Source organism: Struthio camelus, chromosome 5 (genome assembly GCF_040807025.1).
Source record: "Struthio camelus isolate bStrCam1 chromosome 5, bStrCam1.hap1, whole genome shotgun sequence".
NCBI lineage: Eukaryota > Metazoa > Chordata > Aves > Struthioniformes > Struthionidae > Struthio > Struthio camelus.
Genome location: NC_090946.1, coordinates 21,835,122 through 21,961,802, shown reverse-complemented (window position 1 = coordinate 21,961,802; position 126,681 = coordinate 21,835,122). Strand labels below are relative to the sequence as shown.

Here is a 126,681-nt window from a genome sequence, read left to right as displayed (position 1 = left end):
TGTAGTTCATGAGATGTCAGAGCTCTTCTGTCCCTAAGCTCTATGGTTATATGTGTGCTTTATCATGGTCAGCTGTGTAGCAGTTTGGGTCTCTCCTTCCCCTCCCAGAGTAACCAAATCTAGTTGTGTTGTGGGTATCCTGTGTACTGCTTCCCATATGCTTCACTTGCTAAAATAAATGACATGAGCAAGTCAATACCCTGTGTTCTAAAGGCAGATTTTTGCATTGAGATCACAAAGAGAAAATTGTAAATGTTGAAGGATGTCCTGAAGGCTCAAAAAACCAGAAGGTGAATGAAGGACTCAAACTCCGTGTAAAGGTGAATGACATCTTGTCCTCAGAGCCTCTCTTGAGATTTTTTTCTTTTCTTTTTTTCTCACTCTCTATTTGCAGTTGGCAATGTTGCACTTCTCATGCTAACTTAAGACCTGCAAAGTAATGATCCTGCCTGTAATTCTCAATGTGATCTATTTGAACTGAGATAGATTTTTATCGGCCGCTCTCTGTTTTTTTAGTTTCCAAGGTATAGCTGTGTAGGGTCAGGCTAAGATGAGAAAGCTTTCTTTGATACCTGGAACAGAAAAGAAGCGGCACAGACTTTGTTTGCAGTAGTTTGTACGTATATAATGGGTATTGTCAAAGATAAACACAGAAGTGTTTAAAATGGGGCCTGTTGCCTGCAGAAAATAGATATAAAATGGGAAGAAATATACATTAAAAATAAAATTCTGTATGAATGAAATTGGATTTGTGCTTCCAACTGTACTTGATAGTGTAAAGCTTAAACTTCACTCAGCAGTGCTTTCAGTTTGATCTGTAAGAGCAGTTGCCATGAGTGAATGCTTCAGGCAGCCCTTGTTCCCATCTCTGCCTCTCTTAGTTTTAATTTTGCATTCCAGGGGTAACGACACATACATCTGTGTATATGGGCTCATATTAATACAATGCATTGTTTGAAGGGCGCTCAATTATTTCTTGTTTCTGGTTTTATTGCTTCCTAGATTTGTGACACTCAGCTTAATTCGGTGTTGGCTTTTACTGTTGTAACTAATTAATGCCTGTATAAACCTGGTATAAAGCAAAATGAGCATGAGGCTCCTGAAACCTCAGACGGTTAGTGTGAAAAATTTCTGATGGACCATATGTGTTGCTGAAGGACAGAGCGTATGTATTTACTTTCTGACCTATCACATAAATGCTATCAAAATTTTCTTCTTAATTTGATTTGTAGCAGTCCATTAATTGTTATTCTGTGTACCAGGAGGATAATAACTAATGATTCTCAGGTTTCAAGAATTGTAAAATAAGGACAGGCACTATTTGATGGAACAGAGACTGTGCTTGATTATGGCGGAGGAACTGTTCTTATTAATCAAATGATATCTAGTCTAAAATGCCTTTTAGCTCATGACTTGTTATTCTCAGGTTTACCATACTACTTACAGATAATGTGCTGTTCTAATTCTGATGTTTGTTAATAATCAAAGGCTAAATACATGGTTGTCCCTCTTTCAGGAGGAGGGAGGAGTGATGCTCTTGATTGACCTTACTTTAAGATAGTCTTTTTAGTGTTGAAATTACAATGTTATGTGTTAGAAATCACATGTCAAAAGGCTAATCAATGAACTTTTGCTTTAAGCCTTTGCGAGGGTGGATATGCTAGCAGCGAGTAAGTTCAAAAATGTGAATTTCATTGTGAGAGTTTCAGAACTTAATTGTTCAGGACTTCATTTTTTGATGGAGAACTTCCTTAGGGCCACCAGTAACAGGAGTAAATGAGTTGGACCTATTTCACGTTGAAGAATATGTGCTGTAGCTGTGATGCTTTAGCACATGGATGCATTTCTAATAGAATTCTGACTGCTAAAATCCTCCTAATTTCTGGTTAGTTAAATATGAGTTAAACTGTTGAATTGTGGGGAAATAATTTAAATCGGGAGGTTTATCAAGGTGCAGTCTGTTATCCTGGCAGAAATAACATCTTTTCCAGGATGCTAAAAGCAATGTGGCACTTCAGAAGCTGCTATTCAGGGCTAAAACAGACTTAAGCAAAAAGAGGTTCCCAGCAGGGGCTTTCTGTAATGTAGGAGGAATCTAGTGTTGTGGAACCAGCAGTTCGATGGCTCTCAGCTACTCTGATGTGCTGATGAGGCATTGCACAGGCTTCACAGGTGAACCTGTGTGCTACTGTGCCTAGTGTAAATTAGGATGAGAACCCTCCTTCTTTAACTTATGGACAGGCTAGTATGTCAGAATTTCAAGCTGCTTTTAGTTCTCTATATCAGCTGCCAACATCAGGTCCTAATATTTGTATATGAGGAAGTTACCTTTTTTTGGTCTGTGTCACACGCTCGACCCCTCCCTCCCCCCATGGTGGTCATGTCCTCTGCTGACATCACTGTTTCTGTGAGCAGTGTTTACAGGCTGCTTCAGGTGTGCTGTTTTCTTTTCTTGTTGTGTAGTAGTTTTCTCTGAAATAAGCTTTTGGTTGACTGTCTTCAACTGAAATGCAGTTTGCAATCTGCTTATCTACATCTATCTAGTAAACATGAGGAAATAACATCTCAGAATCTAATTCAGTGTTGACATGACAGAGGATAGTGAAGGTCAGAAGGAGAGACTCTTGCCTTGACTGCATCTATTTCTACTTGCACACAGCATTACCTACCAAAAGAATTAAGCTCATTGTTAAGTCATTATTTTTGCTTGTGATGCAAGTCCATGTGCAGACATTTGTGTAAAATCCTGTTTAAGGTATTAAAAAAATGACTTTTCTAAAGTCCAATAATGTAGATTCTATTATTTCAGCACAAAAGTGTCACTCTGGCTTGTACCAAAATGAACAATATTGCAAATTACAAGCAGCGTTACCGTTCTTGTGCAAAATTGCCTGGAATAGCATCTGGGAGCAGCTGTGGGTCTGAACTAGTGACCACTGAAGCCAGTGGAAAGAACATAATTAACCTCAACTGCACAACTTTGCTAATATATTTAATACATGTCTGAATATGTGTATAAAAATACATTTTGATGAAATTTTATACAAATGAATTCGGAGGGGCATCTTTCAAATGGCCTTTGGGAGAAAGGCCTCTGACTTCAGGCACTGTTTAAGATCTGTAATTCTACTTGCTGTAATGCTATCTGTGCCAATTGTAAGGAAGCAGCTAGTAGGAAGCGTTAAGAGACATGGATGTGCGTGTTTACACTTTGTGTTTCATTGGGCAAGTGTGCTGATGTGCATGCCACCTGCTTTAGTTGCATATAACTATTGTGAAAGCTATTGAATTTCTCAGTGTCTGCTTTGGAGGCTCAGATAACAGTGACAGCAGAGAGTGCACCCAGTGCCCTATATGTGTTTCAGTCCTTCAAGGAAAAAAGCTTTGGAGAGTTTTTATAACGGGTTGCTAGCACATGTTTCTGCTTGTAACAGTGGGTCTGTACCCTTCTGTGCATGTTGTCCTGCATTTAGTAGATTAAAGAAGCCTTTTACACCGAGTAGTTAACATAAAAGACAAAACAGTTGATACTCTGAAGGTTTCTTGCTCTGACTTGAGATGATGCTTAGGGGCCATTGGCATGGGCAGCTATAGTATGAGGTGTTATTTTGAGTGCTGACTAGAGCTCAACACTGTATTGTGGCTTTTGACAAAAAGCAGCAACAACTAAACAGAGGGATTCCATCAGTCCTGTAATGATCTTTACTAGGAAATACAATCTGGGTGTCTTGGCCTCCTCCAGAAAGGAGAATGAGAGCACCTGAAACTGAACAACATCTCACACTGTGCACCATGAATACCCAGCACCATGGAGAAACCATTCTAAGCAGGATCAGAAGACCAGGACATGAGGTGCTGGACAGATAAGTGTTGTGCTGTCAGTCACTGGGGCTTGAATGAACCATGTAGTCATGGGTTTAGGCAGGCTGTAGTGTGAGGTACTGTGCTGTCCTGGAGGTACAGTCAGTCTTCTGGCAGATTGCCATATGTTTGGGGAGAGCACATCTGCTATAGAGGAGAGCATTTCCTCGCTTGGTCAGCGTTAACATGGGCTTACAGATTTGAGCTATTACCCAATCGTAGTCTTGAGGCAGACTGTTTGGTAAAGTATTAGTGAGGTATTTTGTTATTGTTCCTGGAGCGTAAGTGACCTCTAAGTAGGAGCTGATCATGTTTTTAGAGGCTTTTAGCCATAATATAACTGTGTATTTTGTGGGAGGAGAGCATATAAAAAGCTGTATTTTTTGTCAGATTTCTAATTTATAGAGAACAATGACATGCAGTAATCTAATTTATGTCTGTGTACATTATATCACTGATGACAACTAATGGAGTACATCAGATGCTCCGATTTGTGTGTGTAGAGATTTTAGTGGGCTGAGCTAATGGCAAAGCAGCTTTAGCTTGCCAGAGGGGAAGTGGTTGATTTTGTGTTGGAAGCTTAGAAAGGCAAATCCTGTGCTTGATGCTGAACAGAAGGCGCTGGCTAGCGTTCGTGATGTCTGTACTTCTACAGACTGTTGGAAGAATGTTTTCTCAGTTCTTTACATGATAGGATTTAGGAGATGAAATTTGATCTTGGAGATTTTATGCAGATGTGTCCATCTTTGATTAAGGATCTCATTCCCACCAGAAGATAGTGATAATGGGCTAGTTCCAGTAAATCTGATTATATAGTTGCTTGTACCTGGTAATCTTAAATTTATTTGACAAAGTCAAAAAAAATCTGCTAGTAAAAAGAAGAAAGCTGTTTTTTTTTTTTTCCTCATTATTAGTGCTATCTGTGCAGTACATGTTAAATGCTAAAGCAGACAAACCAACAACAACAAAACAGAAAAGCCCAGTCAGCCTTTTTTTTCAAATCAGGGTGTCTTGGGTGCTGAAGGATACATGCTCCTATTCTCCTATTTGGACATACAAGCTAATCAGGCACAGTCTGTTAAATGCCAGACACCATTACAATCTTTTTTTAAAATCAGAGTTCAGCATTTTTTTAAATTCAGATTCTTCTACTATTCTCAGTGTATGCTTTCATCAGGTAAGTTCATTATTTCCAGGAAAATTCGGGGGAGGGAGGAACCGTTATCCAAGCAATTTGGTGCTAGTAGTGGACAGAGCACGTGAATGCCTTACTTTGATTGCAATACTTTTATGTATTCAGGACAACGTTTGTGGGTTCTGCTGTACAGATCTTGGCCAAAAAGAAACCCAAGGAAGCGCATTAGCAATGAGATCAGTTTGCTAGGAAAGATGCTGAGGGCCACTCTTAGTGTCAATTAAGAACAATTTGGACAGGCAAATTTCTTAAATGCTGCCTGACTCAGCTTGCAGAATGTAGCCGATAACCAAATAGCAGAATTTCACAAGTGGTTACATCAAAAACATTCTCCCTCAGTTGGTGACACAGATCACTTTCATTTCTTGTGTGAAGTATTTTCTCCAAGACTGAAATCCATTGATCCCAAGATTTTCTCCACATTTAAGAAAGTATCATTTCCCTACTGTTCCTATCTCTTCCTCCTGCAAATTAATCCATCTCCTCCTTGTTCTTGAGATGTGGATCATTCTCCTCCTTCAAATATCTCACGTTAGTTCTTCTCCTAGCTACATGGGGGGCTGGGAATGCTTTCACCTTTGTGGTAAAATAAATCCTCTTTCTGGCTTCTGTTGAGAACATGCATTGATTTGCAGTGGGTAATGCCCTAATGTAAGGATGAGGCCAATTAACAGAGGAGGGAGGGAGATGGTACCTTTTTTTCCTTTTCTTTTTCTTTTTTTTTTTCTTTAAACTAAAATGGGGAGACTACCTTTATTTGTCCTCATCCCCTGCCTTGTCCTAGCACAATGGTGAGTGTTTGGATGCTTCTGTTGGCCACTAGGTATAGGGAAAAAACACAGAGAAAAAGATGTATGTAGAGTTTCAAACTGATAGAAAAATGGAAAGGTTTAATACAGAAGGATCCAATACTTCAGTAACTTGGACATCAAGGGCCTTTCTCTAAATGTAGTTCTGTATGATCCTAAAATCATATGAACATACACTTGCTTTCTGTCTTGCAATCAGTCTTTCTGTCAATAACCTGAAGAATTAATGTCTTACTAAACCTATTTTCTCTGGAGTGCAAGTTACTGCAAAATGATTTAGAAATGAGGCTAAATAACAACCCTATATTAACCCTGTAATACTTTCAACAGAGCTCTATGACCTGTGCAGCGATCCTGGAATTTCAGGAATCTGAAAATCCTATGTTGCTTATGCCATGAAATGTACTTACTGGCCCTGATGCTCTGCTAGAGGTTTGTGGTGGCCTGCGGTAAAAGAAGTCCTTTCAATCACTTTTAATGAGTTAGCCCTGCAGGTTAATGGGAGAACGTCATGCCACCCTGGACTGAGGAGTCCTGAGTTTCCCTAATTTTTCTAAATAACTGTTTCTCTCTAGATTCCAGCCTATGGAGAAGCGCACATAAGGAACAGGATAAATATGGCTTTTAAGGGCGAGGACTACTTAGATTCCCTTCCGTTACCTGTTCAGCGGTAAGTGATACGCTCTCTCACACAGACTCCCTTAAAGATCCAAAGGTGATTAAAAACTCATTTTAAACTCAGTTTTAAATAATATCTGTACAAAATGTTGAGAATGAATGCAGAAGTCCAGGATGCATTTGTCAAGGCACTTCCAAGTTTTTATACCTACAGTCTCGTAAGTCATGACAGTGAATATGCAACCACCATTTTAAATAGATGAACATGTTTGTAGTAGAGATGTGACTGTATTTACTGGATCAGTCATTCATCATGATGAAAAGCACTGGAACTCCCAACACTGCATGAAGACTTAAGAAAACTGTAAATATAAATTTCTTTAACCTAGTTGACTTTTTCCAGGTGTAGCTGTGGTAATGGTATGGAGGTTATAGCATGATCTCTCCACTCCTTGATGATGGAGAGCATAATAATTAATAGATTTTTAGAATCTGGCTGCTCCTTGGTATCTAGAGTGTTATCTGTAGTATATGTTCACCTCTAACATAATGTAGGTTCCATGAAAAGAGACAAATGAGTACAATTAGCTTCCACATTCTTGTTGAACTAGAGTCTTGATATGCGGCGTGATTCTTTACAGGAATGAAATCAGAAACAAAAGGGATTTCAACTTCATTAAACATCATTCTCCTACTCTTTTTTTCTTCAGGCCAGATTGTGAGTCTTTACTGTAATAACACCCTCCTGATATGCAAAAAATGTGAGGCTTTTCTTCAGCAGGAATTTGGTATTTTCTGTACCTTCCCTGTCTGAACCTTCAAGTAGGTATTTTGATAATGACATCAAGCTTGTAGTCACAATAAGACTGTTATGTATATTGTCTTCTGGAAAAAATATTACATAAGGCCTTTGGCAACTGATACTGTTCTTTGGATTCTAGCCAAAAAATTGCCTTAGTAGTCAGTGACTGCCAGAAGCCCTGGATAGCCACGCAGGGAGTGGAGTGGTGGTGTGTCCTGTCTCACTTAATAGTTCACTTTCTTTCCATGGGCTGGAGAACGGGTGTCACTTTAATTCACACTGAAACTCAGTGTCTCAACACACACAGCCGTGGAATACCTCCTCAGACGTACACAGCAGTGAAGACAGACTAATGACTTTGCTGTAGAAGTGCTCAGGCTAACCCAAAGATCAGACAAATTGTCAGAAACCCAGGTTAATTGCTCAGTCAAAGCTAATGGCTTCCAGCAGCTGAGTTTTGGATCAAAAGTCAAAGAACTTACCAAAGCCAACTGCTGTGCCAAGAACTCAGGTGGCAGAAAGGTCAATGCAGTCTGTTGCTGTAGTAGAAAGCTGGTTGCAGACAGCAGTGTTAACTGCCTAAGGCAGTAGGTTCTGTAGGTGGCAAGGGCTGTTCCAGTTTGATGACAGCGAGTTTTGGTTGCAAATGCATAAACTAGAGTATTAGCTGTAGACTCCATATGCTGATAACAGAAAATATGGATTACAAGTAATGCATGTGACACTCAAAGGTACAGTAACACAGAACTGAAAAGCAACTGAAGTTGCAGGCTAGGGATTTCTGAAAAAGAAAACTACCTGAAGGTCAATTCTACTCTGTTCTACGATGGCATCTGAACAAAACCATACATAGCCTTGCATCAACTCCACACTACATTGCATCTTATTACAGGAAATGATCTAGAGGAGTCCTGTATAGCAAGTGCTATGTTCTAGCAAACTGCTTGGCCCAGCAGGGCAACTCTATGTAGTGCCATTAGTCCCACTAAAGTCAACAGTTATCTTGACTGTATAAGGAATTTGGAAGTGGGGCCTTAAGCTGAGCCCCTGTGCTGGCTGAATTGTTGTTTACATTGTTTTCTCCCTCTCTTTGATTTTGTGGGAAATCACAGCTTGTATAGGAATAGTCCCTAGAGTGTTGAATCACTCTGCTAGTGGTTTTCAAACATGCTGTCAGACCTACCTTCTCTAACTGACATCTGGACTGTTACAGATGCGGTATGTAAATATATAAAATATCCTGAGGAAAAACAAAACTATTGTTACAGAAACTTCATTTTCCGTTTCACTGAGTGAGGAACTTGCAAACAGTGATCATTGTATCTCTTAGGAGAAAAATCATTTGGAAATTGATTTAAATTCTCTCTTTTAAAGGATTCAGTTAGTCTCCAAAAGCTGTCAGTAGTCCTACGTAAAGCACTTTGTGACCATTTTAAAAAAAAAAAAAATCCATTTCAAGCATATGTTGCCCTCAGTCATGGCCAGTTCACTATAGCATATTAAGTGGGTATATATTCCTTAGAGATGCATACAGATCCATTCTGTAGTACAGTTATTTTAGTATGACTTTTGAAAAATACTGTGACCTTTTCCTCCGTTTTATTGGAATTATTTTTTTCCACGTTTCTAGTGGGCTTTCCAGATGGGAAAGCCAATGTAGAAGTTTTCTTTCTCTTCTATCTTTCCTTTACCTCCTGCATAACAAAAACTATCAGCCTTTTTTGTTTGCTTTAATTTAAAGCTTATGATGTAGCCAGATTTTCATGGTAAAGTTTGTTGCATTTCCCATCTTGGATGATAATGCTCCTGATTTTAAGTTTAGTTTGAATCAGAAGTCATTCAGCTAAACAAAGCGGAGTAGTCCATAACAAAAAGAGCAAAATAGAACACTAGTTTTGTTTCTCAGATTAAACAGTCAGCTTACAGTTGAAATTGTGACAAATACAATATGATACACATATATTTTAAAATAAGCAGTAAAGGGAAAATCTTTTATGGAAATTAAGTATAAAAATTCCTGTTGTTGAAAGGTGTTGATGTTTATACTGTATTTCTTGGAGGCACTCTTGAAAATGAAAGAGTAAGGGGCAGAGAGAGTTTATCTTCCTGATCTTCAGAAATACAATGCTACAGAACTGCTTAATACACAATTTGAACATCCTTATAGTTTTAAGAATTATAAAGGTGAAAATGGAGCTTATAACTTCAACTCACGTACAAAAAAGGCCAATGTTTATTATTTAAAGATTTTTTTTTCTTTTGTTGAAGGTCAAGACTTTGAGTACCTGGAAGATAAAAACCATTAGATATCTGTTTTTCTTTGTCTGTCTTGGTGTTAATACTATTATTATGTTGTTTGCTAGTGGAAGTTTCCGTAGAATCTCAAAACACCAAATCACCAGCATCAGCATCATCAATGGGCATAGGTGAACATTTTTATCACTATATTTCAGATGAAGAAGGTGAGGCAGAGAAAGTAGACAGGCCTTTCAAATCTGAATACTTGCAGCTAAGTCCTTTGACTGTAACATTTTGCCTCTGAAAGTAAATTTCCTTGATTTGATCCCCAAAGTTGGAAAAGTTTGCCATAAATGACTTTTGTGGCAGAGCCAAAAATAGAATCCAGGTTTCCTGTCTCCTAATTCTGTGTCTTAAGCAAAAGACTTTCCTTCCTCCTTTTGTTACTTTCTTCCTTTTTTTGTTAAAGATCTGAGCCCTATGAAATAACAATATGGATGAGGTCACTGTATGCGTATTTACAGCCTTGCACTGCTCTTTAAAATGTACCATGCATCAGCAAGTGTTCTAATAATTTCTCTGAAGGAGTTGCTTAGATGTCCTGTTATATAAATTAAGAACTGCATGCCCTCTTTTATTAAGAAAATCAGTGTTAGGGCGGCTATCAGCTCTTAGAGAAATGTGGATTTCTTGCAGTATTCCTTTTGGCTTATTTGTCTAATATTTGTATATTTGTCTTGATCTTTTATTTCTTGCTGTGTTATTTTGTATTTCTGTATAGGAGGTGACCGTTGCCGGAGCTCTGTTCACTGCACGGTGACTAAACTCTATGTATGTAAATGTCCATATATTTCTGGTGAAAGAAACTGTACTAGCTGTAGTGACTAAATCTGATCTGCAGGCAATATAGGATGTGATTGGAAATCACTGAAGAAAGGAGGTTCATAAAAGGACTTGAGAACAAATTCTGTTATAGGGATAAATTTGCAATGGAAACGACCACATTTAATAAAGGAAAGTTTACCTTTTAAGTCAAGGCAAGTTGTAATCACCTTATCCTAAACTCATGTTTGCTGGAAAAAAATGGAGTAGTTAAAAACGAAAAACAAACAAAACTGACATATCTGGCATATATGTCAGTGTGGGCTTGTGTCATGCACAAAAATCTGTGTTCAAGTTGAGATTTGAAACGTTATTCCCAGTTAATAGCTTGTACTGAGGAGTATGCTCATCTGAAGTGCAGCAAGAGAGGCAGAACTTTAGAAGGGGTTTGCAAGAGAGGCCCCCACACAGGCAAGATGGGAGCTTAGCAAGAGACCTGCCGCAAGGCCCACTACCGTGGTAGCCCCTGAATTAACACCAGCTTAAGCTGAAGAGAGCTGAAGTGGACATGACACCAAATTTGATGGTATAAAAAATTTCAGGTCAAATTTGGCTTGGTTGTAAGAAAATTGTGTTGGTTCCATGTTTCCTGACCTTGTGTTCAAACTGATGAAAGTGATATCTGGAAATTGAGGGACTGGGGACAATTGTGGGGAGGAGTGAGGACCTGTAATGGAAGAAGAAGAGACTTTGTTTAGGTGCAGAAATCCAAATGCAACGCTGAAGGATTTAACAGAATCTCCAGGGAGAGAGAACCCAAACCTTTATTTTCTCAGTACATAATATGGGCTGGAATACCATCTCACTGCAGATTGCAGGGAAGTCTGGGTGAATCATCTGAAGTAACTTGCAGATTTTCAGTACAAAAAGTAAACACTTCTAACATTCTTTCCAAAGCTCTAGGACTAGTGCTTGCTGTCCATGAAGTGCTGGACATTGTGTTGTGTCTTTCACAGCTCTGTTAAATCCTTTATTACTTGTCCACTGGAGAAAGAAGTAATGGTTAAAATGATGCTAAGACTTCCTTGAAACTGTAAGGAAAAATAATGGTGTATGTTTGGGGTGAATTGATTCATTGACAGAAAATGTTTGTCAGAGGTTGGAAGTTACTTAAAATAGAAGCAAGAAAAAATTGGAATTTTTATGCTGGGGAAACTGCAACAATTCTGCCTTGTTTTTCTCCCAAATTAGGATGAAAAATATGCAGACTTTTATGAAACATACAGACATGAGACAACAAATACAGAAATTTATAATGGAAACTTTTAGGTTTTTTTTAATGGAAACCACATTTCTCATCCCCCCCCCAAAAAAAAACCACTTAGGACAAAATATTCTTGGCGATGAGCAGTATAAGAATCTTTGTAAAGTAGGATGGATTTGACCTCTTCAGGGACTGAATTATTTGAAGGACTATGTACATTAAATTTTACTTCTAGAAGTTCATGTGGCCTCTGTACAGCTAAGAGGAGATTTTTTTGATGTTGCTGAGTTTGAGGTACAAGACACATGATGAGTCTTTCAACAATGTGTGTTTAATGTTGCTTCACACGTCCCGTTAGCACGTAGATCCACTCTTTTCCTGACAGTCCTGGTTATATCTATTGGGCTTCTGTCACTAAACTTTACAAATATTATGTGATTTAGTCCTTGGAGTCGCAGGCAGGGAAGTGTTATTACATAGTCATAAAAATTGAATCTTGCCCAAAATTTAACAAATATTTTCCTTTCTATTCAGCAAGCCAATGTTCTCCTATTCTATAGGTGATGGAGTTCTTTAGTTTTTGGTGCTCATCTGTTCATCTGGCTTAAAGTTAAGTAAGTTCAGGTTTGGAATTAATTTTGGGCAGCAGGTTCTTTTGGTCATGTCATAGTTCACTGAACTCTTTCCTGTTTGCTTATCTACCTACTTTCTTAGAAATGAATACCTGGAATGAATGATTCCTAGGGACATGACTTCTGTGAATTCACCTGAGTAAAAGATACTCACTTTTATCTCATTCTGGTCTATTCTTTCTCTATTTTTTCCTTCCTCAGTTCTTGTTAGCAGTTTTAAACCCCACCTCCTACTTACTCCATATCTGAATGGCTTTTGCATTCTGTTATTTGTGACTGTCCTAACAACATTTACCTCACCTTCCCAATTTTTTATAGCACCTTCACTCTCAAAGACTCAGCAATCCATTTACAAGAATGCACAGTTTTAAGACTGTGCTCAAGTTTATAGTTAATCATAAAACCATATTTAAATGCAAATGCTTCAACTGTTTCCCCTAATCAGGGGTTGTATATATCCTTACGCTTAGACATTTTTTGTAAGAGAGGAATTCTTTCTGTTTCATGGTTTCCTGTAGTGTCTGCTGCTAATCATAAAGGGCTTGTTCTATATTTCTGGCTTTTTCCACTCATGTCTGAAGACTGAACTTCCTCTCTGAGAAGTGGTACTCCCTACCTAAGTGGAAAACATTTGTGTTTTTTATTTGTAATTTACAGGCCACTTACTGTGCATAGGTCTTGTCCAATAATTTACATTCTGGGTTCCCTATACTCAGTTTTATTTGGATAATATCAGGAACTTGTATCTCATGGTTCTCTAAAGCGTTTAGCTAAAGACTGTAAGAAACTCTACAGAATAAATGCACATTATCTATAATAAGAGAGCTGAGAGTTGAAGGTGTTTATAGCACAAAGTTCATTGTGTTTACATGGCTCTATTTGTTACTGTATAATTTTTTTAAAAACCATTCAGGAGTAAAATGCTTGCTAGGGAATTGAAAAAGTTCTTGAAACTTGTTTGCAATAAGCTCTAGGAAAAGTGTACTACAGGAGAAAGGAGGGTGCTAAGCCAGTAGTACAACACAGTTATCTTCTGGTGACAAGGAATAAACTCAGTTATTGCAAGGTTCAAGGCGCTAATGGTACCTCATTGAATGACCTGCTCTTTTCCTTTCTCTCAGCTACCTATAGCAATTCAGCAAAGAATTGTATAGCTTTAGAAAGGGAGCTTAACTTATGAAGAATATATTTCTGATTTTAGTGACTTATATTCCACCTGCAACAAAACTGAAAGCCAGGTTGTTTGTGGAGATTTTGATGGTGGTAGTTGAAACAGATGTATTTATCCATATGCTCCTTCTAAGAGGCATTTTGCGGTGTTGCTAGTTGACTGGATCCAAAGGATAATATTAGGGAAGTGGTGACCGTATTGATTCGCCATCGTTTTGGTGGCGTTTGTGAGGAATATGAACTTCTTTTTTCTTTGAATACCTGGGTAAAATATCTGCTTGTTCCTATATTCAGAATGTTGAAGTGTAGGTCAGCAGTTTAGCCCACAGGCAGTAAAAATAACTGCATTTTGCTTGTACTCTGTGTATTTTGGGGGATGTATAAGCCTGCCAGAATGCAAGACTTTCCCAACTTTTTCATTCTGATAGTTTTTATCACTGTACCTTTATATTCAGTTGTTTAACATGCCATAGAAACATATTCTGTTACTTCCCAGAACTATGATGTAAATATTCTATTTTGAAATGTAGAAGTCACAAAAGGACTTTGGCTTTTAACCTGAAGGAAGTTAGAATTTGTCCATTGTAGTAGTTTTGTGAAGTTATGATGGCTTACTTTCAGTTCATCAATTTGCATTTTTAAATAATCTCTTCAGCTTGCCTCATTTGACCTTCATTCATTAGTGTTTGTATTTCATATTTGTGGCTTGCTGTTAGTTGGACAACTTTTTTTTTTTAATGGTCAAGCACCATGTTCATCCTAGATGACAGCTAAGAATTCACCCTGAAATCCTCTCATCAGGAAAGCAGCATGTTCCATAGTCTGTGACACACAAACACTATGTTGTGATCAAGATGGTGCTGGTAGAGCCTGTATCATTTAAGAAGTTTGGCTAAACATTTTCAGAACGCATATTTTGAAACGTAGAAATCTGCAAGAAAAGCCTTTTTTTCCTCTCCTTTTGTATCCTAAGGAATAAGTATCTTTGCTAGTATTGGGTGATTTTTATTGTGATATCAAAGTAGGAATCCACCTTTGTGAACTCTCTGACGGGCTCTTGTACCTTTATGTTATGGCTTTGATTCAGTAGTTTGTTTTCAGCTCTACAAATTTTTCTCTGGTACAAGCAAGACTTTTTGAAATAATTCATATTTCGCTTGTGGTTGATTATGTTTACTTGCATTCCAGGTTTCATCACACCTTTTTCTTGGTGGCATATTTCAGAGATGATGGTGATCAGGTGTTTAGATATTCTACTGCTTATTTTGTATGTCTCTGTCTTCAGAAGATAGTCTTGTCAGTTATTTCTGTTCTTTAGGGTTGTATCTTGCATGTGGGACTTTTCTGTGTTATAACATGGAAGCATGCTCAGAAGTTTGGGGTACATTTAGCTGTACCATGAGAAATTCACGGAATTTTTAATCTTAAGTAGTTGCATTTATATTGTCATTTTAATCCTTTAATTCAACACTTGATTTCAGCATTTTCTGCCTATTGTTGCATAGTTTTACATAATATTGTAGCATTAGACTTCCCTTTTAGTTTTTAGGTGGTGGTCCTGTGGTGTTCTCCTCCCTGCCACAGCAAAAAAGAAAAAAACAAGATCTGAAGATGTTTAGTTTTGGTACCTTTATAAGCAAAGTATGTGGACATCTTGCTTATTTACCATGAAGGTTTAGGGAAAACCTCCCCACTAAATACCAAGAAGTTAAATAACTCTGATTCAGCGGGTATTATGCCATGAGTCTGTGGTGTGCAATCCCTAATAACGTTTCAGCCACAAACAGTTAGTAAGAGCCACATTCTTGTCTTTCTGTATTGTCTATTTGAACTTCCTGGTATTACAGAATACTAAGCCTGAACTGCAAGCATGCTGCTTCTGAACCTGTTGTACTAGATATGGAGGATGGATATTGAGAAGAAACCTCTCCCAGCAATTGCATGGCTAAAAAGGATGGCAGATTAAGAAACATTAGAACGTGACAGAATCAACTTGTTATGATAACTTGATGTCTCTTGTGACACACAAGAGAATGAAGAGTCCAGCTGTTGCGCTTAAGAGCGGAGGAACCCAAAGAGCTGTGTCCCACAGAACACAAGCCTGTGGCTTGCAATCCTGTCTCGTGTGGTCCCTGAACAATGCTGTGTACTTGGCAGTGATGCTGTACTTGACGATTGAGGCTGCTGTCAAACAGTTTCCTAAATATAGGAAGCAGTGAGCTAGATGTGGTAAAGCCAGTGTTTGCAGATCACTATGAAACTAAGTGCGAGCTCGTACCTGTCCTGCTCCACAAGAGCATAGGAATGCCTAGGACTCTGCTTGTGAACCACACCAAGAGCTTTTCTGCTGCGCTGGCCGCAGTTTTTGGCATGCATCTTAGAACTTTATTTCAAACCTATTAGAGTCAGAAAACTTGGTCGTACACAGAAGAGTTTAAGGAGCCTTCAAGGAGGCAGAGTTAAACTTAACATCAGCTGTAAACAATCTAGCCAACAAGGGAAACAGTACCTGCAGTGTGTACTCTTAGATTTCATTCCTTTCCAGGTCTTTGTAAACTTCAAAGACGCAGCCTTTAAGTAATTTGCTGTTTTCGCATTTACTATAGGGGGCTAACGGTCATCTACCTTGCAGAAATATTGTGAAGTCTTGACTTCCTATGCAATTTTATGGATATTAAGCAATCTGAATGTAGTATTCTGCTGGCAAGAAGCTTACATGCAAACAAAGATCCATACTTTGTCTCTCATTTTAGCAGCTAAGCCATGTTATTTTTGTTATCATGTATGTAATATAAATGGAACTATTCTTGCGAGCCCTGGAAGACTACTAAGGATGAAATCCTGGCTATTGACTTCAATATATTCAAGATACTTTTCCTTGGAAAAAAGGCAAGCTTTGTCAAAATGTTCCAGGGCCATTCACACTCATTGAGCTAACCAGACAGGAGGAACAGAACTGAAGAAGGACCAAATAGTCCTCCTTAAAGGAATATACCTCCTGACCAGACACCAAAACAGAGATGATACTAATGAAGGGATCCTCAAGACAGCCAATTCACTTAACTCTCTACAGTCTTAACATGAGGAAAAAATGATGTTACTGTCTGTCTCCAGGTGGGCAATATGGTTTGGAGAAGTTTCAATTTTGAATTGAGCATTATCCATCATTCCTTCTGATTCTACCCTAATTATACTACTGATTAATCTTTTTGGCCTTACGCAAGACACTTAACCTTCCTGTTGTGTCTGTCTTTTCCTCCACCTCAGATTCGGAGATACTATGGAAGCCCATATTAACTTATCTCCACAAGTTGCCATTTTAATAATGTTTTTATAGCAGTGAGTGTATTATGACCTCATATGCCTTATGTCTGACATCAGGCATGTAGTATCCTATTGCATTGTTACAGATTGATAATGTTGATTGCTACCTAACAGCTGCTTTCTGTAAATGTGAAAAGTGTTCACAAGAACTGACTTGCTCCTTTCACGCACCGTATTTTTACCCATTGTTTTTACAATGCTGTTGCCTAGTGAGCTAGTTCACTGAACTTTTTTCCAACACTGGCTGTAACAGAGGATGATGAATTCACCTGTACCTTGTCATTTCTAAGGTGTTTTTCACCCAGTCTGATTTTTAAAAATAACTCTCTTCCCTTAAGGATATTTTAATGATCCTACTATGACTTGTCATACTTATCTTCGCAGGTATTTGTTAGAAATACTTGTACCATATTGTGTTAGATACAATATTTGTCACTTCAGTTCGCATTTCCTGGGAATGTCTTCCTTACTTAATTGCCTGGTCTCTATTAATTTGGTTCATTGCTGCCTAGGGATGGTGGGAGGATCTTGTAATCAGTTGTTCACTAACCTGTAATGAGCAAATTTAAGAAAGCTGGCAGAACAATGATACAGCCTTGTAAATGGGTTTTTTGCTTTTTTTCTCTTTTTGACAAATAGTATAGCAATCTTAAGAAATATGCTGGTCTGACCCCATTTCTTGTCTCATTAAATTTACTAGTGTCTGTTAATGGTTGGATTTCTGAGCTCATATTAACCCTGAGGGATTTGGAGTGATGGAGAAAAATGCATGCAGGAGTTTAATATTAAGCTGAAATGTAGCTGTTAGCAGTGACACTTGATTTTATTTGTTCCTTGTGGTATTTTGGATACAATGTGATTGTTATGTATGTTTTGTATGTGTATTCTGTGCAAGGCAATCAACCTAAAAGATTACAGGTGATCTGTGGTGTTTTTCTGTTTTTTGTTTGTTTGTTTTAGAAAATCTTATACTGTTGGAAGTGTGGACTTTTCTTCAGCTACTTCATTACTTCATTTGTTTCTCTCCTGTGGACAGTTGCAATGGAAATACAGAAAATGTGTACACTAAGAACTTAATAGTCTGCACAATTAAAGTTGATGAGTTGATTGAAGTTTGTTTTTTGTGTGGTGGTTTTTTTTTTTTTTTTTTTTTTTCCTTCCCCATTAGCTTAAATGGGAGCAGGACCAAGCTCAAATGGAGACCAGACAGATAGGAACAACCAGGGGAAAGCTGAGAAAATGTAAAGGGAAAATCAGGAAGACTAGGAAAAAGTAGCGAAGTAGATCAGGGTTATTCAGTGGATGGCAAGATCGTTGAAAGCCTTTTGGGAAGTGCAGGATAGCAAATGTATCTTCTTTTGTGCCGCACACATAATATAAATGTTTGATTTTTGGCATCTGTATACCTACTTTGCATTTTGAAATTAATTATATAGATTTAATTTGAAACACATGATGCAAGTAGTAAGTTACTTTGTTGCAACACTGATGAAGACTTAGTTTTGATATTCACTTCCTATGTAAGAAAGACCAACTCATTTGGTTTATGTGTAGTTTAAAATAGATGAAATGAAAGGAAAAGGATTTAGCATGATTATGAACAGTTGTTCATTTCTAACTAGTCAGGAAACAAACATTCACAGTGTGATATTCCATCAAGTTTTTGTTCTGTTTTTAATAGTCTGCTGAGTTTAGACCACAAAGTGTACTGTGGCTGGGAGAACTGAAGGTAACTTTTAACCGTATCTGTTCCCTCCTAACATTCAAGCCTCCCAGGGGAGTCTCTACACTGGCAATGAATGGAGTGGTCCCTTTCCTTAGAGTGCTACCAGCTTATCGCTAGCTGTTCTCATCGCAACCGATTTTTTACCTCTTTTGTCCTTGCAACATAGCTGAAAAGGTCTGGAAAAGCAGACAGGATGTTATCCTTTTTATGGCATTTTTTAGTCATGTGAATATCATTGGAATTAGATTTGTGTCATCTTCGTTGACGGGGGGGAAAAAGATTTTTTTGTGAAGAGGAGGATCATTATTCATGCAGTACAGAATGCCTGGGTTTAGTAAGTCACCTTTGATATCGGAGATTTGAATAAATCGTAGTATGAAGGAATAATTCAGATCATTATTTAGATTATAATTCAGTCTGATCTCCTGCTTGCAGTAGGCTATCTCTTTCTATCTCTTTTTATATTCACACCTTTCCTATATTTATAGGATGTTTTTCCTAACTTTGGTCAATCTTGATTTTGACATATGTTAGCCAATTCTCCTCTGGGTTAAATGTGGAAAGAAAAAGCAAAGCACAGAAAAATTAAATAGCTGATTTTATTGCTTCCTGATTCCAGTAATGATATCTATTCACATATTGGTTTTTCTGATTTGTAAGACTTCCAAAGTAGGGGAGCCATATTTCTCTGCAGGCTGGCTGATGCAGCAGGCGTGAATTCTGGCCCAGTGGCTTCAGTGAGAGATGCAAAGAATAGAGATTTTTCCTAACAGTGTTTTGTGCTAGTGATGGAAAATGAAACTTTTTTCCTGTATCTTATGATTAAAAAAAAAAAAAAACACTTGCAAAACCAATTCACCTAAATCCAATAATTAAGGCTAAAATTTTCAGTTAACTGTAAAATCTGACATGCCAACCTGCCTTCAAGGTTTAAATGATGAGACCTTGGAAGTGGGTTAGTGAATATAAAAAGTATTTAAGTCAGAGTCAGAAGTCGTTTATTCCCAATCTTGAGAATATTATTGAAGCCCTCAGATTTGCAGATTTCAAGTAAGAATACTTAACTTCTGTTGTTTAACATTTTTCTATGTCCAGTGCCCCCAGTGGGAGGTCAGAAAGGAGAAATGCAGCAGATCAATATGCCTTAGTAAATCCTGTTTTAACATTCTTTTGACAGAAACTTCTCTTAATAATGGTTGAGGCACAAAGGTGCTTTCCCCTCTCCTCCCCCCCACCACCCTCCCAAATCAGACAAACTGTCCTTACATTTGTCAGGAGTGCCAGTGGCACAGTCCTGATGTGGAGGTGTACTGGCTGTGCTTATCCTATGAGAGTGAATCAGGAAATGATGAGAACCAGCACACTCTTGCTTTTGCTGTGCAGAGAGTCTAACCCTATATTGCTCTTGGCTAAAGTACCAGAAACAATCTGGAAAGAAATGCACGTGCTGCTGCCAAGCAAATAAGAGATTTGGTCCCCAACCGTTTTGTTCTGCTCCAAAGGGCTGGAATCACATTGAATGTTCTCCATGATTCAATTGGCAGGTAAGAGGTTGACCTCAATTTTGAAAAAGTAGCTTTTTCTTGGTCTTATGCTGTCAGATATGAAGACAGAGTCCGACCAAGTGAACTGCTACACAGCTGCACTACCATAAAAGAGGGGGTGAGGAAGATTGGTATTTGTGTATTGTGTGCGTTGGATGCAGCACTGCTTTACTATGCTTCAGGTTACTGCAAATACAAGTCCCTCAGCACGTGCTCAGTCTGAGTATTTTTGAGTATCTGAATTGACATCTGGATGTCAATTTACATACCTCTCCTATTGATCCCGCAACCCAAAAATTTGAATTTGAACTCTCAAATGATTGCTGAGACATGAGAGACAGGGATGTAATGGGCCTCATTTGTGATTTGCTCCAGCTTCCTGGTTTGGGTGGCAATCGGTCACCATCCCCCACTCAGCAGTGTTTGCACAGAGGGCCTTTGAGCCAGCAGGACACTAGCCTTGTAAGACTATAAATACAGTGCAGTGTCTCGGAATGGATGTGCCGTAAGGCTGCAAGTGGGGGAAGTTTGCAGGCACGCAGGACCACCATTATGTATGCTGCAAGGACTATGGTAATAGAAGCACAAGCTAAAGCAGACTTGCCGTTGCTTTGTCTGCCGTAGGGTCAGACTTGCACTGCATTTTCATCCACTCTTAGCCTTTGCCGGTGCCAGATAGGATGAATCAGGGTCCATGTCCTCATGGGTGAGAAATGGGAGTCATAAAGCTTTATTACTGTCTTTATAATGGTAGACAAGAGTTTAAGCCATTTCTCCTATTATCTTTGTGAACTTTGTAGCATCTACAAGTGATACCGCTCCCTGCTTACAAATGAAATTTGAGTGTGTGTGTGAGAGAGAGAGAGAAATAGGGAAGGTCTTTGGACAGTTCTGACATTCTTTTCAATTAAATAAAATTTAAGAGAGCATTTTGTTCTCTAGTTTTTAATTTGACACGATGTAGGGATATATAAGATATACGTTTGTTGCAGATTCCGTTTATAGTACTGTAGCACAGGAAACTTGTTCAGTCTATTCTTCCAGCAAATCTGTGCAGGAGTTTGTTTCCACAACAACCTCCTAACCTTCATATGCAGGAAATAAAAGGGCTCCATATTGTCCAGAAACTTAATTGCCTCTCTCTGCGTCTCTTCTGCTTTTAGCTTTTGTAGGTTTCTTCAGTATAGTCTTAAAGAGAATGAATTGCTCGAGATTATAATTTCTTTTATGTATAACTATCTCTTTGGCTGTCCCCCAGTTTCTCAAAGAATGTTTTTGCCTCACTGCTTTTTCTGCTTTGTACACCTGATGCTTTTGCACTGACACCTGAACTGAGAATTTTCTCAGAATTGCTTATAAAGACGAGCTACACAGTAAAACCAAAACTATGGGGGACAGTTATCCCCTCATTTATACTGGCTTTGTGTGTATTTGGTGTCATGAAAGAACTTTTTTTCCCCTCCTACTCAGCATTTCAGCTGGACCCATCTCAATGTGTGTTTGTAAATGAATGCATGTCTGTGTTGTGGTAAAAGTATGCTTGCACGGAGGTCTGTAAAAACAGCTGGAGCCACCCTTTACGTTTTTCATATGCTTCTCGATTGATTACCTGTTTCAAATTCTCAGGAAGTGTCTTTGGCAAAAAATGAACAGCTAGATATTAAATAAATCACGAAAGATTAAACTGCTAAGCTGAATCATACGTAGGATTTCATAAACATAATGCAGAAATCATGTGTTTTCTACAGATACATCAAGTTTATCTTTATTTGAACCTATATATAGCCTCCAGTCATACTTGTGCTGGAGTGCAGGAGCACTCAGATTAGGTCCTTGAGTCGTCTATAACCAGGAGAGGTGAGATAGTTATGTTTTATATCTCAAAGAGCTTTAACAGTGAAAACAGCCCATTATCGTCAGAGATCTGTATATATCCCTGCAGCCTGTTAGAACAAGTTTCCCTACTTCAAGCAGATAAATGTGGTACAGATTAGCTAATTAACTATGGGTACATCAGAGAAGATATGTTAGGATTGTGGGCATTCTTTTATGTCAGAAATAGTCTAACTTCTTGCTAATAGGCAGCAAAGTACTGCTGATATTCACCATAACACTGCTGTCCAAATTCTTGCTTTTTCTGGCTATCTGTGAAGCAGTGGTACCCAGACTGCAGTCAACATTAGGCATCTGTGCAAGGGGTAGGCAGGTGGTACACTGAGTCACATACTGGTGAAGAGGCTGGGAAAGAGTATGCTGGCTGATAATAGTGTGACCCAGAGACTATTTAGCATGGCTTAGAGAATTCCTCTGGGAACCTCTGTTCGTCAGTGTTCTCAAGAAATACGGTGGTAGAACATTTGAACGAGTCTTCTATACAGGAGTAAGCCAATTATTTCACAACAGCTGAGCAAGAAATTTGAACAAATATTTATCCTTAGAACTGTGAATAGAAGGAAAGGAAGTGACAAAGGATTGTGAGTGTTTATCAAATCTCTGGATTTATTTTTCTTAAACTTGAAGTTATGCGGTAAGTTAACAGGACTCCTGAGTGCAGTTGGCTGAGAAGTGATTCTCCTGTTTGGAAAATACTTGAGATTTGAAGTGTATTTCTGTTCTACTTCCACATAAAGTTAATGCTTTTTTTGTTTTTCCACTTAAATATTTGAAAAAGGAGAGGAAGCGCTTCCTCTCTTCTGGAGAGTTAGTATTTCCTACAAATATGCATCGAAGCAGGGCCTTGAAGTTCGAGGTAAATGCCCAGGTATCTTTTTGGGTCAATAACTATATATCCACGGATAGGCAAGCCAGCTGCAGTAGAATTTATTGCATGAGACTGATGTTAGAATAGCAAATATCTAGCAGGTGAAACATGGAGTTAAAATGTGTGGAACAAAGAATCAACTTCATGGTCTGAATCAGGAGGTATTTGGCCTGGTAACCCACAGGTGATGTACTAATTGATGGATTTTTTGACTTAATGCAGATTGTATATGTGTATGCGACCACAAGTTAAGTGTAGTACACAAAACCTGGTCTGACAAAAGGAAACCCCAACAACAGCAGAAACAAAAACTCAAAAGATTCCTAGCCACCGCTAGGTCTGATGTGTTAAACAACATTTTGATAGTTGATCTGTAGCTTCATGGATCTAGCGGTTGCCTTTTTTTTTTTTTTTTTTTTTTAAATGAACTGTCATGACATTTTACCTAAAAACTGTGCGTGTTTTTACAAGTGAAAGCATACAATACAGACAAAAGAAAAATAACGTAATTGGTGTGTGCCATATTTCTAAACTTCATGTATAGCATGCCATGCCATGTCATAGTTTCACTCATGATATCACCAGCTGTCTTTCCAAGCAGCTTTAAATACAGGAAAGACTTGTTCCAGCTAGGTTATGCTTGATGGAAAATCCAAGCACATATTTAATGGATGAGCAGTGGAGTGAGATAAAGGTGATATTCCCTGAATGTATGAAAAGGATGCTTTTTCCTTCCCCCTTCTTAGTAGGACCGATGACACTCCTATCAGTATTGCCCTCCAAAGCTTCACGCTATCATGTTTCATCTGAGTAGAGCAGTCTGAAGTGTCTCAAGACTTCAGAATTTTTGAGTTCGGGTCAGATGTCTGAAGAGCTGGGGTGATGGGAGATGCGAGAGAAAGCAAAGACAGACTCCCGCTACTTCTGTCAATATGTGTCTGGCAAAATACAGACAGAAGATATTTAATGTTGTTTTCACTGATTGGCAGCACATGACTGACTTATTGACTACTTCTCTATAGAGAATCTAGTGCAATTCAAAAGTGTGAAGCCATGGTGAGCTATTACTATTGTTTTTCTTGCTGCTTCTATCACACTGTTGTTTCTAATTGCTCTTTTGTGACCAGCCTTACAAAGGTTCATTGATGTTTCTGTCCTGTTGCGCATAGTGGTGGTGAGAAGCGGCATAGCAAGGGTCTTTTTTTAATGCCTGGTTTATCAGCGCTAGAGAACAGAGGAACTGAAAGTGATACCAGTGGCTTTGGAAGAATACATCTTCTCAAATGATGGACTAATTTCTGGAATATTTCCAAGAGAAATGTGGTATTCTTCGTGCAATGTGGATTGCGTAACTAGTTCTTGTCTCCTGATTTCAGTAGAAAGGTTTAGTTGCTTTGCTTTTTAGGAATAATCTTTCTTTATAGCCCAGTCTAATGATGAATTCAGTTAAATGAAACTTTTGGGGGGAAGGAGGTGTTTGAAAGATTAAAAAATCCATCTCCCTTCAAAGTTAGAGATGGGCCCAAAATGTACAATTTTGATCCTATTTCGAATGGTCTCAAATTCAGGATTTGGATTTGGGAGCATTGTTTGAGTCATTCCAGAAATAGGTGTCAGGATGAAAGCTGGAATCTGAGTTGCTCCGCCTTTGGCTTGCAGTCGGTGATGTGCAGAGTTAACTTTGAGATGCCAGCCTGATTTTGTATGAGTGGCAGTTATAGATAAACATATCGTACTTGAGAACTGGTGGACTTTTTTGAGAAACCATTGAGGAAATACTGTGAGGAAAAGTTTATGAAGTGATGAAAATCATTTAATAAACGATTAGTTTATTCATGTACTCAGGAAGACAGTGGAAGGTAGGTAATTGCACAGAAAATTGGGTCTACTTGTATTTACTTCTCTACAAAGCGAAGTCATTTTATTTTCTGGTTATATGGTGGCAGCATCAAAGGACTATTGGTCAGGCACTTCACAAATATGTAGTGAGATTTCTCCTTCTTCTGAAGACTTTACTGTAATAATGAGGAGAGACTGACAAAGGGGAAGTGAAAGGGAGTATCCAATTAATAAGCCATTTATTTTCTTGTGCATCAGACGTGTATTTCACATTCGTGAAGAAGTTCTGTTATTGCTTTCATAGTAGTTTAAATGAAATAAATTTCTTTAGTTGAAACTGGTGAATAGAACAGACTTAATATTATGGAACATTTCCTTGCTTTCAGTTCTGATACTTTTTCACATCTAATTTGCTTGCTCCCCTATGAGGTATCATAAAGCATTATAGTATGACAAAAACCTAGTTCCACTTATCCTTTAATTGTTTTTTAATGCAAAATACTGTACTCACATAAAATACCCATTTATTTGTATTTGTTGCCAAAGGCTAATTCTTTGAACCTGGGATATGTTATTGCGAAACAATGGTGTTCACTACTTTTTTTTTTTTTTTTTTTTTTTTTTTGCTCCTGTTAGCTATTTTCCAGATTCTTTCATGGCCAATAAAAGTTTATTATTACTGAATAAATAATTAAGAAAGGATAATTGACTTATTTTTGTGCAATAATACCAGAATGATTTTTTTTCTGGAAAACATGATTGTTCTGTTTTTAATGCACTGCAGATTGTGGAGCCTGCAAACCCTTATGAATCATAGATAACTCATTTGTGCCAGAAATTCACTGACCCAAACCCTGCTCTCTCTAAATGAAGAGGAATAAATAGATATGCTGTTTCATCCTACTCGCTAAGGGGAGAAGGGGGGGAAGAGATCTTTTTTCTGTCTTCTCTTCTTGTCATCATTTGTAGCATTCTCTGACTCCTCATAAAAGCCAACTTGCTGTCCTCTGTGGTACATAATGCTTTTCACCTACTCCCTTCTGAAGATGGAGATTGACACCTGTGCTGTGGTGCTCTTGTCAGCAAGATTTGCTCTCTCCTTCCTTCTCTTCTGTATCTGAGATTACCAGAGCTGCTGTGAACAGCAGTAAGGTGAAAAGTTTTCACTAATGATTTATATCCAAGGAATGAGCAATTGGTGGGACTCCTAATCTGTTCATCCTTACTTTTGCCAGGAAACCAGACTGTTTCCTCACCTCAGTGGTTTCTTGTTCAGCATTTTGAAGAACCCCCCTGCACTCTTGCCTTTTTCACGTCTTAGATTCTAATTGCTTTGGATTTTATATTTTAATGAGACTGTTCTGGCTCAGGCATTCTTCATATTTCAACTGTTGTCCCATGTTCAATAGCCACTTTCTGGTAGTACAAATAACTGCTCATTTCCTCTCTCCTATTGCTGTTTAGCTTCAAATGTTTATTGTTTAACGTTTAATGTTTATCGACACTATCTGAATTCAATAACCATACAGCTTAAAAGAGAAGAAGATAAGAAATACTTGCTTTATGTAATCAGTGAGGGATTGATACTAAACAGCATAGAAGTAGTGCCCCAACTGAAGAAAGACTTAATTTTCAGTAAAGTCAGGAACATTAACCATCTAGTCTTGACTCAGTGTCAGATACATGGAAGCAGAAATACATGTATCTGAGGAGGAAGCCACACACGAAGAGCTCAATCCACTAAAGGCAGGACAGCGACTCTTCTCGGGTGTGGAAACTTGATAACAAAATTTTGTAGTGACTCCAAGCAGAGATAGCAAAGCCTAACGCTTACATGTAGGGAGAGTGGAATAAGAGCTAACTGGAAATAAAAAGGAAGAGGGAAATTCAAGGAAGAAATTCGAAGAGAGAATAGCTAAAGATTTGGAAATAAATTGTAAATGGGAGGCCAACACTTGAACTTGTCAAAGATAGATTGTACCAAACTAACCTGTTACCATTCTCTGATAGTGTAACTTTGTATTTCCTATTTTCCCCTTTAGTGAAGGAAATTTAGTGGAGATGATACACGTGGTGATCATTAGTAAAGACGGAGGAAATAATAACTGTTAGGTAAAGGGTAAAATGGGAAAGGGAGATGGCAAGGCTTATTTTTGAAAGGAGCGGTTTAGAAGTGGACTTCAAATATCAGTCTAGAGGCTTATCTTGTTTTAAATGTTTCATTTTATGACTGACACGGTTTGCTGTAGCTTGAATTTTGAAGCACTGCTAACACGTAAGACTAGCCTATCGTCTCAAAAAAGTAAGATGTTCTTGAAGCCAAGAATAATAGAAAAAGAACGATTAGTAGATGATTAGTAGAAATCTCCAAGTTTTGTGGTAAGGGGCTGAGAACAAGAAAGTCTGCAACAATTTGGAACTCATTGGATGGAGGAGGAAAAAAATGGAAGACCTATTTATACTAGTTGACAATGACATGACTGTTAAACTTCATTTACCAATAAGATGTGGTGATGAAGGCAGCTGAATTGATCCTTGACCATGTGAAGTGTGATATTTGGGGTGGAGATCGGGAGGTCCTGCTAACACTGTTAAGATACTGTGAGTTTTCATTTGGTATTAAACACGATATCAAGACTTCCAGTAAAGAAAAATTTTTTCCAATAGCTATAGGTAAAGCCTACTAGGCTGTCCTGGGGAAAGAGAGACATTTTCTCATAAGAAGAGACTAAAGGATTTTGCTTAAGTCTCACAAAACAGAAGCTGAGAGGATGTGTTTGCTTTCTAGAAATACATTGGAAGATAAATTCATCTTTTGAAAGAAAGACAAAAACAAATGGAAATGAATTCCCTATTAAGAAATTTGGATCAGAAATAAGAAATTCCCAACCATCAGAACAGTGAGATTCTAGAATAGCCGCTTAATAGCACACTTTTCAGCCGGCAATAAATTATTTTTAGAGTTGATTTTAAACCATTTATGAAAGAACTTTCTGATGTGATTGCTTCTGCTGTCAGAAGAGTGGATTTAGTGACCTAGGCTTCCATTTTGTCCTCTGTTCCTACAGAAGTGTATAAGCATGTGCCTAAAATATGGGATTTCTTTGATAAGAAACTATTTTCCTCTTCTAATGAGAATGCTTAAATAAGCTATTTTTACCAACCCAATCCAACATTTGTGACACTTTTTGTTGCTAGCTCTAATCTTTTTAACTTGCCTTTTGAAGGGTTAGTGTTCTAATGTGACTTTTAAAAAAGCCAAAACAAGGCTATCCTCTCTTGACTCATTTTTTTTTATTAGACAGCTCTAGTAAGAGCGGCTGTGCAACAGATGTGAATGAAACTCCCCACACTTCTGCAGTCTCCCAGGTGATACTGATCTCATAACTCCCTGTGAAATGGTTGTTGCTTCCCTCGTTAAGTAATACAGGCTTTACTTAATCAGTAGGGTTAGGACCTTACATGAGTAAATAGTAAAAGGTGAAAAGTTAATGGTGCTGCTCATAATGCATGTCGTAACTCCTCTGAGAAAGGCACAGAGGGCTGTACTGTTTGTTATTAAACTACAAATTAAGGCCGATTTTTAAAAAAGGGGAAAAAAAGAAACAACAAAATTGTTCAGTGAGACACAGGGCCACAGGCACTATTTTCATGGACCCTCGTGTTTGTCTCCAAACTGCTACTTGCTTGTGATTATGTGTAAGCATTCCTATGGTCTATGGCCCCAAATTATTTCCAGTGTTTCTCTCTCTCTCTCTCTCTCTGAATTCTGTTTCTCCCTCTCCGCTAGGTGCGTACAAGGATTTATCTCTTAAAGCACGTTGTTCTTATAGAAGTATGAGGAATGTTGTCCTCTGCAATTACAAGTGTAGCCTGAGCATCCGGTAGCGGTGAACTGGGATGGACTCTTTGGTTAATATCCTGAGCACGTTCTCTTCTGCTGATAGTCTTGTTGATGTTTCTCTCCTGTCACACAGTTTAGGACCCCTCCCCCCCCCCAGCTATTTACAGGAGTGAGAACTCTGTGCATATATAGACAGTAAGCAGCAATTTAAATGTATACGGACAACAACATCCTTTCAAGATCATCAACATTCTTCAGTTACCAAGTCCACCTCAAAGTCCTGAAAGAAGCTGCAGAAATACTGAGTAGAGCTGCCTTGTGACATTCCCTCAGGCTATGCACTTCTGCTTACGTTGGGCTAAGTACAGTCCAAAGTCATGAATTTTGTCTTTGTCTACAAAGCTAAGATGCTTCTGCTCTCAGATCTATCTAATATTTCAGGAAAACTGTAGCTCTGGGTTTCGTATTTTGGCAAGACCCAGACCGTCACTTGCAAAGTGAACAGGAGTGGGAGGATCTTGCCACTTGAGCACCGCTTTTATTTGCGCAGTGGAGAATAGGTTCTTACTTAAGGACCTAACCTCAGGGGGAAAGGCTACATCGTGCATTAAAGAGCAATCTACCAGAGGAGTGAAGGGAATCTGCTTTCTCAGTGTAGAACAAATGATTAAGCAGCAGCATTTTGAACGGAGGAACTAATATCCTTCACAAATCTCAGTCAGTAGGTATTTTTATACTATGCATTAACCCTTCACACTGACATTCCCTAAATACCATCAGCAATGAACAGGACCTAAACTTACCCAACTGTGAATTTGTTGGATGATCTTATCCTAATTTTTTTTATGCAGCGCACATAACTGCCATATGGTTTGGCAGTATTTAGCTACCTGAGAAATCTTAGCCCACAGAACATCAGGCGAATACGACTAATATGTGTATTACTGCTGAAATGAACGTGCAGAGCAAAGCAGAGTTGAGATGATGTTCCCAGTGTGGTGTTGTAAATGGGTTCACTTATCCTTGACCTTCAGTGATTAAGACATACTCTATCACAAATAAGAATAAACAAGGCCAATGTTTGAAAAAGTGCTCCATCATGGAGTTCCCTATGCGGGTCACTTTCTTAGAGGCAAGGCACTCACCCTAATGGGTATAACTTGAGAGACTAAAAAATTTGGTGCACACTGGTAGAATCTGGTAAGTTCACAGTCTCACCAGTGGTCAAACGCAAATAAAAAATACAAGTGTGTCTTCAGTAAGCCACAGCCTCAGTAACTCGTACTAACGCATTTGGGTGATGGGATCTAGGAGCAATGGATCTATATTGGCAGTCCCCCACCTCCACTTCTGCATGAATGGATTCTCAGGCAGCAGGGCCAGTGGCAGAGCATTTTTTTCCCATCTATGTTGTTATCTGTCATCAGAATTGTAGAGTGGCTAAAATTACCCAGTTGTAAGTCTAGTGTCTTCCTCAAGTCAGGTCAAACGTGTGACCTGAGTCTGTTAACAGTTCACTAAATCTGAATATGCCAGTATGACAGAGTTCACTAAACTCATTTCTTCTGGAAATTTTAGCCAGTTTACTAGTTTATAATGGTCAGATATCACAAATGCAATATTAATCATTGCAAATATAAATTAATAGTGTTATGCAAATTATATTCAACAGATGTATCTCTTTAGCTGGTTGTCACTTTGACAGTATTAGCATACTGATTGCTCAGCTTTGCCTGCAAGCAGGCCTAGTAGTAGCCTTATGCTGTCATAACTTGCTGGTAGCAGGGCATATTTAGAATCTTTCCTCTAGTCTGTTGGGAGATAATATCCTTTTTTATTGCTGTCTGTCTTTCTGTGAACTCGGTGGCTTCTGCTCTAGTCTAGACCACTACTGTTTTAGCAATTTAATGCACAAGTAAAAATCCACAAAAAGAAGCTGAACTAGTCTTCTTGCTTTCTGACTATACCATCAATTGACAGAGGTTGAAAGGATCTGGTCCTACTTAATTTTTCTCAAATGGGTAGAGTTTAATATATGATAAAGTTTAACCTAAATTTTACGTAACTTAATCAGCAAGCTGAATTGGTCTGTGATTTTATATCATGCCTCCCTTATGTTCTCTACCGTGCCAGTAATTCTGAGATGCTGTAATGCTTCCAGACGTTTTTAGAGGGACAACTTACAGTGAGGATTTCTCAGAAAAACATAAAGATCTGAGAAGGACATTGGTGCAGCACTTAACACTGAATGATTTATGTGGCCTTTTGGATAGGTGTGATGAAGCTGTAGTAGATTTACATACCATACTGTATATATTAAAAGTGTTTATAGTGTTTTTACTTTCCTTACAGACATTTATTTTCTATCTGTGAATGCAAAGGATTTCACAGAATGCAGGAGCCTGACCGCAGATGTTAAGTACTAAGTTTGACAGGTTGATCTCCCTGCAGAAGTTGGATGGATGCCTAACAGGGCACATGCATACAAGCTGTCATTTTAACGTGTTTTGTCTGCAGTAGCACAGACTCTGAGGATGCTGGTGGTTTGAATAATTCCATTGTTCCAGAATGCAGTTGCCAAACTGAATTTGGGGCCAGTGAAGTCCCAGTGAATAGCAAGGGGGCTATCTCTGGTTTCAGGGCAGGTGAAGAGAGCATTGTAGGTACCAGTCTTGAGAAAGATAACAACGTTGGGGTGTTCTCAAGAAACTCGCAAAACAGTTAATTTATGACCACTATTACATTAAATTTGCCTTTTACCTGTCACTTTTAAGTAATTGGTTTTGCTACCGGTGTTTATGCTGCTCTGTGGCATTCTGCTTCCTGAACTAGACGTAATACCTTTATTACTTCTGCTGCATTTCTTTGTGGTCTAAGCTGACTCCCAAACTGAACATAAATGGTGAAGGGTGTAAGATACCATTGTTGGCTATCAGAGTCCCATCTTCCAGAATACGCTTCGTCAAAATACTTGGCTGACTACAGTGCACCAATATCTTTCATTAAATGTTGTTGTTCTGAGAAACTTTCAATGGCTTTAGCCTGTGTAATCTTTTATAGGCTTCATTCAGGGAAATTGGTTGACTAAGGAGTGAGTAATCATTTAGCAAATTAAAATACCTTTTTAAATTGTCTTATAACTTCTCTGACAACTATGAGCTACCTTGTTTTTGTTGTTGTTGGTATGATTTATTTAAACCTTTAGCAAATGCTAAACTTGTCTTTTGTCCTAGTGAAGTTGGGTTGCTGATCTTTTATTGAAAAAGAAGGAAATCAAATCAAGGGGAAGAAAGACTACTGTGCCAATCATATGTCTGATTTTTCTGCTTGCCATGTCAATTGCAAACAACAAATATTCGTTGACCTCTTTCTTGCTTTGTGAGTAACCTGCAAAGCAATTATGTTCACTTAAAAATCAGGGACCTGATTCTCAGCTACCCTAGTGCTATTCTGTACCTCTCTAGCTATGTAAAATTTTGCTCAAATCAGTGCAAATACAGTATCATGCATCTGCAAGGCTCTTTCATGCCGTTAATATTGCATAAAGCAACTTTAGGATAAATAAGAGCCCTTCCTAAGGTTCTCCGCTAAATCCTTCCACTGAGAATTGAATTCTGCTGTCCATTTTATTGATGTAGAAACTGATCCTGGGTATATTGGGAGCCTATGAATAATTTTGAACAGATGAATTAGGAAAAAGAAATTGTAGGTGATTTATGTATAAAGAAGGGGCTAAATCCATTCAAGAAGTTGTTTGTTGCCAATTAATTACCTACTGCTGATTAGAATAATAAATTTCAACGCAGTTGTAAGACCTGACATTGACTTTCACTCTAGGCTTATCTGGAAGTTGTACTAAATGTTATCATTATGACTAGTTATAAATCTGTCATAATGGGTGAAAATGGATAAAAAGACTAAGCAGCCTTGAAAACATAATTCTACTGAGCAGAAGTCTTTACACTTTATAAATATAATGGCCACTGGAATTATTCACACGGATTGATCAGTTCAGACTTCCACACAGTGTTATAAAACATGAAATTTTTGCACTTAGTGAAATCCAGTGTCAAAAAGGAGACATAACTCTCTTTCATTGTTAACATTTGCAATTAAAAAAAATTGTATGAGCTGCCAGTTAAATTGAAGTAGAGAGCTCCAAGCTGCGTAAGTTTTGAAAAATGTTCTAGTGATCATTATTTATTCACTTTTGCATGCGTATAGCACCAACATGAGATAGGCAGGATTGACATCTAGAGGATTACTTGGTCCTAAAGCTTCAAGCTGAAAAGCTTAAAGTTTCAATAGTTAACAAAATACATATTAAATGGAAGAAGATAGCAAGGAAAAAAGAAAAGCTTTTAACAGAGCTATGAATATAATATGTCTCTAGAAAGGTGAAATTGGATTTTTTTTTTTTTTTAAATGAGTCTTTCTCCAGGGTGAAATTTGCCTGCAATGTGTCATATACTGCAGAAATGTCTGTCATATACTTCTAACATGCTGTTGGTCTCAGCCAGCGACGTCAAATGATTTTGTCAATTTAGAAAAGACTCCTGTTTTTTGGCAGGCAAGCTACAATTCAGAGTATTCAAATTACTAGTTACTCAAGTTCAGTAGAATGCTCTTGAAAAGTTCATTGAATATTTTACAACCTCAATTAAAATAGAATGACTTTGAAGAAATGTCGGAGACTTTCTTTTGAATTTTTATTTTGCACTGAATTATTTTTACTGCAATTTTTACATTAAATGCTGCTTTTATAGTATAAAGTCTAGATCAATTGCTTTTTTGTCAATATGCCATGAAATACTAAATTCAGGAATTGTAACTGATGAGGAATTATTATGTATATACATAAGGATCTTGGCCGGTTACCCAGCTACTGTTACTCCATTAAACAGAACTAAGCCAAATCACACCAATAAGGTCCTCTATGCTAGTGTCAGTGTTACTCAATGTATTTGTTATCTTCCTGGAAAATAGTTGCAATAGGATAACAACACGCTTGTAGCTGATGCAAAATTATTCAGAATAATTCAAAATAAAATGACCACAAGAAGTCACTGAAGTGTCTCACAATACTGAATCTCTGAAAGATAAAATACTGAGTGAAACTGAATATCAGTGAACATAAAGTAGTGCATGTGAGGAGGGGATGGGAGCTGAAGAATAGAATCTCCTTTATCATACATCTAGAATGATGGACTCTGAATGATATATTATCACTCATAATGTATTATTTGACATCTGGAAAACAAGTAAGTAAAAGAGAAGTGTAGTTTGGGGAGTTCTCTGAAAATAGGAACAGTACTGAAGACATAATGTAAGTGTATAAATCCATAATGTGCCTGAATCTTGGATATTGTGTACTGTTCTTGCCATTTCATCTTAGAAGGATATAGGAAAACTAGAAAAGGTAAAAAGAACGGCACAGGTATGATCGGAGGTGTGAAATCACTTCTGCATGAGGATAGAGTTTCTCTAACTTGGAAATGAGATAACTGAGAGACTATGATAGAGCAAAAAAACCAATGAATTACACAAAAAGGGTGAATGTGTAACTGTCATTTCAGTATGTCTTAGCATGCAAGAACTGAAGAGCCCCTGTTAATATGTCCAAGCAGCAAGTTTAAAACAAGCAAAAGAACACTTTTTCATACAAAACATAATCAAACAATGTGGAACAATGCCACTAGATGTTTTTAAAGGCCAAAGGCATAACTGAGTTCAAAAAGGGATTAATGGCTACTTTTGTTCCATGAATTGTATAAACATCCTGCGCAGACACAACTTCTGGCTTAGGAAGTCCCTAAAGCACTAATTGCCAGAAGATAGGAAGGAGGGGTTGCTCAGCTCTTGCCGTGTCTCTTATAATCTTCCCTTATGCATCTGCTAATGGCCATGTTGGGAGCAGGATAATGGGCTAGACAGATCTTTGGTCTGACCCATTATGGCTGTTTTTATTTTATATCTGTAGTATTTTTTTCAGTAATGGGAGGTAAGATGGAAATTTTCAGCTTGTTTTCTGGGTTCAGTAAATGCTGTCTGGAATATGATTTTAAAAGCTAATTATGAATGCTCACATTTTTTACTTTGCTTATTTTAATATATAAAAAATTAATCTGCAGATTCATCTGCTGAATGTTCAGGAAGATTTTCTCTTTGAGTATAGAGAGATGTGGTTGAAAGAGAATCATTTATGTATTTCACTTGTCTAATTATGATTCTTTTCTTTCTTTTTTCCCCCAAAAAGAACAATATCACAGAAATACTGACGTAGCGAACAGGGAAAGTTTTCTGCGATTCTTTTGTCTGAAAGAGGGAGAATGATGTTATTTCTGCCACTGTTGTGAGTTACTGATGCAGAGTTTCGCATAACAGAACATTCCAAATTCAATATTTGGAATTTTGGCAATGACTTTATGGGGAACAGAGGCTAACAAGGAGAATTTCTTTAAAAGCTGTACCTCTTTTTTGTACAACTTCCTCGTCCTTTTTTCTCATCAGAGAGAAAACTGGCTTTTTTTGATTGAAGGCAACATGAGTAATTCTTTGTTTTATCTGAATAACCTTTGGTTCTAGGTTTTTCTATGTGACTGTATAATGTAGGAGTTTATTTGTACCTACTAAATAGTGATTTAATCAGTTATCATAGGGCACTTTAGAAATGAAAGATACATTATTCTATGTCAAATGAGTTTATCCTGTACAGCATGCAAACTGTGCATGTCATTATAAATCATGGTCTCAGACTTCTAAAGTTGTTATTTTTGTCTATTAGGAAACCTTGCTTCAGATCCAAAAAAGTAATAAGGACACTACACATAGCAAAAAGAAAGAGAGCCACAATCGATCATGAAATACAATTACACAGTATTCAAAGTTGAGTGGAATAAAGACCTTAGATAGCAGTAGCCTGTAAAGTTTAAAATTAAAAGTAGCTTCATCCGATGTGGTGAAAAGGGGGATTGAATCAATGAAAATGATCTCTTATATCTTATTCACTACTGGCTTATATTAAATGATTTCTGAGGTGAACATCCTCTTTGTATGTATATAATAAATTTTGGTCATCTATGCAATGTTACTTCAGCACTCTTGGAGAGGATTTCTTGAATTCAGCTGGTGCTCAGTGTATAAGTGGAAACACAGGAATTAACAAGGCCTTCTGCCCAGTCATCTTTAGCTTGGCTAATGTAATTGCAGAGTCTGTACTTACAATAAGGCTTTATATAACAGCACAGAGCGTTATTATTGTGGTGCTGAATGAATAAATCAGTATCTGCATTAAAAGAATGGGGGATATAATGCAAACTTTCTTTCTGGTATAGCATCTTGAAAAACTGAATACAAACTACTGCACCACGTAGCCAGAAGGTACATAGTAATCAATTACACTGTCAGACTGGCTAAATGATACTGATGGAAGTTAGAATAAAGTCATAACTAAGTCCAGCTGCCTTTACTTTCACTGAATTTCTTCTTTACCTTCCATCTTCATTTCTTTTGACTCCTTTAGTACTAATCCATCTTTTGCTAGAGAAAGGGATACTAAAAATTTGAGGGATTTCATATTGAGAAGACTCACTAAAATATTAAGGGCTAAATCTTCAGCTGATGAAGATTGACAGAATATTTCTTACATTTGTTGCAGCTGAGTGATCTGAAATTCCTACTAAGTGCTCTTGAAGGTTTGTTGTGTGGGTGAACTTTACGTCAGTTAGTTATACTTGTTATAAATTCTGTGGAAACTGTTTTAGACATGCAAATCAAGAATAGCTGCAATACATAATTGGCAGTGATAGGTTAAATGCTACCTGAAAACTGTATCCTTTAAAATGTGTCAGACTGGACACTGAAGGAGCATGCCACGGAGACTTACCAGTGACCCTTCAAACTCTTGGCCTCTTGCTTTGCCTTTTTTAGCAGTGAGTGAGCTTGTGTTGAGAGGGCTATGATGGGGCTGTTGGGGCGGGGGGGCAGGTGTTGGAGAAATCTTTTTCTCCATTACAAGATCAAAAATTTCTTTGTGGGCTTGGGTTATGCCATGTAGTTATGCCATGTAATGACTCAGTAATCCTAATTTCAGCAGCTAAGAACTAAGAATTAAGAATTTTTAAAACTTTTGGAGAAAGATAAGGAAAATCGAAACAATTTGAAAATAAATTAAGAAGGACTTTCTTCTTAATAGTAATTCTTGTGTCTTTTTCCTTTAGCTGTTTATAACTGTCTCTGAAATTTATTTTAAAGATCATAATAACTAGTCTCTTGTGAGGGTTGGGGAGGGGGAAATGGTAGCTGAAGTAATCTGGACCTGTGGTAAATGTGGACTTTTTTTAAAAAGTCTCATGATTTCTGGAGACAGACAGTGTCTGTTTGGCTCTGGGTTTGAAAGCAAGGGTCAGATGAGACCCCTTGGCAGAGCTGATACTCTTTCCTTGAGGAGCTGGGGAGCCTACAAAGGGAAACAGAGTTCCAGTCTTAGGTGTGGGAGGTGAAAGTCAAAACATGAAGCTGGGAGCCTGCAGCTTTGTGCAAGAGGGGCTGAGAGCCTGCAGGAGGCAGTGCTTGGTCAGACAGGCTTCAGAGAGAGGGAACAAACTTCTGCGAATCAAAGGGGCCATTGTTGCTGCCACTGAGGAAGTCCCTGAGTTAAGTGAGGCAAAAGCAGAAGCCAGAGCCTGCCTGCAGAGACCAAGAGGGTAAAGGAGGAGTGCTGTTCTGCAACTTCTGCTCTGTCTGACCTTTAGTCAGATAAAATGGATAGCACTAGTTCTGTCTAACAAAGCCGGGCTCTGTAGGTGGCGTGTTACGAGGGCGAGGAATAAGAGGTTTTTTGGTCAGATCTGGGCAGCTCGCTGTAAGTAGAAATTCCAGGTAACTCTAGCTTGAGCCTCTGGGGAACTCAGGATCCCTCAAAAAGACGAGCTCAGAACAGTCCAGAGAGGATGACAGCTGCTGTCTTGGGTGCCACGTTTATTAGCTGTGTCACTGCTGGAGGGTGTAAGGGTGCAGAATGGAGGCTTATTACGTGCCAACCTTCTGTCGGGGTGTACTGAATGAGGAATTTCTTTCAGCCTGGCCAGTTTGCAGGGCCTTTGTAGTAGCACAAAAAATGCACTTTGCAAACTGGATGTCAAAAGGTAACAAACTTTGTCAGGAAGAGAACCCAGCTGAGGTTATGGGGTTATGATATGGCAGAAACTGATGTTGCTGACAGTATCATTAGCTGCCATGGATTGGCTGTGTCGATGTGGGTGTAAGGGCTTTGAGAAGCGTTACAAGGTAAAACTTTTTTTTGTTCAGTGACTAATGGGCAAAGAGTGCCTAGGAAAAGCTGACACTACAGTCCCACAAACAACAAGCAAACACTCCTTCACTGTCATATCAAACACTAAATTTACAGGGAACTTCCGGGGCCTGTTCCTCCAGAACCTTTGTCTAAACTGTTCCGGTTTACTTAGCTCTAGTCCCTACTAATTTTACACAAACAGTTTTCTAGCAGGCTATGTGGTGTAAAGGTGCTCAGAATAATAAAACCCATCTTTGGAATAGGAAACATGGTGCTGCATTACTACAGGTAAGTTATTTGCTCAATCAGTTGCCACCTAGTAGGTGGATGTAGCTGACATATTGTATTTCTGATGGCTAGTCTAAATTACCTAAGATTGTTTTGCGTCGCCTTACTCTTCCTTCTCTTTTTCTGTCTTCTAGCATGCACTTAATTCAAGTGGACTCTGTTCAGCGATGGATGGAAGATCTGAAGTTGATGACGGATTGCGAAAGTATGTGTATTCTCCAGTCCAAACCAATCAGCATTGAGAAGGATGAACAGAATGAACTTATCCTTTCCTCACAACATAGTACATGTGATAACTTGCAATTGCTATTAAAAAGAGCTTGGATCATAAGCACAGAATTGACCAGGATCGCTCAAAAACTGGAGAAGAATAGATGGCAGAGAGTCCACAGCATGACAGTACGAGTCAACTGCCATGTACGTTCAATGATAAATGAATACAATATGTTCACCAGGAATTCTTCAGAAGAAATGCAACAGGTAGGGGTGCCTTACCCGATGACTTCTTTGCTGTGTTTAATTTTTTTATTGTAATAATTGCTTTTTATTTTAAGCAATTTGTAAAAAAAACAAACAAACAAGCAAACAAAAACTTGCATGCCATTACTGGTGCTTAGTTAACACTTTCTAGTCCCTTTTTAGCTGTTGAAATATTCCTGTCTTAGTTTGGGTTCTTTTTTAATCATATAGTTCTGAATGTTGACAGTGGTGACAAATTATGTTGAAAAAAGTTTAGTTTTTGAGGCCCGCTGGACTGAAGTAATTAGGCCTCCCCATCTGTGAGTTCTCTTAACAAATTAAGATGTGGGAAATGCCACTTTTGTTAACTTTAGTTTTATTTCTACTTACTTTGCTTAGAAAAGAAAGTGGGAAAAGGGTATTCATAAAATATTAGGTTTTTGGAGGATTTTTATCTAGTTACTATAAACAACCATTATTTCTAAGAGCAATCAGGTATATGGTATATTGCTTTAAAGCCTCTTTTTCTCTTTCTCTCTCTGCAGTTTCAAAACCTTCTAATAGACAAATGTTCAGAATTTACAGCATTCACAGAAAGGTAATTTAAATTTTCTGGCTGGAATACTCATTTTACTGTTTTATTATGTTGCAGAATTTCTAATGAGAAGTACAAATCCACTAACACTCTCAAATGTTTGAACTGGACCCCTGCCGCTCTGAAAGGCTTTCTAAATGTTAGCCCCCTGTGGGTGAAGTGAGTTGCTTTTATCTAAACTACATGCTAATTAAAGATGGGGTTCTGTTGTTGCACAAAGAGTCTGGCATAGATACAAAACTGTGTGCAAGTGGATTTTTCAGGGCTTTTGGACATGAAGGGAGAAAGTATGGCCCTAATATTATTGGCGACAAAACTCCCATTGAGTTCTGCAGAGACAAGATTTCAGCCTCTGTGTGAAAACTTCTACTATGAACTTGGGTTGTTACATGCTTCTGCATGTACATATCCATTTTATGAGTAAATCAAACATGAATGAATGCATATTCCTTTAAATTGTGGTTGTAGGTTTACTCAGCTCCATGTGCTCTAGAATGCTGTCTATATAGATAGAGACCAGAAAAAGAAGAATTTCCTTTACAGTTCTTCTGTTAGTCAGGGGAAAACATCATAAGTTATTCTCCAGCTTGATTCAATCAACAGTCTTTTTCTGTTTGCTTTAAACACTGTGCAAGTCATTCTACTCCAGAGATCATGGGGAAAAAGACACCAGCTAATTATTAGGAAAGAACGTTTCTTGAGCAGTGCTATTTTTTCCCAAACCCACAGAATTTAGAAATTTGTATATGCTGCTGTGGGACATATTGACTTTAATGAGAGCTGTGATGTTGTAGCGTCTGCCCCAGATCATCCCTTGCCCTCCTCGGGTACTTGACAAAAAGATGATACAGGTAGTGGGTGAGAGACAGGTACACTGGAAAAAGGGAACTACTTTGTCGATGGAGACCCGATGCTAAACCAAACTAGGCATGTCTTCCATTATGGCAGCTTGCACTGGTGGAATATGTTTTGATAATTCAAATGAATGCATTTCTGAGAGGAAGTATTTGTTACTTCATTTGAATTATGTAGCATTTTCCATCTTTATCTTGCATGTTCAATTGTAGCCAAGTATCACTGGTTACAGAATAATTATACTAACTCTGCAAAGCTGCTCTGTATGATCTTTTTGCGTAGAAGGCCAAATTTTACTTTTGGGTACTGTATAAGTTTGAAACAACTTTACTGATCTGCGCACACACTCATTTTAGGCCCTTATCCTGCTGTCATTAAAATATGGCAAAGCAAATAAAGTAATGAAGATTATTGACACTGTTTCTTTGGTCTTGAAAAATAGAAGGATATACACAGCTGCAGTTGAAATGCAGGTACCCCAGACTTATGCTTATGTAACTATAAGCATAAGTCACAAATAGAAGAGTTACACTAGTATAAATGCTGAGCATCTGCAGCAAAACCCAGCCTGCAGTCTGTGAAGTAAACTGTTATCCTGAGATCATTATTAATGTCCACTGTTACCATGTGCTATTATACTTCCTGTGTGTAGATAATGCTTTGATAAAATCAGCTGTGATATTAATGACACAAAAGCAATGTACTCATGTGAACAATTGAATCCCCATTATATCCCTGTTATTAACATACTGGTGCAACATCAATAGCTCACTTGTGACAACCAACTTGATTGCCTATTGCATCTTTTTTTCCTTCATCTTTTATCCCTTTCTTTTTCTTTCCAGGTGCATACAAACTGAGGATGAACAGATACTGAAATCCATGAAATCCTGTATTAAAGAAACACTCACTACTGTTGCTCAGTATTTTGGCCAGTTGATAGAGCTAGTTTTAACACATGAGGCACAGGTCAGTTTTAAAAAAAAAAAAAAACAAAACAAAACAAAAAGACCCCAGTCTTTAAGTATGTAATCCTGAAGGAGAATATCTATTTATGAAGGACTATAATTGCAGCTCTCAATTTTGAACAAACCTATGAGCAGTGATCCAGACACTCTGCACAGAGATGTAGGTGTTTGTTTTCTGAGACAACGCAGTCTCAAATTCTCCAATAACTTTATTTTTGATCATGGCTTCGCTGTTATTCCATATGCATTAATCTAGTTTATCTAGAACACAAACTTCCTTCATTTTTAAGACTCATTGGCCCGATTCCATTATTCCCAAGAAAATGTTGTTGCAGCTCACGGTGTTAATCACTTTTTCTGTTAGGCCTCTTTCACTGCACAGAAGCTAATCTCTGGACAGCGTCTTATTAACAAGACCTCTGGACCCATTTACTCTCACCTTAACATAGATAATGTCTTTCTTTAGAAACCTTGATAAAAGTCCTTCCTGCTTCTCAATGATTCTCATTAAAAACTAAACCTTTTATAGCATGTATGTAAAACATGTATATTATTACAGTGCACTTATTTTTTAACCAGTGCATATCATAGATGCTAAGAAGTAGTGATAAAATATAACTTTATGTGCAAGCTATACATGACTGACAGCATTCATTTTGCCTCAGAAGAGAAGATAACCCCTTACATGGCAGAGAAAAAGAGCAAATAACCCCATAACCAACCAAGAGTGTGAGAATTTAGGAGAGCAAAGTCCTTCATATACATATACACTTTCACAATTAATGTTGCATCGTTAAAGACATGATATGTTATTTTCAGTGGTAATTAAACATAGATAAATACACTGAGTAGTTAGATCAAGACTACAAATGTATTAATTTGACCATTAGAGCATCCTTGAGATAATAACAACTTGTAAGTCTAACCAATCTATTTTGACTTAAACTGATTTCTTTCTTGACATCTCATTATTAATCCCTTTTCACCTGCTCATCTTCCTCAAAAAAAACCCCAAAATAAATGTAGTTATGCTCAGTTTGTTTGTGCATGTTTCAGAACTGATGTTAAGCTGAAATTTTATGCTGTACCTACAAGAAAAAAAAGAAAATGAAGGGCTAAGTGAAGAAGAAATTTACTAGTTTGTAAAAGAAAATTACTGCATGATATTGCTTAAATTCTAAGGTACCTTGGTGCTTTAAGATAGCAAAACCCATAGTTTTGAGAGGTTACTGGTAGGAAGTGAGAATCCCCAAAATATGTTCTCAGAGTTACAGTCAAACTGACAAGCTTCTTGCTAATGCACTTTGGTTAGGATTTTTGAGAACTACGTGAAATGCCACGTATGATCCGAAGTGTGTAAATAATCGCACATCGCTAAAGGGTTCTAAATGGCAGATTCAGTGATTAAGTTGTGATTGTTTTGATGCCTGGTCTTTTTAACCTGAAGAGTAATAGTTCTTCGTAGTTAATAGTTCTGTCTTGGACACTTTGACAGTTCATGACATGTATTAAATCCTACTCTCTTTTAAGTAAGCAGAATTAATTACTTTGCACTGCACTGTGTACATTTGTGTGGCTGAAGACTTAGAGGAGAAATCATTAATATAAACAGTTTTAGAAGCAGTTTTCTGAGCCTTTCAGTCAGGTTGTGTGCTGACTTCTGCCATACAACCATGCTGTCTGTGAGTAGTCTGCTAGTCTGGAGCAGACTATGTGTTTGTTAGAGGCCAGGACTCGCAGCTTAAATTGTTTACACAAGAGTTTCTTTTCCAATTAGTGTATCAGGATTTTATTCAGGATAGAATTAATTTCAAAATATAAACCAAGAAGTTATGCCTTTTTCAAAACATTTTTCTAAGGAGAAATGCTAAGAGTGGGAGAAGGGAGAACGCAGCCTTTTAAAGGGAAGATAACTGAATCTTATACCAATAACAGTGTAAAGTGCCTTTCTTACAAAGTTGTACTGAAAATGGAAATGTTTACCTTCTTCCTGCTGTGGAATATAATTGGTTTTGCCTATAATGATTATATGCACTAGCAGAGAGAGTAAAATTCAGTAAACTTCATATTCTTCTAACAGCTCTGTTAATCTGTACAGCTGCAATGGCACACATGCAGAAGCTATTTAAAACTATTTAGAAAGATAAAAGTATTTAATCTAGTTCATATATCGAAGAATTAAGCTATATTTTTCTAAGAGAATTGCCTGTATTGGTTAATGAAATCTTCTGTGTAGACTGAGAATAGTGATGATCCAGAGCCTTAGAAAATAGTGTTAGGTTATAGCAATAGCAAGTTGGAAATTCTATGTCATCCTGTGAATACAGCCTTTGCACTAAAAATTTCTGAAAATTTTAGTTTAATTCTAGGCCAAAACAAATAATAATTTACTAAAGAATTGCAGGGCTCTTTATGAATACTTTCAAACTCGTGCCTGTTTTTTCACTCCAGTCGTGTTTATTTTAAAGATCACTATCTATTCTTGGTTACATTATTCACATATAAGTAAATGTGGTAAAGTGTTATCAGAGCCAGACTCTTGCCCATATCGCCTTTTTTTCCCTTTTCTTTCTCTGGGTGAGAAGTACATGATGTTGATTTAATGGACTAGATTTTCCACTCCAGCTCAACTTTAAATACAACACAGTAATATTTTTCACTGGAAATAACTGTTGTTTATTATGTCACACAGAACCTGCTGAGACAAATAGAATTGTCAGACAGTATGTACATCACAGAGTCGGCTATTGGTAGTTTGTTCAGCCTTACCCAGGAAGGTGCTCATCTTTGCCGCATCATAGCTAAGGTAAGGGTGTGTATTGGTTAATTCAAAGTAAAACTAGTGATATTAGTGAATTATTTATTTTAGTTAGCACAGTAGTGTTTGTTAGCTTTTAAGTGTACACTACGAGATGAAATCCTGTATTTCAGGAGATAGATAATCTAGGTCAAAGAAAAACAGTTTACTTTGAGACGCTATTCTTCTTTTGTGGTTTTAAAAATAAATTGAGCATGCAACAGTGAGGAGATAGACAGCAGACAATAGGGGCTCCTTTCAGTTAATAATTCTTCCTGATGTAGATATTTCATAGAATAATTCAAATTTGAAGGGACCTCAGGAGTCATCTAGTCCAATAGCCTCATCCTAATGGTCAATTCTGCCCCCCGCCCCCCAATCATCCAGTTATAACCTCTCTTGTTTCAATTGGTGTCTATCTGTTTTTTCTTGTCCTTGTGCAGGGTGTTGCTATAAAGGACCTGGCTCTGTCTTATTACTAACTTCCTCTTAGGCGTTGGAAGACTGTTACTTTATTTTCCCCACCTCTGCCCCACCCTCTGTTCCCCAAAATTTCTGCTTACTGGAGATTAATTGCTTCATCTTGCACTTATACAACGCAGATGGCATCATTTATTCAGTCACCAAAACATAAGCAAAATGTGAAGAACCTCTGAATAGGTTCAGCTGGCCATCTTAATATTGATAATTCAATATGTTGTAGATAAGAGATTTAGACTAAAGTTGCACGGGCAAGCAGAGGAACCGGAAGCTTTTGAGTCCTTGTGATTTATAGCTGTCTTAAGTCTTTCAAACGTGATCAGTTGCTAAGCTTAAAATCGAGTCTCATTCTAGATTAAGATTTTCAGATGTCAGTTTGTGAAGTCTGCTGACGTTTACAGCACGTTCCTCCCAAAGTGAATTTAATCTGTTGAATCTAAACTTATAAACCTCCATGTTGGGGGAACGCATGTTGAACTGGAAAAGTAACGATCCAGGAGGAGTAACTTCTTAGTGGCCTTATGCTTTATAACACAAAAATTCTTTCTATTAATGTCTCAATAATAGACTTAATATCTCTTAATAGACTGTTGTTTTGGACGTATCCAAGACAGGTAGGTATTGGTGGTGAAGAAGAGAGATGAGGCAAAAGATTTGGCTGCAAATCCTTGGCTTGCAGTTCAGCTCTGAGTTTAGCCCTAAAAAATATCACTAGTAAAGGGTGACTGTCTTTGGCAGTCTTTTGCTGTTTCTGTCCAAAGACTCTTTAGCAAGAATTATGGGAATAAGTGTAAACTGACCATCTTTGTTAGGTTTCTTCTAGGTCAAATTGGTTCAGAATGCTGAGATAACATTTTAGTCTGAATAATATTTTGAACTTTTGAGGCGTATCAATAATAAGTATCTGAGTATTTTGTTGCTGCTCTCACCAGAGGAGCTAAGTAATTATGGTTTTGTTATGAAGTAAAACACATTCTAGACTGCTGGGCAGACCCCAAATCCAACAGATTTATCCAAGGGCTATCTATTTTATGACGTTACGCTATAATGGAGAGATGACAGCTTGGAAGAAGCAACAGCACAGTGACTTTCATACTCTCATAAAATAAAAACTTCAGCTACTTTTTACAGTATGTTTGCAGCTTGACAATACCATCTGCATCTCTTTTTCTGATAAGTTTCAAAAATGCACAGTGCTGCTTTATGACATATTGAGTGGATTTCTGGAATGTTGTGAATTTCCTTCATTGTTTTTCCTACCATTTTCCACTGAGAAGGGCAATAGACAGATAAATTAGTTTAATCTATCACTCATTTTAGGAGGTTTTCGGAAATATTTCCTGCCAATGAAAAAGAGACTTCAGGGCTTTTAACTTTAACATTGAAGATGTATTGAAATTATGCTCTTTAGGACACTAAGCCTGTGAAGAACATCAAGAGAAATCATTATTTAATGATCATAGCAGAAAAGGAATCAACTCACTGTTAATTCTGTTGAGAGAGCATTTAAAATGGAGATTAAAATAGTGGCAAGGATGGATTAAGAAGCATTTTTAAAAGAATTTGTGGTTAACTGGTTAGCAGTTCAGACACCAGAATTTGACTGATTTCAATATATAACTCAAAAAGTCACTCAGACTTTAATACTGAAAGCAGTTAAAAGAATTTGTTAAGGATGAACCTGAAAATATAGCGTGTGTGTTCATGATGTACCCTGGGTGTAACTTAACTGACATTAGTTCCCTGTATTTATGTTTTCAAGACCAGTATGTGGTCTGAATGATCTGGCAAATGACGAACAGGTTGTCTGGGGCGTGATCCGAAATCCATTGGTATAAGAAAGATGATTTCTGGCTCAGTGGGTGTTAATAGTTTGAACAGTTGAACAGTGTTTCCATCTCTTATTCATTCCCTCTCCATTCATTCCGTCCCTACTGCAGTTTTGCACTCTGTAGAGTATATTAATACTGTTATGGGGTTAGGGTCCTTAAAATACTCAATTTCATTGCTAATGAGCCAGGTTCATAACATAAACAGAACAAATCAAGTAGTACATTTCATGCTACATAGCAACATCTCTATCTAAAAGTGCCATGATAGTGTTCAGAAATCAGCCAAGTAGTATCTATGTGGAACCTAATTGAGGGCAGAAATACTTGTTTCACCGAAAATGGAACAAAAACATTTTCGTGAAGGCGGAGACATTAAAATCACAGAATCAAAACCTACAACAAGCTCTGAAAGCTGCGCTACAGAAGCAGCTGAGGATTTCCTTAGCACCCAGTCTCCACCTATCTGCAGAATAGTTCTGAATAAGTGCAGCCAGATAATTGGCATTTTGCATCCACCATTGGTGAAACTGTCTTATGTGCTGGGCAGAAATTAGGCCTTGTGTACATTCATTCAAAAATGCAGTGAATAGCCTTCACTTTTATCATGGCTTTAGTACTCCCAGTTTATCAGTTATTAATACTCTTATTGGAGTTATATGAATGACAGATGAACATTCACTTGGAAAGAAACACTATAACAATTTTAAGACCCAAGTTAAACAAAAAATAAAAATCCAGCTTTCTGAAAGGGTGGGCAATCCAGTTTCCTGAAAGGGTGTAGGAATTGAGTGCACAGTGTTTTCACAAATACTTGTATGAATTGGTTGACTGAGAGGAGATGGAGAGAGATGAACTTTCCATCATTTGATTTTGGCATTTTTACAGTGTGCCAGGGTGCAGAGATGTTTTCACAGGAATGCCCTTCTAGGCTTTCAGGCTGACACTGAAATAGAGTTTAATGAGATCCAGTATGCATCTCCACAGTGGTCACTGGCAGACCTTACTGCTTGCAAAACTTCAGGAAACAGCTACAGTGTCTCCTGGAACTTGAAAGTCTGCTTATCTGCAGAGGCAGGTATGTCGTATGTAAGAGAACCAGCTGTCTTGCTTTATCTGGACTAAAAGGTAAAAATGGTTTCACAATACACTACCCTAACCTCTACGTAAAAAGGAAATGGAAAGTTTATTATCACAGTCATCTTATTAGACTGGGGGGAAAAAAAACCCCAAACCTCAAATCTTCAATTTAAATAAAGCTCAGGAGTTCTGCAGGAAACCCCAGAAGCATGATAGGTTCCAACAGGCTTCCAGACACTGCTTAGAATACAGTTTTCTTTGTGCCACCTGAGGTATTACCACTTCCTTCAGCACTATTGCTGTTGTTTTAGTGTCTTTCCTGATAGTACTTCCTAAGTACGAACCACTTCAAGTAGGGAGAAACTTTACCGTCAGCCATACATACAGGCAATGAGTACACAGAGGAACAGCAACACATCTTAAGCTGTGTATATGGAGGATTTAGGTATTATTAAAGATGTCATTTTAGAGATACTTTGCAACCATCACTTTCCTTTTACAGGAATTGTCAGAATAAACAAAATGTAAGAAAAAGAGGTGTGAACTAGGCTTTGGAGTTTATAAGGGCAAATAAGGGAGTCATGTGCTGACCCTCATGCTTCCATAAAACACAGACAAATAGCTACTGTATTTGCAACCTCAGGTGAATAGCAGACCCACGTTCTTTCAAAGAAACAACTTTTTCTGATAATAAAAATTCCTCCAAAACCATCTCTTGCCCTCACCCCATTAGCATAATGATGATGTCCCTATTCATTGTGATCCTAACCTTGTGTCAGCTGAAGCAAAGCTCTTACTGATTGCAGGAGGTCAGGATCAGTCCAGAGGTGAAGAGGGGTATCATCACGGTATAGGTTACCTCTGACAGAGTGTGTTCTCATTCACTGAGTAGCTGATGCTAATGGAGAGTGTAAACGAATTGCTCTGCCGAGACCAGTGATACTGGCAACCCCTTCAGAGTTTGAACTGTTGAGGATACTTGGATCCTGAACAAGTGAAAATGGTATGGCATTATGTGAGGTCAAGGATAGGATAATCTCATCCCCAGTGTATATAGAAAGAAGAAAACTTCATTTCTGAAGCTTCTGCTTGTGGAGCGAGGCTCCAATCCTGAGCCTTGCTCAAAGGTGAGGTTAAGTAGCACCATCTAATCATTTTATTTCTGGTCTGTATTTAGATGGATGTTTGCACCCTAGAAAGTACTGCTGTGTTCCTATGGCCGTGAATGAGATCGACTCAAAAATGTGTAGTGGGTCCTGGCAATAGCTTGAGAGGTTTAATTTTTTCTAAATTGATATTTGAGCTCCACTCAGTGGTATTATCCAAAAACAATGTTAAAATGTTGAGTATTAAGGAAATGCAGAACTAACAAATGGAGGAAAATTGGTCTTGTGCTTTTTATCACTGAGAGAGTTCCACAAATAGTTTAATTTACATGAATCTTTTAAGTTAATTTATTGCTAATACGACATCGATGTGTCACAGGATGTGCTAAATGGTTTCCAAGTGAGGAAATGAGTCCCCTTGCACAAAGAACCCTAAGTGGCGTTCGGTTGCCAAGTTATGGTGGTGTTTCTGTTTCTGTCACCTGACTTCTGTGTCTGTTTCCTCTGTGCACTGAAGTGCTTTTGTCCTGACTCACCATCATCCTTCACCTTCTGTATTGCCTCTGTTATTGCATCAGTGAGCAGTGTGGCAAAAGAATTGTAACAGATCAGAATTTTGAATTCAATTACTTGAGTAGTTACTTATGGCAATGAAAAAGTGCAAGGTGATAAAAATTTGGAACTGGGTGTGCTTACTAAGCGGGTGAGAATGGATTCAGTTATTGCACCTCCCATAGTTGCTGAAATTTTCTTGAGAGTGCGCTTGTTATTGCTGGTAAAAACTAGCCAGAGAAGTGGGATTGTTTGTTTACAGTGACAGGAAAACTAAACAAATGTGTCATTCAGACTTGAAGCCTTACTCTCCTTAAGAATGTGGGATCTTGTGGAACTCTCTTCTATTTTTTTCTTCCTGTCTCAAACTATAAATAGCACACATGTTCAAAACCTCGGACATGCAAAGCAGGAACCTTGATAATATAAGGCTGGCTGGAAGTGGTTTCTTGCGTTACATTTTGATAAGGGTTTCTGCCTACTTCCCCTTACAAAAATTTAAAAGGGCTTTGAACTGCTAAACCCCTTGCTGAAAAATTGTCTCTCATTTCATTCCATCTGGAGGCACCCTTCAACTCACTAGAAACCATTTTGAGCTGAGCAGTGAAAATTAAAATGTAGATGTTTGTTGTTTTAGCATGTAACTTCATAATCTGTTGTTGCTGTTGTATGTTGCTTCATAATGTTGCTGACTCACCCTGGCAGCCAGCTAGTTGTTCTCACTGGCTGTCAAAACTATAAAGACTAAGATTTCTAACACAAATGAGTAGTAGCATGGACAAGGTAAAGAATGAGGAAGGGAGAAATCCTAAAAGAAATCCTTAAACTCTATGCTAAGGAAGAAACCAATATTGTGCTGTGAGTTTTGGACCATAGTATGTAGCGCTCATCTGCAAGCAACTACGCTGGTGGCAGCAGGGTGGAATCTCCACCAGTTTAGGTCTTTTAAAAGCAAAAAGAGAAAATGAGGAAAGCAAGAGATGGGTGGAGCGTTCATTCCAACAGCCAGAGAAAAGTGCAGAAAGTTTTACTCCAGTTTCTACCTGCAGATCAGTTTCCCATGTTTGGAACCAACTGTTGATAAAGTTCAGCTCTGTCATATTTTATGACGTATACTTAACAAGCGCCAAAGAGCATGACTGATTTGCTGTGCCATTATCTGGGTTTTCATCCACTGCAGAGATATATTCAGAAAAGTCTCTTCTATTACATTATATCTATTGGATTTTGGTCCTGGGATCTTTCATGTTAAACCCTGTAAATCATAGCCTTGATTGTTAAAGCTCTACCTTCATGTTCATAAGGAGACCTCAAGCCCCAGAAGTTATGAACTCAGTGAGTGGAACACTTGTGGAAAATTGGCATTACTTGAAGTAGATTGGTTCTAAATTGATTCAGCTTTGTGATAAGTCAGAATAATCAACGAAAGTCAATTCCAGAGTAAAAAGAAATGTTGGCAGATAGAGCAATACCGAAAAAAGGTCTTTGATATAAAGAAATCCATTTAACTGATGATCAATTAGAGTGTAATACTAACTGTACTGGACTAGGTGCTGTAATAATAACATCCTAAAAATCAAGAGAGGCAAAAATGAAGATTGCTGAAGCAGATATGCTGTACCTTCTCATCCCATCTTTCTTTGGAGGAGCTGAGCCTTAATGCTTGACAGTTTGAGTCCCATATGAATGTGTAGCAGATCACTTGCTCTAAGAAAAGCTTCAGTACCTCTTGTCCTTAACTTCTTTGTACCTCAACTGCCTTTCTAGTAAATATTTGCTATGAAAACGTCTTCCGATACCTTTTGGGCTAGTTAGAAATATTCTCCTCCATCATGAGGAGAGGCTTGAAGAGAATTTGCTGCATGTTGCTGAGTCAATTGAGGTTGAATCTACAAAATATTGCTCCTTGGAGCTGGGTGCTTTTCCTCTTTACTTCCTCACCTCGCTGTGTTCAGTGGGCCTTTTTATGCTGGTGACCTGCTTCACACGCTTCTTGTGATAATCTCTTGGGCAATTTTGTTATCTGTTGTTAATACTTCAGAACAGCATCTTGGGGGTGCCCCTAGGAAATTGAATTCATATTAACCCAATAAAAGAAAGAAGTAAGGCATCAAGCAGTAAAGCAAGTTCTCATCTCTTCTGAATGCGGAAAGTATGGGATTCCCCTCCTGGATGCAGCTTGAATTACAGCAAGCGCGGTCCTTTGTGTGTTATTTTGGCATTTCCAGTTTTGGACTAAAAGTCTACAAGGGATAAACAAAGGCATGCTTAGATGTATCAGGAGCTTTTGGAAAGGTGTTCTCTAAATTAATCTGCAAAGCAAATATCGTTATGTTTCTTTGTCTGAACGGTACTGTTCACCCATTTAATCAGCTTTTTATCCCTGTGAGATGGAATAGTTCTGTCATCACTGGTAAAGGCACAGGGGACAAATTTTGGAAAAGGTGAGTAGGTTCTGGGGAATACTGAAATCCCAGTAAAGCTCAGGGCAACTGAGTGCTTTTGATATGCTAGAAAATCAGGCTCAGTATTTGTTGCATATCCCATATTTCACTACAGCTCTTTAGATTCATTACTTGTGATCCACCTTTTACAGCTTGGTAATGGCACACAGGGCACAAAAAAAACCAGTTTGGATCTCCTCCTGAAAAATGCGGTGCTAAATCACTCCCTGTCCCTCAGAGGCAAAAGCAGGGCATCTATTTGTCATACAGAAAGCTTGCAGGAAATGTACCGGCATTGCTTGAGATTTAGTAGTGTTGTCCATAAGCTTGTACTTATTATGATCAAAGTAGAGAATCAGATCATCTCTGATTCTGCTAAATTATGAGGACTTTCAAAATGAGAATAAAAAAAAAAACAAAAGCAATTATATTAAGTTTGGGAGCAACTCTGTACTATACTAGCAAATTCTGTATTTTCCGTAGATAATTTAATTACTAATTGAGTGAAATATTAATATCCTTTTGTGGACTAAAACCATGACTGAAACATTTTTCTGTTACTGTACTACCTTAATTTATTTTAAAGGCTCAGACATGTCTTGCGGCAGTAGGCTATATATGGCAGTACTAGATACAAAATAATCTTGCACTTTGTACAATTCCAGAACCACATTTTACTCTTAGATGTAAACCTACTGTTTCCACGAACCTCATAGAAACTACACATACGTATATGTTAAGACATAATATATGAAATTTATATCTTGAAAATATTGAGGTGTTTTTGTCCAATTCTGATCTTTTTTAAAGAATATCTTTTCTTAAATTGGTATCTATTTTTGCTAAACCTACACTGAAGAGATAACTTTGCTTGCTGTATTATATTTCAGTAGGACTGATACAAAAATGTAAAAGGATTCTGAATATGAGTAAAGTGTGAATCACATTCACTATTGAGCTAAAGGTTTTCAAATAACACAAACAGTTGAGGAGAAGAAAATGATTTCTGTGAATCTGAAAAATATTTTTGTATATAGGCCACTTAAGCAGGCTTAAGAAGATTTAAGGAAATGTATTACTCTCGGTTATCTCTTGGTCCATGGTTCCTATTATTTTCAATTCACTGCTGTAATCTGAATATTTTAATCTAAGCTCTTTCATCTATAATTAATATTTAAAATACTTCCCTCTTAGTATGTGTCTGCTCTTATATAATATAAGGCATCTGTATTCTTCCTGGTGCCATAACATTTTGAAATGTAAGACATTTCAATAAGAATCATGAAGTGCATATATTGTTTGTATTTATTTGTATCTTTCCATTTATTTCCATTTATTCTATGTAAAGTTTGCTAGCGCTTTATATGTTTACAAACTATTTTGGAAATGATTAAGGCTAGTTATTGTGGGGATGTGTGTGTACTCAAATCTTTATGTCATTAATTGGCACATCTATAGAAAAATGTGTAGCAACACAAATTCCATGTGCTAGAGGATGAAGATGCTATGGATTGTATCTGTGTAGAATTAGACACCTAGTTCTACATTATTTTCTGTTGCTCTTCAACCATATGACCGTCTCTTTCATATTTTAGCATGAAGCAAACACCATATGGAGCTCAGAAATATAGAGAAATAGGAAATATTTACTGGCAGAAATCTCTTTTTGGCTGATAAGTTATGGTTGAACTATCAATTAAATGTCACTCCAACTGCAGCCCATTGATAATTCTTTGTAATTTTCACATGAATGTAAAGTTTAATTTAAATTGTGCTTGCAAATGGTGAAAGTCAATAGCTTAAGCGCACCTCCCACTGAGGCTATTTTACTTTTTCATCACCTAGTGCATAAGCATTAATCAACGTGTGAGCTTAACATTTCTTCGTTGGTATTGTGATGATAGCTAATTGGGATAAATTACTAAGGGAGTGCTCCTTCTCCTCCCGCCCTAAAATCCAAATCAAGTACAGAGGAAACACTTAGTGCTGCTTTCTTGATTTTGCTTTTCCCCTGCAGGAAGGAGGTGTAGTTGCTCTCTTTAAGATCTGCCGCCAGGATTGTTTCAGGTGCCTTTATCCCCAGACGCTGAGAACATTGGCATCCATTTGCTGTGTAGAGGAAGGGATGCACCAGCTGGAGAAGGTAGGCGCTTCAGTGTTCTATACTGACTGCATCATAAAACAGAGGATTCCTGTCTTTAATCTTTTCTAGAATTTCCTAACTTGTTGACGTTTGATACAATGCTCCATGCTATGCTTTTCATGCTGAACAGATCTTCAGTCTTCACAGGATTAGTTCCAGCAATAACATTATCCTGTTCAGTTGTTTCCTTTTAAAAAAAAAAAAAAAAAAAAAAAAGCCCTGTAAATGAGGATAATTTTCGTAAAGCGGGTAAATATGTTAGTGGCTACGTCAAGAAGCGGGTGAAATAATTTCTGAACTCTTTAAAGTCTCTATTTAGAAACTCCAGTATTTCAAATATCCAAACCCCTTAAAACACAGAAAGCTTTATACATGTTTAGATCCTTTTCCTAACGCTCAAACGGGTTACTGAAGTAACCTGTGGGAGTTGTAATTGCACAAGAAGAACTGGAACAGGTACAGTAGCTAACCAATAGCAAAATGCATCTGCTAATCAGTAACAAGTCTCATGAAAGCCAATTTTAACTAGGATGAATAACATCAAAACATTATCCCAATAAAATTGTATCAACTGTCTAGGCTTTATTCGTCTCTCACTCTCGCTATATACTGCTGTGTTTTTGGAAAATGAACACTTTTCCTGGTCACTAAATCATGATCTCATCCTTTGAATTTCATAAAACAGTCATCTTTCACAGCTGAATAATGGCCTCTTCAAGTTAATGATAAATGATTTCACTGCCACTTTACATTGACGTACCTTGTAATTTACTGCCCAGAATTCAAGCAAACCGTGACAGAACATCTGCAGCAAAAAGCAAGTCTCTGAGCTTACAGTAAATGAAGACGACTTAAATTTTTTTTGACATAATGCTAGTTCAGACTGACACCAGAATCGGTCTAAAAGGATCTTTCATTATGTCCATAATAATAGTGGAATTAATAGTGTTAGAGATGGAAAAGATTGATTAAACTCACCTGGTCCAATTCCTGGCAGTGTCAACATACACTTAGGATGGCCTATATCAAAGCTGATGAAACAGTAGTCCTAGAAAAAGCAGTAACTGTCAAGCTCACGTGTCTCTAATCTGCTTTTAATGTTGGTCACAAGTAAAGTTGCTCGGGGTAAGTTTTTGTCAAAATCAGGGTTGGAGTAGGTTTTAAAGGCTGTTTAGCTGAAATCATTACTATTGCATTCAGTAGTTTATTTTTACCTGGACCTTCAAATCTTAAATCCATATCTTGGCAAAAAGTACTACTAGTTAATCCTGTTCACCTGGCTGAACAGGCAAAGATTTATAGGAGTGTTTGGATATCACTTAGGCAAATACTTTGCCTAAAGTAGTGTTGTGGAGGATCCATATGTTATGTGGTTCCATTACGTTGTGGGTTTTCTTTTTTTTTTTCTTTTTTTTTGAAGGGGGTAGGGAGAGAGAGGAAGGAATATTTCATACATCAAAAGGAGCAAAGAAATTTTCCCTTCAAGGAGGTTAATGTTCTTCCATGTACTAGCAGAGGCTGAACAATACAGGCCATTAAAATGCTGTGTCTTCCAGTAAATATCTTTCAGCCAGGTTTGCCAGGCTATATAGCTGAGGGAAGGAGGTTAGTTTAGTGAAAGCGATACTTGCTATGACTTGCATCTGGAGCTGTTATTGGGGGATAGTAAACAAGAAAGTTTTGCTACCCTTCACGCCCTCTTCCCACCTTGTCTTGTACACCTATTAGAAGCAAAGATGTTTTATGACCCTAGGGAATCAGTGGAAAGTGCATCAGATCAGATGACTAGGATTTTGATCTGGACACCACGTCACTTTTTGATACTATCTTCTTTAAATAAGTCTTTTTTTTTTTTTAATTTGAACTACTTTTGGAAAGAACAGAAAAGAGGGTTAACAATATTAGCATTCCTGTTATTGCAGAAATTATCATAGGACTTCTTGTCTGGCAGAAAGGGCTGCTTCTGTTGTCCAATTAAATACCTGGGTAGTGGTGAAGCATTTAATTTGCTGTAATGTGAATATCATTATGCCACCTAGTGCATTAAAACAACAGTGCAACTCGTACTGTGTTTTTAGTATGGTATTTTTACCTCATGCAACTAGATGAAGTTTGGGCCCCAAACAATTCAGAACAGGTAATTCAAGATAAAAAAAAGCTCCTCTGTATTTTAGTTAGATTTTGCAGTCATTAAAGTGTATAAAAGACCACTTAAAAGAGAACAACAAGAGATGTGATTTCTAATGGAACATTTGTTTGGGAGGTGAGCTAAAAGAGGGTGGTATACTTTCTGCAATATAATTGCAGTTTTTAATTGCTGAAGATGTTAGGAATTTTGTTTATTTATCCAATCCTCTACAGTCTTGGAAGTTCAGTGGTAAATCAAGAGCATGTGTTGATGTAGATGGTTATATATAGAGCAAGCAAGCGAGTCAGTAGGATGTCCACAGGAGGCAATGCAAGCAGAGAGCAGTCTAACATTTTTCTTGAATTTTAAGACACCTGAATGTTAGGCTTTCTTCATAATGAGTGAAAATTTAATGTGAATGGCGCTGTACTGGCTTTAAACCGTTTGTCTTGACAAAGTTTTTGGATTGTAATGTGGAAATACTCTCCTGGTTTCTGTGAAGACAGTAGCAACTGAGCTCTCATTTGTAAAATGTAGAAAATCTCTTATTTTAAGGAGAAATATTTTCCTCAATTTTTTAAAAAGAATAATTCCTGTTCTTTCCTGTCTTGTGCTTTCCAGCACACTTGAAAAAGCTCTCTTCCGTGAGCCTTTATTATTTTTTCATCATCTTTATAATAAAAATGTAGTTATTACAATGACTAGTTTCTATTCTTTTAGGTGAATCTAGTTGTCTATGTTTACAATATATGCAAAATGAGTTGGTTAAAATGCCATTTTGGAATAGTTATTACTTTACTTGCTGGTATTTTAATGACTTTTGAAAAAAGTACTGTTGCCTCATTGTGTGTGGAACTACATAGCTCCAGGAACTTAACGTGAACCAATTAGTCAGGCTTCTAATGTACAAAGATAGTGAAGAAGTTGTCCTCAATTTGTGACTGAGGACTGTGTGTGAACGAATGCTGTTCTACGTAACCTGTGCTCCAGAAGTGGTAATCGATGCTTTGAGATGTTCAGGACGCTTTAACTTCATAATCCACATCCACACCAACAGGCCAGGGGCTTTAGATCCTTCTTGTGTCTCAGCTGTCTGAGCAGTCCCATTTCAGAGTGGAGTGGTGAGATTCTAGAAAAGCAAACAGAATTTTCCTCCTGTGCGCTATTCCAGTAGCTGCCTGTTTCCTACAGGTAAGCGAGAGCTATGTTGTCCATGTCTTGGGCCCCTTTGTGTGCTCACACAAAGTTTCTGGGAGAAAGCTAACAGGAACAGAAAGGATGGTTATTCTTGCTCTCAGCATTCTGGACTTTAAGCAAAGAAATAATAAAGTAAATCCCTAAAAAGAGAAGAACTAAAAGGAGTCTGAGGGAGGAGAGCCTGAGTAGAAACTGAAGAACGGTACATAAAACAGTAGTATACCTGGAGATCTGTTTGTGTATCCAACCTCTGGGATTTCTGTGTCTCTGGGATGTTTAGAACAGAAATACAGTGATGTAGTGGGAGATTAGTTCTCAACGCAGACATGTGATGAGGGTGGCAGAGGGAAGAATATCTGAACCGTTCTCAGTGTGCTTTGAAAATTCAAGTCAATTTACTTAAAGGGTTTCTGTTTAGGAAAGATTATCGAAGGCAAAGAGTTGGGCTGGATTAACATGTGCATGTCATGAAACTTAAGGCAAAAAATGTTATAATCTTTGTCTGAAAATGTACATCCTCAAGTTTACCTTGGGAAAACCTGTACTTAAAATACCGTGTTCATCATGAAGACACATAGAATCTAAATAGATGTTGTCTTCAGCGTGCAGCAGCCCTCCTGGTAAAAGGCTTTGCCTTTGAATGCACTCGTACAGCTCGGCACAGTTGAACAGTCTGTTCACTTCCAAAGATGGCGTTAGGTCCTTGTTTTGCAGAAGTCTCTGCACAGTCTTCTCTACATATGCTGATGTGCAGCCTTGTTAAAATCTGAGGTCTATGGCATTTTCTCTGTTTCAGATCTCTCCATACAATGCTAGTTGTCCATCAGTGCCAGAAGGCATGGCTTTCCAATTTTCATGCTATGCTAGAACTCACACTTGTGTGGTTTTTTTTTTTTTTTACTGAGGCAAAATTCCTGCTGCAATAAAAGAACTGCAGAGTTAGTTCAGAAACAAGTAACAAACAGATAGTGCAATGTTGCAGTTTTTATCTGTGTATCATGTAAAACATTATTACATTAAAAAATGCAACTCACCTGGGACCTAGAATTGAGACTCAGCTGCCACAAAAATAAAATGGTTTACACAGATATTCATTCAAGGAGCTGCTTAAATATTAACACTGGGCAGTGCATATTTACTTACTATACTTAAAATAGTCCAGAAAGCCAGACACCTGGAATTAACTCATTAAGAGAGTTATTCCCAGGAGAGACTGGTGACAACATTTGTTACTTCAATATGAACTTTTTTTCAAAAATGGCACAGCTTTTATTACTGTGCTTTAAGCGAAATTGCCTAGATATGCATGGTAAATTGCTTTTAATCCTTCATTTAAAGCACATTATATTAAATGACTTAAGTCCAGAAAACGAATCTGAGGATGGAGAAAGCAAGTGTGGACTGCACGATTTTTGTGTTTGGGAAACTGCAAAAATTTCACAAAGACTTCTAAAACATCAGTGACCTAAAATCTGTTGATCTTTGTGAACCCAATCTGATTTTTAAACACAACCATGATTTTATGCACAGTAATAATTTCTGCGTGATTGGTATGCAGCCTGTCAAGCACAGATGAGATAAAAGAGGTTTTTGCGGTAACCTCTTTTTATTGAGAGTTAAGAAAGATATTTTTTACAGAACCTGAAATTACAATTTTTTCATAGCTTTTGGGTGAATGTGAGCTGATATATTGAGTTTGAAACGAGGTAACGCTCTGGTTTTGAATGAGGTTAACAACTGAAATCAAAAGTGCAGGGTAGTTAGAGCTGACTGAAGCAATGTTTTGCGTGAATTCTTGGCTTTTAAAACCACTGCGTTTCCTGTAGCTGTAGGCTGAGATAGAAGTGAAAATCATAGAGAGAGCTTTGGTTTTGAGGACTTGGATGACCAGGTATGAGGGTAAAATCACCAATTTTTAAAATTTAAACACAAAAGTTAGCTAGTGGCGCACTTATTGTTGCTTTTGGGGGATTTTGTTGTTGTAGCATGTGAATGTGCCATAATCTTGAATATATTTGTTCTCACAGTACCTAATATGGTATGCAAATAATCTCACACCATGTAAGAGACCAGCTTTGCCTGATCTGTATGAACTTTGTAACTGTATTTGTATTTCCATATTCCAAATGTAAGATATCAGGAGAATTCCTATTTTAGAAATAGTCTCTTAGAAGAGGTGAATGAGATTTTCCCAGTGATTAGAAAGGACAAGCTCTTACGTGACTAGATTTTTGAAGTGTGTCTGCAGGTTGTTTGCTCTTTCAAGAAGAGTGGAATGGTGCGCAGCCTCCTCAGAAGCAGTGAAATAGTGATTTTTATCATGGCAAGTAGTGGCTTCCTACTGGACTTCCAGCCATGAGAAAATCTCAGACAGTTCAGAGGTTTGCCTCAGCCTGTTAGCCTAGCTCTCTCTTAAGCTCTTAAGAAAAGAGCTTTGTGTTAAAATTTCTTTTTCTGGTTAGCGTATGAAAAATTCTTGTGGCCTGTTTCAGCATTTTTGCCCCTGGTTTGTTTCAGAACAAGGAATTAGGCATAGCTAAAAGATAATAAAAATTACATAGATATTTCTTTTACTCTAAAATGAGTTGAATTCAAGAGCTTAGAAGTTTAAGATTTTTAAGAAAAATATTTTAAAGAAAATTTTAGGGCTTTAAAATTTGTTCATAGAAATATATATGTTCACAGAAATTCTCTCATTTTAAGTTATCCTGTCTCCTGAGTGAAACAGGGCAAGGAAAGGGCTGTGGATTAGCAGAAAAATAAAAGAACCTCAGAAATCATTTCATGGAAATAAGTTGCTGGGGTCACTTCTCATGTCTGTTTCCCACAAAAAGGTGGTATAATCCTTTCCCAGTTTTGCATGGCTCATATTGACAAATATGTTCTCAATACTGTTTTGTGAAGGGAGTATCACTCTTATTTATTTCGGAATGTAGTGCTTGTTTACAGGAAAAACGTGTGAAACTTCATGGATGGGAATAAACTTTACACTTTCTTTGTGTGCCCTTAAAAACACAGGACACTGCCTTGTCTACTAAGGGCATGTGAGGTGATCTAGGTGGAAAAGAGCTCAAGCCATGAGTTCTTTCTAAAACCGTTTTGCTCAAAAGTCACCTCTTCTGGTTTGTATAATGCCCTTTTCTGCATCCAGCGACGTTGCTTTGGCTCCCCTTCCTTAGGGGAAACAGTGCTTGTGAAGTTACAAACAATGAGAAATGGGTAAAGAGACTTCTGTTCTTCTGAATCTTGAGACGGGCAACTTTCAATGCCCAGCTCTGAGCATAGTGACACTTTGTACCATTGACATCCAGAGGTGGGAACTATGTATCGTAGTTGTCAGTGAGTAATTGTGTAGATCACAGGAGGAGAAGGAAGAGTTACGCTGAGACAAGAAAAATGGCTAACAGTAAGAAGTAGCACGGGCAAATCTATTTCAGTAGCTGAGTTTGTGGCACAATTAGATAATGTAAAGTTCTAGGCTTGCAGCTCTTTAATTTACTGGACACTTCTTCTCAGTAAGGCTGTTTAATTAATTAGCAGTGAAAAATGTGCTGGGTTTGGCAAACTACATTTCTGTCAAAGCCCCCACAAGATTCATTAAATCGTATCTGAGATTGCAGGAACTGCCCTTCCTCAGCTGCTGGTTTCATATATATTAGGTGGTGTTTCCAGTTTTACCTCCTGATTACACAGCTACATGTACACAATTGGTAAATGCAGCTCCTTTCAGCATGATCCCAGGCAAGTATAGCAAGACTTTGTAGGTAGCCACAGAGTCTGACCATTCCTGATGAACCCCGAGGGAAATCTTCAGACACTATAGGCCGCAGTTCTAGGGCAAAGCACTTTGGAAGTCATGGAAGGAACATGATTCTGAATACCGAAAGCCAGTGTGAAAACATGATGTTTAAAAACTGGGCAGCTAATTTTGCAGTATCATTTGGTCTGTTCAAAACCTACTGCCAGTCATAAGGCAGATTAAAATTAGTTTCCTTTATGCTAGTATCCGTTTTATCATGCAAAGAGGGAAACAAAGATTTTCTGACAGTCTTATTCAAGAGACGTGGAATCAAATAAAGACATGTTAGTGCAGGATTATGAGGCATTGCCAGATCTCTGTAGGAAAAACTATACACAAAATGCTGTGACTGAGGTCACTGCCATTATTCCAATTCTGTTAAAATGACTAATTAAATTCTAGTGGTTGTGTTGTTGTAGCCCTGATGGTCTAAGGAGATATCAGTTGCTCTAATAAAAGATATTACCTCTCCCTACAAACTTTGCTTCACTTTAATCACATTACAGATTTTAGAAGAGGGAGAAAGGAGCCAGCAAGTGTACCACTGAAGATAAACATTTTGATAATACTAGTAAAGTAGGACAATATAAGACTTACCTAAGGAGTTGGTGAATAGCTGCCATTTAGAGAACACAAATTCTGTTGTTTATCAGGAGATTGTCATTTAGATAACAGGCCTGGCCCAGATTCTGCAAACGTAGACGTATGCACTTAGCCTTAAGCCTGTCAGTAATTTCACTGAAATCAGTAGAACCCCTACCTGTTTAAAAAGTCAACAGGGATGCGTGTCTGTTGGTCTGTTTTGGATTGAGGCTTTCATAGAGTAAATACTCCTTTGGCCATCACCGAACATATCTTACAGCGCTGAGGAATAAAGCAGAACTTAGAGCCAGGTCAAATGAATACAAGATCCTTTTGACAAACGATGCCTCTTTCCTCAGCAGAGGTGCAGCAGACAGTCTATGAAAATAGATAACAAAAGGGTGAGCTGTCTTTTAACCCAACAGTGAACCTTTCAGAAGTCTTTAGTGTGAGTCCTTGCATGTCACTCACAGAATCAGATTTTATTTCCCTTTGTCCTGTGCTTCAAGTGGCAGATTGCTTAAGCACAGGTATATAAAGAAGATACGTACTGCAGTAAGCTATGTGCAAAAATTTTGTTAACAGTCAAATGAGCCCTGCTTGATTTGGGTTTTGGCATGTTCCAGTAACACCTAATCAAGAGGAGGCATTGCAGGGGTACTCGGGTATTACCAATGATGCACTCAGACTAAATCTTACCCCTTCTCTGCTGTGTGTTGTCACAGCCCCAGTGCAGTGTTCATGCAGGCTGTGAACTGATAAAATAGGTACGCTCTGGCATTTGGTTCCCCCATAGGGGTGCAGCTATTCCAGGAGGAACAACATCTACTTTCCTGTCTGCCCCACAGCTCTACCATTGTATACCCCTACATTTTTTTACCTGAGGTGCAGAAGAGACAGTCTTAAGGTTTTTTTTTTTTTCTTATTTTAAGAAATACACTTTACTGATACAGGTTTTGAAAATTGGAAAGGAAAATCCTCACACTATGCCAGCTTACTGAGGTGTTCACTTTAGTGTGCAGGGTCAAATTGGAGCAGTGCCAGTAGATTGCCATTCTCTCCAACTTCATTTTGAGGATTTGAGCTGGTGCCAGGCTTCCACTCTACCCTTGTTTGGCTCCCATATAATTTACACATGATTTTTTGCAGTCAGTTATGTTAGTATTTTATGCTATCTATTGATTTTATATTGCACTAAGTATTATATTTAAAGCACTCCAAATAGCTCTGGATTTATGTTTCAAAAATCAGGATGTTAGGATAACTTCATAAATGAAAAATAATTTGGAAATCACCAGATGGTGATTTTTTTGTAAGGGTTTAAAGCAATCCTTAAAGCAGTGACAATATTCAGGGCAACAAATGATGCATGAATGACGTCTGAGGAAACAGAAGCCAACACATCTAATAACAGGTAGGTTTTCCCTACCTAATAATAATAATAATCTATCAAGCAAATTTAATTTTAAGATGAAAGGAAAAGCTTAGTCAGCTCCTAAACCGAAGGCAGAGATTAATGAGAATCAATTGAAGCATTTAAAAAGAGTGCAGGGAGAGAGCTATTTTGGACCTTTAAATATTCTTCCTGTCCCTGATAGAGGCAGAAAAGAAACTGTAAAGAAATGGCCCTAAGAAAAGACCTATCAGAAGAGCATCTTTCTTAATTCTTCTTTTCTTCTCGCTCAACAGGAAGTTGTTGCATCTCATATCTCCATTTGTGATAACACACCTGTAAACACACATATTGGACACACTTATGCTGTACACATCAAGTGGCTTAGCTGTAGCCAGATTGAAGTGTTAGCACAGATAGGAGTGAAAATACTTAGTCATGCAGACAGGCGTATTAGATAGATAGTCTCTAACAGAATGCTGAAATTAGATGCGCTAATCTAACTGGCCCATCCTGCTGCAGACTTCGTGACTCACTGTTGGTGATATTTTTGGTGACTCATTAGAAAGGTCCAGGAGTGTTTACTGCTCAGAGCTTCCATTTCATGTGAGGGCTGACCTTTCAGCTTGCCTAAAACCCCACTAATTTCAGGGAGGACTCTGTGCAGGAAGAACAGTTCAGCTACACGTTTTGGTTACAGAATGGAGGTTTAAGGGTCTTTGGAGCCTGAGAATCCCATATTGGCATTATTCTACCTTCTAAGGCCTCTGCCACACTTATTTTCCTGCCTGACCTTAACTAAGATTTGGAATTTTCTAATGCTGTATATAGTTTCTTAGTCATCTATTCCTGCTTGCATAAGTGACCTTCAAAGTTTTTATACACAGTTAATTTTGAAGAGCCAGTGTTTTCACAGTTGCACACTACTAGAAAGCAAAAGGAGGAATCCTTTGCTCATTCATTCCACTTCACTGAACGCCACAGAATTCCTCAGTAGGATAAAGCTCAACTTACAGATGTACTGAATGACCAAAATCCCCCCTCCCACTACTCCCAAATCGAGAAGAATTTCTCCTGTTTCTAGCTGTTTTACGTTTCTTTTCTACAGGGCATATACCAGTTGGACTATAGATAGCTATCTGTTTCTGTATGCTGGAGTTAACTCATCTGTAAATGAGCTAGTCTCAGTCATACATGAAGATAACATAATGGATGCTGCCAGACAAAGCGACTCGTGTACCTTGATCTGGTAGTGAGTATCAGTCAGCAATTGGGATGGGAGTCAGGACTTGACAGGTCTGCAGAAAGCTGTTTCTTCTCACAAGAGCATCCAGATTCTCCTGGGGCTTGTTTTTCAGTAGTAGCCCAAACCAGCAAAATGCATAAACCTCAACTGACACTGTTTCTTAGACCTTGGCTGTCTTCCAGAACTACTTCTCTAATTCTTGTACTTCCACCAGCCACTCTCTCCCCCTTCTCAGGTTCAGGATGGGGTTAACGAGCCTTGTACACCACAGCCCTTATCAGTGTTCACACTTGCTGGCACAGGGAGGTAGTAAGAGTCCTGCTGCAAAGCACGGTTCAGAGCAGGTGTTAACTACGGATATTTTCCCTAGTCCTTGAATTGTAGCTGCACTTAGGGAGAAACTTATGCACATCAGGTCCCAGAGGTGCTCCCGAAAGAGACGCTCTGGATCTTGTTACTGAGGGGAAAATTCACAAATTTATATTTTGTGAAACCTCATTTTTTTACACATGTACTATTGTTTGGGATTTTTTGGGGGAATTGTTTGTTTTCCTCCAATATTTACCAAAATTGTCATCAAAATATGTGGTTTAAAAAACTTCTCTTTCTCTTTCCTCCTCTCCAGTATCTATCACTGGAAAAAAGCAAGCCCTTCACAAAATAGGGGAAAAGTGGCTGCAGGAAACTGCAGTGATCACAGCTTTAACTAGTTTTACTACTGGCCACTATTACTTAAACGTTCTACCAGAGGATTTGCTCAGTTTAAATGATGAGTGCTTAGTAGTTCAACATTCTCACGCAAACAGAAATATGTAAATGCAACGTTATCTCAGGGTTTTCTTTTCCTGCTGTCAGTGGCAGTGTATTCTCTCTACTGTGGGTCAACTGCTAACTCTTACTACTAGATGAGTTTTCCCCGAGCTTGTTATAAAAGTGCAACAGAAGGAATCAAACGCAGTCTGAGCTAATTGACTAATTTGTTCAAACTCTGTTTCTTTTCTTTGTGACATGCATTTTTTGTCAGGGCTGAAAGTATTGAATTACTACAGTAATGTATCCTGCGTGTGCTCTTAGCAAAACAGAAGAAAGTTAATTGTTTAAGTTGCTTTTTACCTCACATTTGCAATGAACTTAGAGTTACCATGTGGCTCAGCTGAAGCTCGCCCGTGATGTGCATGAGTCACCTTGTATTTCTTAAAACAGTGAAGGTTAATTAATAAATAAGGGCAGGTGATGTAGAGGCCTGTTTTGTGCTTCAGTATAGTGTTTTTTTGCTTAGGTTTGTTTGCAGGAAACCACTTAGATCTGGCATTCTGCCGGATTTATACTAAAACTTTGATGTTTCATAAAGCTTTTTCAAAAACCTTTAAAGAGCTGTTGGAAAAACAATCCCATCCCTTCAAGATAATAATCTTGTTTTTGAAAAGCTGACTGTCTAACAGCATTGCTCATATATCAACTATATCGTGCTTCTCTTGCCTACCGTTAAGATCCCAGTAGTCGCTCTGCCACTGACTGTCCCTTCTCTTGCCAGCACTGTCTATAGCTTTCCTTTTCCAGAGGCCTTTTGAATTTGTTCTTTTGCCACCCTGGAAAATGGACGGTCAAGCTTATGTAGCATCAGGCATACCCATTTGCAAAATGAGTCTCAATTTTCAGAGATAACTTTGCTGCATGTCACAGAACGGCAGGCTTCCTCCTCCACCCTGTGTTTCAGTGAAGAAAGTCTGGAGATGAATTAGAGCTGACATAAACCTGAGCTGGGAACTTTAGCTGGGCATTTAGTGTTATTCTTTAATTTGGAAGTAATCCGGAGTGCTGAAGACAGTCTCTTAGGCTTGTTGTGTGTAGATGGTTTTGTTTAACTCTACCAGCTTGTAGCCTTCCAATAAAAATTTGACCTGAGAAATATGTTCAGCTGACATGAGGTCTTGGAGGGAGGGGGGAGGTGAATCGCCATGGGACCAGCAGGTGGAAGTAGGAAGGCAGAAGTCATTCCAGTTTGTAACAGCTCATCTTCTCACTTTGTTCTTACAAAGAAGGTGCGGGAAAGGTTCCCCCCTCCCAACTCCTCCTTTAATCTTGCTGAAGAAGGAAACAACTTTTTTTTTGCAGCAGTTGAGTTACGCAAAGGCAGCATAAGGTACTTCTAGAAGGCAGAATGGGGACATTGCCTACTTGTTAACGTCAGAGGCTGTGAACACTGATATCTTTGTAGAGCAAAAGGTGTCTTACTGGTTTTACTAGTCCCTAGCCTGCCATACTTGCAACTGAGTGGTCAAGATACTAGCTAAAAGCTTTGTGTCTGTCCCTTAGGACATTACAGTGTTTCCTTCCACCTATTTATGCATGTGGTTTTTATAAGGAAATATATACATCTTTTGTGTAAACTTTCACTCTCAAAGGAGCTTTTTTCTGAGAAGTGTGGGTGGCTTAGGGGCAGTCTTGATCTGACTGAGGGCAATGGGGAGCCGAGTGTTTATGAGGCTGAAGTGACATCCTGTAGCACTGGAGCACTTGTCACCTGAACGGGTGCAACTACGGTCGCGTTCTGCACAGGATGGGCCCTCTTGGCAAGTGTGATCATCCACTGGTTAGTTTGTTGCCTACAAATCTTAACCTATACTGGATAATGTTGCAGTCTGCGATGTCCGGTTGAACTGAAGCACTTTTAGTATCCTTTCATTTCTCACCAGAGTTCCTAACTATCCCTAGTTAATTATTTAAAAGGTTATGAAATAAGGTGAGGGAATGGAACAGAAGAAAGGAAAATAAATCCCTAACAAGTAAAACGAGAGGTAGCAACGCTGCAGTTGAAGTCCTCTGGTAGCCTGACTACTGCTCTGAAGAACTCTGAAGGCAAAACAGGATCCCTTTGGAAAGTATTTCAAATACTTTCAAATGGCTGTGAACGGGCAGTTTCTCTAGCCCTTGCTGAGATAGAAAAGAATATGCATGTTCCGGATTCCTGAAGGCAGGACTGGGTCTTTATCCTACTCCATCAAAAGAAGACATTTCAGATCAGTTGTTAATGGAAAGGCAAGGATTTTCCAGTTTTATAACAGTGCAAATTGATTTATAAACCCTATCTTCTTTCCATCTGTGACGTTCCCTTTACGTCCACACACACACGTCTAACAGCCACATATCAATTTAAGTAGCAATATAAAGTGGTAAATAGTTGTTTTAGCTTGTTACTGTTTTTAATATAATTTAATGAACAGGCATAAAGGGAGCAACTACGTGGGTTATAGTCGTTCCTGCACAGTTTGCCATTTCTGGCGAGCAACAACCTGCATGTTGAGAAGAGAGCCTTGGCAGAGCTGTTGCAGTCATGTGACTTGCTAGTCCTGTCTAAGTTTTCTTTTGAAAATACTTTTATTTCCTGTCGTGGATGAATCTCTTGAACTGAGCCATTTACCTTAACAAATTATTTGCTGTTCCTCCTTAGCCACAAACAGCTACAGAGATGCAGGAAAAGCCAGACTTCAGGATGCTGGGCTTGTCTATTGCTTCCAACCTGCACCAGAGTCCTGTTTTACTGGACAGTGCCAGTAATTTAGCTGGCTGTAAAGAAGCTGAAGATCAGGTTAAGATTCGTTTTTCCTTGCTGGTTGCCTCTGTTGATTTCCCTGGTTTGCTGCGTAGTTTCTACCTTTCTCTCTTCCCGCTACAGCTTCTTTGCCCCAGAGTAGCTTGTATCTGCCAGACAAATCCTCAAATATTCTTTTTTTGCCCGTCTCTGGGATCATACAGACGATGTTGGCAGAGGTCGTATATGCTTCTGTTTACAGGAAAATCTGTGTCAGAATATGGCAGAATTTCAAGAAAGTATTTTGAATTTCCGCTAGAAGAAAGCTGAGATCCTTTCAAAGATAAATGGCTGTAGGAATTTCAGTACTTATCAATGCCAACATCTGGTTACCAGACAAGGGTGAGTCATTTTTTTGAGAAGAGTGAGAGAAAAGAGGAGAAGTTATAAAAACAGACTTTGTGGCCACTTAGGCTTCACTTCTCCTGTCTTCAGAAACTTGAATTGTGGTTATATCAGTTCAGTTTAATGATCAGTTTGACAAATGATTCCAGTAGGGAAGGATAGCATGAAATCACCTCTTTACAGTCTTTTGCTACCTGTAAGAATTTTTCATATGCTTGAGGTAAGCTCTCAAAATCTTCCATTAGGTAAGACAGAAAACTTAATCTTTCTGTTTATTTATCAGAGGCCTGGGAAAAGGAAATACAGTAAAAACCAAGGTAATACCATGAAGAACAGGGACTCTCTGAAGTAGACAGCACATTGATTTGGTAAAGGTGACTACGTCTTTTAGCCAGGGTTTTCAAAAGTGACTCAGAACATTAAACTTTTCAATATTTTTGGATTCCAACTTGACTCTGCTGAAACCTGGTATCTAGCAAGTCATGGGTATCTACAAAACATCAAATGGAAATCACGTTCATTCCATAAAACTAATACTTAATTGCCATTAAATTGAAAGGTAGACTGATTCTGTATTTTCAGCATTACAGCCATCTCTTGTATGTGCACAGTTTGTGAACGCTGACTAAATGAGTGTTGATAAGGTCACCTGTGGGTTTGTGGCAGAGTTTTGCTCTTGTGGTATTTATGCTTGCGTTGAAGCACTTCAGCGCAGTAGATGATGTGGTAATTATCTCTTCAGAGGCTAGAGGAGACAGCTCAAAATAGGTGGTAAGTTCATCATCAGTCAGCATGGAGGAGCAGTTTTGCTCAAGGGGCTAGAAGGCCTATCCAATAACAAACTGGGAGAGAATCTGAGTACTTCTGGGATTGAGTGTTTCACCTGAAGTGCTCTATGAGAAATAAAATCCTCCTTGTATTTCTGTCTCTTAAAGAATTATCCTGTGGCATTTTAAGGGCACAAGAAGTGAGTGATAACTCTCTGAATACAGTTTAAAAACTCCAGGAGTATGAAATGCAAGTTAAAAGTAATTTTTGCCAATTTGATTCATGCAGTACTCATTATGTTATACAACAGTGGCACCCAGTGGAGCTTGGAATTACAGCAAGGCTTCCACTGCTTGTTAAGGCTTGTCCAAATCTATTCTTGAGTTAGCACCACAGTTGCTGATTTGGGAAGGTAGGTCTATGAGAACCAAAGCTGAGCACAGTGTTCTCCTAAATTAAGCACTCTTACCTTATTTGTCAACCTGGCTTTTCATCTGAGAAGTCAAGGCTATCTGGGCATTTATGTCTATTCAGAACAGACTCTGAAGAGCTTCCCTGAATGTAAAATTACATTAGTTGTACAGCAAGTCCCTTTGTCTCCCAAAAGTAAAGCATTAACTTACTCAAAGCATTGTAGGTAAAGTCTATTTTAACAGGAGAAGAATCTAATTTTGTTGGTCTGTTATCTCAGTCAAAAATCTTTGTCCCCTTTGAAGAAGTGTATAGACTGCTAAAGTAGTTTGGCTGTTGCTCCCTGATAGTTCAGTTTCCTAGAAACTGCATCCTGCTGAAATTCTAGGGCCGTGTTTACTCCTGTAAGTTGTATGAGGGAGGACAGAGAAAGAGAGGAAGAAAGGGGGCCAGATACGTATCACCTAAGTGGGAAGAAAATCTCTCGGTTTTGTTAGCACCACCAAAATCAAATGGACAGTAGTAGTAGACTGTAAGCATATTAAGCCCCCAGTAACATGGAGTCCATCATATGTTACAGTGTGCATGGAGTCGCAGATTTCCAAGGTGGCCCAGCAAGTTGCTCCATGGCAAAATGAGGCTATATGGGTATTAGATTATTGTCTTCTCAGAGTCATGTATTTTGAATAGCAGTGGTGAACAGGGATTGGTCAGTAACTGACTTGTGGTTCCAGAGAGAACCGAATGAGTTGGAATAATGTCCCTGTGTAGTTAATACTGTTGAGCTCAGATTTCATTTCCAGATCACATAACTGCACAGTGTCTAATATTATCAGGAACATGTGATTGAGGAGAAGGATGGTGTCCTGAGTTCCTAGAAAATTCCCATCTCTTACTGGTTTAGCGCACACACCCCTTTTATTTTTCCATTTGTTTTTCACATTTTATTCCACACACTGGGTGTTTTGGCATTTTGGGTGTGCTGACATTGTTGTAGATGTACAAGGAGAGGCTGGATGCAGTGGATGCAGGAAAGCATGTACAAGTAGGTGCTGCTTCGCAGTCAAAAATGAGTTTAGGAAAGAAAGGATGTCAAGTTGGATCAATTTATGGATGACACTTTGGACATACAGTGGGTAATAAGGAGCAAAAGGCATTAGGCAGAAGAGGCTGCTTGTCAAGGGCATATTCTCCCGTTGTTACAGTACTTTATTTTGTGAGTGATCCCATTAAGTCACTGGGACTTTCTGTAGCTTAAGTTACTATTCAGTGTAAGACCCTCACGTGCGCGCACACACACACACATGCATGGAGAGTCTTTTCACAAGAACTAACAATTCTATAAATATATTTTGAAGACTACATAGTTGTTACTGATGGGTTAGTTAACAGAACTTTATAGCAGACACTGTGAGCAGAACAACTCCAGGTGTACAGGCAGTCTGATGTTACTCATAAATGTTATGACCTGTAGTGAAATTTCAGACAGTATGGCATGTGGACTAATTTTTAGACTAGGTCTTGATCTTGTGGAAGAAGCTTTATTGTCACCTCCTAATTTCACTGGGGGAGGATTAGGCTTCTGTTCATTGTAGTATTAATGTGCCTGAAATGTATGCTGTTTTGCATGAAACGGAGTCTGTAGCGTGCTTTATGATCATGGAAAATGAGAGAGACGGTGATTCTTAGCACGCTAGAGACTTGGATCAGCACAAAATTTTGAATGAGGTATATAGAGAGAACATCTTTTGTTCTGAAGAAAGGTATATGTAGAGATCGAAAGAAAATGTGCAAGAGACATTAGCCTGGACTTTTGATTTGTTTGGAGGCTCCTCATCTAGTGATAAAACATGGTAAAATGTGCAAGTTTAATTTTTTCTATGGGATATTAAAAAAAAAAAAGTTACACTGAAATTTTTTTTCCCAGGATCCGTGTTGGCTTGGGGTTTGGCCTAATACGTTATGTAGGTCTTGTTTTGTATAGCTTACTGTCTTCTTCAGGCATCAGTCAAAGAGCATATTTAAAAAATATGCTGAATTAATCTCTGGTAAAAAAGTGGAATTGATATAACAAATACTTACTGCTGGGTTTCCCTGAGCAGTCCCTATCTCCCTTCACAGCGCTAGCCCAGCTTTGTTGTAGCATTTTTCCCAGGAGTGAGAAGGATGTGACCAGGGCTCTGCCTTCACCTGCTGCCTGATGAAGAACACAGTTGTATTATGAGAGGTGACTGAAAGATCTGCCAACCCCAGTGGAAACAGAAACATTTTTACAATTATTTCTGCCTTTTGTCCTTCACTAGCTCTGTAGCTGAATTGTAAAAATATTCTGTTTTAATATTTTATTTATGATCTGAATTATTCTTAGGTAGATTCTGAAGAAAATGAGGTTTATACTGTTTGTTAGCCCTATTGGAGAGGGAGTCTGTACTGCAGGTAAAGACAGTGAGCCACCATTTCACTCCTCTACCAGTTGTTCCACACTCTAACAAGGCACCATCCTTCAAAATATCACCACCACCTTCTCAGACTCCCTGGTCTTTAACAGCATTTGAACTTGTGCTAGAAGTTTAGTATACTTTGGATGCAAGGATTCGGTAATTCTGTTTACAGTGTTACTTGCTTATATCCGTTTTCCAGTTTTCACATTTTTCTAGTATCTCCCCAAATGCCCCTGCATGTTATCTGTGCTTCCCTCTGAAGCAGAAGTGATGCGTCTTGATCCTGGGAGCGTCTCCTGAATCCAGGGAAGCCCTGTTCTCTGGAGAGCTGCAGCGATCTTAAGGCCTTGCAGGTGGCTGAAGTGCAAAATGATTACAAGGAAGTCTGATCTTGTGAAATTTCTAGCCCAGATTTGGGCTTTACAGATTTGGAGGTTGAGATTGGTTTGGGTGTGGAACCAGAGTTTTTGCTGACTATTTGAACTGAAGCCTGGCTGTTACCAGTGAACTGTAATGTTTAGTACGTCTTAGTTATTAGATTCGTTCTCTCATAACACCTTTGTGAGCATTATTCTAAGAATGAGTGAACTGGCTCATAAATTAGGGACATTCAGGCAGTGACTGGCTCACAGAATCAGAGTAGTACTTGCAGCTTTCCTGAACAACATGCTTGGTTACCTAAATCTGTGCAGTTTCTTAGCTAAAATATGACAAACTAAGGTTTTAGCATTGCCATGAACATAATGCTTACACATTTTTCCTTCTAAAATAACCGGGGAATATCCTGGGCTGTTGAAGTTGGAGTCCACTCACTAGGGAAGTTAAATTTCTATGGCTTCTGGTGTGGTGTTCAGATGTGGAATCAGCTTACCAAAATGAACTCGACTTGTAAATATGATTTTGAATGTCAATTGGAACTGTACCAAGTGCTGTGATGTAGTTAGCTTTGCTTTGCTTCCTGAAATAATGATCTGTACTGGAAGTGCAACTCTGTTTGTGCTTTTGTTCTTCCTTCAGTGCAGCATTCAAACACTTGCTTAACTTTAAATAACTATATTTAACTGTTATTCCCAATAAGGATGCTTATATTTGTGTTGGGACCTAGTAAGGCAGCAAACAATATTAAGAAGAAAAATTGACGTCGAGCTGGTAGACACTCCGTTCTGTCAGCCTCTTAGCATTGTCCTTATTTCTTTTAATATAGAATTTATATAGCTGCTATATTCCACCAAATAGCAGTACCAGGAGGTGTTGAAGTGAAAGAAAAATCTCTAAAATAATTTTTTCTGATGGCTCATATTAGACATCTGACTGCTCATAAAGATTGCATGCAAACAGCTGAGCTTAAACTTGAATTTCTTACACATAAAGCAATTATGAAATTATTTTATTGCCACTGCAGTCATATAAATAAATCAAAGCTTTTTAGGAGACCCAGGGAGTTATTCCTACCTTTGAGGAGAAGAATTAAGACCAAATAGCTTGTTTCTGGTGAAGCCAGTCAAGTTGCATCAGTTTTTGCCAGGTGAAAACTGCTACTTTTTTTACTTTTTGAAATTGGTGTTAGAGTAGGGCTAGCCACTTCCTTTCTTGTTATTACAGCACAGAGACTCTTATTAAGAAAATTAATAGTAATACTGTGAGTGTTTCCATTATAAACTGTTATCTTAAAGCTTTATAGCTTAGCTGCAAGATTTCCTTGCCAATGGAAGTCTGGCATGTACAAGGTTTGTTCTTGAGCTAACTTATTTAAATTAATTGACTAAAATAATTGCACAGCCATTGTGAAGTAATGAATGGAGCAAACAGTTTTATTAATACTTGGTGCCTCGTAGTGCCTTTTTTTTTTTTTTTAAACAAAAACAACCTTAAGCTCTAAAAAGAGGAACACTGGCAAAGCACTGAATCCTTTTGGCAATTATGTGTATTTCAGGCATTAAATTAAACTTCTAATTTTGAACAAGCTGTTCTATATATTTAATATTCTATTAGTTAAGTGTTCTGTTATTTTGATGGATTTACTAAGTGTGCATGTGATTCAGAAACTATAGAGGCCTTGCATTTTGTAGAATGTGGTATCTTTTAGGCTAAACTGAATGAAACCCTTGAAATGAGAAGTATTTGCAAGAAACATTTAGGAAATGCAGTTACTGAATCTACTACCAAAAATCACGTTTTATCCATGGATGTTATTTCATCCTGGAAAATGGTTTGCCCAAAGATCTGTTTGTGAATGTATTTGCAGAATCTCATATCTAAGTTAATGGTAAAAAGAAGCATGCATCCTGTACTATTTCCATTGCCCACAGTCCCTCTCTACCTATTTTAATGTAACATTGTACTTTCTGCTATGGTATTTTCTTTGCCGTACTCTGAGCAAAGAATGGATTTCTGTTTACTTTTAACTTCATAGTGTAAAGTTCTACTGAGCTGTTCAAGAACCTTAATCTGATATGAGGAGAAGTTGTATATGAAGTTACAGTAATAATAATAGTCACTTTCATTCACTCTCCAGTGTAGCATGTTAAGATTTTATAATATTGACTTAAGCATATCTGGATTTCTGGCAAGAACATTGTCAGATAATTTTGTTGAGGGAAGACAGACACTATAAAGAGATAGATTAGCTGATAATGACAGCCTCTCTGGCTGTGACCTATGTGCTGCTCATTTTGGGTAGAGGCACTTTCTCGTTATTCTAACAGATGAAGAGGGTTCTCTACAAATGTGGCCTGCGTGTGATTTTTTTTTTTTTTCCTCATGAAGAGATGCACTAACGGACTCTTCTTGAAAATAAAAACCATAGTGTCACACCAAAAAAAAATAGATGATACAAAGTAATCAAACATGTTGAAAGACAGCATCAGGCACCAGGTGTTTCGAAATATGCCCTCATGCAGTGGAGTGTCTGTGACATTATTTATTTAAAATGAGGTGAATGCAATGTGTTTTTTTCAGTGAGCACATCTCATTTTCAGTAGTGCCCTGCTATGCATAACCCTGGAGCCCCTGTTTGTTTGTAGGAGTAGGGTTTTTTTTTCCTCAGACTGTGATGCCCCAGGGCAAATAAAAATGAGGGCTGCATGAAAACCACTAATGTACGGTCCTTCCCTAATTCAGGCTTCAGGTCCCAGTATCTTGTTCAGCATTATTATATAACACATGACAGTTCCTCTCATCTTGTTGCTCAGTCATTTTTGTATCTGTGTAGCTTCATTCTAATGGAATTCAGGCCCCAAAGTATAACATATAAATGCTTATGCATTATTTAAAGCCTATACTTTCTGGAATTTGTAATGCAGATATCAAGAGATTCCTACAAATAGGAATAGATTCCTGCAACTGAAAAATAAGCCAACATGTCCAGCCCTCTTAAATGTAGGGCAAAAGAATTAGCAAAACTTTTGACTTCTGTCATGTGTCACATAACTTGAAGAATTTCGTTCCTAACTTAATCATATGTAAACATAAACAATTCTCCTGTATTGTTACGGGTTCCTGAGATTACAGATAACACAAATGCACGATTGTGATGATCACTGTTGTCTTTCAGCTGTCAGGGTGAAGAGGAGAAAGAGAACAAAGGCTGACTGCATGCAAAGGCCATTAAAAATATCTCTCTTTTTTCAAGCCACTGTATTCAGTCAGTCTCTGTAGATTTCCCTCTGTTTTATAGATGTACCTCAATTCTACAAACACTTAATGCCAACAGTGGTTGAGCAGAAGGAGCTGTACCACAGATGAATTCTGCATAATTGCAAGTGAGATCCATTGCAGTCTCTTCTCTTCTGTCTTTATGGCCACTCTTGACTATCCTGTAAAACTGGAGCCATGTGATGAGTAGACCGAGAAAGACAGATGTATCCTTAGGTGGTTTGTGTATGTTTGTAGAGGGTAGTTCTAAGCAATATGAGGTATGAGCTATGAGCTGTAGGATTGGGCAGATATGAGCTGCTTGGCTAATAGCAGAGCAGTCCTGGTTTCTTTTATCAGCTGCTACTTGCAATAATACTTTAAAAGACTGACTTCCCCTTCACATCAGTCCTCAGGATCTGGGGATTTCAAAGCCAGCTATTCCCTTATCCTTGAAGGGAAGAAAAGAAAGAAGTTTGATGTCAATTTTACTGATTTTTCTATAAAATACCTTATTCTCTAATATGTCTTTGACACACAGTGATACTTTTTATCTGCAACAAGCTTAGACCGTATATGAGTGCCAAAAGACAGCACTATGAGGTGACTGCCTTTCCTACATTTACTAGTGAGAAAAGGTTTATATATTATTTATGCTTTCATTCCTAGTCAGTCCAAACTAAGAAACTTCTTGTTTCATCTTGCTCTGGAGTTTATTTCTTCCTGCAGCATGGCTACAAAGTTGGTGCTTGGGCGCTGCCATTTTTGATGCACCCTTCAAGCTGATACAGTTAACTGTCTCTTCTTTTTGAAGAGATTGAGATTTTCTTGCAATGCCATATAATATAAACTATATTCCTATACAGACTAGACCTTCTACAACGTTGCCTCTTGATAGCTAAACATGAGGAAGGCCAAATACATCCTCATTAGCATGACCACGTTCTGAAGGAAGGAAGTTTAACAGGGAAGCTTTGGTCAAAATTGCTGTGAACCAAAGCACCCACTCGCAGCCGGTTTAAATGTAAAGCAAAGGCGATTAGTAGCAGTTGTAAAGCCACTGAGTTAGGTACCTTTTTCAGCCCCATGCCGTTCTGTAGAATATAAAAGAACGGCTTATAAATTAGGTCCCACGGCCCCAGTTATATAGCAATGGCTATAAAAATCATTGCAGTTCTGTTCACTGGTCGGTGCTGCTGCCATGGAATTGCTGCAGTAGCTTTGATTACTTGGAATAATATTTTTGGATATTTTAATGGCATCACTATTAATATATCATGTCACTTTAAAAATAGCTGACCCAGTCTTCAGCTGATGTAAATCAGCAAAATTCTCGGTCAGTGGCACTAAGATGGTTTTTATCTGCAGAGTGCTTGGCGGGGTGAGTGTTGAAATATGAAAAAGCATTGTGTGCAAGGTGGTATACTTTTTATCCTTTTCCCTTCCTTAGTTTCAATGTAGAAATTGGACAAAAATTGTAGGCCGTTTTCTTCAGAATAAGTGTAAAAGTTGTTATGTGATATATCTGAGCCTTGATGATCAGGAATTCATTTCATGATTAACAAGTCATCAGAATAAATGTGTATGTAAACTGCAGGATGCCATTCTGAATGGAGTTGCAGAAGAGTGAAGTCACCTCATGTTTCATGCGGTGGTCTGGGAAGTGAAGTACATTGTGTTCAAAGAACATGGAACCAGGGATTCAAGCATTTTCTGAATCTGATCATTTTTTCTCCCTCCCTTCCCCTCCCCCCCCTTTTCCCCCTACATAAATGTTAGTGTATTTGTGCTTGAGTTGTTATCCAGCTATGCAGTTTCCCTCTGTTCTGCTTTGATACTGAATTTATTGCTCTTTAGTTGCTCAAGTATCATTGATGTTCATCTCACCCAGAGCCCTAGCTACCCTGTTCTGTCTTCAGTTCGGAGGTATTAATGCATAGCACGTGTGAAAAGAGAAAAACAAACCTGCTTTGTAACCTGCTGGTGCTGCTCACCAGCAGCACCTAGCTGTAGGCTGACAGTGTTATCCATGGATTTGGTAGTAGGAAACTAGCTGATAGCCAGCAAGGCTTTCCAATCTCAGGAAGAAATCTTAGGAGGTCAATTCAGAGAATGTGATGAAACCATTGAGAAAGTTTACCTGTATCTGGAGATCATTTGAGTGTTAAGAGAGGACAAACGGGAATGTGGGAGAAGGCCATCAGCAACGTTTTGTTTGGGTGAAAACAGAAATCATTTAAAAAAAAGCAAAAAAAAAGAACAAACCAAAAAAACCCACCAACAAAAAAAACTTGATTCCAAGACTGGGCTGGAAAGCCTGCCTTAAACTGCTTGGTGGAAGGCAGGGAGTTAAAATTTTCACTGTGTGTAATATTTCCAACTGGGAAGTCATTAATGCAATTCAGCACAAGTTCTGTATTGGTTGCTTTATTAACTGCCAGGATTTGACTGCAGTGAGTTGAACTGCTTTAACAGAAGCCTAGTTTTTTTCAATGTTTTTAGGAAAAGGACAGGTTTACTGAAGAAAGAAGAGGGCTACCCTAGAACTGGTTAATTTCTGTCACAAGGATATAAGAAGTAATTTCTTTCCAGAAGACTTGATCTCTACAGCAATCTTGTCACGTCTTTATTTTGTCACTTTAAGTTTATGTAATAGGGCTATGCTCATAAGGGTGTAAGCTCCTGGCATTCTTCCAGTTATCAATATTGAAATATTAGCGATCAAGCATTTACTGAATGCCATTCCTCAAATGCAGGGTTTCCACAGCATCTTGTTGCATTCGTGAAATTCATTTGTTTGCATTATCCTGCTAACTGGTTCTTTTGTATTGCCAAGGTGATGAACAGATTTGACATTTAGCTGATTACTTCACCAAAATTAAACAGAAAACAGGGCAGCCGTCCAAAGTTCCTTTCAGTGTGAAAGCTAATTATAAAAATGCTTTGAGCAGCAATTTCTTTTTGGATGTTAAAGTGCTTTTATTAGATTGTTCCCCTGTCATTTTAAAATTTATTGCTGAACACTTATAAGTGGGGTGGCCTGCTGGAACAGAATTATTTTATTTTATTTACTGTATTTAAGATGGGAGCCAGAAGAGTACAGAGCAAATTCTAGGCTGAATTTGTTTGTATTTTACATGATTCTGAGTAGAAGGGAGGAAAATTAACTAGTATGGACTTTTATGACATTCAAATATATGAATTTTACCTTTATGCTGAACAGAAATATGTATCTAAGGTTTACAATTCAGCAGCTCCCTATTTCCAATACCAATTACTTAGCAAATAAAAACATCAAATATGTCATTTAAAAGTTGAGGACAGCCCTTATGTTGTTAGTAGCTTGCATTTTGTAGTGTAGGTTTACACAGTCTGGACACATCACAATCTGGTGATGCAGAAATCTAACCATGTGCTTGTACTTGTCTTTCATAGGCCATTACTTGTTCTGAAATAGCATGAAGCATTACTTTGAAGTCGTTCTGCCTAGGTCATTGAATAAAAGTTGGCCAAGTGAATTGACACCAGTAACTTTAGAGCTGAAGAGTGGTGTATCCTGTTACCAGATCTTTGAACAAGTTTCTTCTGAAGTATTTTTCTAATATCTTGGAAAATACTTAAGTTGCTATGCTGACTGTTGTTATTAGCATCCTTTGGGCCCCAGACAAGGTGTGATCTAGCAAGGTTTCAAGGTGACAAACTGGGGATTTTTGCTTATGATAGTGTCTAGCACACGTTGGCTACTAAATCAGCTTGTGACACCGAGATCTATTAATATACCTTGAGGCCAAATGAATTATGTGAATCTACTGTTTCAAGCTGTAGAATTCTGCCATAAACAGGAAGAAATTTTTTGCTATAGGTAGATTAACGCTGAAAGCTAGTCAAAAAAAAAAAAGTTTAATGTTGAAAATTTATTCTTCCTCTTCTTGTCAGTGCTTGAGCTTCTGTACTGCATTCCATTTGTAATCTACAGGAAAAATAGAGATATAATTCCTTTTGTATTTCTTTGTGTTATTAGGGTTCCAATGGTATAGTCCATTGCCTATTGAAAAGCGCATCCCAATGATCGATCTTCCTGAGGGTGATTTTTGCTCCCATCAGTCTGAGAGCTTTTCTTATAAAATACAGTAACTGCCGGTGCTTATCAAACAGTTTAATTCATGCCCATTGCGGGATAACTAATTAAGATAACTGAGCAGTCTATATTACTAAATAACAAAAATGCGAATAAGAGGACTGCTAAATAGGCTTTTTGGAGAAAATTGATAGGACTTAGGCATGCATCTTTTAAGGAAGTTTTGAATAGACAGGTAATGCAGCTTAAACAGGCTTAAGAAAGACTCTAGATAAGTTGATAAGACAAATGTGGCTTGGCTTCTTACTTGACTGTTAAAATATATTTCAGTGATAAGCCTTTATAACTTCTCTTTGTATCTATAAAGTGTCCCACCACCATACAGGGTAATTGATCCCACGTTATTTCAGGACTTCAAATAAAAAAAACATGGAAAAGGATCAGCTTTTAAAACAGCTACGCAGTGCAGTTTGTAAAAGCTCTTAATCATTTGTAAAGTGGTGGGTCAAAGTCTGTTCCCACAGTTGTATTGGCTTCATCTATATGAAGATGTTAATTAGTGAATTTATGTGGATTTGACGTAAACACATTGTTAATTTATTACGTTTTCATACTGTACCCATCCCTTCTAAGCACATCTGCCTGCCTTCCTGAAAATATGATGAATTGCTCAGGAAGAAATACGGTTCTGTTAACGTAGAAGTTGATAGATTTATGTCCTTGTCCACAGAGGACCCTGATTTGCTGGTTTTGGTTGTTAACAGAGGGCACTTTTCTACAGCTTAAGCTATCACATTGGCTAAACCCTGTTGCAGCCTTTTATTGTGTCAGTGGGTCTACTGCAGTACAGAGCAAGGTGTGTACGTATGTGATGTGCCTGCCTGAGTTGTGTAAGGAATGAGTTTAGAAGACTTCAGTCACTCTAAAAGCATAGACCGATGTAAATTTCACTTATTTTTCTGTTCATTTTTCAAATAAGCAAGGGATATACAGACATAGCCCTAATTTGAGTGGGTGTGTGTTGGCCAGCTCATCAGGAGCTGTTTGACCAGGATCTCTCCTTGATGGTACTGCTTCACCCTGTGTTGGCTTTGTGACAAGTTCAGAGTGGAAAACAAATCTCTTCCTGTGAAGATCTTAGAACACACTGAGACGTGAGTCTAGCAATGGGACACATTCGAACAAGAGTTTGAATGAGGCTGCGACGTCACAGTGTTAGCATTTGCTTGTCAGAGCTTGTTTACATGGGAATGCTCTACTGAGGACTTCTATCAGAAAAGACTTTTGTTTTGTTTGACCCAAATCAGTTCAGCAGAAGCAGTAAGAGAGAAGAAAATGTAAGGCTTTTTGCTGGTCAGCAGCCTTCTACATTGAACTCATTATGTTAGAAACGCCACCAGGTTTAACCCAATTCTGAAAATAAACAGCTCAGTTGAGACCCAGCCAAGCAGTGAGAACAGTGAACCTTACTTTGGTTTGGCAAAAATATTTCCTGGAGCTTAACGTATACCTGTTGGTTTTCCATAGGTTGATGGAATACTGTGCTTGGCTGACATTCTTACTGATAGTACCCATTCTGAAGCCACTCATGCAGAAGCAGCGGCAGTAATTGCACAGATCACATCTCCGCATCTCACGTTCACTCAGCATCTCAGCAGCTTTCTGGAAAACATGGAGGAAATCGTAACAGCGCTTGTCAGTAAGTTCTTTATGGGACTTCTGAGTCTTTCTACTAGGCTGGTAGGTTGAGGCAGGACTTTCTTTCATTAGTAATATTCTCTAAAGAACCTTTCCCCTATCTGTACCAGATAAAAGAGTTCAGTCATTTAAGACCCTGAATCAAAGTATTCTGCAATTAGATAATATTTTTGACTCTACTCCAAATTTGAATAGTGTTTATGCATATTTATCAAAAAAAAAATCCATGTGAAATCCTAAAGAAGGAGTTAGCGAAACACTGTCCTGTCCTGTCCCTAAAGAGAAGTCTAGTATAATCTATGGGCGCTGATGCAAGGAAAAAAGGTCTGGCTTTCTTGCCTAGGCCTTTTACCCATGGTGAAATGAGGCAAAGGTAACAGCAGGCTTTTCTTTAACCTGGCTCAGTGAGAATGTTTCAGAAAAATAAGATGATATGTCTCATGACTTGCTACAGAGATGAATATCTTATTTCTAGCACTGTACCCCTTTCAAGCATCAGAAACTTTCAGAAAAATGTTCTTTCTGAGCAGGAAATTCAGAGGTTCCCAGAGCTTCATGTCAGAAAGTAGTTTGGGTCATCTAGTTCGATGTCTTGTGTGCAGTAGATCAGCACGTTTTACCTGAATATTTCTCTACAGAGCCCAGTGCCTACAGTTAAACTAGAGCAGTTCAATTTTCCTGCATGATTGTGTTTTTGTAAATAGAACAAGGAAGAGTGTGCTACAGCAGTGACTGCAGAATTAATTATCTGAGATGTGCTCAGGCAGTCTTAGATAGGCCCAAACATAGCTAGTGCTGCAGTCAAGAAAACACTTTTATTTCCAATGGCCAGAGTATCCAGCTGCAAATATTTACGATCCTGTCCTGACCTGTCCTGAATCCAATGGGTGGAATTAACCCATGCTGACATTGGTTCTGCTGCAGGTAAACTGCTAGAGGCGTTTGACCTGACCTATTTTGGCTGTTGTTAAATACTGGTCATTACTGCGCACCACATTCTGCTTCAGGGGACGATCTGAACAGTTCCTCCAAGGAAGATTAGCAAATGGAGTATTTCCCTAATTGTCACTATCCGAGTTCCACATGAATTTTAGTAACATGTACTCTGCCTAGGAAACGTGCACATCAGAAATAGAATGTGTATAACTTTGGGGAAGCCCTTTCAGTAATGGGGAAGCCCTTTCAGTAATGACACACTGGTTTTCTTGTAATATTTATAACTCAGTAATGGAATTACTGTAATATGTTTAATTTTTAAAACATGCTGAAATCCAAGTCCTGGGTAATTCAGATCTTAGTTAACATACATGTGTGCAAGGAATTAAAAGGTTGCTGTCTTCAGCACTTCTTACAGAACCTGGAAAATATGCAGGACAGTCTTTGACTATAGAGAAATGGATTGAGACCTGCAACATTTTATATGTCTTGCTCTAAAGAGCAAGTGTAGTGAGAACATCTGTGGAAGATCTGATGAGGAGTCAGTGACTGGCAGGGTACGTGGTAGCAGGCCCAGCATGTGAAAGTACGCATTGAATCAAATTCCCATCAGGGCCAGGCATGCATGTTCCATTCTGTCAACAATGTCTACCTGCTTCCTGGGCAGTAGTTTCTCCAGGTTAGCACAGCTGAGATAAGGGAATAATTCTTGTAGGTTTAAGGGGTCCTTAGGAGACAACAAGTTGAGTCCTGCCTCGACCCATGCATCTGACCTGTGCCTCGAGCAGCCTGCCATCGGTGACACCATCCCCTCCTTCCCTCCCCGCCCTACACGGTTTCCTGGGGCTCCCCATGCTGTTTGGAGTGTAAGTCCTTTGTTAAATCTATCCTGTTTAACCCGTTATGAACCTGGAGTGTCTCTCTCTGCCTGTATCTGCCCCTCTCTTCCCTGCTTTGTGGTCATAGCAAGTTACGTAGCAGAATACTGTCTTACAGATCAGTTACTGTTAGCCGTCTGCCTCCTGTATCTCATTTTATTTAGATGTATAAAGTTTTATGTTGAGCAACGTTCAGTGGCATATTCACTGTAGAGCAGTATACTATGTAGACCATCTCATTAATTAGATGGATGCTTAGCAAGATTTGGTGCCTGGGTTCATACTTACTCTCTTCCCTGCTTTTGGTACAAATTTCAGAAACACAAATGAAGGTGCCTAATATTAATAATGCTTATAAAACCCCCTAAAATGTCAAGTATTATATAATTGCCAAGAATTAAGGTGATTTTGCTTTGTTTTTTTTTTGTCTTGAGTATTATGAACTTGGTCATAGATATTAAGAGTAATGATCCAAGTGCAAGTGGATGAATATTGCTTTGAAACACATAATTTTTTTGCGGAGAAGAAATGACTGTTCTACTCAACTTATTTTCTGCATTCCTAGAACTGTGCCAAGAAGCCTCATCTGGCGAAGTTTTCCTGCTAGCTTCAGCAGCTCTTGCCAATATTACTTTCTTTGATACCATGGCTTGTGAAATGTTGCTCCAGTTAAATGCAATGAAGATTCTTCTAGCAGCATGTACGGACAAACAGATAGTGGATACTCCATATTCCCGAGATCAGGTGAGCGGTTGCGCAGCAAGATGCTGTGTCTGAGCACAATTTTGTCAACCAGTTGATGTCACTATCAAAGTAGGTAGGTTTCAGTTCTGTGTCTGTTATGATGTAGTCAAACCTAATTTATTTTTGTGCCTTCTGTTCCTGGTTCTTTCCAATATATGATTCTATCTGTTAGCATACCTTTTTATTCCACGCATTAGGAAATACGGCAGCCTTGAACATGAGTTTGCAAGGAGAAAAAAAAAAAAAAAGCCAAGTTCCATATTTCCGATATATTAGGAATTTATTTTTTCAGTCTGAGGATGCTCAAACACTGGCACAGGGACCCAGAGCGACTGTGAATTCTCCATCTTTGGAGATATTCAAAACTCGACTGATAAGTCTCCGAGACAAACAAGATACACATATATGTGTTTGGAGACTGGTGCCTAAATACACAGTTGTCAGTTCAAGGATGAATTAGCTCCAAAAGCTGAATGAGGATCTGATCCTCAGCCCATTGATGTCAGTGGGCTTTGGTTCATGTTTTAACTGACAACTGGTTTGCAAGTTCTACTGGCAGATACTGCTGATGTACTTTTGCGTTTGCCTTTTATTCTCTCCAGCTTTTTCAGTAAAGAGCTGCAGAAAATCTAAGGTATGTGTTAACGCACAGATGAAGTCAGAGAGAATTCTTCTTTCCTGTCAGGCACTGTCATGCAGTGGAGTTTTGCAGAGAAGCACTGATTATATGGCTTCTCAGTGATGAATTTGGCCTCAGCAGAGTAGCAGCCTTCTCTGAGGCTCAAGGGTTTCAGTGACTACTAGACTTGCTAACAGGTGGAGTTTGCTAGTCAGCACTGTTAACCTAGTCTGGTTTATGAGACTCATTGCAAATATAACTAAAAGCCCAGAATTCAGTCCTGACAAGCTTGTCCCCTTCCCGCTTCAGAATTAGCCCCGGGGTGATTTACAGTAGGCTGGGGAGGTATACTACCATAGAAAACTCTGTACCCTTCAACAAGAGCCAGGCCATGGAAATCAAGGCACAAGAGACCTTAGAGACTGATTATTGGAGTGCTTGAGGCATTACTAGGGCTGTTTCAACTTGTATTAAGAGCGCACAGTACGTTTCCAGCTCAGGAGTGCCGATGAAATATGGCACAAGCTATAATCACCATATTGCTCTTTGGGTGCTACCAAGAACCTCAGCTGTGATGTTTGACATGACTGTATATTATTATTTCATATGTATAATTCTTCATGTTCTTCTTCTATTCCCTATAACCTCTCATAATTTTGATTTCCAGGTATATTGATACCTTAGACCTAGTTCTGCTGCCTTTGAAATCAGTTGTGTGTTTGCAGTTTGCTCTGTGATGAGCATAGCAAGCTCCTTCTTCATATGAGGAAGGCAGCCATTTAAAGAAACACGTACTACCTATTAGGCAGTAGACTAGTTGCTGGTCTATTGCAACTTTGCAGTTTGTGGGACATCTTATTAGAGCAACAGGAAACTTCTGAATGGCATCCTTCCAAGAAGTATGGGGATTTAATCCCCAACACCCTTTTGTATCCTTTTCTGGAAGGAAGAGCTAGATCTGAATGGAGTGATGGTTTCCATTGTGTGCAGGAGAGAGGCATTAAGTTTCTGAGTTGACTCCTTGTTATTTTTGCAACCGGGGGTTGGGTGGGGGGGAGTCTGTGAAGCCTTACCTGTCTGTTGCTGAGCATCTGGTACTCATAGTACCATAGTAACTGAATGCTGCTCATCTTGTCTTTAAGAGCAATTAGAGTTGCTAATCAAGCAGTTCTGGGAATGTGGCAGACTTTTTAATGTTAATAACGACTCTCAGAGTGAGGCTTGCTGCTGGAGTTCCTTTATACTGCTATGTGGATATTCAGTATTGGCTAACAGAACTTCATTAGCGTGGCACAGCTCACAAGTTTAGGACTAGTTTACACGTCCTTTATGGAAAACTTGGGTGATCAGGATAAAGTAGAGGAAATCTTGATAATACTTTCATTGGAAAACTCTCCTGCCAGTTGTTTTGCCTGGTGGGAATGGAGCTGATCTCCTCCTTCTACCTCATGCTATTGCAACAATCCCTTTCCCTGAGAGCATGCTAATCTCAGGAGGGTAATGACTTTGGGTCTCAAGGGAAGACCAAGATCATGTACATGATTACTATTTGCTGCTGAATTGGATTTTTCTCTGCAGCAGGCCCTTTCTGTATCTAGCTCTTAAGTCTTCCTTTGAAGCTCTGAACAAGTAGGTGTTTGAGTAGATTGTTTCACCCAAGGGTGTTTGTTTTAGTGTTACATTAAGGGCAGGGGGAGGAGATGTTTTCCCATTGTGGCAGCTGTATAGAATATTTTGCTTTTTAATTTGCTCTTTGTCCAGTTGTTGTGATGAAGAAAACTTAGATTCAACTAGAAAGAAAAACAACACTCCAATATTATATCTTTTCAGGGTATTCTAAATTACTGTTTTGGCTTTTGATAGATATACTTTAATTCCTTTCATGTATATAATAGAGTAGGTAACTTTTCCCATTTATATATATTGCTATGTCCCAGCCTGTGGACATTCCCCTAAGGACAAGTTCATTAGAGTTAAGTAGGTTTGGAAATTTCTTCATTCAAGATTTTATTTTGCAATATGCAAGCACCGTGGAATACGTTTTTATTGACTAACGCCCATTTTGAACGATCAAATAATCCTGGCCAATAAAATAGATGGATTAGAAACGAGCTATACTAAACGTTGAAACAATTAAACAAAGAACAAAGTAAGAGTGCCATTCGTATCAAGTGCTGCAAAATATAGTCTAATTACGATAAAATGTTGTTAAAAGAACCCCTCAAACTTGACCCCCTCGATTTTCAGTAAAAAGCTTTAATTTCAGTGACACAATTGTCCTGTAGAAATCTACCCACTATTTCTAAATACATCATTATTTTGGCATTACTGTTGATTTAGAACAAAAAAAAAAATTGTAATTTGCTAAAATAGCCTGAAGCACGATCACCTGCAAGCCAGAAATAGGAGAAAGATGGCTGAAATGGAAGAAAGGAACAGTGAGTTTTGTTTTCAACTGTGCCATTTTCCCTCATCTTAAACAAGTCACGCTATGCCCACCTGTACAGCCTTTCTAAGGCAGCTAGAACTGATTAGTTGTCACCCTCCAAGATGGTATAAATAGGTAACATGCTGCTCAGGAGCTGGATGTTGGGTGCATTATTTGCTGCCTGGAGAAAATGTTTTCCTGCTCAGATATCTCTGACAGTGTTGTATCTTTTTACTTCTGAAAAGCTTTTGCGTGCAAATGATGATAAACTTTTCTGCTTTCACTATTTGAAAAACAACTTCCTCCTTCACTTTCCATACAGTGTCAGATTAGGTCAAGTAAGAAACCAGCAGTTGAATGCTGGTCTTAGCGATAAACAAGATAATCATTCATTTTATGGCAGCATCTGTTCCATTTGTGACCAGCAGTATTACATTAGGATCACTTAGTTCTATAGCAAAATATTTTGTGTAAAAGTTGTCAGAGAAAGCCATAATTTCCAGAATGCTTAGCCTCTAGTTTTAGATCAAAATGGATATGAATGTGCCATTTGTTCTTTTTCTTACTGTGGATACTTTTTTCTGGGTAGCACCTTTTTCACCTTCAAGGAACATCAAAATATTCTTATCAGAGAGGGGTTGATACCCTGCTGAATCTGGGTAATGTATACAGTCAGATGACCCATGGAGTCATAACCCTTCACTGTCAGAAGAAGGGTTTAACCAAAACATTTATCTTTCAGGGACTCCTTTACCTAGGCTATACCTAGAAAAACAAGAAATGTATATGTTTTTGTGCAATATATTTATGTATAATGCAGTTTTTCCCTCAGCATTCCCACTTGTCTTGTCTCCTCAGCGCTGCAAGTTTTCTCACCTTACCTGTGAAGTTGTAGAGGTACAGTCTAACAACTTTTGGTCTGCTGTTAGTCAGGCAGACAAAGAATTAACGTACAGTGAACACATCAGTTCTGAAGTGATTATTCCTATCTCTAGGTTCAAAAATCAGTGAATTATGTTCCAAAAAGTTTGAGATGGAGGGTGGACTTTTAAAACGTAAAGAAAGAATGGAGCTCCTCCTTTTTTTCTGCTAAGTACTTTCCTATTTTTTGGTATTTGGGAGACGTGCAGGCATTGAAGCTAAGACCTACTCTCTCAATTAAGATTTGAAGCCATTAATATTGTTCTTCCTCTAGATTTGTCATCCTTTTCTTTGCTCCTCCATTTGTTCAAGGCATTTATGTTTTTGTGCCCCCCCCCCCCCCCCCTTTTCTACCACATTGGCGATTGTAGGGTCAAAAAGAGAGGAGAGACAGATGTTACTTTAGGATCAAGAAGTCTTCATTTTTAAATGTTGCCTAGCTCCCAGTGAAAGGTGGAGAGCAATGTTTTTTAGAGAGACAAGAGTATTAACAGGTTCTTTAGATTTCTCTTTGAAAATCCCAGCCAGAATTACAGGAAGCTATAGTACTGCTTCTCAGGCTGAGTTTCTTGAATACTGGGGAATTTACTCCTCCTTGCTAAGTATGCTTTCTCTCTGCTTATGGTCATGAAGACTCTAGAATTCCTGGCTCCATTTTGTTAAAGTGCTGTCCAGATTTTCCTGTATGTATGGAAGCCAGTATGGGCTGAAGATATTTAAGGGTGTATCAAGAACATGGGGTTTGCAGTAGAATTCGAGCAGTGCAGTCCATAAGTGCCCTTCCTCTCTACATCTGACAAGAAGTATGAGACAAAATCCCTGCTGGTCAGAGGGAGGGGAGTCTTTGAAGAGTCCTCGCTCCTGCCTTTATAGCTCTCTTCTTGGAGCCAAACAAGGATGGAGGAGAGCTCCCCCTCCCAGTTAGATCAGGAGAAAAATACCCCTTGCACTGCGGCACCATCAGCTGATCTTCCCCAGAGAAGAAATGCATGTGATACCCTGGGACAGCACGTTGGTGGTTCTGGCTCTGTTATGTATCAGTAGACCTAAGCTTCCTGTCTATTTTTTAAAATTGCTTTGAAGATCATCTGCAGGAAGGTGGGGCGACCCTTCAAGCAATATTTAATAATCGAAAATGGTTCAACTGCCTGCTTGCACATCCTCTCTGCAGTTCGACACCCTTTTGGATATTTACGTACTGTGGATAATAATGCAACACACAGGCTTTACATATGAACATAGACAATGTTATGGGTTGTTACAAGTCAGAGGTCCAACACTAAATCTCTTAAATACTAAATCTTATTGAGACAAAATGCCTGTGTAGTTAAAATTCTGCGCTTTGGATTAGAGATGATGCAATGTAAGGCAAAGTGCTCCAACCTGTAAAGCAAGAGACTCAGTTCGAAGTGTAAAATTTCAGGTCAGTTGAAGAACTCTTTGATATTCTTTCCTAGTTCTGTGTGGCTAGGATTTCATTCCTGGGATCAATTCCTAATATTGCTACTGCCCTGATTTTGAAGTAGTAGTTTAACTTCTCTACGTTTCTGTTTAATCATCTGTAAAGTTGGGCAGACAATGCGCTTACTCAGTGTAAAATCTCTCTGGAGGAAACATGCTATGTCAGCACAATTCATTGCAGTTTTTATTTTCTACCCGGCCTGCCAGGTTCACAGTACAGTCAGGCTGTACTTAAGCAGGGCTATCTGTTTACTGCAGAAGCTAGAAACAAGAGAATTTGCTGCAGGCTGTACCAATCGTAAACCTGTAAGTCAGAGACAGTTGTGTATGCATTTTGGTGCTTTTGTCTTCTTTTTGTCTTCAGTCTATCAGGAAATGAGATAGCAGGCTCCGAACATTTTGAGTTTTGTCACTGTATCTTTTTTCCAAAACAGAATCGCTACCTGGGAGAAAGTTGTGATTTCAGTCACAGTTCTCAGCAGGTGAGCTTACATAAACAGCACTTCTACAGATTCCAGTTTCTTTCCTGCTTCTTTTTCCTCCTCCAGTAAATAGCTATTACCTTCGAGGATAGGCAGCAGAAATGACTTCCTGACCACTCTGCTTTAGGTAGTGGCAGTGGAAGTAGATCCTTGCACTCTCCGCCTCCCCCAAAATGGGAGTAGTTAAGCTTACTCCCACATACTCAGACTGTGAGTCTGAGGAGTCTAGATGAATGAGCAAAATTATTTCTGCCACTGTGTGTTGGCTTAGGCCAAATTACACTCTGCTCTAGGGAGGCCAGGTGTCTTGAGTTGACTGAGTCACTTCCAAAGCAGGGGTGCTTCCCAATGCCAAGAAGGAAGTCTGAGGGATAGTCTTTTTTTCCTGGATTTTCGTCTGAAACTTGGGAAACTGTGGCCCCAGAACTTGACAGAGCTGATAGAGACAAGCTCTGGCTCCATCACTGGTTTTGATTCCTGTAGCCTGGGTTAGGAAATGTATCCCTTGACCATGTGACCCACACAGGACACACTCTGTACTACTTTAAAAGAAAAAATTTTTGAGAATCTGGCCACTCTACCTACTCCTTAACTAGGTTAGTCAGTAATATCAAGAAAAGTAAGTAAAAATGAAGTAAAGATTTTCTTCATGCCAAAGGTAAGATTTGTTTACTTTTGGTCTCTTTTGCTCGGGATTCCAAGACTGTAGCTCCCTGGCACAGCCTCAGAGCAGACCTGGATAGCTAGACCTAGACTTCCATTGCCATAAATACACCAGCAGATCCCATCTTTAACTGCTGTTACTATTTTGTGGGGATGTTTGCCTCTTACCAGTCAGGTGGCAGAAAGATCCATTGATCTGCTTATCTAGGTATATTTTCTTCCCTGTTCTTAGGAAGGAAACTGAATTCCCAGCCAAAAAAGTGGCCTTCAGATACACAGAGAATTGAATTTTCTTTTTGAAGCAATATCATGTACCAGAGAAAATTTCTAGAATAGCCTAAAAGATCTTCCTACAAAGAGTTGAAGAAATGCCTGTTCTTGACCACTGCTGTGTGTACTCTTTTGCTATGTCTAGGTGGGCTGATCTTGAATCACAAAGTTTAAATATTTTTAATATTCATTCGGACACAAAGACTCCGCCTTGCTTCTAATGAGTTGGCAGATGGCCCTTTCTACCTGAAGATGGGCACCTGGAACTTTGCAGACACACTCTGACTTATCCTTTTGTCATGAATTTGAGTGAATTACCACACAGACTTAAAATGTGTAGCAAAAATTAATTTTACCTAGTGAGGAATCAACCTTAAAGGGGTAATTAACTAAGAAGGTTAGCAATTGTATATTGATCTGCTTTGCCACTCAATTAAATTACTTGGTAATTCTCGTTTTGAGCTTGCATCTGTTTATGTTGGGACTATCAATAAGGGCTTACTGAACAGTATGCCTTTATTATCAGTAAAGATATATTACCATCACACCTTTCACCTCTGTAGATCTCTCCAAGCAAGGTAAGTGACACTTCACAGGGGGTCAAAAGTGGAAGATACTGTCTCTTTAACAGCCCAAAATGTGTGCTACCATCTTCCAGATCCTGCTGCAACTTTCTCAGGTAACCTCTCTATTATCTGAAACATTTGAGATTTATGCTCCCAGTGTATGTATCTTCTTAGTTTATAGCAAAGCGTTTTCTTCTAGTTTTCACTTTTACAAGAAACATTCAGTATTTCTGTGCACTGGTTAATGAACATTAGCGTTAATTGTTTAAAAGGAAAAATGCTATGGTGGTATTTGTGATTATGTTCTTTTAGCATGAGAGCTTCCTTAAGCTGACTGTTTTCTTTCAAGAAGTTTTGAACAAAACTGTTTTACAGGTTCTTATTTAGCAATACAGTTTTTCGAATCAGTTTGATTACTGTAATTCCTATGGTTCAGTGAAAATCAGACCGCAGAAATCAGAAGGAAGGTTCATCTTTCATAAATTCAGTAGATGGGAAAGACCGAGTGGATGGAGGGAAATTGTGTGGAACTAAAAAATCTTTTCAAATGATAGAAGTAGATTTTGTTTATTATAGTCACCAACAGTGCCAATGCTGCTGATTATTATAGTAATGGGAGATGTCACTATAGAAGGGTATCTGTGTGTACTATCTGTTTACTTACTTTGTTTATAGAAGTAGGGATCTTTAGTAGGATTTTTAATTAATTTCCAAAGCAACTGTGAGACTAACAACATGATGCTATGCCAACATTTGAAAAACTATGAAATATGCCTATTATTTTAACCTAAGCCCGTATGCCATGGACTTAAGGGGGAAAAAAAGCCACAAAAATTCTGCATACCTAATTCACCAATGAATAGTTAAAAGGTGAATTTTTAAAGCCATTTGATTTGGGGAACTTTTAAGCTCTAAAAATTAACTCCTTGGTCTCAGTTTAACCTTGTGAAAAATCATATTAGTCCCAATGGGACTATCTGCCTGGCAAGTGTTTTGATAAATCAGTGCCTATACAGGAGATGCTAAATTATGAGCTGATCTGAAAATTCTCTCCATGGCATATTGTGTTTTACTGTGTCTCACTATTACATGGTTTAGGTGGGTAGTGCATAGCACATATTAGCAGCTCGGTGGTGAATGCACAGATAAACCCCAGAGGCCTGTTACAGTGGTTGTTTTTTGTAGTGTATATCATGTGACACTGACTTGAATAATTCAGCTTTCTTCTGGTGTGAAGCAAATCTATTAGGCAGTTCATTATTTGTTGATCAAGTCTATTTATCTCTGGTGTTCATTACTGCAGTGTTTGAGTACTGTAATCCCCTTGTGAGTTAGGACTGGTATTGCAAATTCTTTTGAATGCATGCTCTCTTAAAATAGATATTAACTAACTGGAAAGCTAGCAATGAAGGGTCTCAGAAGTAATTGTGCGGCTCTGGAAAAAAAGCCTGGATTTTTCAGAGCTAAAGATGTCAGTTTATTTTACCAAAAAGAAGATCAAGAGGTAACTTATTAGACAACAAACTCTAGTAAATAAGCTAAGCTCTTAGCTGGACAGAGAAAGAATGAAACAGAGTCATGAAATAGATGCCAAAATACCCCCGAGTCAACGTGGGAATTAGGCACTTAAAATAAAACCAGCACTGAAGGAGAAATATTAAGAGAAATACTGGATTCTGCATTTCTTTGTCATCATATCAGACAGAGCCTTGCTGAAAGATAGTGCTGAGTTAAATACAGGTTAGGGAGATCAGCAGTGACATAAACGAATGAAATTAAAGATCCTGTGAGTATAGGAAGTCAGCTTAAATGATTTAATGGTCCTTTATGGGAAATTTTGTTTTTTGGTTGTATCCTGAGTACTGTTTTGTTTCCTAAACATTTTTTTTTTCCTGAGCAACAAGTTTTTCAGTCTAAATCAGTAAGAGATGTAAAAAATTTCATAAATTTAGACATTCAGAAATCTGGGAGCAGACTCCTACTTATTTTGCCTTTTCCCACTTTTGCCACTGGGATCTTCAACTCAGAATTCTCTCTCTCAACATACAACATTATATTTTTACTTTTTTATTACCCCCAAATTGTAATAGATGTTTTCTTTACCTTGAAGTGTGGCATATTTTTCCCTTCTGAGAGTGTGAGAATGAGAGACAGGCCTGTGATTTGAATCATCTATGGTAGACAAGGTTTTAAACTAGTAACTGAAACTGAAAGGATCTGAATTCTATGATCAGTTATTTTAGCTTCCCTGAACAGGGTCAGGAAAGTATGGCTGTCTATCCATGTGGGAATATTTTTAAATATTTTAGCAAAAAGTGCCTTTTCCAGCCAGAGTCCCTCCTCCTTTTTCAGTGCTTGGTGTTACCATATTGATGGCGTGTTTAATTGCATAACAGAGTTTCTATTTAATCTATTCATAAATAGTTATTTTTTATAATTCTTTTTCAAAACTCCCAATGAACTGGAAACCTTCAGACTCTGTAGCGTTCCCTACCACATCCAAGAGACCTAGACCCTGAGATGACCCCCCCCTTCCCCCCCCCCGGCTCTGCAGCTCACCCCTGCCCGTGGTTTTAGGGCCTCCAGTTCCTGCAGACAAAGCTGGAGTCACCATAATTAACAGAATCTTCCTGCTATAGGGGAGCACCTGAAGGTTTTGATGGGCCTGGGTAACAGAGATAAGAACGCGGACTAGACTGGGTTAGACCACTGTAGGGGTCTGCTAGGGTTAGAGATACTGGAAATACAAGGGCCAAGATCTAGCTCCAGAAGAGCTCTGTGTAGTAGACATGCAGACACCAAGGTGGGGAATTAATGCTGGACGAGTCTTCAAGCCATCAACTCTTGCAGCACGTGGTTTCTAAGGCAGGCCACTAAGAATCCTCCCATAGGTTTGACAAATGATTGAGAGAGAGTTCATTAAAAAAAAAATTCTGGGTGTGATGAATCAACAGTTTTTGCTGGAAAATCTCTGACATTTTAAGATAGCATTAGGATACTGGAAGTTGTGGACGGCTTGAGCCCAGACTTTATCCATGGTGTCATAGGAGTGGCAGATAATCAGAGGTCATGTGTTCTGTCTTCATCGATATCCTTTTTGTGTGTGTGTGTGTGATTTCAGCTGACTCAAAGTTCATTGCATGGCATAGGAATCCAGAAATATTACAAGGATTATAAATTGTCACAGGTGCTAATCCTTTATAATGTTAGATTGTAATACTATTCAAGACATTTCTTCTAAGAATAATTAAATTGATATTAAGAATTGCAGTTGAATGTAGAGATTGTATGTTGAATATTATAAATATTAATCTCATGACTGTAAAGTTCTAATTTCTTTGAATTCTAAAAGAGGTTTCCTTGCCTATTTTTTTTCCAGTCATTTTCATCTGTTTTCCTGGTGCAAATGAGGCTTAGGCAGTCACCTTTATGTATGTTTGCTTGTGCTCCATTTCCCTCAGTCATATCTATCTTATTTGCTCACTTGATAGGGCAGGTAATGGAAAGAGAGGTTGAAGTAAAGACTGCAGCATGAGCTTATGCATCATTAGACAGAAAGAATCTACAGTGGGAGAGATACCATTTGAAAAGTTCTGATTATGGTTTGTGATCAAATATATATCCAAAAGAAATCAGGCTTCATTAATGCTAGTGCTCCCAGAAGTGTTTTTCAAAGCAAAATGGGTCTACATAAAAGTTTGTGTTTTTCTCCAGAGAATTCCTCTTTAGTAATAAACTTCCTTGAACTTTGGTCTGTGTTATAGAGGGAAATTTTCATGTAAGCTGTGTTTATCCTCAACTATAAAGTAGGCAAGTATAGGGGAAATATAATACTTAAAACTCTTGATCCAGCTCACCTATTATGCGTTTACTTCTTGCAATTTCATGTTTACATCAGTCACATCATAGGAAAATGTGACTTGTTTGGGGGAAAAAATTATGTCTGTATGGAGTGAGTTAATCTATGGCTGGACTTGACAGTTACAGATAGGAAGGGGCCATATTTAAACCTCTCTGAACAAGGTTAAATATAAAACCTTTAGGCTAGTTCACAGAAATCTGACAAAGTATAGGGGGCTGCATAATCAAAGCAAAGATGTCTGAAGTATAGATATAACCCTCACTCAAATAATTTTTGGTGTCAGAAGATATGCACAAAATATTTTACATATGAATTACTTATTAGACAAAATAATTTGAAGCAGTGGAATAATTGGCACGTATTCAAATTGCGGTTAATTGAATTCTTCATCTGTGGCTTGGAGAGCCACATGGGGTACAGATTCTTCATAGAGGAAGTAATTTTCATTAACAGGATATAATTTAGAATGAGAAAACATATACACTGTTAATAATTAATATGGAATAAATACATAGACAGTTGAGTTACCATCTTTCTACCTGTCACTCTTTAGAGTTTCAGCAACTCATCTGCATCCTAAGTGAGTATATTTATTCAGAGAGATGACACTGTAACACTATCTCCAAAAGTGAAAGACCTTTATGTCACAGCATCAGATATGAGTCATCCTTGTTATTAAAATGGCAAAGTGAGATCAGAATGGTGATTTGGTCTCATGCCTACTCACATCTATCTAAGAACTTTGCTTGTTTGTGAACTAATGCTGTACAGTTAAACAGCTGATAACCAGTGCTCAACCTGATCATTATTTTTGAGGCTGATCAGCATTGCTCAACTAGAGTAGAAAGAAAATAAAAACCATTTAAGAAAGAATATTATTTCTGTTTTATCTTCTAACTATACGTAACCTTTTTTTAGTCTCACATTTACTGTTAACGTTGACATGTATTTGCATGCAGGAAGCAAGGTATTTGAAAACTTAAAAATAAAACAATATCCTGTAGGATGCCTGTAGGTGATTGAAGGCCAGCACCTCCGCATGATCCAGTCTCTGTCGAAGGCTTGCTGTATCACCTTAAGCAAGTTGCTTTGTGCCTGATCTTGAAAACTGCTATTTTGGATGGTCAGAAATTCTGTAGATCAGGATTTCAAAAAGTGCTTCTGTTGGTACAAAATCTAACTTTGGCCTTAACTCAGGAAAAACGTAAACAGATGCCTAAGTCCAGCTCAGTTTGGGACAGCGCTTTTGACATGCACGTAATTCATGACTTCAGAAAGGCTGAAAAGTGTTCTTTAAACCTCCCCTTGAATCAAGGCTCAAAACTCCACATCTGTTGTGAGTGTTCCTCAACATTTCAGCTGAACCCTGAAGCAGAAGCGTAGCAATAAATTACTTTCATTGAGCTATGTACCAATATTTAGCCTTCACTTTGAGCTCTGCCTGAGTTGGAATGTGACTATAGGATTTGCTCCTGAGGGGAGGGCAGCTCTTGGCCGAACTTTTTGTAGGTCTCCAGCTTCTTTAGCTTGGTTGTTTGGTTTTTTACATGTTTATCTTCTTCTTTCTTCTGATTTGACCACTGAACAAATCTGCTGCATAGATCTCTGTATGGCAAGCCTTTATGCAAGGGTGTAGGAGTGTAAGGAAAAGGAGACTTTACCTTTTCTGGTTTTCCAGATTTCAGTTAGCAGCCATATGTAAGATAAAGACCCCTGAGAAATCACAGAAGTGGGAGGAGACTGTCCACCTACAAGAATGCTCTTTAATTTTCCTGTGTTTGCCATAGTTCTGTCATGCTGGTTTTATAAACCACAATGGTATTTAGCATTTCTGAACTGCAAAGCCATACTTATATTTCCTTCTCTTTTTAATAACAGGTGGTAACAATATTGGCAAACATGTCTGTGTTGGACCAGTGTGCCTCAGAAATCATTCAAGGAAATGGTATGTATTTTGTCTGAATTGTGTCCTGTATTCGTTTGCAGAGAATGTGGGTAAAAAAAGAAAGGCCGCAAAATTAAGCGTTATTAGTGAAGCCTGTGTCGGTTGGATAACACATGTTGATGCAGGATGCAAAATGAGTCCATGGGGTGGTTCTATGCACTTTATATTACCACTGCTTTTTAGATAACTTTGCATCTTTGACCATGTTGCTGATTTTGTGTTTTTTTTGTATCATGTATCCACAGTTACAATGCAGGGTAGTATGAAGTGTTTCAAAAACCTTTGTTCTTATAAATTACATTGTGTAAGCTGACTGTTCTTACACATTGAAAGACCTCATCTGATACTGAGCTACACATACCTGCATTTTGTGTCACTTTGTTCACAAGTATTCAAAAGTACTATGAATTTTGAGGCATTATGATTTTATTGCTATAAAGCAGTTGCTACATTTTTTTTCCACACTCCTTTAAATATCATATTGTGAGAAATTCATTGCTTAGAAAAGAACTAGGCATTGTAGGGCCACCCGAAGTCTGAGAAGTTAGGTTAATAATTCAGCGGCTAAGACTATAGGAGGATTTAACTGACTTACTATTACACCATCCTGCGAATTCATGGCCAGGTGATATACTAAAACAGCTTTTTTTCTACTGAGAGTTATGCAGTAAGTATGAAGCATCACACCCATTGCTTTTCCTGTCCTAGGAATACCCTTTCCTCCTACCTCCCTTTTAAAATTAATGTTTGGATAGGAATGGTTTGAGTTTGGCTCCATTTGAATCTCAGAGATCACTGATTGTAGGTGGGAAAAGGGGTTTCAAAAAGCCCCTGTGTAGAGGTGATTCTTGAATTGACCAGTTGCTATATAATATTAGATTTAGCTGCTTCTTGCATTTCAGTGGAAAAGTTGAGCTCTGTGCACGCAAATATGACCGGCAAGAACCATACACAACTAATTTGCTTGATGGGATCCGTGTGTGCAGATAGGTAATGTGCATTGAATGTTCCTGCTAGGGTGGGTAGGTGTTGCAGTTTGAGACCAAGTGAGTGTGGAGGCTGAATGGATTTGGATACGAAAGCACTTTAATCGCAGATAACACTGAATTTTTTGGATTGCATGCATTCCCTATCCTATATGGGAGATGGTGCAGTGAGGAGGAGAAGTTGGTCAGGTTGCATTGTGGTTTCTTACATGCTCTGCTTGTTCCATGGGAGAGGTGGGGCAGTCCTGGAAAGAGGTCCATCAGGTCAGTGATGGCTCCTGCTATGTGATGTGTGCTCCTGGTACAGGATGTGGGGTGCCCTGGGGTCTCTTCTTGCTGCGTTTCTAGTGGTTGGAGAGATTGTCCCAGATCCTGGTGCAGGGTCATGGGGCTTTTCTTCCCAGAGTCTTTTCAGAAACTCTTGGTAAGACCCCAGCATTCCTAGATATTCTTAATTATAGGATAGGGTGGAAAATACATGGCTAGTCACTTGTCAATTTGATTTGAGCTATTGTCTTCTGATTCGCTGTTGCCATTGTTGGCACTTGCAGTTTGTTTGTTCTGGACGTGCCCTGGACTCTCTTGTACTCCTTGATACTTAACAGGTTGTGTGTGTAATTTAGCTCTGTATTTCCTTGAGCACACCAAAAACTATTATGTTATGACTGTATTTTGTTTAGTTCTGCCGCAGCAGAAAGACAGTTAAGGTTCATGGGCTTGTGCCAACAGCTATGCTAACTAGACCTAGCTCATGCAGTAGGTGGAGAGGTATATGTGGATTGTGAAGTGCAATCCAAACAGGCCAACCGGTAAGTCATTTTTTGTGTTAATTACCCTGCATCTTAAGCAGTGTTCCCCCTGAATCTTAGGCAGAAGTTTTTTCAAAAGGAAAATTCAGTGTTTTGAATTCTTTAAATGCTTCTGACATGTTCATGGTCTCTAAACTTGTAATACATTAGATAGTCCAGTCTGGGTCCTTTGTGATCCAACTCAGAGTGTCAAGCCCTGAAAACTGCTGCAGAACTTTTGCTCTCAGTCCTAAGACAAAGAGATGGTCCATTCTCGAGCTGTGTAAATCAGGAGAAATTCCCTGTATGTCTCTGGAGTTTCACAAGTGCAGAAAGATAAGACGGCACTCAAATATGAACTGCTTTACCAGACTAGGACCTTACTGATTGCCTTTTGCAAATGACTGAAAGAATTTGGGCAAGTTGTTACATATTCGTCATAGACTGTATTGGACCTGTGCACATTTGCACCATTTGTGAGCTGTAAGTATGGCTTGAACCCGAAGTGATTTAAAAAACCCCAAGTATACAGTGCCAAATAGCCCATTCCATTTCCCAAGAGAAAACAGAAGGTAGTATTTGCTCTCCTCCCTCAGCGAAACACATAATTAACCAAAGTGTGTACACAACAAAGTAAATTTGTGTATACACTTCTTAATGAAAGTTCACACAGAAGCATTCGCCCTCAGGCTTATGAGAAGGGTTGACACTCATCTTGCGTATAAAAGCTTCTTGTGTCTGGCTAATACTATAATAATTAGCTGCTGATCAGAAGCCAGAGTCACAAACACGCCTACTGAGAAGGGTGTTTGGGTCTGGAAGAGTTGAGATGATTTTTTTTCTCAGCTTTTCTTAACTTTTTGTATGTTGATTGATTATTATTTAGCTGTGTGATTCTGATGCTAATTCCATTAATTATGCAAGTGTTCTAATAGTTACAATCCTCTGATGCTAGCTAAAGTAATCTGAATGCCTAATGGCATATGGAGGCTAATAGCATATAATTGTCCTTACATTTAAAATAGTTTAGAAAATATAAATCAGTAAAGTCTCATCTGTTTTTGTCCTGCTGCAATAAGAATATGGGCTCCTACAAGCAACAATAAGTTAATAACACCATTTCACCATGGGTGAAATTCTCTCTTCTGAAGTCAAGAGCAGCAACACAGTAAACTTCAAGAGGCCAGAACCTCATCTCTTCCCTCACGAAGGGTATTTAGAATGGAGATTCCTTTATGTATTTAAACAGTTTGAGGTGGGAGCTTTTAAAGGCTTGCTTAAAAATGCATAAACTGAAACAAAAGTTTTATTTCCCTCTGATTCAGAACCAAAATTCGTGTAGAGACCTGAAATATATTACTACCAGTTTTTAAAATACCTTTAGGTTAGTTTAGAATCAATTAAAGAATTGCTTTTAGGTTTCAAAATTTTACTGAGTCAATCTAAAATGCTAACCCCTAGATTCCAGTCAGTGTATTTCAAAGCAGGCTGAACGGAAGAGGGAAAAGAACTAGTGCATTTTCTGTTCCAGTTCTGTAGCTTCCCAGTGAAGACAAAATTTTGCACAGATCAGGTGTGCCTAAATCCTGATGGCTAAATTGCAAGCCACTGCTAGGCATTCTTCATGCATTATTCAGGTGATGATTGGTCTGTATTTACCCAGCTTGCTTTTCCCTTTACTTTTTTTGACTGAATTTTTAGTAGGAAAGAGGCTAACAGTGGCTTTCACGTCCTTGCAGGTGTTCAGCTTTTGTTGGAAATGCTCTTTGAGAGATCATCTTCAGGAAATTCAGCAGAAGTTGCTGCTTGTGAGCGAGTCCAACAGAAATCTGCAGTTACACTGGCACGACTCAGCCGAGATCCTGAAGTGGCAGATGCAGCCATAAAACTTAGCTGTAAGGACATATCACTCACTTAATGGAAGACTGAAAAAGAGGGAGGAACTGCCAGTCAGGGAAGTTCTTTTGCCTTTCATAAACTGTACCTCACTTGGTCCAGACAGTGGGTTAGGAGGTTGTGCTAAGTGAACCTCTGTCTGAGTTCCCAGAGGAACATATGAGGTACAGCTTTCTCCCAACACTTAGCTGTGGCACATGACAACACGTGATTATGACAACTGACAGTGCTGCACCCCTCGTTCCTTTCCTTAAACTCTTGTGCAGGATCCATCAGCAGAAAGAAAACTGGGCCCTTGCAATTGCAATGTAATGAATCTGGTAGGCAGCAACATTCTGCCTTTTGGCTAGAGCTTTTTAAAGGTGTGTGGGATGATTGATGGGGAAGGAATGGAGGTCATTATTTCCATTATGAAAGAGCAGAAGAGGGTAAAAACAAAGCATTTGCTTGTTTATGCTTTACAACTGTTAATCAGGACTGTTCTGAACCGCATAGCTCCATGCACAGTCCCATAAGTGTTTGCATACAATCTTTGCCTTAGAAATCATGTCAAATAAGGAAAATAAATACAAAATATCTTTTAAAAAACCTAGCTTCTTATCTTGAAAAAAGGAGTTTGTTTTTCTTAATTATTTCTCCCAAAACTCTTCTGTTCACTCAGGTATTCCTCGCCTAATTAAACTTTGCAGATCACCAACTGAAAGAAATAACAGCGATTCTGTTTTAGTCGCATGTCTGGTAGGTACATTTTTTTATCATCCTTCCTTGCTTATCCTGAAAAATGCTGAAACCCCAGCCGAAAAGATTTCAAAATGTATAAGTATTGCAAGAATGTTTTAAATTTAGGCCAGAGTCTCCTGTAACCCTTAGGCATAATTTTGTACACTGCCAGTTATTTCTCTTCATACTGGAGATTTTGGCACTTAAGCGAAAATGTCTTCATCTTCACAGTACAGAGGAATCAAAAATTCACTGGAGTGTTTCAGAATTTAAGGTTTCCGTAATTCTGAAATTCCATTCTCTGATGATGCTGTCTTTGCTGAAATAAGCCTTGAATCACAGAATTACTAGCCCTTTCTCTGTACACAGACAGACAGTCACATGCACACACAGGAATGTATGGAAATATTTATGTAAAATGGCTGAAGAGAGGAAAAGAGATTTCTCTCTTTCGTTACTGTCCGTTTTTCGATTTGAGTCTCTACGGCATTATAGAGTCCAGCCAAAGAGTGGTCAACAGAAAGTTAATGCTTCCTTTACTTAGAAGAAGGATCCCAGCTGCTGGCCCTGCACTGCATGGATTGTCAGCCCTGGCCAGCTGTCAGAGCTGAGTAATTTCCTCCAGAGCACTGTGAGAGAGGAGCGTGTGCTGGGGACATGGGTGATCTGGAGTTAGGAGCTAGGTTTTGATGAATGATGGTTTAAAAATATTATTAAAAGTACTGTCAGTATTTTTTAGTATCAATGGTATTTGAAGTGCTAAACTGAAACTTGTTTAGTACAGCTTTGATTAACACCTAGCTTAATACCTGCACATGGGAAATTTTGTTCATTGAAGCAAGGCTCATTCGGGATGAAGGTTTGTATAAGCAGTGCTGTTGTTATTCTGCATACGTACTGAGAAGGCTGGTTAATCTTGTATGCCTAGAGCAGAGGCCATGGGTTGATGGCTGCAAACCACCTCGTGACTTCTCTGGTGCCATGTCTCAGTGAGGTTGTGCTGCACGTTCCCTGAATTCATACCCATTGCTTGAGGTGTTACCTGCCTGTCCATCTCTGCATTTCTGCTTTTTCTAACCTTTTAGCAAGTGTCTGATGGCACTTTCTGATAAACCTGTGGCAAAAATAGTGTCCTTCAGACAGATAGAGTGCTTCAGGCTCTTACAGGTGTTGTCATTGAAGTGCTAAGGGCTTTTATGCTACTTGCTTTTTTTATCTTGGTGGTTTACTTTTTGTATATTTTGAAGCAGGATTAACTCTTGTGTTAACACTGCATCAATAAACAGTGCAGAGTCAAGCTGGTCACAAGCTATCAGAGCTTGCTAGTTTGAAGACGGTTTTTGTTCTTGTGGAAAGCCAGTCCACTTCTTAGTTGCATCCATAGTGTCAGGTAGCCAGAAGCTGTGTAGTTGTGTATTTTTCTCTGGTGAGAAAAACATGCAACTTCTTAGAAAGGGAGAGTTTATGAAGGTAATCATATCATCAGTGCATTTTCTACTGTGCAACCTGATAATCTGAATATTTGTTCCCAGATGGTTTGAAACGTGTGGCTTCTTTCTACAACGCTAGTGCCTAAAAGGCCTCTGTTAAGGGCATTGCATAAAACTTCAGTAGGAGATGTTTTCTGAGTCAGACAGCTCACAGTGTTCATAAATAAGACAAAAGCTGAGAGGGTAATTGAGGTGCAAAGAGGCAGGGTGAGACATGCAGCAGATCAGAGATAGGTTTACAGCCTAAGCTCTTTGACTCTCACCCCATGTTTTTTTTTTTTTTTTTTTTTTTTTTAAGATGCCACTGTTCCTGCTGCTTATATCTAAGAGTAGTATGTCCAAGGAGAGTTGTCCTTTAATAGATGCATTTGAGGAAAGATTTATCTGATAAATGAACACAGTAATTAGAGAGTAGCTAGGTGAAAGAGTCTGTGGACCTGCACAGGAGGTCAAATTCAAGTCTTAGCTATTGTTTAGAGATTGTTATAATGGATTCCTGCAATGAAGAGTTTGTCAGTCCATAACTCTATTACTTTTTTGATGTTTTGTTTTTGTAGGCAGCCTTACGACGACTAGCAGTTATGAGTCCTGATGGACTTGAAGATTCAGATTTTCAGCAGCTTGTAAAGCCCAGACTTGTGGATTCCTTTCTGCTGTGCACAAATATGGAAGAGAGCTTTGTATAAATGTGAGCCAAAAACCTCAAAGCAAGCTAGCCTCTGAGAAACAATCAAGATAATATGTATACAATTTTATGTAGCTTTAGGCCTCTTATTTATGACTTATTTATTTTAAAATCACAAACATGTGGTTTGTAGGAGCAAAGAAACAGAATTAAGCAAGCTTGTTTCAGTGGTTTGCAAAGGCAGTTGTTTATCTTGTTTTCCTGCCATACCTGCAGACATGTCAACAGACCATGTCAGTGCAGTCTAACAAGAAGTTGTCTTCCTGTTTAACAGAATTGAACCAAGGCAACGAAGCCAAGAATTTGGTACTCTGATTTTAAATGTTTATAATAATATTTTATTGCTGATATTTTTCTATGATTAGAGCATTTTGTGTTCTTTGGAAGAAATGTATTAGTCTTATGCATTCATTTCATTAGAAGAAAATTGATTCTTAAAGCTGTAAGAATATACTTCAAAATGAAAGAGATGTTACAGTCTGAGTCCACTTCTTAATTATTGCTTTTTAAAAAAAAAAATAGAATTATGAAAATGTCTAGCTGTGATTAGCTAAGGTAATTTTTTAGGCAAATAACTGGCTTCCAAGGATGTTAGGGACGTTCTTAAACTGTATACAGATGTGATCTACTAGAGGATACTTAACTGCAGACAACTCTTTTCTTTTATATGCATGTAACACAGATTTCCTCAACAAATTAAGAGACTTCTAGAAAAATATTCATGAAGTCAAACAGATGTCATCAGTGTGAAGGTATTGACATAAGACTTAAAATTGTCACTCATTGATAAGTCTTTCCTCTTTCCAAGCCTTAAAATAATTGGAAGTGATTCTGTCCAGACATGTTTTTAATCTTCAAGCTATTACTTCTCTGAGAGATTGTGCATGCATAAATAATCAGAACAGATAAATTGATTTTGACTTAAATTTCCAATTTCTGTTTTTCTAACTAGTCTCATATTTCAAAAGTGTGAAATGGGATTTTTGAGCGCTCTTAAACAAAAGATTTTACCAGTAGATAACAACGTAAAGAGTAGAGTTCACTTAAAAATAGGTCTAGTTTTTCAGAAATATTTCTCTTAAAATTTGGCTTTTTGTTTTCATCAAGAAACCATACACATTTAAAATTAGTCAACCAGCAGTATCTGGAGAGTTGTTTTTTCTCTGACTTCTCACAAAAGACTCTGCGGAGTATGAAAGGGTTTGTAGTTGGTTTCTTGATGGTTTACAGCTATTGCTCTGGATCACTTTATGATCAGGCAACTTTAGGGTACTAGGACATCTGCCAAAAAAGCAAGTAGAATTCTTCTTGTCTGTAGTTACTTTGCAGATATATTAAGCAGCTTAATCCGTTAATGTTTATTTAGTGTTATGTGGGGTTTAGATGAAAGGCTAAGATGTGATTGCCTTTCACATTTGTTCTGTCTGAGAAATTCGGCCTGCATCAAGCAGTGATAAACGGTGGCTACTTTTTTCTTCCCTTGAGTATATGGGTTAGGAAGTTTTTGGTTTAACATGTCTTCTTTGTAATCTCTTCATTTAACTATGAACTGTATCTTGAATGAAGTTTTAAAAGATTAGAAAAGATACATCTGTCATAAGCAGCTACTCAAAGATAAGCATAAACTCAGATGTCTTACAGATGTGATTTTCTAGTAAAAGCAGAGATGAATTCTGCTTTGTTAGCATTCTTTGAGGCAGTTCCTTAAAAGTGCAAGATTAAGATGTATTGCACTGTACAGATTTGAAAATATTATACAAGTGACTGACTTTAACACTTTCCTCACTAAGCAGAAATGCATATATGAACTTTGCATGCCTTAAATGGTGAAATAAACATTCTTGACATAAAGTGTTTCATCTAGAAATAAATTATAATAAACTCAACAAGGTCCTGTTGCAGTCATCCTGATAATATGATGATCCTAAATGGTATGCAACACATCAAATTCTGTCGCTGAATGTGCTGTACTGAATCTTGTTCTGTTGGCTGTGACTAACACCAGAAACTAGTGATTTTTAGACAGGGATAGGATGTATCCCATAATAGTTAACATGTCATAAAAACAGGAATACTACAAGTTATGTACAATTCATCTGCTGAAAGAAAGAAATTGTGTGGGGTTGTATGTACATGCAGAAAAGAGCAGAGATTGTCTCCTGATCAAGGCAATGGCATATTTTTGTGTGCACTGAAAACAGTTGCATACAAAAAGTAGGGGTTCTCAATATCGATTTACACTGACATTACTAGATAAAATGTCACTGGACTACAAATATGTTATTTTGGCCCAAATGGAATTGTCTCAGTTGTGGAAAGGAGTGAATCAGAGTGTATTGTTATATAACTGTTGCTCACAGATCAGAATGGTAAGTAAATTCAGGGAAATTACAGCCCACCCAAGGCAGAAAGACTAATTTTTGGGTCCTTAGAAGTGCAGTTCAATTGTGAGATGATAGTAGGATTAAAAATAAATATATATCATTTCAGAGCATAACCAATTCAAGCAGAAAAATATAATTTGGGTGCAGTGGGGAATCAGAATACTGTACTTTTCAGTAGATTTTTCTCTCAGTGCTGTTAAACAGTCTTTAAAAACAGAAAACTGAAAATGAATATATTTGGCATAAGCAAGATACTGATTCTAATGCCAATCCATCCTGCAGTTCAACAGCCCAGATACATGAACTCTGCAACAAACTGGTTATGGTTTCTGAGAGACCCGTAGCACTATTTGCAATGGTGTCCTTACCTAGGCAGCAAATCCTTGCTCCTCTGAAAGTAGAACTAGAAATCAATGAAAAGAAATAGTCGTATATGTTTTATAACAGTATATTTTGTAAAATTCTTACCAAGATAAGTTGCTACAAGAAAAAAAAACTTATTTTTTCAGTATTATGATGTATCATGCAAGGCGATGGTCACAAGTTGAAGTGAATTAAAGCGGCTATTATTAAAAAAAAAAAAAAAAAAATCATGACCCATAACATTTTAAAGCCATTTCTAACAGGTCAAAAAGTGAGCAGACCAGTGCAATGAATGAGTCTAATTTTCTCTCCAATACAGTTGTATGAGTAATTGATTTTACTAGAGGTACTCTCAATCTGTATATATGTAGCCATAAGTCTCGGCCCATACAGTCTGCTTACATGTGTCCGTATCATAAATATGGCTGTTTACATTATAGAAACAACGTAAATGGAGATGGAACTCATGTTTGTAGTAGAAAAAATATATCTCAAAAGAGCCTGTTCAGATCTGCTATTACTTAAGTGTCATTGAAACCATTTATGTTAGATCTGAATTTTTCACCCAAAAGTTATGTACTTTATTTTTGCATGTTAATATTTGCAAGAAAATGAATATTCCTCTTTCCTCTTGACTCATTTAGAGTTAAAAAGTTGTTAGAAAGTATCGAAATGTTATTCTCTCATGTGTTCTGAATGAATTTTGGATCAACGGTGTTTAACTTGAAACTGTTTGGGTTTTAAACAAAAAAGTAACAGATTAAGATAGAACAAAAATGTATCATTTCAATCTAGTATGAAACAGTACTCTATCTCCAAATATTTTCACTAAAATAAGTAATTTGGTGGATCAAAATTAGGACTCTATGTACACAGTTAGTAGAGTGAGGCAGAGTGCGTGTAATATATATACGTGTGAATCTATACATGTGGACTTACTGGTCTGTAGAGACTGCGTGTAAGCTAGGCAGATACTAGCTTAGTCATTTTGGAAACTGAGTATTATGTTTTCCAGAAATGTTATAATTTCATTTAAATTGTTCTAAAAATCCTAGATTTTTTTTTTTTTTGAAATGTTAGACAAACATGCAGTGAGCTGCAGGATCTTTTGCAACTCTGATTTAACTCTAATGCTCTAATGACTTCGAACAACATGTTCAGATTGAAGCTTTAGTTTGAACTGTTTACTAATATTTGGGGCCCAGAGATTTTATTCATAGAATAAAATTTTTTGTCTCCATTTATTGTGTGTTTAGTATGTGAATAATTTATGTGAAATATTGTTTGTCTGAACTGTTCTGTTTAAAATAGTAGTTTTCTCTACAAAGATGTCTGGTAAATTGGCTGTCTTACCTGTTTTGAAGATTCCCTTTTAGTGTCTGAAAGACGGGATTTCATCACCTTAGTATGACCGATTCTGGGATTTGGTGTGGCTTGTTCCAAATATGTATTTTGAATATCATGCTTCTAAACTATGTCCTTTTAAATAGCAGTAATTAACAGTCAACATAACATTGCCCTTGGTGTTGTGAATAATCTTTTGTTTTCAGACCTAATTCATGTTAATGTATTTAAAGTGACGCTGTAGCCAATGTAAGCCATGCACTAGTATTTTCATTTTTAAAGGAGGGAGGGAAGATGGCATTGAGCACAAAACTGCAGTGTTTCTTTGAGCATTAAAAGTTTTAGGGATTTTGTTCATCTGAGTTGGATGTGCTTAGCTGGTGGTGGGGTGGTGAATAGTTTTAGTTCTTGACACGCTAAAGAGCCAGGAACGAGGAAAACACAAGGTCATGTATTTTTGAAACTCATGTGTTTTACAGAAATCCTTCTCTCTGCTTTCTAGCTTGCTCTTTGATCTGAGTTTCTCTTTCATATGGCTGATGCTAAGCACGACAAACTTGTGTTGCTTGGAATTCTGCTAGAGGTTTTTGCTTTTTATATTGCATTACTTCTATATTTGCTGGTTATCAGAGAAGAGAGTTAAGTTTCAAGGCCCGTCCTGCTAATTACAGTATTGGTAAGATTTTTCTGAGTGACTAAGTAATAGAAATAGCATGTTAAACAGGTGTACTCTAGATTACTTAGAGCAAAAGGAATGTGTTTATTGTTTCCACAACAGGAGGAAGAACCAGCATATTCTCAAGAAAACTGAAAAGAGAAAACAAATGTATAATAGTCTACCTCCAGGTATTGGTACTTTTATAAGCAGACTCGGTAACTAAGCATTAATGAATTGATCAGTCCTCTGCCAAATAATCTCTGAATCAAAGTAATAAGGGAAAACCACTGGAAGAAATACAGACAAAGCACTAGCAAATCAAAGATTTCTTTTCTGTTTTTCCTCTGTCCTCTCCCTCTGTCCTCTCCCTCTGTCCTCTCCCTCTGTCCTCTCCCTCTGTCCTCTCCCTCTGTCCTCTCCCTCTGTCCTCTCCCTCTGTCCTCTCCCTCTGTCCTCTCCCTCTGTCCTCTCCCTCTGTCCTCTCCCTCTGTCCTCTCCCTCTGTCCTCTCCCTCTGTCCTCTCCCTCTGTCCTCTCCCTCTGTCCTGTCAGTGAGTGGCTTTTTCTTTTAATGATTCAAATTTGCTTAGAGGCCAAGGGAACCCTTGGGAAAACGGTGCAAAAACAAATGTGGAGTGGGTAATACTGCTAATTTCCTTTAGAGAGAAATTAAAATGGATCAGATTACTTGAGTGAAGAATAAAGTGTGTCGAGTGCAGTACCTTTTTTTAATCCTGCAATCACCTGTGTCACAGATGTCTAACTGAAAGTTAAACTGTTTGTACCCTTTTCTTCAAGCTTTTTGTATGTTACCAATGTCTTTTAACTACATTTGTCAGTGTCCACCATAACCTTTAGAATGTGTCTGGTTCTAACCTAACAATATACATATGTTTTACTTAGTTTTCCATCAAAGTAACTTACTAGTTTCACTGTACAGAACAGCTGACTCAGTCTGAAATTTTTTTAACCAGATCATGTAAAAATCTTCATTTTGAGTAGTTCTGGAAGGATATATCTAACAAGATATATCCATTACTTATACTCATTAGGTAAGGCAAAGTTTAGGATAAATCAAGAAGATGCATCTAAAAAGATCCAGGAACAGCCATGTGCATCTTCACCTGCATCAAAAGAATAATTATGGAATGGACTGGAATCACCTAGGGATGCCTTCTTTGAAGCTATGGTAAGTCAGTGTATCTGCACTGCAGTGAAGAACAACAGAGCTAACACCCGTGTTTCAAGATTCTTGCTAGAATTAATACTGTAGAGGTAAAATACATGAAGAAAACCTCACAATACTGAACTAAGAATTAATTACTTGTAAAATTCTGTGATAAACATGAACATTTATGGAGTGTGCTTTGTACACTCACCAATGTGCTTGTTCACACATGTTTATTTCCACTTCCAGGAAAAATTGTAATGTTCTTTGGCGTGGCTAATTACTTTTGTAATGCTTAATTACTAAAAAGGCCACACTTATTGAGAGTAGTAATTACTACAGATTAGAGATTTCAGAAGTTCAACCTATCTTTAGAGGTGGATACACAGGGAAGTGACTAGAGATATTGTGAAGCACAGCTGATCATTTACGGGAGTGTCTTATCCTTAAAAGGACACTGACTTTGTGGAATAAGATAGACTAGTAAGCGTTTCAGAGTTTGGAGCAGAAGAAATCTACCACATGTGCTTTTACTCTAGGGAGATTCTGATCTCTTGTGAAGTTTTAATTTCTGTAAGCATAGTTTAGGCCAGTCCCTTAGGTACTTCTGTAGACCACAGAGAGAAGCTGGAAGTTCTTTCTCTTTGAGCATGACTGCCCAAGATAGAGATGCCATGGAGGTGCCTTTTTTTTTTTCGTATGGCTATGTAAAAGGTTCTGATAATTTGTTTAGAGGAGATGTCTAAACATCTCGACATCTAACTATTCAAATCACGTGAGATGAATCCCAGACTTTTGTCTGGAGACAAAAGGAAGACACTTGTTCAACAGGGATTTCACGTGCTGTTTATGTATCAAATATGATTCCCATTAAAAGAGAAAATTTTGCAACATGAGTCTCGCTCCGAAATTACTGAGATATTATTTTCTTTTGTATGCACTCATCCTATTTGCCAGCATTGTAGAAGAAGGAAAACTTGGACCAACTCATCAGTCTTGGAATACTGTAACGTATTATGCATTTCTTATTAGAGAAAAGTCTCTCATATTTAAAGAGAGGGAGAAGCAAGGCAGGTCACAGAACACTAGTTCAGAGAAGTCTCCAAACTGAGCTGTCTCAGAGGATATGTGAAATATATTGCTGGACTGGAATAATCATTTCTTTACTCCTTTTTTCTTGTGTCGATAGCTCTAAGACAAAAACAGGCTGGATAGAGCCAACAGCATTTCAGTAGGTGCAGGAGGACTTTTTCAAAGTTATATTTTGATTTTTTTCACTTGGCCAGATTACTATCAAGTTTGGACCATAGGATAACAGTAGAAGAGGACCCTTCACTGCAAGACAGTCAGACCTAGCAGTGTCATGGGTAACACACTGATTAGTGAGGACCGTTTCTGAGTGGTTAAGGGCATCTTAAGTGGAGCCATGCTGCAATATTAGAAGCATAAATGGAAGCTGCTTACTATCAAAGCCGTTGCTAAGTCCTTGCATGTAAACATCTGCTACTGCATTTGGTCTGGTTTAAGCGCTGAGCTAGCAAACCTTAGTAAACCATTACTGAATCAAGAATATGCTTTCCCTCAATGTTGCACATGTTGATGTGTCACAAGTGTGTTTTAATTTTCTCTTCACCTTTCCACCTGATGTCAACAAACATTAATGTTTGCCTTTAGAGTGAATCAGGATTGAAGGATCTGCGTGGCCCAGCATGAGGAAAAGCATTCTTCCAAAAAATCAATTTCGTCAACTTTGACCTCCAAGATGATGGCATTTTCTGCGGTGTGTTTGCTGGTACTGTCTGATCACTCTTTTACATCTGCATCTAGGCATCCTCTTGACCTTGCACCGTGGCTATGAAGTTTTCTGTTTTTTCATGTACACGTTTTTCACTATCTGACAACTATTCCTCTTCAAATACTCAAGTCTTATTTTTCTCTTTTGACAGCATTTAGTTACCATAAGGTACGGCAGGGCACTCAAGTGGGATTTCTGGGTTCTGCTGCCAAAGATCAGGAGAATGTGGGTGAATTCTTTCTTTTTTTGTCTCTTTTTTTCCATATAGACTAAACGCTACAAGGTTGAAGTGTTCCTTTCCTTGTTTTTGTAGGATACTAAGTCCAAAAGACCCCTCATTTCATTTGAGGCCACTTAATGCTAATGTATTAAAAATAAATATTTATACAAAGACCACCTCTTTGGAGGGAGCAGTGTTATTTGTGTTTGTGACCCTATGATATTCCACTCATGAAAATATCTTTGTAGCCTGTTAAAGCACTTACTAATTTGATATGGCTTTAACTAAGATGGTTGCCATTTATATCCAAGTACATTGAAAATGTAGCAGCATTCATTCAGAAAGAGTAACTGAATTCAAAAAATTGTTCCATAAATACATCTATTGTTTGCAAGCTTATCCAAGTGCCCCTTCCATGTGACAATGCTTCTGTTGCCTCTCATATACTCTGTTCAAGCCCTACTTCCTTTGTATATCCATTGGTCAGCTTGTATTATTTGTTGGCTTTTCTCATTCTCCTATCATACAGATAGGAGAATGTCTCAGATTTGAGATATTTTTCTGATGACACACAGTTCTGATTTTTTTTTTCATGGTAAACGATATGTATAAGGACTGACTAAGCTTCTAGAAGGTCATCTTTGCATGCTGAAATCCACCTTTTCAACGTCAGGTCCAGCTTCCACGTATGTCCCACTTAAGCCTTCAGAGTGAGGCTTGTATGCTGGCAGTGCAGCTGTAGCCTTGTTATTTGCTGGCTTATCTAAAATAACGAATGTAAATGAGAAATGTAGGATTTTCTATGTAATGCCGTTTAAATGTCTAATGTCTTTCTGGTTGGTTTAGCTCTCTTTTACTTCATCACTACTATCTAGAGGAGATAAATTCATCTGATTTTAGTTGAAGAGACTCAGACATGTACTGAACTATCTTTTTTCCCCTTTATTAGTTTAGAGCTTTAGCTCACCTGTTTGTTCTCGTGATTGCCAATAATTAATTGTGAATGATCTGTGAAGCATTAAACTGGCTATATACTAATGATACATTAACTAGGCATTATACTATAAACTGTGAAACCGGAACATATGCAATGCAGTCCTAGTGAGCAGAAGGATATTAATGCATCCTGAATTTCTTGATAATTGAGAGAGGAAGAACAGCATTACTTTGTCAGACAGGTAAAATGTTTCTGTTGAATGAAGAGTTACGTCTCTTTACTAGGATCTCCTTGAAAGGAGGGATGAGAGAAGAATAACATCCAAAATATTCTATGTGGAATTGCCCAGATCCCCCAAAATTTAATGCCCTTCAGAGAAGGGCACCAATTGATTAACACTCCACCACCAACTAGTTTCACAAAAAAAGGGGAAAAAGAAATGCTGTAGCTATTTTTAGTTCTAAATGGTTTAAATGGACCTGCCATTATGAAAAACTCAGAGGATTTTTTCGTCAAGGTTGTAAGTTGTGGGATGAGGGGAGGGACACAAATAATTGAAATGGCTTCTGAAAAGTTGTTAAAACATGTTTTTGGTACAGAAGTGTTACTGACATCAAGATCTCAAGCTTTAAGTATTTTTAATTATTTTTTAGGTACTTTTGGGGTAGAAATCTTTCACTGAAGTATGGATCTTTTTAATGAAAGATATTTTTTTAACAGGTTGTTTTAACGAAGGGGAATTGTAAAAATTTAAGTAACTGTAATTATTATAGAAAATCAATTTTTGTTTTAGCCGTATATTCCAAAATAAAAATGTTTCTGCTAAAGTAAACACATTTAGACTCTAACCGCTATTTTAAAAAGCGAACTAAAGAAAGAAAAACTCTTTCACTTATGGAAAAGCAACAATACAAATCAGTTAAAAATTATTTAACCACTACTTTGTTTTCTAGGGTTGTGCTGCATATGAATAAATATACCAGATTATTTTCTAATGAGTGTGACTAGACAGACTATATATTGAGATTCTGAGGCTACATACTCTAATGTAAGTCTGTTTTTCATGTCTCAGTTGTAACCTGTAGAATAGAATGCTGGTAAATAACAATTTTGGAAGGATGAAGTATTCCTTCCAGTAATAAACTGCTTGATTGCGAATTGTCTCTAGGTCCCAAGAAGACTCTTTGCTGTCCAGTGACTCTCAGCAGTTCTAGATACTGTCTGCCTTCCAGAGGGAAAGAGATCTTTGCTTTGCATAAGATTTTTACCAAACAGGGCCTTGTACTTTGTTTTCTTTCAGGACATTTCACAGAGCTTACCCGTGCTTGCTTTCTTTGAGTCCAGACACCACAATGTTAATGGACAAAACAAAACCTTGTGTCACCCTGGGGGACTTTGTCAGTTGAAGGGGCAAGTGGACAGAAGTCACATGGTTTCATTTGCAGCAATTTTGTAGTCCTACCCTGCAACCCGAAGGTCTGTTTCATGTGGTGGCCGAGAGCCAGGAAATTCATGAAGTGCAAGCAAGAAGCTAGGTCTTGGTGACAGCACTGTCTCCTATTGAAGAGTCAACCATATCTGCTTCACTTGGGTTGCTCCCTGGGCCCTAGTGAGTTCACGAGGTTGTCCCCTTCATTCAGTATCCTGTGGACTTGCTTACTTTTTCCAGAAACCTCTGGAGAGCTGCCTTCTTTCTGTTCACTTTAGAACAGCTGAGAGCTGCAGCCCTGTGGATAATTCTGATTTTGTCTGCATGGCTCTTTTATTCCGCCTTTCTTGCCCACTGAAGAGCCATCGTCTTTACTGTTTGTATGTTCACGACAGGCTCTTCTGAAATATAGAAAACAGCAATCAAACTCACCAAAGAACTAAGGTATTTATTCTTCTAAGTAAGAAGAGCATCATTTTAGTAATAATGAAGCATCTTCCCGGAAGTTGTAATGTTAATAATTAAGAAATTTTCAGAGCCCGTTGCTCACACTCTGCTGTCACATCCTTTTAGTCAAGTTGATAAACGGCAGCACAGTTCCAGTAACAAATCTTTTTTAATTTTAACCTAGTTTGGTTAAAGCAAACCTGCATTGTTAAGCAGATGAACAATGTTAAAACTTAACGTGTTAGTTTGATTTCTTTTTTCCTTTTTTTAATAGAAAGCATTCAGAGTAATCTTGTGAAAGGGATCAAGGTTTTACCGTAGGCTGCGTGGGGATTTTTTGTTGATTTTGTGTGTGTGTGTGTGTGTGTGTTTTTTTGAGAAGGAGTACAATGTTGCTATTGTTCTGTCTCATGTTAGTTCTGGCTGCTATTCTACAAATCAATTGACAATGCAGTAATCTAGAGGCCCCTTACAGCTGGGTGGGAGATGAATTGAAACAATAATGTTTTAAATGTTTAAAAAGTGCTTGATAGTTTTTAACCCCTTCAAGTGATCCAAGCATATGAATAAAGGCATTTATCTTAGTAGTGCACTTTAATCCTCTTTCACTACCTAAAAATTTAAGAGCCAGTTTTTATTACATGTGTAATGTCTTTAGTCAGGGCTTGACTGTTTTAATCTGGATGAAATCTAAATATCTGGAAGTCTTCTGTAGACCCACGTGAATCTTACTGAGGTCTTGAAAACATTGTTAAACTCATCAGATATATATGAGCGTTACGCAGTGTTGTGCATCCAAACTCTATTCATCAATAAGGGATGAATGCAGTCAGGAAGCCAGATTCTCTTGGGGCCACCTGGTCATATGAAAAAAATCACACAAAATATGTTCTTGCCCTGGGAATTACTGAGGATTAATTTTGTCTTCCAGTATTCTTAACAATATATGTAAACTTTGTCTCTATAGGAAAAAAATCTTTTAAAGTTCTCCAGAAAGTGAGATTTAGACTACAGAATTCTTCTGTACCAGGAGAAGATTTTCATAGGATGTGTTTACATATTCTCATGTGTATCTGAGTTTATTTTTAAAGAACAGAGTAAATCTTTTGTCTTACCCCATGGCATGAGTAAATATAAAGTGAAGAAAAGTAATTCATTTTAGAAATAACAATGAAAGATACTACACCTGGCAGACACGAGGGGTCAAACTCAGTATATGCTAGTGAAAATCCATTGATGTTATATATCTTTAACTTAAGATCCAGATTCTAGCTGGCCTTTGAGTTTGATCTGATGTTTATTTAAAAATATATGCTCCCCTAGAGACAGAGTGTGCAAATGGGCGGGGAAGTACAAAGAGTTGCAGCGTCAGTGTAGCTGGCCAGAAGGGGTGTGAGCATTCCTCTATAAGGAGGGAACGCTGGGCTTCATGCGTGTTCCTCGTGGGAGTGGAGGAAAAATAATCCTGAAAACCAGGTGTACTGAAGCAGGAGAGGAGTAGTTAATAACAAGGGAAGGTTGAAAGGAACTAAACCTAAAAGCTGAGGAAGGAGACACTGCTGGGACTTATCTAAACTTGGGAAACTAAAGTAAACAAATGTTGCAGGGATTGGATGTGAACGCTACAGTGGGAAAATCAGTTGTGGTCACAGTCAGGGCTGCAGTTATAATCCATATGTTGTTGAAAACTATGATATTCATGAAGTATCAACTTGGGAAAAACTAGTACCGCACTGGAAATGGATCTGTATTTGTGACTGTCACTTGCTTTGAAGTTGACAGCCAATCTGCATAAGGTTTAGTTTACAATAGTGGCCTGAGTTATATAAACTCATTAGTTCATTGACATAGATTAGAAAAATGGTTGTGTTCTTTTCCTGTCAAAACACGCAGGTGTAACCCAGAGCAAAATGAATCTTACCACTTTCTCATTTCATGATGTACTGCAAAGTAAGTTTTTAAAGGTTTCTTTTAGATGTACTTACAGACTTGCTGGGGGAGAAGTGGTGACATCTACTGGAATTTTAAAACACTTCATCATATGTTTCCAAGGCTGCTAGCAAGAGGTATTTGATTTAGGACTAGAGTTGGATGAATAATACAGAGCTAATGTCTACAGGTATTTGTGCAAATTTCAAAGTAAATCTTCAGCCATCTTGGTGTTTCTTTGGTGTTATTTCCTGCGCACACTCATAGAATTAATGCATTTTAAAAGTATGACTGTTGGCAGCAAATAATGTTAAGCTCACACAGTGGAATACTATGAAAAGTGAATTTCAAATGTGCTTTCTGTCAGCTTATGTACCACAAAGCTGAATCTGTGAGTTATGTTCATTAAACGGAAGGATGGAGACAATATTCAGTGATTTGTGGGACCAACTGTAACTGAGCAGTGTGTTTGTGCTTTGAGTGGCAACCCCTTACTTTGAAAGAAAAAAAAAAAAACAATTTCAGTGAGTAATTTTAAAAGAGGAAGAAATATGAGGAGCAAAATGCAACCTGCTCACCACATTCCATGGAAAGAAGGAAGGAAACTCATCCATCATTAAATGCATTCATTAAAAATGATTCACTCAGATCCATTTAAACCATGTTCTAACTTTAATCTCTTGATTTCTTGAGGCTAGATTGTGATGTGTACTGCATATCCAATAAGAGAATAAAAGCTCTTTCTGCATCCTGATTTAGATTACTTGGACCTTGGTACTGGGCCTGCAGGAGCAGCAGGGTTGTACACCTGCTTCCTCCCTCCTCACAGAGGGAGTGTGTGGAGAGGAGGGAAAAAGGGATGGAATTGCCGAAGATGCAGCAATCCCTTTTGGTACAACAAATGCCGGTGACTTAATGGTTTGGGCTGGGGGCCAGGGCTTCACAAAACTTTGCTACCATAAACCAGGAATGAATAATTCCCTCTGGGACAAGGAAGATGTGGGTAATGAATCGGCCTTTGAAACATATCCTTGAAGCATGTGTTCTAATGTTATCAGCACGCTGTTGCAACTTACCTACCTCCTCCCTTGAGTCTGTGCCCAATGGTATTGTTTAATCCTTAAAATACAAACAGCTTCTGATTTTTTGAAGTTTGTGACCTGACTGTATGGCGTGATTATGGCATGCAATTAAAAATCTTACAAAGTGGAGGTAGGAGGTTTTCTTCTCACCTTAAACTGAAAGCCAAGTTACCTATGTCTGAAGTCATTCTATTGGCTCTCAGTTTCTCTCTCTTTTACCTGGCACACAGCATGCTTTACGTTTTCAGCCTTTGCATACAACACACAACTGCATCGTTTCCAGTGGATATTGTTGTCAAATGGTTGTTCAGTGTCCGATTCACAGTTACCTAGTGGGGTCAAACTCATCTTCATCCTAGAACTTACATATTCATTGGAAAACCCTACAGCACTGGAAGATGTTGTCAAATGAGATCTTTGTGCAATGTTTAGACTAACAGGCATAGGAAGTACCTGAGGGAAAATGGAAAATGATGCTCTTTGAAGTTTCACCGCCATTTTTCATTCTTACTGAGAACTCTCCAATTACATGTTTGTGGCTCACATAATGGTGCCTGCCTTTTTCCCCCCTTATACTCTTTTTGTTGAAAGTCATTTAATCTGAGAGAAACTTTCTGTAATACTTTCCACAAAGTTATCCATAAAGATTCCCTGCTGTTAAGGAGGTTCTCCTATTAGGGTATGACAAAAGGAAACCATCTGCTGTCATTCATCAAAATGCAAATCTGTCACTAGTCTTACCTCTGAGTCTGAAAGTCACAGATGTTTGGAGATTCAATGTTGATTTTTGCACCTGTGAACATATGACCTGTTGTAGCATCCTCTTCCTACAGCCTTGAGTTGAGTCCTGTAAAGAAAAGTAGATTCCTACCACAACAGCTTTTCCAGTGATGTCAGTTGTTTCCCTTAAACTGTATGCTCTGGTTATGAGACTGGCTGGCTAAAGAGACTATAAATGTGATGGTGTAACCTATCTATAGAACTGGAACTGTTTTGCTGTCAGTCAGCACTATGTTAAGAAACTCTGACATGATGGTTTTCTGACTTTATTAATAAGTTTTAATCCTGCAAACTAATTTGGTTAGCACATCTTGAGTTTCCTGCATTGTCTCTCTGATTTGCTGGATTGACAGGTATCTGTCAAGCCATCAGTCTTATTTAGCTGGCCTGCTGCTCACAGTCTGCTCTAGATTTATCATGACATAAATAGTGCATTTTTATTTAGCAAAGATTCCTTAAGTCTTTATGAAGATCCATGTCCATTTCCTAAACATTTTCATGACTTAACACTTATTCCTACTGGAAATCTTTCAGCATCCATGGTCTGTACACAAAGACTGTGTATTTTCAGTTAGTACTTTTCATAATTACACTTTTCTGAATCAGGTCAGGGTGCTCAGTCTGCTGGGGAACCATACCTGTAAGTAACAAATGCAAGAAGTTGTCTGTACAAGGGAGCTGGCATACCATCTGGGATAAGTTCATAGTATTTTGGTGATACATCAACTTAGAGAAGCTGAAGATCTGGCTGAAGACATTGTAGCTATAATATTGTATATTAAACTAATAATGCAATAAATGATTAGGGTGTAAGTACTAAAATCTTCCCCAGACAATAGCACGTGATAGCCAAGCAATGGTTACTGTTAAGTCTGTCTTTTCAGAAATTTATTTGATAACATTTGTGGCAAGATTGGCTTTCAATCAGAAATTACAGAGAACAATTTAAATTAGCAATGAGAATTAGCCTGAATAACAAGTTAATTATTTACTATATTTGCATTTTGTTAAGCTTCTTAGTATCACTGCCTGGTTCTATTGGTGAATCCTTTTCTGCCCTTTCTGCAGAAAAGCCCAACTGTGGAATGTTTCTGAAAGTAACAATTGTGATTTTATAATGAACCACAAGAGGGGGGAGAATGAACATAAATGAAAGGCCTTGATTTCAATGAACAGTTGCTACATTTAGGATAATGCAGTATTAATGCCGAAGTTAAGTGTCTTGGCCAGGTGTTGTCTGTGGAATGAAGTGTTTGAGTTAAATGTGAAGTTGCTGTTCCTAAGATTCATTTTTTTCAGGTCTGATGGTTTATCACTGAACATCACTTAAATGAGCAGACAAACCACCCTTCTAAAGTTGCAATATACCATGCTGAGTGTATTCATCCCTTTCCTTATTGCCATGATCAAACAAACAAATGCTAATGAAATGACAAAAATAGAAATCTCTGCGACCTGAATAATCAGTTTTAAAACCTCCAACCCTGCCTTTTAGTCTGCCTCCTCACAATTATATAAAGGAGTATTCTTACTCAAATAATCCAGGAATTTCTCCCTGATGCATAGATGAATTTTTGGTGTCAATATGAACAGTAAATCACTTCACTGTTGTTAGTATGGAGTGACATAGGACTGGTGAAATTCCAGGAGTCTTTTCAAGCTACTTTTTAAAGAAACCTTGTAGTGCCTGACTCCTCATGCCCTAAAGAAGCTGTGGCTATGAGACTGTCTGGCTAACGAGACTATAAATGTGATAGTCTAACAGAATTGGACCTGTTTGGCTGTCAGTCAGCATTATGGTAAGAAACTCTGACGTGACAGTTTTCTAACTTCATTTTAATTCTGCAAACTAATTTCATTAGCAGTTCTTAACATGAGGATGTTGTGAAGTCCTAAAGATGGTCCTTTTTTGAGCTCAAGAGTGTAGGCCCCACAGCTGGATCGACTTGTGGAACAGCAGACACAGGCAGCTTTGGCAAGCAATCTACTTCCTAAACCTAGGACTCTGTGTGCTTGGTGGCAGTTCCTATAGCCAGCTGGGGGGCAAGGAAGAAAAACACGTTTCTAGAAGGCACCCACTCTGCTCTCTTCTACTTCAAAATGAATACAGGGAGCAGGCAGCATTCCTGTTTTTACTTCTCTGTACCTCATGTTCTCTATCCATCCTGGGTTAGATTGTCAGTCTCTTAGGAGAGCAATAGGAGAGAGAATTCCTGTTACTTTCCTCCAGACCAAGCAAGAAGCTAAGCACTATTTGCAACAATAATCTCAGGGTGATATTGCAGCAGGTGGTTGCAGCATAGCAAGAAAATGGTATCATAGGCAACATACCTACTCAGTTTCTCCCTACAAGTAATTGCAAGTAGCCCAGTACAATATGCCTCTGAGAGAGTACCATGTAACGTTATTAGGCAAAATTATAATGTTCTTAATTTCGTGCTCAGAAACTGAATGGTGCTGAAGGAGGCTCGCAGAAAGAAATTAAGATAGTTACACTAGAAGAAGACAGAATGTTGATTACCAGCAGTGAGGTATCCACATTTGACTAATGGCACAGTTATTGTATGCATAAGCCCTAATGGTGTTTAAGTGGTTGCTAGAATGAATGCAATTAATGTAATTTATTTGTCAGCATCCAAACACTATTATACTCAGAATAGGATGGGAGGTCCCTTGCCTAGGATGTAGCCCTAGCAATTTTTCTCAGTGTCTCTTTACACAAGTACTCATTAATCCTCAAACAACCAAAACCAGTGGATCTGATTTTTTTTTTTCCTCGTTTTTATACAGGATGTCATCCTCAGCAGCTCTGCAATATGAATGGAATTTTTCTTTGTGTTGTGGAGTTTGGAGGGACACTTTGGGATGACCTAGTTTGGCTTGCTGCTTATAGACAATAAGTGACCTTACATCTATCTTATGTGTCCTGAGTGAGTATATATTTGGAAGAGATATCTTCCCAGTTTGACTGCAAATCCCGAACTGCCGTAAGTTAACAGTAAATTGATTGCCTTCTTAAATTACTCCAGTGGTTAATGACCATCCATGCTTGAAAAAAAGGAAAAAGACTGTATTTCTATTGCGAGTTTCTTTAACTTGAGCTTTCAGCTGAAATTAATCTTCAGCTATGGAATCTTGTCATGCTACATCAAAAACCTTGTATTAGCACAGACCTTTCCTTCACCTATGTAGGTACGAGTGGGTTGTGATCAAGATGTTCAAATTAAGCAGGTAGAATTTGTGATGTTTCTCATCGTGTGGCTGTTCCTCTTGAGCTCACATCTTTATAATTTACTTACTTTCTGACCCTTTCAACTTCTTCATTTTGGGTTTTGGGGGTTTTGCTTTTTTGATTTTTTTTTCCCTTTTTGAGGTGTATAGACCTCATTAACGCTATAGGTACGGGTAAGACCAATTTAGTGCTTTTTGTCTGATACTTCCCTGTTTACAAAGGTAATCAGGCCTCAGAATCCTGTTTATGGCTACTCCTTTACATGATATAGCTCCTCCAAGTATGTAAGAGGAACTTGCATCTCCTGTTCTGAAATGTATGATTAGGCATGGCCCAAAAACCTTGCCCCGTTAAAATCAATTGAACACAGCACTTAGTTTTTTGAGATTAGGATTAACTGCTGGTGTTCAAGTGAACTTGGTTTAGCAGGTGCTCCAGACTGCTCTGTGTAAATGACCTTGTTTATCTCTACTTAGCATCCCTCTAAGTGTACTAATGTGCAAACACTACTAGCTTTGGCATTATGTTACTAGCCAAATCAGAGGGAAAGCAGATTTGTTATTCTTGAACAAATGAAAACTGATGAATGTTACGTTTAATAGCAAAGCTTTATCAGCGTGCGTCTTCTTTTTAAGTACCCTAAATATTAACAGTCTGTTTAAGTTACTACTCGTCTCTGCATTGAGGACTGACATTGCAGTCGGTCTGTGCTGAGACATGGTTGCTTTTCAGTCTGGATCCAGATCAATTACCTTATTGTGAAGCCACCAACAAAGGAGACTGTGATTGGGCTATGTATCAAAGTTCAACAAAAACAGCAGCTGTCAAAACCATCAACTTAATTATTGTTCATTAATCATTTCTTGTTCAAGCTGGAGAACCTTTCCAAATCAAAGCACCAAAAACTTGGAATTGCTGTGTGCAGTAGGAGACATGTATTTTGATGAGGGGTTATGGGTTTCTCAAATGTTTATTTCTTACAAGAAAAATCATTTTTTACTGGAAGTTTCTCCCTCAATACCCATCCACAGTTAAGTTCTAAAGAGCTCAGAAGAGATAAATCAGTGCAGTTCCACTGTAAACAGTGGAGCTATACAAATTTATATGACTACTTCTTTTTTATTCCCCAGAATTTCTTGACTTACCTAACTGGCTTGAAGGTAGTGTTGTGTTTGTATTTAGGGTATCTTAAAATAACATAGAAATATTTCTGTTAAGACGTACAACTACAAACGGAAGGCTTTTGTTTTCTTCTTCCTTTCTTTGTCAAGAGTTTGGTTAGCAAAATGTACATGATAAGAAGCATAGTTTATAGAGAAGATCCTTGTAATGAAACAAATAAGCAGTTAAAAATAGAAGTCTTGTGAAGCAATGAAAGACTGGAATTTAGTTCTAGTTCAGAAAGAAGTAAATTACTAATGATTTTTATCTGTCAGCTTCATTTGCCAAAATGGATCATAGTGCCTTTGTTGCTTCTGAGTTCCTCACTGCATCTCAGGATCTTTCAGTTGCTTCCTGTTGCCATCTTGATCTGAGGAAAATCTGTAAGTGAGAGGCTTGACCTAACATAGTGTAGAGTTCTACTATGCATATCCCAGCTATCTGTAAAATGATAAACATGCGGTGCTTGAGCTGTTACCTCTAAGAATCACAACTAGAAAACCACAAATGGCTTTTTCATTTTCCCCTTGCAAGAGTTATAAAACCTAAGGTAAACCTTTCTGCCAAATTGCTTTAATAGGAACCTCGCTTTCCTGTTTGCTAGTTTTACTCTAATTAATTAAAAGCAGCACTCCTGCCCCTAGCTGTGGTTTCCAAGGTATTCACAGGAGGGCGCATACTCAGTCCAAAGTCTTGAGTGAGCCTGAATTGACGGTCCTTGGTAGATTCATACCCCAGGGTTCCTGCAGGGATTTGAGCTAGTATCCATAAAGTCTCCTTCTCTAGAAGATGGAAGCCTTACAATGCTGAAGTGAGCAGGCCAGACAGGATTTAGAAGTGGAATAGAGATGAGTGTTCTGTCCTGATTAGTTTTTTTGTTTCAAGTAGGCGTGATCAGTTTGATACCTCTGGAAGGACGAGTGGAATATTTAAATTCATGGGGTTTTTTTGGAAAATATTCCTATCTGAAAAAGACCTTTAGGCATTTTGCGTTCTCCTTGCTTTCCAATTAAGTTTTCTGGGATTTCTAATGTGGTCCTCCGAGTGCTGGAAAGTAACAGAAACAAAAATGCATTTAATACCTGGCCTGGTGTCTTGGCAGCAAAGCTTAGCGCTCCAGTGTGGGGAGTAGCAGGTTCAAGACCAACCCCAGGAGTCTTACTACTTGGACTGGCAGAGGGCTAGCGTAATGCATAGACAGTGAGCTCATTCTGCAGGTGGAGTGTTCAGCTGCATTGATCTTGTGGCAAACCTAGCCTGTTAAGGTTTTGGAGAAACATTGACTGTGATCTAAAAGGAAATTGTGCTGCCTTTCACCATCTTTCCACTATTTTAGCTTGCAAGCTCTAGTAACATTAAAACATACTTTAAACAAGAAGGCTGACACAGCTATACAGACACAAAGTAATTTCCTAGAAATGGTAAATACAATAAGCCAAACTCTCTAATCTCTCATTAGGTAATTGTATTTTCATGGGGTCAGGCAGCCTCTCTGGCTGGGTTGAGGTCAATTCTAAAATATGTGTATTATATACATTAGGCATTTGTTAATGAAACATAAATTTCATCAGCAATCTGGGTGCCAAAATCAACTCATTTGGGTACATGGTTTGCATTCACAGTGGTGTCTTATGGATCTGTTCCATAGCTGAAACATCAAGTTTGTGTAGATGCAATGAATGGCGTATATTAAGGAAAAAAGCAACAACACAAGCCTCTTAAAGGAGCGTAAATCCTCTGAATTTTAGCTTGGTAAAATTGAAAATTCAGAGGGTTGTAAGATGACAGAAAGTAAAGAGTCAGGAAAAGATCATGTTACCAGAGCCAAGAATATCTGGTCAGTGCCAATAATGAATTCCCTTGACAAAAGAGGAAATAGAAGCAGATAAATATGAAGTAAAACCTCCACTTTAGAGCATCTCTTCCTTGGCTAAGGGAAACTGAGTGGACTTCACTATGAAAATTCATCACTGTTTGGCTCAGATCCATCACAGGGGCCCTGGCAGAGCAACAGCAAGGTGCCACCTCCCTTCTCAACTAAGTAACAAGCCCTTGTGCTGCTTGCTTCTCCTGTCAGCCCAGGGTGCTACATGTAGGAATTTTTCCCAATAATGGCAAATCTAGTAATGAGAACAGGTTCAGCAACGCTGAAGGTGCCAAACGTTATGATGTGCTGGCATGACAACCCTTTTCCTTTGCATGAACATAAACAAAATGCCAGTCTGCTTTGGAGGTGAAGATGGGCTATGTGTTCCTTCTCAACATGTATGCTGGAATATTGCTTTGTTTTATTTAACCACTGCAGGGTCTGAGGGCAGCAATGATTTTGGCCATTTTTCATTGCCCATTAAAGTGGCAGAAGTGTTTCAGAGCAGTAACCAGCGTAAGAAAGAATAGGAAATAAAATAAATTCTTAAGAGTTCAGAAATGGCCCCTTTTCACTCATTATGTTTCCATAGCCAAGCACAGGATTTCTGTGTGCTTTGGCAGTGAAGAATAACATAACATTTTGGAAAGAGTGAACTTTACCAGTAGCACATTTGGAGCAACGCTAGAGGCTCCAAGTTGTGTTAAGCCAACTGTAAGCTTGACAGCAGAAATATATCTGTCTTTTTGAACAAATAATCTGAGGAATATATGTAGATCTATATGTGCTGTTCTTTTAGTTTCAGTTCAGTAATTTTCATGCTAAGTAAAGGTGAGATTTTAGTGGAAAATAGCATGAGCAAATTATTGGGAAAAAGAGTACAACATGCCAAGAACTGTCCCACAAGAGACTGAATCCCAATGAGAAGCAATGACAAGCAAGTATGTGAGGGGAAAAGTGGATCTCCTAATTCTTCATACCTCTTCCTTTGAGGAGAGGATGGGTACGTAAAGGCAAGTTAATCCTCCTTACTCCCTGTCGGTCCAAACTTTAGGGGGCAAGAAACTAATTAAATAAGAGCATGGAGAAGGGGAGGATATGTCTATGTGTTTGTATATATAGAAGAGAAGGAGGATCCTGACCACTATATAATTCAAACTGCAGAGTAACCTGATATACCTATATATGCGCTTTAAACCAGAGTTTTATTCTGCTTAGTGAATAAACCTTACAGTTGAAAAAAGATGAATCAAGATGCAGAATGTGGTGCATGTTAGTAAGAGATTACTTTTTATGCTCCCTCTTCCTCACAGAAAAATAACTGGCTTTTTGCAAATAAAGCCTTTTCCTAACCTAGGAATAGAAAATTTGACTTGAAGGGGCAGCCTTCAATGATCCTGTTAATTGAAATAATAAGCTATATCTTGGGGTTGATTTTTAAAGGGTTAAGTAGGCATCTAGTAAGAGAACTCCATATAGACTTTGTTCCCCACTTGAAAAAGACATCCTTTTCTTGCTCTCTTAGAAAATATTTATCATCTTAATAAAGAGCTTGGCTAAGCTCATTCCTTGGTGAAATCCACCTCTCCCATGGGCAAGGATCACTAAATATTCATTTCCTTCACATTTTCTTTACTTGTGCCATGTGCTGCCACTAATCATGCCATTTTGTTCACGTAATTTGGTGGCAAAGATTAGAAGGTACTATGATGAACAGTGCCATGCAGTAGTTAAAATGTACGTGTGGATATTGAAGAGAGTTTGGCATGCATTTGGTTGCTCTTACATGTATACAGTATAGCACTAAGTGTCCAGTGGTTAGGTTGTCAGGTGTACCGTTGAATGCGATGAGCTATTGTTAATTCTGTAAGAAAGTCCGAGTCTCTTGTGTAGTCCAAGTCCAGGTAGTCCGAGTTTAGCTTGGGGTAGAGTCTGTCCTGCACAACCAAGGGGTGGTCTACTGCAGGACAAAATAGCTCAGTAAGAGACGATAACTGATAATGGAGAACAAAGTTTTGGTGACAAAGAAACAGTGGATTAATAGATTACATAACTTGAGTATAGAACAAAACATTTTTGAGTTGGAAAGCTATATATCAAAAAATGCATATGAAGGCATGGTTCCTAAAAGCAGTTAATGTCCATATTAACTGATAGCTCATCATGAGTAAAAAAGAATTCAAAGTGTCTTCAATGTGCACTCATACCCTGATGTAAAACCTAGTGAGACCCACAGCAGCCTTTCCAATGACTTCAGTGGGCTTTGGAACAGACCAGTAATTGCCCCATTGGAATGACATGTCAATGTACCTTCAGAGAGGCTGATTGTTTCCATTCTACAGCAGGTAATAGTGTTACGGTCGAATGGTTAACAGGCTTTTTTACGTACTATTTGAAAAGAAGCAGATCCCGATTCTGCAAAAGAAAGCAGTGTGGCAGCTTAGGTTTTTAATACTATTAGCTTCCAGGTTAAACAGGACTGATTCATATTTTGAAAATATCTCTGTGCTGTTGAAATTAACGCGAACGCTATCATGAATTTCTTGGGGAAAAAAAAATCAGTGACATTTTCCCCCCTTTATCCATCTAGCTGTGGGGAATGTAACGCGGCTGAATGTACTGCCTTTTGTGGGAGATGTAAAACAGAGTTTGTGATCATTTGTGGTCATTATGGATCACTTTTTTTTTTCCTTTTTCATGAATAGAGGTGTTAGTGAAGGTGTTCTGGCCTAATTCCAGCTCTGGTAATTGGATTTTTTTTTTTTTTTTTTTTTTTTACCTACACACATTCCTTCAGCAGTTTCCTTTGGCTATGTATGTTGGGCCCAGTTCAGCGTTGCCTCATTATCCCCTTCTGTTAATTCAATTGATACAAACAGGCCCTAAGACAACTGT

General features: G+C 38.2%; 1 protein-coding gene and 1 long non-coding RNA gene across 7 annotated transcripts; one reads left to right on the top strand and one right to left on the bottom strand.

Annotated features, from left to right (window-relative positions):
• The first annotated feature begins 37,141 nt into the window (after positions 1 to 37,141).
• INSC (INSC spindle orientation adaptor protein) lies at positions 37,142 to 106,930 on the top strand. Its single transcript, XM_068944956.1, has 13 exons — positions 37,142 to 37,312; positions 37,947 to 38,032; positions 38,167 to 38,512; positions 39,037 to 39,089; positions 40,787 to 40,910; positions 43,602 to 43,715; positions 53,215 to 53,340; positions 80,481 to 80,652; positions 83,031 to 83,209; positions 96,360 to 96,426; positions 99,940 to 100,095; positions 100,758 to 100,834; positions 102,864 to 106,930. The coding sequence occupies exons 2-13, from the start codon at positions 38,013 to 38,015 to the stop codon at positions 102,990 to 102,992; spliced, it is 1,563 nt and encodes a 520-aa protein (XP_068801057.1). The 5' UTR covers positions 37,142 to 37,312; positions 37,947 to 38,012; the 3' UTR covers positions 102,993 to 106,930.
• LOC138067437 (uncharacterized) lies at positions 53,389 to 63,838 on the bottom strand. Of its 6 annotated transcripts, XR_011141357.1 has the most exons (6): positions 63,680 to 63,838; positions 61,225 to 61,424; positions 61,062 to 61,153; positions 56,448 to 57,582; positions 54,319 to 54,388; positions 53,389 to 53,527 (listed from the first exon to the last, which is right to left on the bottom strand). It is a non-coding gene; the product is annotated as an uncharacterized lncRNA (long non-coding RNA). The 6 variants fall into 6 exon arrangements; XR_011141354.1 differs by having other exon boundaries at positions 54,319 to 57,582; XR_011141356.1 differs by having other exon boundaries at positions 53,405 to 53,527; positions 54,101 to 57,582.
• Positions 106,931 to 126,681: the final 19,751 nt, after the last annotated feature.

What these genes read in the sequence shown, in the direction of transcription:
- INSC (XM_068944956.1), top strand. Translation starts at nt 38,013, where the DNA reads ATGGTGCTGCATTACTACAG. An exon ending in TTTGCCGCATCATAGCTAAG is followed by an intron (nt 43,716 to 53,214) that starts GTAAGGGTGTGT and finishes TTTCCCCTGCAG; the next exon opens with GAAGGAGGTGTAGTTGCTCT. An exon ending in CTCCATATTCCCGAGATCAG is followed by an intron (nt 83,210 to 96,359) that starts GTGAGCGGTTGC and finishes TTTTAATAACAG; the next exon opens with GTGGTAACAATATTGGCAAA.